This window comes from Athene noctua, chromosome 2, assembly GCF_965140245.1.
Source record: "Athene noctua chromosome 2, bAthNoc1.hap1.1, whole genome shotgun sequence".
Lineage (NCBI taxonomy): Eukaryota > Metazoa > Chordata > Aves > Strigiformes > Strigidae > Athene > Athene noctua.
Window position 1 is genome coordinate 146,386,150 of NC_134038.1, and position 144,179 is coordinate 146,530,328.

General features: G+C 38.6%; 1 protein-coding gene across 15 annotated transcripts; it reads right to left on the reverse strand.

Annotated features, from left to right (window-relative positions):
- Window positions 1-208: 208 nt before the first annotated feature.
- Window positions 209-102,771, reverse strand: SLC4A7 (solute carrier family 4 member 7). 15 transcript variants are annotated; one of them, XM_074900563.1, is made up of 27 exons: window positions 102,587-102,771; window positions 63,749-63,830; window positions 50,324-50,467; window positions 47,955-48,090; window positions 46,780-46,940; window positions 44,409-44,597; window positions 35,378-35,493; window positions 34,527-34,586; window positions 33,773-33,930; window positions 31,760-31,847; window positions 30,242-30,388; window positions 28,855-28,958; window positions 27,240-27,414; window positions 26,069-26,113; window positions 24,740-24,873; window positions 23,952-24,197; window positions 19,041-19,146; window positions 17,095-17,127; window positions 16,061-16,174; window positions 15,470-15,631; window positions 14,981-15,232; window positions 12,712-12,780; window positions 12,094-12,267; window positions 11,615-11,746; window positions 9,790-9,887; window positions 7,888-7,995; window positions 209-4,734 (listed from the first exon to the last, which is right to left on the reverse strand). In XM_074900563.1, the coding sequence occupies exons 1-27, from the start codon at window positions 102,632-102,634 to the stop codon at window positions 4,653-4,655; spliced, it is 3,363 nt and encodes a 1,120-aa protein (XP_074756664.1). In that variant the 5' UTR covers window positions 102,635-102,771; the 3' UTR covers window positions 209-4,652. The 15 variants fall into 15 exon arrangements, with proteins under 15 accessions (XP_074756664.1, XP_074756659.1, XP_074756656.1 ...); XM_074900558.1 differs by having other exon boundaries at window positions 17,095-17,256; XM_074900555.1 differs by lacking the exons at window positions 26,069-26,113; window positions 34,527-34,586; window positions 102,587-102,771 and adding exons at window positions 40,898-41,266; window positions 71,724-71,731; window positions 73,306-73,427 and having other exon boundaries at window positions 17,095-17,256; window positions 44,448-44,597.
- Window positions 102,772-144,179: the final 41,408 nt, after the last annotated feature.

Below are 144,179 nucleotides of genomic sequence, written 5' to 3' on the forward strand. Positions count from 1 at the left end.
CGCAGCCCCTCCCCGCGGCCAATCGCGTCACGTCTTCTTCGGAAAGACCGGGCTCGCCCGCCAATGGCGAGCCGGCGAGGCCCGCAGCGCCCCGGCCGCCGGCGGCCGTTGCTATGGGCACGGGGACGCCGGCCCCGCGGAGCCCCGCTCCTGCCCACGGCCGCCTCCCGGCTGCAGCTGATAAAACCAGAAAGAGCCTTAATAGAGTTCCGTAGATTTTTATTGCTTTTACCAACTTTCTGAAACATTACAAAAGATAATTTTATTCTAGCGGTAATTAAAACAACAAAGGCTGGATCTTTCACATTAAAGACAAGTTGGAGAGTTGTGTTTTCTGTATAAACTGAACATTGATTCTACATCTGCAGTAATGTTTTCATTTGCTTTGGATTCTGTTATAAAGTAAGAAAACATCATTGTAATTAGAAAAGCAGTCATAAAAAATTCGAACCATACAGTATGCAATCGCATTTCAAAGAGTCAGTATTAAAATCCAAATTGTAGTTCAGCTACAGATGCTGAACCCTGGAAGACACCTTTGCACAGGGGTATCAGCAACAACAGAAAGAAAAAGATTGTAAATTATGTGTCTCTCCAATAAAATAATTTAGAAAAGTACTGATTTTCAAACTCATTATTCCAAACAAATGTCAACAGATACGAAATTCAGTATGAAAGTGTCTCTAGATTAACTTCAATGCCAACTATGAAGTCCTGTAAGTTTTCATTTAAAATGTTACAAAATAAAAATCAACTTAAAATTACTAAGCAATTTGCTTTATTTATAGCACTACTTTTACACTGACTCAAAGCTGTGTGCCTCTAGTCTTGAAATCTGCCATAAAATAAATTACTGTTGGTATAAACAACGTATTTCACACATTTGTACTGTACTTGGTAATTACTTTGACCTAGATGAGTAATTAAAACATTACTAATCATATAAAGCAAAAAGGAAAACTAAAATCATCGTGGGTGCTCATCTAACAGACTACATTTGTGAACTGAAAATCATGAACCGTTTCTCTTATGATTTACAGAACGTATGTACAAGACAGACAACCCTTTAAAACGATGCAGGCTCTGCGATGTGACACCTAATTGTTACAGATAACGTTTTACAGCCTATCGAACCTGCCTTTGCAAAGGGCACAAATTAGGAAGCTACCATATAAAGACAGAGATGCAGGTGAAGCAAATGATAACTTATGGGAACTTTCATTAAACACACAAAAAATGGCCAAGACGTTTGGTTAAAAAAAAACCACTAGGGCACCAAATTGTACCCAACAGGCTTTATGATGACAAACTTGGCAATTTGGAACATTTCACTGAATAGTAAGATATTACGTTATAGCTGCAAAATTGATCTAGGAAGAAAGTAGAATTAACTTGGGCATATGTAAACAGAATGAAAAGTGTGTCATTGTAATACATACGAAAATACAAATAATGAGTTTTGTAGAATATAATTTAAACACAAGACTGCATTTTATGTGAAATATTTTAGATGATAATTTAAATGGAGTGGTCCAAATTAAGACCTACACTTTATGTAAACATTCATATTTATAAATAAATTAGAAAAAGGAAAAAAAGTAAAAAGAAAAGGAGAAAAAAAAGAGAGAGAGAGAGAGAGAGAGAGAGAGAGAGACTTCCTGAGGTGGCTCTGCAGCCAGATACACAGTAGCACTAAGCTCCATTCCAGGAAACCAAGGCATCTAAAAAAAGTGCAGGGCTGTTTATTTTCCTCTAACTGTTGGAATGGAAATACATTGCTGTAGTTTTTACAGGGCTTAAGCCCTATGAAAAAGAAAAAAAAAAAAAAAACAAAAAACAGTGCACAGCAATTATCACTGCTCTTCTGCATCTGTTAAGGCAAAACGTGTATCTACATACAGTAAACTACATCCTTAGCTGTTTAATACTGTGGGCGACTTTGAAGCAGAGAAGGTATAAAATGAGCAGTGAATCACTTAACCAGAGATTATCAGTGGGGTTTTATGCACTTAATACCAGACCTTCTGTTCATATGGGAAAAAAAGTGCAAGCGTAACATGCTACTGACCAAGAACGCTGGAATTGAAAGTCACTGTAAACCGCTTTATAAGTCATGGTATTTCTGGCACTGATTAAAATATCTACACAATTAAAATTAAATAAATACTGTAATTAGACTTGTGGGGCTTTGGTTTTGTTTCCTTTCATTAGAAAAATATCCACTTCCTGTAATATTGACCAAAACTCAACCCTTCTGAAGTAAAAGCCAGATACAAGGTGTGCAGCACCAGGGAACCCTGATTTCTGGCATTAAAGAATTAAAAAAAAATCTGAGAGGCTTATAGTAATTTTTTGGGTCTTTGGAAATTGTTGCAGGACTGTGAACATGAACTGTAAAATGCTACTGGGAGGACTCGTACAGAAGTAACGTCTTACGGACAACAGCTACATAAACTGCCCAAAATATCTTCCCTCTGATTCAGCAAGAGCTACGTAGTAGTCAACAACTGACAGGCAGATGTGTACTTTTTTTTTCTTTTTTAAAATAATGCAGGAAGTTTTGGGAAACTATCTGCTATAGTTTCACTGTGTCCCAGTTTGACTAGAGGGAAAACATGGCTATTTTCTGAAAGAGCACGTACTCAAGCTAAGGCACAAGCTACACTATTAGCTAAGAATAAGGGAACATTTACACAGGTCATTCACTACACAGTATTGGTCAAATTGTAATGCAGACCTCACTTGCTTTGTCACTCACCTGAGCCTTTGTTATTACCATTATTTGTACTGCTGTACACTGTGATTTACTTTAAACTGTCTTCTTGGAATTCACCCAAATAAAAAAAAAAAAAAAACCACCACACACAAAACCAAAAAACCCCCAACCCAAACCATTCTTTAATTACATTACATTTAAAGGGAATGGTTAACAGCCCATGTAACTTTAAATGCTGTGTTTATTCCCACTGATTGCTTAATTTTTGTAATATACAATTATCTTCTCTCCAAGTGACACTTGGCTGAAGAGCACCAAAATTCTACCTCAAGTGGTATTTTCAGATAAACCTTCCTCCAGAATCAGCTCCTTTTGGAGTCGTTGAGAATTTTATCATGTGGTCCATGGTAAAACTCCCAACTTTGCCAAAAGCAGAATTAAGCAAAGAGCATCTCTGCATTTTAAATGAGCACAGGTTCTAATTAAAGCCACTGTAATACATCCAGAAGGGGCTAGTGGCAATTCAGACTGTAAAGAGATCGTTTCAGAAATTAAAGCCAAAAAAACCTAAGGTGTAAGGCAAAAAAAATTAATAATGGAAACCGCGCAGGTAAGTGATCAAGATTTTAATCTATACATAAAATTCTCATTATTTCAAATATTATAATGCTAAACATTAGAACTTGAAAAATGTAAGTACAATAAACGCACAGACTGCATCTTTATCAGTAAGCCCAAAAAAATCCCATTTACTTTAATAAATGCATATTTAATTTTTCAATTCATTTTACACGATAAAAATTTATACTAATTAAAATAAATAAAATGTTTAAAAATAAGTTGGTGTGCTATCATATATGCCCTTTACAATGGAGAGGATCAGAACTGTACACACAAATACCACAAGCAATTTGTAATCCATAAAATAATACTGATCATCAACCTATTACAAAATTAAACTACAGCTAATCAAATACACTGTAAATTTAAAAATTAATTGAGCAAGAAATTTATCTGATGAGGACATGAATTACTCTAAAGTTTCAGTCTCAGAGCCAGGTAAATCAGACTCAAAGTCAATGGAAAAAATGTAAGTAAAAACAGGAACAAAAGAATTCAAGAGTGATAGTGTGGTAAGTATGCATAACTTCCTATAGATCAAATTGCTGTCAGTAAATCCAATTTTTATTGTGTAAACATGGAGTGTCCAGAATGGCAAATACTGATGTAGGACTGTAACTACCATTAACTGCACTCATACTGCTACTGGACAATAATGAAAAATCGAGGAGTGAATTTTTAAAAAAAAAAAAAAAAGAAAGGAAAAAAAAAAGAAAAAAGGTAGCAGAACAGGGTATTTATATATATTTTAAGGAGTAACTCACCACCTGACTTAGGGGCTCTAGGACATTTCTGTAAAATAGGAGACAGACTCTAGAAAACATTAGCATGTAGTGGAGACATAAAACACAGTAGTTCTTGTCAACAGCACATTAATATTTGTTCTGTGAAAACACGAAAAAGTATACCCTGCAAAAACAAGCAGTAATTGCCTGCATGGAAAACAAACTTCTGTAGCGACATTATAAACGGAGGTATTGCAAAATTTTAAGCAATGTGGACCAGTAATCATCAGCAAAAGCTGATTTAACTTTTATGCACATATTGATTATTGAAAATAATATGCATTCATTGCAATCTTCCTATTTAAAAATGAAAATAAAATTTCCAATAAAATAAATAGCTGAAGTGTGATTACCACTCATCTTATTTGTAGGAAAATCTTCTCATTATGCAAGCGTATCTACAGTGCCCTAAACAATGGCAGAATTAAATACATGTTGCTCCTTAAATTGGAAATCACACTTCCATGGTATAATATCCTACAGTGATATATATACACACACAAATACAAGCAATTCCCCTTGGTTCAATTCTATAAAGACGTTTCAGCATCCACATATTTCACAACAGGTGAATCTTCCACATTTATCTTCACACTTTCTGGTTTTTCAGGGCTGTTTGTAAGCAGAGGGAAATGTAAGGTTCAGTTCACTTAAGTAAAGGTTAACTTTCAAACATTTTATACTTAACAATGAACAATGAAAGTATTTATCTAAGAATAATTTTATGATGATGCATTTGTATTACATTCTAGTTAATTGTTAAATACTATTCACAGGAATAATACAAGCATGAAGACCAAAATCACCAAGATCTCATCTATAAACACCATTTCCAGTCCCACTGATTTTGTTGATTCTATTGATTTGAAATTGTTTTACAAAACATTCTTTTAGAAAAAAACAAAACCCACAAAAATATCTAGCTAAAAATATTCAAAAGTACTTAATATGTAATATTATTAATACTGCTTGATTATTGGGCAGGGAAAAAAACTCTTCACAATACAAGACTGGAAAACATTTCGGTCTTTTCAAAGTGGGGAACCACACTTTTAACAGCAGTAGAGGACAGTCAGAAGTCTTCACAAGTGTCCATTCAAGTGGAAGACCCTAAAGACAACAGGCTGGCTGGCATCTGAACAACTGATGGTCTTAGGGACATAGCCACTGAACAGAGGCTTATCCAAGGACAGAAAGGAACATCCCAAGGTAGTTACAGGACAGTAGAAGAGAAATTGGAACAGCGTAAGTAGGAGGATTCACTAGGCATGAATTTTAGAAGAAACAACACATCTGTGGAGCTGCTCTTTAAGGAAAAAATGTATTAAAAATTCATGCAAAAAATTTTTCTGGATTCCTTAGAAAATACAAGTGTGTCTGGACTCCACAGAGTCCACAAAATACATGACATGGTGGAGGGAGAAAGAAAAAGCAATCTGGATCAGTTCAATACAGACAAAAAAAATCTAAAAAATATTTTTTTTTAAAAAAGAAGATACAATCTTCAAAAAATAATACTAACCCACACAATATGTCATTGCTTGCTTCAAACTGCAACCTACTTGAAACTTACAAATCTGAAAACAGCAGTGCCTACAGAACCATTTTTACCACAGCACCAAGCATCTGTACATACTATCAGATGAAGACTGTTGCACAGAAAAACTCCAACAGGACTGAGATGAAAATTTACTGAGAATTGCTTCTGACTGAGCAGTGGTGACATCTCTAAATCTCTCGAGTGCCCACTATACAAGCAAGGGTAGCAAATACCTCAGAACAGCAACTGAGTTAAGGCTCAAGGAAGTCCTGCCTTCTAACATTTTCTAGATTCATGCAGTATCAGATTGCCTCTCAAAAGACCTAGTTTCCAGCACCAGTGTTTTTTATTTTCAATTTGCAGTTTTAGCAAGTTCCCTTCCAAGATGGAATTTTTACCACACTAATCTCAAGCAGGGCATGTTATGGAATCATAGGGAAATGTCTTATAGCAAAATATAAAAAATAGATGGAATACTGAATATGACCTAAGTAGATCGAAAAACACTGCAAACTAGTCAGAAGTCTAATTTGCTAGTGTTGCATGTAATTCTATACTAACTTAACCTACTCAGGAAACGGGAAAGTGCAAGATGGAGTTGTACTAACTTTAACTGCCTGAAAATCAAACCTAAAAATGTTAATTATTCTGGAAAGAGAAATACAGGTCTGTATCTCTTCAAGCCTTATACAAGCAATGACTATCAGATAACATTCTTGAAGCATCCACAAATTCTGTAACAGGTTTCTGCGAACTTAGCATGAAGGAAAATAAACAATTAAAATACAAGTGTATACTGACATGCATAGTCTGTTCTCTAATGCCTCTATCATCTATCTTCCTGATGGTCTAGCTTGTGTGATACTCAAGATTAAAAAAAATAATTAAAATATTTATTTAAAACATGTATTGAAACATTTTTAAATGTTTAAATGGCGCAAGCTGAAGATTCACTGAAAACAGTGCTTGTACTAATCTCTTCAGCTTTTCCTATTACAATACTTCTAAGCTCTCTCCTTGTCTCTTCCTTCACCCTTGGTTGACCTACTGTCTGGGCAAAACTTGTACATCATCTGTTTATTCAGCATCTGCATTGCTCCAAACTAGGCATGGATACAAGTGCTAAGTGGCCAGTCACTACTGCTGTTTTCATGATGTAAGCTCAACAGTACCCAATAGCTTGGGTAATTATGTATGAACACTCCCTCACCACCAACTCTTCCACCAAGATGTAATTTTATACAAAACTTGACAATTTCGCATCACTGAAATCTGTTTTCCTTTAGCAGATCTGGCTGAAAGGGATCAGCCAAAATATGATCCATGTACAGACAGCAGGATTGCATTAAGTTCAGTTTGAGTCAACCATGCCCATGCTCTTTCTTACAATAAAAGCTACTAAACACTAGTTGCACTGTGATGTAACAGTCCACAGATAGCAGTACCTAGGAATTACAAGCCTTTCAGGAAGTTGGGAATATTCCATATAAATATTTAGGATTTGGTTTGTTCCCCTTGATAGATTCAGCCAGACAGGGAAGAAACTAGAATGGACTAGCAGAACGACTCATTACACACATTTCTTGTTTGATGGGGAGCCCACTGAGTAAGAGGCTCCTGGCCACCACAGAAGATGCACGTCAGCTTACAGGAAATGTTCCTAGCACGAAGGACTCCACTTAATCTGTCTAGTACTTTATTCAAGTATATTTCGTACCCAGTGAAGATAGTATTTGAGCAGGTTTCATTTTAGTGATCAGAAGTGAGCTGCGGTTAAACCAACCAACCCACTCATCCACAAAAAGAGTGGGCAGATCCTAGGGCAGCATAAAGCAACAATGAAAGGGTTGGACTCACCTTTTATTCCCACTGGAATTGTAATGTTCAGGATCAAACAATTCCATGCTCATACACACTCTAGTAAAAGCTTTTAGAAACCCTAAGCTCATCAGAGTAGCATACAAATGTATTAAGCAAATAAAGAGTAACTTTAAAATCTTAATAATGCATCTAATAAAACAATTTGAATTCCTTATATAAATTAACTTCAGAATAAAGAGCAAAAATTAACTTCAAATTCAAGTTCCTCAAAAGTAGAAAGTCAATGCAGATTTACAAACCGCGTATGTGTAGTTTTTTGCGATAGATTTCAAGAAATACAAGTACAGCTATTAGCTGCTAAACACAAGACTATCGTTAGAAAATGCGTGAGTAATTATAGCTACCTCAGGTTAGCTCTGGTTACTTTGGCATTCTCAGTACTCATGGCAAGAGCCTTCCACTGTGCAGTTTTGGCCATTTCGTCTGATATGTTTACAATTGAGGGATCAATGCTAAAGAACAAACATACTTTCTGGTTAGTATTCAATACCTTGCAGCAGCACTATATTTACCGTCACTCACCATTTACATCAGTTGTGCCTTCTTTCAATATTTACGCAGCCGTGAGTTGAGTTACTCTCTTACAAACTTATTTCAGCCAAAACCTGAAAGTTTAACTCACTACTGCTGCCTTAATCACATAGCATCTTAGAAGTTTTTCACATAGGTACCACTAAGCCATTGAGAATATTTGAGAGATCTCATTTCTAAATTACCTGTAACTTCAGAAAATTATTTTGCATGCTCAGAAATAATAAAATTCACCACACTGTTCTCCTAAGGCTTTCATATGTCAAAATTCTTTTAAGTTGTTACCAGGAAATAATCAAAGGCAAAAGAGCAGATGTCAATACAATTTTGAAACGGGTAACTCGGTTAATATTTAAAACTAGTAAAAATCTAGAAGTTCCAATTATCTAGACAGATTTCAAATGTAATTTTTTCCTGCAGAGCCTTACTAGATATTTTTCAAGATTATTTTGCCACCATCCCCCCAAGTCCTGCAGAAGGTAAGTTCACCCTCACAGGTGGTAAGCCTTCAAAACTTATTTCCACCTTTGCCCTCCACACATTTGTATGTACAGCAGATTCAGGTGTTGTCTGTAGATATGTTGTCTGTTCTGTTCCATACTTAAGCTTCAGAATCTACCCCAAGGTATCTGTAAGTGTTCTTCAAACTGCATAGAAATCTTTCAAACCATTTTTCCTCAGGATCCCCACAAGATGCAAGACAGTGAAACATATAGTAAACACACAAACCCACAGTTGATGAAATCACAGTTCTACTGTGACAGCAATTAGCAACTCTCATGTTTTTTAAAAAAGCTTTAGTATTTAGCATTTTCATCCGAGTTGCTAAAGTCTAACTAAGCCTGCTCTTGGAGTAGACAATAGCACTGAGCAGGAGTATTTGTCTCATCCAAAAATCTGCCTGTTCCCAACTCAGATCAGGGTACACCTCACACTATGCTAGATCTATAGGAAAGTCAATTCTTAACCTAGGAACACTTAGTATTAGAGGAAAAAAAATATCTGGCAGCTGAATTATCTGTCACACCTTCTGGGTGTGTCGAACAGTTATAGAACATCAGACAACTAAGTTAACTACATTCCTAGTAAGGGAGATACATACTCAGACAAAATTTCTTCCAGTGCCGAAGAAATTTTCCATCAGTGAAATTCCAGCACCTCCTTTTCTGAAAGAGAACCTGCCACCCTGTCCTCAAGTTTACTTCAAGAAAATTTTACTTAAAGTAAAAAAATCTGCCTGTAACAAGTTTTTTTTGTATCACATAAATTATAGACTTTTGCCCTCACTTAAGTCTACCATTAAAGAACTGCACACTCAGAGTTTTTCTGAAAAATCCAAGTGGCTGGTAAACACACGGCTCAACTGATGCTTTTAGTTGCTTAATACTCAGCATTTCATGCACAGTAACACACAAGTATTCCATGAAAACTGACCAAGGATGCTTCTTCACTTTGAGTACAGCTGGTCGAAACTGAGTCATCTGATCTGTTCAAGATGGTCATGTAAATTGGTAATTAAGATGCAGTTTTAAAAAACAACACAATGTAAAAATGCTACTATTGCACTATGAGATGTACCTTCGTACTTCCTAATCATGGCTGAGTTACAAACTTGGGGGAAAAGATTAATTCAACTCATATACAATCAACTTCATATACAGCAAATTACAGCACACGATTAAAAAAACCTCTTAAAAACCAACATTTTATTGTACCTGTATTTTAGGGTTTTTACAGGAAAACCCAAATTTGCTTCTCCATATGCAAGGTGTACACTTTCACCATCTCCTGTCTGAAGCATTCTCTCTGCTTCCTGTAAATTCCAAGTAAGAAGTTCATAAAATTACTCATGCAGCAGAAATAGAAGTAATTCATGCTGACAGTTAATTTCCACACAGGTAAGGGGCATTTCCTTGAGATTAATGGAGCTGAATGCAGGAGATAAAAACCGTTTAAGAACTTTTTTCTTAAAAGTATTTCACCCAGGTAGGGGGGGTGGGGGAGTGGGGAAGAAGGGTGTTACAGAATCATCTGCATTGGAAAAGACCTTGAAGATCACGAACTATTAACCTCACACTGACAGTTCCCAACTACACCATATCCCTCAGCGCTGTTGACCCTACTCTTAAACACCTCCAGGGATGGGGACTCCACCACCTCCCTGGGCAGCCCATTCTAACAACCTCTTCTGTAAAGAAATGCTTCCTAATATCCAGGCTAAACCTTCCCTGGTGTAATGTAAGGCCATTACCTCTTGTCCTATCGCTTATTACTTGGTTAAAGAGGCTCATCCCCAGCTCTCTGCACCCTCCTTTCAGGGAGCTGTAGAGGGCGATGAGGTCTCCCCTCAGCCTCCTCTTCTCCAGACTAAACACCCCCAGTTCCCTCAGCCGTTCCCCATCAGACCTGTGCTCCAGACCCTGCACCAGCTCCGTTGCCCTTCTCTGGACACACTCGAGTCATTCCACGTCCTTTTTGTAGTGAGGGGCCCAAAACTGAACACAGGAATCGAGGGGTGGCCTCACCAGTGCCGAGTACAGGGGTCAGATCCCTTCCCTGTCCCTGCTGGCCACGCTATTGCTGACACAAGCCAGGATGCCATTGGCCTTCTTGGCCCCCTGGGCACACTGCTGGCTCTTGTTCAGCCAGCTGTCAATCAGCACCCCCAGGTCCCTCTCTGACTGGCAGCTCTCCAGCCACTCCTCCCCAAGCCCCTAGCGCTGCTGGGGGTTGTTGTGGCTAAAAAGCAAAACCCAGTATTTGACTTTATTGAAACTCCTCCAGTTGGCCTCAGCCCATGGCTCCAGCCTGCCCAGGTCTCTCTGCAGAGCCTCCCTACCCTTGAGCAGACCAACACTCCCACCCAACTGGGTGTCATCTGCAAACTGACTGAGGGCGCACTCGATCCCCTTGTCTACATCATCAGTAAAGACATTAAACAGGAGCGGCCCGAAAACCGAGCCCTGGGGGACACCACTCGTGACCAACCGCCAACTGGATTTAACTCCAGTTACAAGTTTTGTAAGGAATTCAGTTAGCTGATGTAAAGTTAGGCAAGACATTTATGAAGAAGTTAAACAAACTATATTATTGGTAACTAGCAGTTTGTTTTAATTAAAGCTCTGCAATCACACACAAGTAAAACGTCCCTAATACAATGAAGAGTTTTGTGATTAATTTAAGCAGGGTAAAGATCCCTGCTCCATTGCTTTTCTATCCCTTTTCCTTTTCTCTCCTTCTAACCTCATGAAAGACAAAGTAAGCAACATTTTGTGCTAAAAATGGCTTCTTTTCACTTTGCTTGCTAATTTTAATCACAAATAAGAGCCATAGTTCATAATAGCATCATTGAAACAGTGTCTTTCCCTTAACTTAATTGCCAGTAATAGTTCCTCTAGCATTAAATCTCATTAGTAAAGAATTTCAAAATGTGTGTCTGGTATATAAGATCATATGCTCCAGCCACTTAAAATTATTTTACATCTCTGAGTATTTTCTAGTAATTTACAACATGCTTAGTTTGACTGTTTTCACACTTACTGCTTTCTCTTTTTTCTTTTTGTCATCTTCTTTCTTCTTTTTACTTTCTGGCATAAGATCATCAAGCCAGCTAAGCTCTCTTTTGGTGAAACATAAATCCATGAGCTTGCGAATGAACACTAATGCTAGAACCTTGAGGGAACCGTAAATGGAATAATTTATATTAAACTATTTAGAAGAACAAAAATGCACACACACTTTCAGTACATTCAGAATCTTTAACTGAAGCCCATCTTTGTAATACTGGTTTTATCTTACCGCAAAGTTAAAAAATGTCCACTTTCAATAGCTAATCGCAAATGAACTGCATATTTTCAGAAAATGAAAAGTCCTTGTTTCAGTAGTGAACAACTTGTACTACATGTTATTTTGTTTCCTTCCCCTCCCTTCTTTCTTAAGTCAGCAATTACATTCTGATGAGATCCTCGATGATGCACGTACTCTTGGAAAATTATTTACTTGTGTAACAGAAAACTTACCATCATTGGGAAAACAACAGCAGCTGCAGAGGCTTTAATCACCCACAACAGAACTAGACAAGTGAGCTGAACAACTGTAAAGATATGGACCTTCCAGAGTGGCACATAACGTAGATAAATCAGGTCAGGTTGATGTTTGGCAGGCATTCCGAACAGTTTTATACGGTCAAAAAACTGTATTGAAAAATAAAATTATCCTTCGATTAATTATTTTCTTCCCCCTCCAGAAGGAAATATACATTTTTAGAGTATTCCAGAAACATAAGTTAATCCCAAATAAAATACTTAAAAAAGGACACTGTACATTCAAGGGGGTGGGGCTGGGGGATATTTTGTTTTGTTGAGGTTTTTCTCCCCCTCATTACTACTACAAAATTTCAGAATGTTTCAGAAAATTTGTTGCTCAGCTACACTACTGAAGGAACAAATGCAAAAGAACTGAGAAGTCAAGGTACAACATGGTAAGAACAAGTATCTGAACATTACGCTCAAGAAATTGTCCTGCACACTATTCAGCCAATATGAGCTAACTTTATTGTTACTCACATAATGTGTTACAGTTTCCTTTTCATTTAGTGTTAAACAAAAGCAAATTGCTCATTAAAATCAGACTTTTACCTGAATGCCTTTTAATGAAGATACTCCCATGTAAAGGAAGACACCATACAAAACTGGCATTGGAATAAACTGGGGAAGAAAAAACACCCAGAGTCAACTTGTGGAAACAACACGGCCTACACAGCAATCCACATCAGTGAAAGACATAGAGCAAATTATTTTTTACGGTATATTTTACTTAAGTGAAATCTGTAAATGCTGAAGCTCTTTTAGAGAAAATACATGCATCACTGAGCAGCAAAAAAAAAATAATAAATCTAGAGCTATCAAGGCTATCACCAGGATTAAAAAAAGTAAGTTTCATCTTGACTGCCCGTTCATTCCGTTTTCTAGGTTGCAACCAAGATTTCTATTAATGGTAAGTATGCTGCTCTATGTTACTATCTGATAGGAACTCTATTGAGACTATCAACTTCATGAAATTGCTTTAAGTTTTACTTTTTATCAATAATCTTGCATTTGTGAAGCAGATGAAACAAAGAAACCCCCACCACCCCTACTAAGCTATGAAAATCTGCTAATTATTCAGGGTTAACTTTTGCTCCAATAAGACCAATTTAAAGGTAAGATAATGACGTTGTCCACTGATTTTCACTTGCATCAAACCTCTGCAGCCCACACAAAGCAAGCAAAGCTTTCTTTGCTCCTGAATCCATTAAACTTCTGAGTAAAAAGACAGCCAAGATACAATTCAAAATCTTAATAAAAACTGCCGCTGTCAAGCCTGAACAAAAGCCTTTACTGCAACTTCATAAGTGTGGAATAAAACTATCCCTTAAGGTTTTATTACTGCATATACGTGTGTTTCTGTGTGTGTCCATATATATAAAAACTTGTGTCTTCACTGTAAGCTCTATAGTTTGACGTGATAGTACTTCATTTAACTTAACTTCTGCATTAAGTCAGTATAAATCCATATATGGAACAAAAGCACAACCACCTACAGATGTGAGGTTTTGTTCTCCTTCCTTCTTTTGAACAATAACAGCCATCCACATTGAAAAAGGAAAACACTTCATAAAGAGCAAGTAGTAATAATACCATTCCTATTATCTTCAGTTGCATAAAAAAAATAGAAGTTTTAGTTTCTAAGAATCAGCTGTTAAAACATGGGGTAAACATGTAGTTTCAGCAAACAGCACATTTATCTTTTGCTTTTGAGCAACAATAAATCCATTTCAATGCTTCTGCTATTGATTCTGATCATTTGCATTATACATCTGAGCTCTTGGCTGAAAGCTTTTCAACCAGAGATTGTCAAATTTGAATACTCATTGTTAGTAACTGCCACTGCCTTATTATTTTCAGACATTTACATTCTTCAACACATACAAATGATCAGCTATTAAGAATCGATAATGTAGCTATAATTACTACAGTTTTATGTTCACAGGTTTATTTCTTTCCACTGTCTAAACCTGAACAGCCATTAGAAGTAACCTTTTTGTGAAATGACTTGTGATGTCCTTAAACAGACTTTTACAAAGTTCTCTGAAAGTATTAGCAACTGTGCAATTTATGCCATATCTCCTCTTTTGGCAACAAAAAGACAGGTTTTTTTAATTTCTCCCTTTAACTACTGGATTTAAAACAACAAAGCAGAAGTTGAATGGATTTTACTGAAATCTGAGCAAAAAGCCAACAGGACTGATTAGTTTTCTTCCCAATAAAATCTTTGGATGGGCACTATGGATACAAATTAAGAGACGAAGTGTAATCTGAGGCCACAATACAACCTGAAAAATGTTTATTACACCATGATGATGCATAAAATAATCTTGACACTTTAAACATCAAAGGATGTTTAATAAACCAAAGAATGAGAAGTGAACAATGTAATTTCTGATGATCACATTTTAAACCAGATGTTTCTATTTCTTCTGCTGTATTACTTCTACTCAAGAAACTCTGTATCTTTATCACACTCCTCTCTCTATTTACGCACTCACATAAAAACTACAGAACTATTTAGTCAATGTGGATTTGAGAAACTGAAAAATAGCTGGCAAGAAAATGAGGTAACACGGACAAAAGTTGCTTTCTTCACTACTCACTACATTTCTAGCTTGCTCAGATTTAATTTGCTTGCATTCTCCCCCATCCTTTCTATTCAACTAATGCCTGTTGTTAAAAAAAGCAATTTCAGATCAGTCTAGGCATATTTTACTTAACCTAATAAACCTTCTTAACATTATTAAACGCTAAACCACAATATCAAAAATCAAAAGCACAAAGAAAATACAAATATTTTGGAAAAACTGTCTTTTACCTTTAACACAGATGTCATGAACACTGACAGTCCCATCAGGACAAAAATCATCAATCCTGTCACTCGCTGTTCCCGGATTCCCAAAAACTTTGGTTGTTCTCCTGGTGCTGAGCATTCAGATTCAACTTTCAGGCTGTTAACATGACTTATAGACAGGACAGTTGCAGCAACAAACCATGGTAAACCCATGATAGAACATATCCCCAGCATAACACCAACCATGAGTAGATCAAGATGATAACCACAGCCTTTCTGTAAAATTAAGCAAACAAAACATTTGACAAACTTTCTATTTATTTGATACCATATTTATAACTTAGCTGGTAAATAACAGATAGCTATAAAAATTACACACTTTGAGCATCCACAAGGGTATATTTGTTCTTTATTAGTTAATATATGTATTTATTTAGTAGCTGTTGGAAATGTTTCAGTTTTAAAATAAACTTGACTTATGCAACATCAGTGTTTTATGAAAATTACTTTTACCTTCAGCTTATGTTCTTTCCTGTTTATAATAACAGCTGTTATTTGTTGATCCATGAAAATGAGGATGGTACAGAGTAAAGCAGGAACCGCAGCTATCAAGAGTGTCCACCAAGGATTGCTTCCAAGAGGATCTATGAACCATCCTCGGTCTTTTCGGGTGGGCTGAAGAAACAAGCATCAATGGTAAGAATTAGGGACTAAAGTAAAATGCAGATTTTACTGCTATGAACAGCTGCATGGAGCAGATTAATAGTCTCTTAAATATGTTTTTAGATTTTTTTCCAATGGCTTTGGCCAAAAGACTGATTGAGCTGTTACATGTGAACATGACATTTATACAAAGAAAATTAAAACAACTCCATTCCTTCATGTTTGCACATTTGCATGAAAGAATGCTTCCTTTTCAGTTATAACATAAAAAGCATAGTCTCTTCTGTCAGATGAGACATACATTCAAAGCAGAAAGACAAGATTACTTCATCAACTACATTGTAAGTAAAAAAGGTAAATTTCTGTTTCTATACAATTTCATTGTTCTACTGACTAAAGCATTTAAGAAGTTGTAGGTTTTTAAATGGTTTTATTTCTTACTTCAAATTTCTCTGGAACATGAAGTTTAGGAGAAGGTACTCCGACAAGATAGTCAATCAAAACCATGATTACTATGGTCAGAAATACTGCAAAGTCACTGATGGTAGAACGCACCTATAAAGAAAAGACTTGGGTTAACTCTTGCTTTTTCATCATTACACCTTGCATGTACAGAAAGACTATTTTTCTCTCCTATGAACAGTTGTCTATTTCTATTATATTACTCCACTAAACATTATATATATTGTCTCTTTTTATTTTAAAATTTAAGCTGCATGCCACATAGCACGGAATTGCAGAAGGTTAAGTATTCTGTACAACTGTTCATCCGATTATCTCATTTAAAAGTGATCTACTGAAAGAAGCAAATTACTTAAAATAACTCCTTCCTCATCTTCCTGTCCCCTCAACCCTACTAGGAAGATGGGCTATCACAGCTAGTCTCTTGTATCTTAATTCAGTAACATCACTGCAACAGATCCGGGTTATCAAAGGTGACTTTATTAACTATCAGGAATACAGTGTAGCTGATGTTTATAGAATATCTAACCAATTTTTTGGGGTTAGCAGAAGTAAAATTGTGTAAATCAATTCAAAGATGATCATTACATTAGCCTCTATTAGAAATCGCAATCCCCTGAGGAACCACTCAGAACCTTTTTTGCACATCAGCAGTTTGGGGAAAGCAATCAATTGTTCTGTACAGCTAGGTGAGGAAAACAGCAGGAGTATTATGTCTCCAAATGATGCCTGGCAATACCCATTAATATGGGTAGACAGGTCTTCTAATGTTTAGAATATCTCATTGTAACTGTAGGAAAGTAGAGAGTAAGCACTGAATTTTCTGCAGCCAATTTCCTTCCCCAGACTTGTTCATTTTTGAATTATTAGCTAATTTTCTGGGTTTGATTTCTTTTTCTGTCTTAAAAGAAATCTCTCAATACAAAATTCTGAAGCAAAATAGAAAATTCAACTCCATGAAGTTATACTAATATATTTATCCCAAGATAACAATAGTCTCTAATCAGAATTACCTTAGTTGGGAAATAGCGTTTGGTCTTGAATTGCTTAAGGAAAGAGGAGAGGAAAAATGTTGTAAAGAATAGTATGACAGACCAGAAGAGAACATCTGGAATATATGGTCCATGATGGCCACAAGCTGATCCATGAAACACACCATGAAATTCTAAACATTCCTGCAAAGAGAAAAACTCCTTAAATTTCTACATTTATTTGGTACATTCAACCTAACTTGCAGTTTTTAAATATAAAGTACATTTGAGAACTTTCACAATTCCAAAAAGAGGTTTCTTTCCTTCATCACTACCTCATCCCAAAATGCCAAAAACGCGCGCTGTCTCTTCCAGAAGAGTCACAGTAGCCATCCCTGATTAGTTTAGGATGCCAAAATGCTGGGAGATGCCCAAGAAGAAACAGCTTCTTTACATTCACCATATTTCTATTCTATTTCTCAAAGCATCACAAGATCAAATGCATAAATAAAGACTGAGGACTAAGCCCCAGAAAAGCAGACTATCCCAATATCAACTATCAAGCTAACAAACATGGAAAAGAATCTCCTCATTTTCTCCCGCCTCTTTACTCTGGACTTTGTTTTGTCTTGATAAAGTTAAGGAAAAACCAGACTCCTACAAAATGAGATTAACCCAACTGTAAGCAAAAAAATTTCTAGTAAAGTAGAAAAGCATCATAAACAATGGATTTGGAAAAAAAGAAAACAAAGTCAGACAATCGATCCCATCCAAAAGGCTCACTGAAATGCAAAGTAAAGAATTAAAGTAGACACATGGAGTATAAGGAAACAACAAGCCAATAAATCAAACAGTTGCAAGCAGCAATGCCACAACTTAAGTCTTTAAACAGGTTAATTTATCAAAAATTTAACTTATGACAAAATTTCTCCCTGCTAATCTACTTTGATTATAAGCACCACCAAATCCAGGATCAGTTCTGTCTCTCTGGAAACACTAAAGATGTTGAAGAGAATGAAAATGTTTATAAAATAAATATAAAAACAAAGTTCAAGAGAAACTGCCATCCTAGGTGAATACGGTAGACTATGAGCCCTTGGTGGCACATGGAATACTCTACAGCTAAAACTTAAGTAAAGCACTGAGGTTTTTCATAGTATTTTTGCTGTGCAAAACACCTTTTACTTTCAGTGTGAACATCTAGGCTCACACACAAGGAGAACCCATACACGGATATCTACTGCCATTTTAGACAGTCTAAGATGGCCAAAGTAGGCATACGCAGCTAGCAAATGCAACACAAAATCCATAGCAGATCCAAACCATTCAAGATGTAGGTGGAAACCAGATGCCAGGGTATGCAAACATGGTAACTTTTCTCCACCTACGCACAAAATTAGATGTTGTTATGAAATATCCAGTTCAGCAGGTAACACTTTCAAGCCTATTCCATCAAATAGCTCTTCTTTCTTTTAACCTTCAATTTTCCAAATAACTGTTTTCTTCCAACCAATAATTAGGCAGTTTCTTTGAATCTGTTGTAGTTTCATAGCAATGTCTAACAACCTAATGAAAAATGTTTGCTACCACATTTTAACTGCAGATTCCATCTTCACACCTCAAAAATATTTGTTCATCCTTTCCAGGAAACTGAAGAAAGAAATCTGTTTATTCCCCTCATCATATTCATCTGCACTTCAGAAAGAAGACTGTTCTGCCTACCAGGATTAAAGTGGCTACCTCAAGCAGACATTTATGATATTAGCATTTACTGCCATGGACCTGCCCATCCAAATCACTACAATGACTGTTTAAAGCATTATGGGAGGAATGAGAAAATTCAAAAATACAGTTTTAAAGAAAACAGTCCAGATTCAAGTAAAGAAAATAAACAGATGGAAAATATTAATCAAGACTGGCACCGTGTGGGTGTTTTTATACATACATACATGCACACGCACACATATATGTATCTTTTAGATACTCACAGAGACTGTAAGGTTACTCCATGCTATATTTTCCACGGACTTATTCATACTCCTCCACATCTGCAAAGTTTCATTGCTGGGTTTCTCAGGCGCAGAACACACACATCTGAATGAAAAAAAATATTAAATGCTTTTAAGCCTCATGTGCCAAAATGCAGCAATTTGCAGTAGTTTCAAAAATCCTGAATAGTTTTAATCAATTTATGCCAACCTTCTACGAAAGCAGCAGAGTACAAGGCTCCTCCTTACATGACATGAACTAGGATTATTAGTGGGGTGGGGGAGAATGAAGAATTCAGGAGGTTTATCAGATTGGACAAAAAGCCAAACTATGAATTTCAAAGAATTAGAAGCAGGCAAGATGTTGTGTGAACTATATGACTTATCTGCCAGTTTTTAAACAGAAACATACCTAAAAATAAAATTAAATAGGTAATATATACAGACCTCTACATATTGTAAATAAAAGATTACGAGAAAAATCCAAATGACACCACTTCCCCACTATACTAACGTATGCTGTGTTATTTCTGAAGATTTCTACACAGTTTGACTAATTTAGCACAAATAGTTTTCTATGACTGTGTACACATTAAGGTTTTTAGATTTCTATACAGTGTAACATGCCACAACGAGTCAAACTTCAGTTAGTCCTACTGTACACCAACATAAGAGAAAACAAAGAGACTGAAACTATTTAATTTAAAAGACTGGTGTAGATGACTCAATTTCAGCAACTCCTTTTCAAACCAGACTTGCCATTATCCTCTAGAAGTTTCAGAGTATTTTCTAAAATTTTGGTAGTCAGACATTTATCGTGCACTTGGCATGTCTTCTTATCTACACATGACCAGATCTGATCACCTGTAAATAAAACACCATTTTTGAGTATATAGAGAGCTAACTGAAGATGTAAAAATCATAAACTGGTCAGATTTAAAGCAATTGCATACATGCAGTTTTAGTAATTTTTTTGTACAAGTGCCCCTCCCTGCTGTAGTGGTGTGCAAACTTGGACTGCAGAATCCTTTCTGTCAGACAGGCTGACAGAAGTAACCATCAATTTAAAAAAAAAAAAAAAAACAAACCACAACACATGAAATATTGATTTAATGGGATGTTTTCAAATAAAGCTGTTCAAGTACACAAAACAGTAAGGTTAACATGCAAGCACCTATGTAGAAGAGGAGAAACAGATAACAAGCAAGAAATGTCTCCTTTTTCCATGAGATTCATCAGAATACTGAAAAAGCAAAGAGTCGTGGAAGGGCAAAGTTGCATCCTGATAGTGTGAAGGTAAAGAAGGAGAAAGCTCTAAATGTGCATGGGCAAAAAAGACCTAGATTTGCAAAGCACAATGTTTAGGGAACTTAAAAAGTAAATATACTTTCTTCTGATAACTGAGTTGTAAAGTAACAGCATAAGGAAATAGAAAAAGATTGGAAAACAGCAATTCCTATAAGGTAGTTGCAAACAGTAACTTAAGAATCAGCAGAAGAAAAGGGAACTGCAATAATAAGTATGATGAGACAAAAAAGAAAGCATCTTTAGTTACTGGTCAAGGCAGTAACATAAACAAGCACACTAAAGGAAGACTGAAAAATTTCTCAACAAATGCAAGGAAGATAAAGGATGCTACCAAGTAGACAAGTGAAAATCCAGGAAGAAAAGTATTTGAGTCAGTCTTCTGGCTCACTTAGCTGAAGATGGTTGTTCCACACCCTATTCCCCTGTTGGGGTACAGGAGGAAAAAGACAGGGAAAAAAAGAAATTGTAAAAGGCTGGATCTCCTACAACTTTGTGATAGGAAAAAAATATAGGACAAACCAAAGATGAACTCCATGGCACGTCCTGAAAGCCACGTGTGACACCTCACAGAGCTAAAACCAAGGAAATGTCACATTTTCCTTTCTCCACCCTCATGGCCTACCTAAGATAGTGTAGCAAAACACTTTCAGGTAGCAGTATCAGAAGACCTACAGACCTGCAGTACAGTTGCTGCCACATTAGTGAATTTAACATGCTCACATAGGAGTCCTGTGAGGTCCCTGAGCCACTGGAACAGAAGGATAAGCAGCCAGAAAAAGGGGGGATATATCGGGAGTGTGCTCCCATGGCCCACTCCTGGCAACATGGCCTGGTCTTAACAGCTGTTAAGACAGGAAAGTGAATGTAAATGCCACGTGTGAATGGAATACAAGAAGCAGTCTAAGCAGGTGTTTGCCCAAAACTGATCATGCTGAAGATGACTACATCAGATGGATTAAACAGGAACAACGGAACTACACAAAGACTTTTTGGGAGGAAAAACAAAAAGAAAAAAAAAAAAGAAATCATCCTTAAAGGAAGCACTGAAGAAGCATGAGCGTTTGCAAAAGCGAGGAGGGACCTTGGAGTGGAAACGCAATAGTCAAAATCTGGTTTGACACTGCTGGAAATTTACCCTGTAGGCATCATGATCACTGCCTTAGCCAGGCAGAGCAGCCACCAAGCAGGACAGTGAGTAGTCTGCCCTCCAAGGAGTGACTGACTCCAGGGTGTAACAAGCAGGGACTCCCACACCAGTATGTGACTTAACAGACTACAGAGAACCTCACAGGTACAAATCAAGCTGGAGGACACACATCTCCAACAGGAGGGAAGCACGAGCAGAGAAACCTGTGCTCCTCAAAGATGGTGTGTGACTGTAACCCACATTTCTGGGGCTCAGGGGTACATATTGGTGTGGGTGCAATTAGAACTTCTGAGTATTAGTAATAGAAGACAATTTTTAAACGTGTAGGTTCTTACAAGTGCTTCTTAAGTGTCTCGCATTGTGGTTTATCTGCTGTATTACTGATCCTGAATGCATGAATCACTGACAGTTGTGTGTTGTTGATGAATCAAAGAACAGCTTTGCTTTTGATTTGGTTTAAACTATGTGAAATGAACAGCTTCGCTCAGCAACAGTTAGCAGGATCTCCTCTTTCTGGCAGACGTGAGCTGGTAACCCAGTTAATCATATTTTATGAAACTATATCGTAAGCTTGGAAAGTCCACACTGAGCAGCAAAAGACAAAGCAGCATTTAAGCATATCATCAAAAACTAAAAAACAGAGTGTCAAGACATATGGCATAGAAATTACTCAATACTAATTTCACCATATAAGCAAACTCTTTTAATGCAGAAGTGGTACAGATGCAGACCAAAAGGTAGTGTATTGGGTTTGAGTGGCAAGGCTTTGGTAGCAGGAGGTCTACAGGGATGGCTTCTATGATTAAAGCCAGAAGCTTCCCCCATGTCTGACAGAGCCAATGCCAGCCAGCTCCAGGATGGACCCGCCACTGGCCAAGGCCAAGCCCATCAGCAACAGTGGTGGCACCTCTGATGCGGCACAGCAGCAGCCAGAAGAGAAGGAATAAAAAAAAAAAAAAAAGAGAACCAACTCTGCAGAAACCAGGGTCAGTGAAGAAGGGGAGGTGATGCTCCAGGCACCAGAGCAGAGGTTCCCCTGCAGCCCGTGGTGCAGCCCCTGGTGAGGCAGCTGTGCCCTGCACCCAGGGAGGGTAACGGTGGAGCTGAACTCCACCTGCACCCCGGGGAGGACCCCACGCTGGAGCAGGGAGATGCACCCAAAGGAGGCTGTGACCCCGTGGGAAACCCACGCTGGAGCAGGCTCCTGGCAGGACCTGTGACCCTGTGGGGCACCCACAATGGAGCAGTCTGTTCCTGAAGGACTGCACCCTGTGGAAGGGACCCACCCTAGAGCAGTCTGTAGAGAACTGCAGCCCGTGGGGAAGGACTCACACTGGAGGAGCTTGTGGAGGACTGTCTCCTGTGGGAGGGACCCCACACTGGAACAGGGGAAGAGAGTGAGAAGGAGCAGCAGAGGCAAGGTGTGATGAACTGACCACAATTCCCATTCCCCATCCCCCTGCGCCGCTGGTGGGAGGAGGCAGAGAAAATCAGAAATGAAGTTGAGCCCAGGAAGAAGGAACAGGTGTGGAGAAATGGTTTTAAGATTTCTATTTTCTCCTTACCCTACTCTGATTTGATTGGCAAGAAATTAAAACTAATTTCCCCAAGTCAAGTCTGTTTTGCCTATGACAGTAATTGCTGAGTGATCTCCCTGTCCCTATCTCAACCCATGAGCCTTTCATCGTATTTTTTCTCCCCCTGTCCAACTGATAAGGCGGTGTGATAGAGTGGCTTGATGGGCATGTAGCATCCAGACAAGGCCAACCCACCACAGGTAGAGAATACACAACTGCCATAGAAATAAATCAAATGTAAAAAAGATACACCTAAATAGCTTGATTATTGCATTCCTTAAATGAAATAGTTATTTTTGTACTGATAGTTTTACTGCCCATTACTGTGATGAATTGTAATATAATAGTTCTACTCCAGAAAGAAAAAATATGGCTTTATTGTATTTTTCTATTATTCTCTCTCAAAAATTAATTTATTTTTAAAGTCAAGTATTCCCCATAATTATAGTAGAAAGCAACACTGTTTAAAGATGTTAACTCTATTCACAGCATAGGGAAGTTGCAGAAGCATTCCATGCCTCAGCTTCCTGGAAATAATCCTCACCCAGGTGGGGTAAACTATCATGATTTCTAGAAGTGGCAAGGCAGAACTCCTGTTCTGACCTTTAATCTCCAGGCTGACCATTAATAAAGCTGCAATTAAAGCAGGTATTCTCACAACCCCTCATCCCTTCCAACCACCCATAGCTAACACAGAAAATTCAATTCCATAGCATCCTGAATAGAATTTTTCTGAGGTTTCTCATGCCCGCAACACCCCCAGCATTCCTCTTACCCTTCCACAGAGAAGTACACATTGCAGTTTACTAAATGGTATGTCTCTGTACAACAAACATTTTTCCTATGTATTTTACCAGCAGAGAGAAACTTGGTACTTACGAATATAAAGTCAGTTTATCCAAATCATTGTGCATATTGAAGGCATACACTTCTCCCAGATGAAAAAGCTTTTCCAATGCCTCATAAATAAATATGATGCATATAAGCGCTGCAAAAGCTTCCTCAGTAAATCGAGTGATGTAACACACAAGGCTGCTGGCATCCGTGGCTACAAGCACTATGCATAAAAATGCAGTCCACAAACCAATGCTAGTTCGCAGGGAAAGGTAGGAAAGATCATAATCCCTGCATGAAGAAAGAAATAAAAGTATTAACTGAGCCAGAAGTCACCTGTGCTATATTCTATTTGAAAACAAATACTGAGGCCAAACTCTAAGTATTCACCACTGTTCTCATCCTTGAGGTTAATTCTGAAGGAAGCTGAAACTTTTCTGTCTCGTTTTCCACCAAAGCAATGCAACACTGCAAGGTGTTTCCAGGATTGAGGGAGCAACTATCTAGTTTGGGGATGAACTTTCCAGAACTACCTAGATGACTTCTCCTAGAGGGCAGATCAGTCTCTATTTACCCCTGCAGAATCAAAGCCAACATCTCCACACAGTCAGAACATAGCTTTTAAGTCCTAGCCACTTAGTAACACTGATTTTCTCATTAAGGCTCACCAGTGCCTCACAGCTTTGCCAAACCACATCCATCTCTCAGTCTCTTTCTGCTGCATTTACATATTCATGGGCATCCACTTTTAACACACAAATGCTTTCAATTAAAGCTATTCTAACAGTCTAGGAAATTATACAGTGCATCAAGCCAACACAAATGTCACTTACCTGCAAAATTTGAATAATATTTTTTCAAATACTAGAACTGGTCCAGTGCTCCCCAAAATAGTAAGAGGTTGCCCAGCAAAGAGAGAATAGGCAATCCCAGTTAATGAGGCTCCAAAGAGAGACTCTATTGCACTCTGTTTGGGGGAAAAGAAAGTGCTGTAACTATGCTGCCTTTCAGGTTAGTGTTTAGCATCACATCTGCATAAATACAGTTTTAAGAGGCATTAACTTAGAAACAAGACAAGATGTAAAAACACTGCAATTAATATTGATGTTTGAGACAAGAGTAACTTAACACAGTTTTGCAGTAACAATACCATGGACAAAAGATTTTGCAAACTTCACTCCTGAGAAACATAAAGCCATCCAAAACCATGAGAACAAGCTACTAGTCCTGCTAGCTATGGAGGAAAAACATACCAACAATTACTACAAATTAAAGAAAAAAAAAAGTTACTCAACATGTAGTTTATGGAAAGAACTATCTGTCTCTGTAAAGCAAATATATACATATATATATAGCAACATACCTGTACCAAGACATGATACGGTGTGCCGTATCAAACCTGCATCAGTCAACCAGGCATTACAAAAGAAAAAACTGACAAGCAGAGGTGCAGGGGAAATTACTGAACAATATTGGTTTATGTATACATGACACCAAAAATAGATGAGCAGTAAACCAATGTCCCACCTGGTAATGCATTTCTTTTCACTGAAGTACGATTATCTACTTCAGTTCTTGAATTAAATGTTTTACTATATGTTTTACTTTACTTCTGCTAAAAATAATAGTTACAATGCACCTCAAAAGAGAGGAGTAGGACTTTTTAGATACTAAAATAATATTAAAGTTACTTGAAAGTAGTTAACTACACCATTTACAACTATGAGAAGTCATGGATTATAGATTAAAATTCCACCAGGAACCCTTTAAAGTGTTTGCTATTTTGCAATCGTGCAAGCCTAGGAAAACAGTATTTATGCAAATTTCAGCTCCAATTCAGAAAAGCATCTAAAATCGGGTAAAATGGTTTGCTGAACTGGGGCTATTAAAAATTAAAGTGTGTCCTTTGTTCATTATGTTAGAAAAAAATATATATAATCCCAGTCTCTCGTTCTATTATCTTTGAATCAGTGCTTTTGGTTAGTCAATGCATTAACCTTGGGGTTCTCAATCAGGGTGGCAGGGACAGGAGTACGGTGGAGGTGATGACCTCTGGGAATGTGAGGGAAGGTTTCAAACACAAACTGTGTACCTTACAATGTCAGCTACTGTGCTTGAACATGTGTGTGCAGTGACTAAATTTTATATTCAATGATGCACACCAAGTATCTGAAGGCAGGAACAAACCCGCAAACAATTCCAGATAGCTAAAAGAAAGAAGGTGTTTAAGAATCAAGCTTTGAAAGGAGCGTATTTTCATAATTACACGATGTACATTCAAAAATTACATCAAAATTTTGATAACCATTCCTACATTGAGTGGCAAAAACAGCACATGGAAAAGATATAATTTATTTCTGTATTTGCTATTAACTTGAAGCGCTACATCAATAAACAAAAATCTGACTCAACCGCATTACATGAAAGAGATAAAACAGTTAACTGAATTTTAATATAGTACAAGCTTAAAAACTTGATCTAAGTATCAAGAAAAATTTTTATAGCATCATAAGCTTTACCAGAATCTTAACATTTGTAAAGGACATATCTGAATACATCCTTCCCTCCCCCAAAAGAACAGTGGCTTGTTTCTTCACGATAGATTTAAAAACAGAAAATACACTTCAAACTAGTTTACTCTGTGAGCCAATTGACACAAACACTAAGTTATTAACATTTCTGATGTTAAGTATTCTTTCCCTGCTCCAAAAAACAAAATGCAATGATATTTTGGTTAAAAAGGTGCTGGTGTTATCTACTGTCCAACATAACACTACCAAAATTTTCTGTAGGAGTGTAGTATTTTCTGCTCATAAACCTTAGCCACTTTCTTTTATTGTTAACAACATACCATTAGTGAAAGCTTATACATATCCTGTCCATTACTTAAACACACAATTGACTGCTACCCATACACTGCAGGCATTATCATCCTCGTAGGCCTACTACTCAAGGCCAGTAGATGTTCTTGGCTATCCACCTTGAGCCTCCGACTTTGCCTAAAGTAGGCCTAGTGGGATGGTGCACCTTTACTGCTATTCATTAAGTAGCCAAAAAGTAGGTAATGCAAGCCTTTTCTCAATTCATGAAGCCATTCATCCAATAAGGCAGGATAAACATTTTTTACCTCCACTGTGCATCTTCTCCTGTTCACATGGGTTCCCCAACATTTTCCACAGCAATTACCTTTTGGGGAAGATCTGCTTTGGGGCAGACTAATCAAGTGCTGTGGGTAAATTCTTCAAATACAAGTATAAATAAATGAGACAAATGCACACAGTGACTTGCCTCTGAAGGTCTAAAAGCCTGGCCACTACCATTCTTTGTACTCACTATTCTGCCTTGTGTAGCTTCTCCCAGGAGCCCTCCAAAAGTGATTACAGGAGACATACAGGCACAGTATAGGAAAAGAATCGAGGCCAGGCACTGCAGGCTTAATGCATCCTTGAAGTCACTCAAGAAAAAAGGTGCTTTCCTTTGGATGTCAAGTATCAAACCACCAAAAAGCCTAAATAGGTGAGATGAAACTCGTCAAACTGTACACTAAAGGATTCTAGCTAGTTCAAAACTATGGGCTACACATGACTGCCAGTGCCTATTGCCAGCACAAATTAGCTATTTCATAATCCAGATTAAAGCATAACAGTTTAAAATGTAAACGAGAATCTTATCTATTCCAATTCAATAGTATTCCAAATATAATCAATCAGGCTACCCACATTTTTAAAAGCTGGCTAGGTACTTTTGTATATGGGCTAGATACTGAAAAAATCTTTGCAAGTAATTTTACCTAAATAATGTTTTAAATCAAATTGTTTTACAGTATTCAAAACAAGGAACAAAAATATGTTAAACCTCAACTCAAGACCCCTGCATTGATACATTTTCATATTACTACTTCACTGAGTAGTTGTCGCTTTTTGATATAAATTCTCTACAAACATATAGTTATGTCCATAAATAAATTTAGGTTTATCATGTTAACAGTGTTGTCACCTGGAGTATAGAGATAGTCTACAAATGAAAATTAAAAAGCAGACATGTATAAGTTAGTTCAATTGAGTAAAGTATTAGCAAGAAATTAAAAAGTTTCTGACAGTTTCAAAAAAATTTTCACGATTCCAAAATACTAGATATAATTTTTACCTAGAAAAATTTGATTATACTTTGAACTATTAAAAAAATGAAATTTTTCCATTCCTAAGAAAAACAATAGTCTCATCTAAAGATAATTCTGTGAGCAGGAATTAACTTCTTGGCTCCACAGACTGTCTGCAAAGAGGCAAAAACTAAGGATAACAAAGCCAAAATGGTAAAAATCAACACAAATGTTGTAAAGTCCTTCTTGCAAAGGTATGAGATCCTAAGGTTTAATCTTCGCCAGGTATTTCCAATGTTGGGGACGTTTTTGGCAAGTATTTCGGAATTAATGGAGAACAACAATGTAACACAACTGAAAGAAATTCCTTCCATTTTGTTTTAGATCTAAGAAATTTAACCAAAACTGAAACCTAACCAATACCAAAGCATTTTTTGCCACTTTATACTCCTTGTTATTCCATTTTGCATGTCTGATAAAACAGCCCTGCATTAGTGGAAATTTTTAGTAGCTAGCCCAATACTGAAAATTGTATATTCCTGCTATAATTATGATAATTGCATGCTCTTGACAATTAAAAATTAAAACCCAACTCTTAGAAGTTAGTTAAATTAGGCAGCATCTTATATGAAATCCTTCGCAAATGTGTTGAGAAACATTGCCACAGGCTTGAAAATGCTTTAAGCAGATTGGCATTTATAGGCAAGAATCCAACACTTGAAAAGGAAAAAGGATGCGTTCCGACACTTACACCATGACTTTTTATGTTCAAATGTCATGATTAAAAACTGTGAAGACTTATCACTTTTATTTCTTTATGGTAGCTAGTATTTATGGAAGTGAACACACCTTCCAGTTCTCTCAAGTTCAGGTCCAGCATGATGGCCTTCTTCTTTGAGAGTCTCTCCTGTAGGAGTAGATCCATTTGGAAATTTAGGTACCTTCCTTTTCTCCTATAGAAAAAAGAAAAAAAAAAAAAAAAAAATCGTACTTTGAGACTGCCTTTGCACTATAAAGTATAATTCAAAGACAGACTGCAGAGACTCTATGCTTTCCAAACCTTTTTCATATTCCCAGCTTATCAGTAGTTCTCCATTTGCCAAATTCATCTTTTGTTGAATAGAGATTACTAAAACTGTGCAACACTCCCCAAAAGATCTTATTATTACCTTGCACAACAGTATTAATCTTCCCTATTTCTACAAGAAATGTCTGAAATGTGATGAAACAAAGCGTACCTTTTCAAGACACAGTAGAGGCTCAACCATGAGGCCTAAGAAATCTTTAGATTTCCCCCCCCACCCCGTCAATCATTTCCAGAGCAGAAGCCTCTAGCTTCTAACAGAAAATGACCTCACTTTATGACACAGACAGCATTTAGTTGAAGTAGAAATGAGAAGTTATTCCAGTATAAATAAGCAGCCATTCCCCTATTGAGCAGGCTGCTCACCAGCTCCTCATAAATTTCTCAGGCGAGCTTGCCTTCCAAAAACCCACAAGCCCTGCTTATTTTGGAAATGAGTTAAGTGGTAACCTCAGGCTATTCAGGATTAAACTGCAGTGCTGTCATCCCTTGCATTCCACTCCCTTCCCCAAGTCACCACTGGATTTGACACCAATCTCAACCTTCTGAATCAAGACCACTGGGGTCTATCCCCCACTTCTGATGGGTAGCAGGAATACCCCTCAGTTGTAAAGAGGGGAAAAGGGAAGAAAGCAGAGTCTCTCTAAGGTCCAGCTTCCCCTGGCTCTCATTCTAAACTTGTTTCACAATAGAGTGATATGATCTATTTTTATCTATTTCATAAACATTCTATGAACATTATATGCTAGACAATATACATTAAAACATTTCAGTCAAAGTCATATGTAAATAAAATTTTTTAAGAACTACAATATTATTGCTGTTCATTGTTCGATTAATAATAAAATTTATAATATGAACTCAGGTGCAATTTTGGACCAATTCTCCTAGATCTCACATGAAGTCGTTTCAGTATTACAAAAGAAAAATATAGTAATTCTACTATAAAAGTACAATTTACTTTAAAAGTACAGCAGGAAACTGATAGAACACTTTTTTTTTTTCTTAAATAGACTATTCATTTGTTCTTCCAAATGGATGCGGGGGCTGGTTTACTAAAGTTTATACTCACTACACAATTTACTTGCATTGAGAAATGGCATTTTCAAAGTAAAAATCACAGGAGCTCCCAATGAACTTTTTTTCTTTTACCTGGGAAGGAACACTTTTTGGTGGCTCGATTCGTATAGATGGATCCCATTCTCCTGGAGGCAGGACTGTCACTTGGTCTAAAAACTCATCAATTCCTGACAACAAATCATTTCGGTCTTTTGCTTTATAGGCAACATCATGAAAAACCTGCAAGAAGAAAGCACCCAACCTTTTTTTTTTTTCTTTTTTTTTTAAAAAAAAGAAGGAAGTGATTACAAGGAACACTTCATTATTGTTAAGAAGACATGGGAAATTTTTTCAAGGTCCTCAGAAGTTAGGCTTTACGTACATACTTTTGCATTAAGAACTACCTGCATGCACACCCCTATGGAAGATAAAATAAGGAAGTCATATCTCCAAACTCAAAAGGAATATTGACTTCATTTCTAAAATTAATTAAAAAGTTAATCCTCAATATTCAGTAAATCAAATCCATGTACTATTGCCTGAATAATTCTGCCCTACAGTCACTGTGCCAATATGCTGTCCTAAAACAGGACAAAACCCAAACCCTATGCTCTTTTACAATTACAACACAAACTGTAAATAAAACAATCCCTGAATCCCAAGTTGTATTTTACCGAGAGAAAAAGAAATGTTAGTTTAGCTAGAAAATACTCTTTGCAGCAGATGATCCTAAATTGCTGCTGTACATTTGAAACCTGAATTGTTTGTCTCCAAAGACTTGACCATTAAGTCTTCTAATTGTAAATTAGACCTTTGAATAATTTGAATTTACTGTTTCAGTGATCTACAGTATTCCTAAAAATCAGACTACCTCAAAAGTTAGAAGCAGCAACCAAAGCTTTTAATATTCATTTATCACACTGGACAAATACTCTATTCACAGACTAGTTGCCCAGTTGTAAAATGAACAATTTCTGGTTTACATTTCCAAACTTTAAATTGTTTTAAAGTAAAGAAATATTAGAATTTCTGGTAGATAACCGTAATAATTACCAACATATCAGCAGAGTCAGATTTAAAACATCCTGATTTTGCTCAATAAGATGACAATAGTCTTAAAAAATCCAGATTCCCCTGTGCTCTTTAAAACTGTTCACCAGGACTCTAACCATATGACTTCAAATGCCTAGTAAAATGATAATTGTAATTGTTTGACCTCACTCCGATAAAAATAAATCTGTGCTGACTCAATCGCACACATTCTTAAACATTGTCTGGAACACTTATGCAGTTTGTCCTGTCCTTTTCAACATATAGTCGTGATTCATATCAGATGCAGTTCTACTTAAGAGTTTAATACAAAAATTAAATCTATACATCAAAGTTAAAATATTTTCTAAAAGAATTTTCTTCAAGAAAGACAAAGAGAAAAGTTAGTTTACCATTATCTAGTTCACTAACACAAGAAATAAGTAAGTTTAACAGTTTTTCATTTAACCAGATTGGGTTTTTTCGTTAACCTGTTTCTCCAGAATACATTTATTGAAAATAGTTGTTCAATACTTTAGTCTTGACTTCTTTAACTACATGTGTTTAGAATACATCACTCACATCATCTGTCATAAGTGTTGCTATTGATCTTCCAATTTCATGGTACTGTGGAGCTTTTCCTGCTGGTCCCAGCAACAAAAACAAAAACCTGTGAAGAAAGCCATCGAGATGAATATGGATGACTCATTTGAATATACTCAGAGGGTTCTTTAAAAATAACGTTTAAGGAAAATTTAGTGGTAAAGTAAAAATATCTCTTCACCATTTCAGATCTTAAACACCAATGCAAGACTAAGAAAAGACTCGCTTCAAAGTCATTACTGGAAGGAACTGGAATCCTGAACCAAAATTACTCTGAAATCTTAATTAAGCCTAATTTTTCAACTTCTTATAATGCTGTAAATGTAGTGCAGATTCAGAGGCTAGAGTTCAATGAGTATTTCCCTCTGGATTATAAGCCTTTCTGACATTCCCACTGGCAAAGACCCCTTAGTGAGGGCCTAGGAGCCTTATCACCCATTCTAGCTTCTCTAATGATCACCACAGGATTTAAGCCCTCTCACTTGCTGTGACTGGGTACATCACACAGTGGATGCACAGATATACTTCAAGCAAGACACTGGACATACTCATATAGGCACATCCTCATCCAGTGTCAGTGGAACGGAAGGGAACCTGAATTTTGAACACCTAATGTAAGAGTGACATTTTGGGAAGGGAATCCAATCTGTGGATGGGTCACAGCATATGTTAACAGACAGTTTCCATTTCCAATCACAGTAACAGTTATCACACTTCAAAAACAAAAAAAACCCTCAACAAAACAAACACTTGAACAAGACTTGTATCATCAATTCAAAAGGATACAAACCAAAGTGAACCTCAGTAATTCTTTCCACAACCTTCTTCCTATACTCCATGAAAATTAAGTTACTAAGGGCAACACATTTGAAAGAAGTAGTGCATCCTTTCACCTCACAGTACAAAAAGTTCAATGTTATTTTTCCTTTGCAAGTTGACTACCCTAACTGAAACTGAAATTGCATATACTATCGCAAATCTGCAAGTCTACACCACTCTGAAAAATCTAGGACAGGATAATTTTAGCAACATTAACACAATAATCTGTATGCAGAAATTTTGGAATTTCCTAATAAACATTAGGAGCACTAACGTCAATTACCCTCTGAAAATTCTCACATTTAGAAGAACACTGCCAAGATTATTTCTGCCTTTCATTAAGAGTATATAAGCTAAAAATTACAAAGATAAACAAGCACTGTGATATTTTAAAACATTAAAAAACACCACCAAAAAAAAAAAAACAAATGTACAAATTTATGCCAAACGCCACAAACCAGCCCAATACATCAACGTGCACAGACAATGAGATGTCCTCCATGATGACTGATGAAATGACCTGCTATCTGCATCATGGAACCTGCATTTTGACATTTTGATCATCTGTGGTAAATACACCCACAGTATACTGGCAAGATCCATTGTGGGGGGCTGGGGTGCACCAGGCTGGATGTCATATTACAGACTGAGAAACAATTCAACCCATTAGCTGCAAATTGGTTACTTGCAGTGTCAATTATGTAGATTTGAGCATATAATAAAAAAGTTAAGTTTTTGCACCACCTAGGTTATTCATGTACAGGTATTTGTATGTAAAGAGCAGAGCTTCAGATTAGACAGACTTTCAGACTTAGGGACTCTTCCCCACTGTTACGCTGTGTCATGTTGAAAGGAACTGTAACAATCTTCATGTCCACCTTCAAAATGACAACACAACCTTGAAGATTCATTGCTTTTACTCCAGGTCAGCTATCAGTTTCAACTTCTGCACTTGCTAAGACAGCGTCATCATATATATTTAAAGCATTCAGAGAATTTTATGGTGGATCTCATTTCTTCAATTTTTGCAACAAATGACTGGAATCATGTTGAACAGAAGTCTACATTTCTTGATCTTAATGGAGTATGTACAAAAATTTACAACTATTTAAGTTCTTAAATATTATTATCTTACTGTACATGTAAAGCCAGACTTTCCAAGCATTTATTTACCGTGTAGGAACTGGAACCTCTGTGAGACCTGAGAGAAGCACAGCAGGGGAGAGCCTCACAAAAGCAATAATGGGTCTTTCTAAAAAATCTACTTCTCCCACTAATACATTTGATGCTTCTGCTCCCGAAGGAATTTTCCTCATGAAGTTCATATCAACCTATTCATACAAAGATGAAACAAGTGTTTATTCCCTTACATTTGTTAGCAGAATTTTTTTAACATAATTGTAAGTTTATCAGTATTTACTAGACATTTATGCTACAAACAAAAAAAGCAAATTAAATATCCCACAGTACAGAAAAGACAAACATATGTAGAAAAATGTCAGCCAACCAGCCAACTAATAAACTATTTCCTAAAAGTTAGAATTACTACCACCTACTGTATTCTAAAAGACTCCAAACTGCATAACCACCTTTTTAATATTACTTATCATGACAAACATTCCATGGTAGGACATAACTTAACAAAAATCTATGCACAATCAACTAAGAAGAGTTCATGTAATTACACATGGTTTCTAGAATGCAATTAGTTATTTCACAGCTACGTATTTCAGATGTGTCAATTTTGAAAATTAATTTCTATGTTTATGTTTTCATCCATAAAAACCATGATGGCTGAAAATCTTAACATTCATTTCTGTACAGAAGTACAGAAGAGCATTAGAAAATGGTACAGCACATGAACTCTGTGTTCACATACATATACACACACACAAGCACCAGTTACGTTGCTATCTAGAGAACTTACAGGTGGCCTCTTGAGTCCCACACCAAGTGTGCCACAACTACAGTGCCAGGAGGCTGACTCCTGCCCAACAGGAGACAAGGCAGGTGTACAGAAGGACAGGCCAAGCAAAAACATAAAAACTGTGACAGAGGAGCAGGAATATATGGCACCTGCCATGATTAGATGACAACTACAGTTTAAGTTAGCTTTCCTTAAACATTACTATTTAACTTGGCAAACCACTTTTCTTACAGTGTTTCACAGTGCAGATGACACTACAGACTGAGTTTTACAGTAAAAGCCATAATGGAACATGCCCAGCAAATTTAAATTATGAACGAAATACAAGGGATTCACAGTATTACGCATGATTTCCTTCAGAAAGTGTATTAATGCTCCTTAATGATTAAGATGTACAATAACTTTTGTACAGCAAACTCACAAAATATACAAAGCAAATCCCCTTTAAAAGCCCTCTTCACAAAAAAACCCAGAAAGTCAGCCCTAGAAAAAAATATATTACAACACTATCTACAAAATTGTTTTCATAAGAGTCTTTACACCAGATCTGAAAATACCTCCACTCTACATGAGAAAGTACAGCACCTGCACTCTTCAAGTTAACAAAAATACTGAAAAGATCAAACAGGAAGTTCAGTCCCACTGGGAATTTTTTCAAAACAGTTGACACATTTAGCCCACACTATATTCTGACTCATACATGCAAGGAACATCTTAGTACCTATGTCTTGTGTACACTCATACACATGCGTACATACGCGTGTCTTAGTTTAATTAAGAGGGAAGTTACAGCCACATTTTTGTTACATAATTGTTTTGTGCTAAACATGAAGGTATTTAATGGTATTTACCTTACTAAAATCAACTGTGCTGTTTTCTCTGCTTCCTCCTGTCCCAGTACCTTTAATGTCTCCACTTTTCCCAGTGTCTAAATTTCCAGGTGCCGACTGTGGAGATGCTAATAGCCCTAAATTAAAACAAAGGCGGTAAGTTCAAAATGGCGTATGAAATAAACTGAGTATGCAACACTACCAAAATTCAATGTGGCAGCTTGCTTAAAGCAAATGTGCAAGTTATTCAGTAAGAGTGCCCTACATTAGTATAATAAATGCAACATTAACAAGTCACTGTGTTGTCAAAATAATGATGTAAATTTAAAAAATTAAGTATTGCCCAAATGATGGCCATTTGCAGAACAGTCACCAGAAAACAAGACCTACTTTTAATTGCAGAAAAAATAACAACTGTTTACATTTTATTCCTAACTACTCTAGTAGTTAGTAGATAGCATCTTCACTATATTTAGAAGCCCACAAACACCAAAACCAAACACCTCTGATATCTAGTGTGCTGTTGTGTAGCAGTTATTTCAATTGTAAAAAGCCTCAGCAAGCCTCAGGCTACGACTACAAGGAATGATACCCTGGTAGTTAACTAACCTGTACAAGTAAATAGTACTACATGAAGAACAGAGAGCTTGAAAACCATGATTTCAGTCAGTAGACCAAAGGCTTCAACTATTGACTTGACCAGCTGTTACTATATGAAATGGTGTCTATAACACATTAGGCTAAAGAAGCACGTATAATGAAGTTATTCAAGTTAAATGTACAGCTTCCCTGTAACATCTGCAACAAGAGAAAGTAATTTTATATAGTTTGCTACATTCCTAGCAACACTGAAATGAAGGTTCAGTGAAGAGTGCAAAAGGCAAGTAACCCAGGTGTTCATACACACTGAATTCTATGATGCGCCATGGTTATCCCTACCCAACCATCATTTGAAAGCTGGTCTGGACATGCATAACCAAGCCCAAATCCTCTCCTCTGGATTATAGAACTTGTTCAGCTTATCATGCACCAAAAGTGTATTTGGCCTTGCTTGTCTACACTAGACCTTTCAGGTGTGGTGATAAAACATGCTTCAACGGGCTTTCGAAACCACATCTAGACAAAGACTAAAGTCTAAACATTGTACTACATGCAGAAAATTTGTATTTAGATCAAGTGTCATTCTAGTCAAGATAAAACTGAAGTCCTCACTGGCTACCTTTTGCTATCATTCTATCACAACTACTGTTGCATAACTATCTACTTGCATCCCTCCAATGTTTACTGATTTAGCAATCTGACATTTTTTAGCATTTCAAATGACAACTGAAGTAATTTTATTTGATGCCCAAATTTATTCCCAAAAAACTCTTTCAAAGAGCCATCATATCTATGGGAAACATGCAGGTCCAAGCCTTCACCATTAATTTTCATTCCTGCAGTTCACAGGGATATAAGTGGTGTGGGTAGTTTTTCCTGAGGCAAAAACCAAATGAAATTAATAAGCTGTAATTTCCTTTGTGAATCCTAACATGCACAAGTAATTAGCTAACACTATAAATACTACATTCAGTTAGCTAGACAAAAAAACCCCACCAAACCATCACATTCTACCCTTCTGCTCGAAGACAGATGCGTTATTCACAAGAATAACTAAGAGCAATTAACCACCTGTGAAATCAGCTGTTCAAAGTATTTAACTGCATAAGTATTTAACTGACATATTTGTAGGACTAGAAATAGAATAGAAATATTAAGCAGTTGTTGCAGAAAAGGACCATAATATGTTTACACATACAAACTTTTTTCACTTTTTTTTCTCCCTATGTAACAATAAAGGTAACTGAAGATGTGTATGACTGATGAAAGATGAGCAATAATGCATCATTTTGCACTTCTGACAAATGCCCTGTGAGCAAGAGCAAGCAGAGACTAGAACAAAAAGTGGAGAGACAATCAAGGAAGAGGATTAAAAATAAGGATTCTACATATTAGCATAAACTAATTTATTATCTCAATATTAAAGTGATATTTATTCTTCTAAAAGGTTTACCTTCAAAATTTCTCCAACCAGTCACAGTTAAGGTTCACAAGTTTTGGCACAGATACAGGAACATTTGTTCAATCACAAAACGGGTAAATAGGTTTCCTTTCTGTTGGTCTTGAAGCCAAACAGACTGCTGAGCTCACATGAGAATACTGCTTACAAGGCTTCAAACCTGAGCAAGCATTTCCATGTGATACTGCATTTCATTATGCATATCAATCCATCTGGTATTTGCAGGGAAACTCTGAATAAAGAATTATCATTTCTCATTTTGAGTAAAAACTCAAATCTCACACTAATAAAAGAACTTACTACTTTCTCTTCTCCAGTACAGTAGATAGAAGAGGCTACTGCTAAAAGAAAGATTACCTAGTAGTTTTTCCAGACTGTGAGACAGAGAAACTCAGATCTAAGTCTTACCATGCTACCAAGGGGATCATTAAACATATAAAGTACTCTTCTTGATGTTGTTAGTTAGGAAGATATACCACCTGACTCCTCCGAAAGGCAACAGTGGATTGAATCTTGAGTAAGTCTCGAATAAAGCCTCGTAAAAATCACTCAAGTTAAGTACTTATAACTACACCTCCACTAAAGGTCATATGCGTTTTCTAGTTAACTACATTTAGTTTAATACTGTGATAACAAAAATCTACTGGACATTACTAGAAAAAAGCAAGAAGAATACAGACTTTTGCATCACATCTCTGTTTCCGTAAAAAAAAAAAAAAAATGTCGGGGAAATAAGATGAGTCCAACACCTAAGCATGCCTATTCCAATATAATTACATTTATATTGGCAACGTTTATGAAATACAAAACTTTCAAATACAAAGTCACACCATATTTGTCTTTGAGAAAACTAAAATCAATTTTTAAACACATTCCAATGCAGCCTTAACATGAAAAAAAATGTGTAAACCTTTCTGAATTACTACTTTCAATACTTACTGTAAGAGCAAAGCTGTTCTAAATATTATTTTACTCAGCTTTAAAATACATTTTTCAGTGAACCAAAAGACCCCTTAAAACAGGCTGCTTTGTTGTTGTTCACACACATTAAGAAAGTTTAACGATGCTGGCAAATTAACAGTGTTCATCTTTAGCTGTGACACAGCTCTCTTCCTAGCACTACCTATGGAATTCATTATTCAACAGTTTCAAAGATGGGAAAACAAAAGCTGTTCTTCAACTGATTACAAAAGAAAAAAAAATGTTAAAGAGAACTGTTTGCCTGGTTGACTTACTATGAACTGATGACTTGCTGATAAAACGTAAATGGTAGAATGAAAGTGTGTCCCACTTCCCTCCTTTTACAGTAATTCAGTAACCTTCCAGCTATTTAAAAAGACTAAAAAATAAAGTCTGAATAGCATGAGGCCAAGGGCAGATGAATGCTAAACAATAGAAAGCCACTGATTAGAAAATTAAACACAGTTCCTAATGTTCACAGGAGACAAACCCAACTCAACCATACAGATGTGGAAAAAGTACTGGCAATATTCTGAATTGCTAGAGAGATAATACAGACCATAATCTACAGTAGAATGGACCAAGAGGATTTTATTTTTAAAAAAAAAAAAAAAAAACAAACAAAAAAAAACACCAAACACAAGGAAGAGGACTTCTTCAGGTTTCCTTTCTGTCTCCCAAAACAGAGATTAGTCCAGTTGCAGCCCTGACATCACAGTCTGAGAATGTCTTCAAAGGCATCTCTAAGAAAAGTTTGTCTTTCTGTGATGATTCCTTGAACTAAAAAAAAAGGGGGGAAAACCCAGAAAACAAAAGTGTCTTCAATCATTATTGGTGTTCATCTTTCTCTGGAAAAACTTTTATTTACATATTAACTGGGAAATCATCCCTTTTAGATTTTTCCTTTATAAGTAACAACCCCTTAAGGCACAAAAGCAATTTGAACATGACTTGGAGATTCCAGTGGAAAGCTTTATTAGTGATAATAATAGCATCAAATACTTGATCTTCATCTGTTTGCCTTCTCTTGGGTTCTAAAGACCTTGGGTCTGGCATGTTTTCATTCCTGTTGGATGAGTAGAAAAATGAGAACAGGAAAACCAATTACAGCTGTTATTTTACTTCTGGTTTTTAATTACCTTTGAAAGATCACCCAAGAGAGAAAGGGATCTGGATGTGAATTCTCTTAATTTCCCATAAAGAAGCCAGAGAGTTTTTGTTTCGTTTTTTGAATTTAAGTAAGGATGGGGCCCCTACTCCAACTCAAGATGACAGCCTACAACACAGTTTGCTTGAACCTTCTCAGTGACTTGGCTACTGAAATGTGAAAAAGCAGATAACCACAGCCTTTTCTCTGTCAGCATATTTTTCACTGCTCTATGTAACAAGTGTGCTCTTGCGTATTAAACAAGTAAGGAAGGAAACCAAGAAAAGCCTCACTGATTAAAGAACTGAGTGAAACTAGCCTCCTCCCCTGCAACACTCATAGGTATAAAGCACACAAACCTACAAGCTAGATTTTTGGCAAGATAAATTTCTGTGAAGAAGGAAAAAAAGAAAAAAAGACGACAGGAGGCTGAAGGCTAAATATAAAGGTGATCCCCTTAAAAACACGATCTGTCCAGAAGAATCCTGAAGTCTCTAAACAGGCAGTAATTTTGCAAAAGTAAAGCAAGTGTAACAGTATGTACACAGATTGCACAAGTTGTGAAACATTTGCTAAAAACGATTAAAGAAACAGTCAGAACTTTCCATCCTTTCTTTCAACTTATCTGTACATCTACATACCTTTTTACATGTAAAGAACAAAAGCTTTGCAAGACAGCAAATTAATAAATTGCTGAGCTCTGACCTACAAACTCAACTACCTTATCCTATTTGGCATATCAAACACAACAAAACAGAAATCAAGTGTCTGAAGCAGTGTGCTAATGGATAGTTATGTGGAAGCAGTTGTAAGTGAACTGCCAGTTCTGTCATAAACTACTACTGGTTTTAATGGCCTTGATTTTCAAAAGCACAAAAACAAAACTGTTTGAAGACTTTATGATGCAACTAAACTATAAACACCACTGATAAATCGCATCCTTCCCAATTCTTTCCATATTCATCTCTAATACTTCACTACATCTTTGGCTGTAGCTATCTCAGGATCTCAAACACTGGTTTAAAATATTAACCACTGACAAAAACAACAAAGCAAAACCTGACATGGACTGTAGGTGAGTGAAAGGAAAAGGCCACCATTTTTGACATTTTGCTTACATGCTGTATTTTAAAACCATATTCCTTTTTAATTACACAAATGAAGGTTAATTGGTTTTTTGCTGGCTTTAGTTAAAAGCTAAAAAGTTAAAAATGCCAAATAAGAAAACAGTCAACTGAGAAGAAATAAAACATGCAGGCAGAGGTAATAGTTATCATATTTCTTTGTGCCCAAGTTATGTGCCAAAAACATCGCAATGCAAGTGATCCAGATGCAGAGAGCATCACACATGGACAGCTTAAATTTCAATAGTTGCCTGGTGTTTTGTCAATATTTTCCTCTGTCTTCTTTTCCTGGCTTTCCTGCACTTCTAAGTCCTCCTCAGGTGGGTGGATTATTACTGAAGGAATATCATCACTGGCAGGTGACACCAGCAATTCCTTGCCCTGAAGTGGATTTGGCTGGACACCTGTGGTTGGCGGGTGGCTGCAGGTAGGACTGGAGGGTGGTGTGTTTTGAGGGGTAGTTACAGGGGTTGTACACCTTGAGGTTGCCGGGGTTCCAGCTCTTGAAGAAGGAAGAAGGTAATTGAGAAGAACTGACAAACGGTTTTCTCCTCTCAGGGAAATATTTGAGGCAGAGAGACCTGTTCGCAAAGAGTGGCGGGAGGCTGAAAGGCCTTCCCCTGAGATAAAACAAATGAAACACCATGAGGCTTACAACAGGGAAAAAACAAAAAACTAAAAAAACAGACACAAATATGCATTAACAATTTACATAGTAAATTGCAAGTTTTATGGGCCAAAACTGTCATACTCATGCAATTAAGACAAGAGATAAGAGTTAATCTAATTTCAGACATTAGAAAAATCAGAAATTACTGATGAGTATCAATTAGAATGGCAAAAATACATGGGAGAAGATATTATGTTAAAGGCAGTAAGATTTGTTAATACAACCAAAGAAAAATCTATTTCTTGAAACTGACTTACATTTTCCTAAAATTTCTTACTCCAAATTACATTTTAATGCCATCCAAAAAATACAATAAAAAAAATCATTAGCAGCCAAAACGTTACAAGACTTCAGTTAACTACATCCATTATACACAAAAAATTGTTAATTTTTAGAATTAAAATACTTCAAAATGAACATGATCAAACATATATAATAGTGTTAAATGCAACTGTCTTCAACTAGAAGCCTGGTTTTTACAGGAAGTTTCCTAGTCAGCTATGGTCTCAATAAGTATTTTTTAAGAGGGCATGGCTGAGGGAACTGGGGTTGTTTAGTCTGGAGGAGGCTGAGGGGAGACCTCATCGCCCTCTACAGCATCCTGAAAGGAGGGTGCAGAGAGCTGGGGATGAGTCTCTTTAATCAAGTAATAAGTGATAGGACAAGAGGGAATGGCCTCAAGTTGCGCCAGGGAAGATTTAGACTGGATATTAGGAAGCATTTCTTTCCAGAAGGGGTTGTTAGGCGTTGGAATGGGCTGCCCAGGGAGGTGGTGGAGGTGTTTAAGAGTAGGGTTGAAATAGAGCTGAGGGATATGGTGTAGTTGGGAACTGTCAATGTTGGGTTGATGGTTGGACTGGATGATCTTCAAGGTCTTTTCCAACTTAGACAATTCTGTGATTCTGTGATGAGATACATAGTCCCTTCTCCATTTCTTCTTGCTGTGACTTACCAAACTTCTCCATTTGCCTAAAACCAAACCCATTTCTCCAAAATCCACTGTTACTTTTCTTGCCCAATCCAGTTTCAGTGTCCCGCTAATTTCATATAAAGACAACACAGTCTTGTCAAGGTTGCCTCTGATTTAAGTCTGTAATGGAGTTCAGTTCTTCCTTAAGCAGGAAGAGACACTGTCTATCCTTACAGCAGTACTTCCATTAGAATGTTTAGCAATACCATTCCTCCCCATTTACCACAAACACTTTTCCTGGGATGGCAGTCTCCTTGAGAAGAGTACTGAGTACTTCTCCTACAATCCCTGAAATCAAAAACGTGCTGTTTTCACATACCATAGCACCAAACAAGGAAATGGCAAACTAGACACATTTAGTTTCACATTTATACTAGGCACCACAGAGATTAATACAGTGAACAACCCTAGAACAATCTACAAGAAGGAGGTGCAGAAAGTATGCCTAGGTAAAGATCACATTCACTTTTCCCTCCACCTCTATCAATGGAAGTGTAGATCCTACAGATACAAATTTGATTTAAATTAAGAACAAAAGCCTCAAAGATCAACTATTAAAACTGCAGTGTAGTAAAGAGGATCAATAAAGCAAACTGGTTGATTTTGTCTATATTAATCACTACTGTAATAACTAGACTTCTGACAGTGTATCTGTGATGAATCCTGAATGTGGAATGTCATAACACATAAAATGAGCCTAAAAAGGATTATGCACATATGCATGTTTGGTTTACCATTTTATTACAGGGTAACCATAAGATTATAAAGGAAAAAAAAAAAAATCAGTATACACTGGCAAAGAGTTCATCATGTTATACTGTTTTCTTATTTCAGCATATATTCCATATTCTGTTGTAGGAACAGCATTAAGAATAAAATGCACCAGAAAGTGGAAGGGATACATGAAAAGTAATGGACAAGCAAGAGACCTCACATACAAAATTCTCAGAATTACAACTGGGAATAGAGGTGTTCAAGGATAGGTAAAACCAAATTTATATGTAAAATTTTCATGCTTGCTGAACAAAACAGTTAAGTCTGAAGTTATATGAGAAATTATGCTCATAAAAATTAGCTCTGTTCTCATTCTAGAAAAAAAATTCTGAAACTATCAGGGAAATATTTAAGCATGCATCATATATTCACTAACCAAGAAAAAGCATCAGAAGGCTTGGACGTTTGCTGGAGCATACTCCAAGTATATACTGAACTGAGAGCTCCCAACAAGAATTTAATTAAGTGGAATGTGGTCTAAGCAATAAGGCATCTTTCAAGACAGGAAAGGAACTTCAAGGAGTGATTCATGTAATTAGTACTAAGTTTTAACTAGACTAAAAATTTCAGTTGAAATTCTATGTCTTAGTTAATGCAAGGCAAAAGAAAACCAGCCAAAGAACAGACCCAGAAATATAGGCCATAAGAAACACAAGAACAGAAGTATGCTGCTCTGCCATATATATTGCTATTTTGACTCTGGAATTGTATGTCTAGAGTAAATGTATTGATATTCCAGAATATTTCTAGAAATTGGTTCAATAAAAGATGCGGTACAGCCTATGAAAACATTGCAAATACCTTTCTTGGGTTTGGGTTTTTTTTTCCCCCCCCCACATTAGATCCTTCTCTACAAAACAAGGTTAAAATAAACAGTATCCTAGCTAAAAGTAACAACTTCACCATTAGCATAGTGGTATTTTCTAGTCATATTAACCTAACACTGGATTAAAATACAGTTATTGTCAGCATCACTGGACTCATGACATGACTACAAAATAAATCTCTAGGACAAACAGATAAAGCTATGTCACAATGCTGAAATTCCTCAAACATTACCTATTTTATTTAAGCATATCCTAACAGGCATTAGGACCAATGCAGGTCTATTTCTATACTTTAAAACAATAATGCATGCTACGTATACAGGCAGGAGTAGAATGTTTGAGTTTGAAAAATACACAGAAACATCACCCACAGCTACACGTAACACACACTATTATCATTAGCTCTTTGCTTAGCAAGAAGGAAACACTTATCTGCTATCATCAGATGAATTTTCCTTCATCTCCCAGTGAGAACATTATTTAACAGGTTAGAACAAACTGGATGCTACAACTTATCTCACCATTTCGTTCAAGCAAGTGAGGGTCAGAATGTTTCTTGCCTATATCTGCAAAAGACCGAACCAGTGGAATCCGATTGCTGAATTTTTTCTCATTCTGATGATGGTGCCTTTTTAGAAGAGCCTCTCTCACATTCTCTCTTATGGATTCATCCAGCTGGCCAGAGGCAATCATGTTGTCCAAAACCATATCTACATAACAACAACAACAACAAAGAAGATTATATATACAGTTATCAAATATCTCCTTCACCACACTCAAGCACTGTAGTTGCACCAAATAAAAAGAAAACCATTAAATCTATTTTTAAAAGAAGTCTTTTTAGAAAAGACATCTTCAAGAATCCACAGGAAATTTTCAAAAGATGTCACTAAACACGCAAATGTGAGAATAAGAAAAGTTCCAAGATGCAGATCCAAAAGACAGTATTTATTAGTAGCATCATTTTAAGAAATAAGTTACTTCATTTATTGACATTTACTTCAACTTTCAATGGCAACTCCCTTTCAAAAAAAAAAAGTATCTATGTAGTCAACAACCTTCCACTAGAAGTGAACACACAAAAACAGAAACATAATGGAGAATAGACTTAAATCAGTCTTAACCTGGTTTTCCCTATTTTGAGATTATACAACTATATAAAATTGAAAGTTATTACAGAATGAGACAAATTCCCTAACTCCTCTGTCACCTTCAGATACCCTGAGGCTCTCTACCAAAATTCACATGATTCACATGCTTTAGAAGAGGAAGTGTAAAACAAAAGCTGCTTACATCATCTAAAACTAACTAACCAACTGCCAAATAACATCAAGTTTCGAAAGGGCATCTCATCAGTATGCTCACAGAAGGAAAGAAAGCCTGCATGTCTGGGAAAATATCTGCTGAGTTTTCTTAGCCGCTTTTTTTTTTATTAATTTTTTTTTAAAGCCCCACTTGCACTAATCACTAAAAAGCTACGTGAGAGCTTTTAACATCTATTTTGCCAGTCTTAACTGATGTATCGAGAAAACCTAATTGTATTGGTAAACTGCAATTGCATAGAACTTCTCACAATGAAAAAAAATTATCGCTGAGAACAGCTTACAAACAAAATTATATGCAGCAAAGCCTCTGTCAGTACAGTCCAACCTCCTGCTGTGATTACTGGCAACACACCTTTTACTATAGCTTCTCAAAAGGAAACCTGCCACACTCTTCCCCTCTTCTTTGAGTGAGCCCCAAGAATACCTACCAGGTATTCCTGGCTCATGGAAACAAGACAATACAGTTGTACACCAAGAATTGTTATCCTACATGTTTCATAATGGCACCTAAAATTAACTGGAAACAAATTCATGCAATCTTTTAAGACATCCTAGTTCCAACTAAAATAGCTGATATTAAAAGTGTTGTTTACACAGAATTAAGCAATAACTTATTTTTCTTATGTACTAAGATTAGTGCTCAATTCAATATTAAATTATAAACCAAAACATTACTTTTATAAATCATGTGTTGAACACTCTTGCTCAGTAAGTGAGGAAAATAAGAAGGGAATATCAATTTCCTGAGTGAATTCTGAAGATTTAAAAAACCCAAAAACAATCCACAAACAAAAAAACCCAAACCAAATGACACCACCGAAACCAAAGCAAAAAACCATTTCAAGCACCGCCAAAGTTTTTAATGCCAAAACACCCTGTCCTTCACATACATGTTGGTCAGCCCTACACCTAGCATGATTCCTGAGAAGGCATTCCACCGTGTGGTACTTGTAGCAAGACATACCAGGAAAATTATGTAAAACTAGTTCAAAGGCATTCAGGCTAAGCAGGTGTATATGTAAGTCTTCAAAGCTGATTTTATGGTATCCAAAATGACTGTGTGATTAGTGAGGACACTCAACATGGTAGGTCAAACAACATGTACAAGATTTATTTCTGCTCACCTCTTATAAAGGTGAAAAAAATACCAGATGTGCAACAATCAACTGCACTAATGGCATCAAGTTAACATCAGCCAAGTTATCATTAATAATTATGGTACTAAAGTGCACAAATAAGTCCTAAAATGTTCTGGCAGATATTTATATTTCATCTGTAGAAACAAAGACAAAGAACACATTCAGGGATTAGAACATAAAGGCAAATTCTGGGCCTCATCCTAAAATATGTAATAAAGGAGGTCCTTCTCATTCAGTGTAGCTCCTTGTAAGGGAAGTTTGTAGGATCAGCTCTTTACAACCAGATGAAGAAAACTACAATAAGCATGCACATACCCTTTTCTTCAATACATTATTTTGAAGAACATAAAAAGACACCATCAAAAACGTCTTAAGTAACAGATTAAAATTGAGGAATAAAATATTTTTTAAAAAAGTTTTGCTGCAACCTGCTATCTCATCTAGTGTGTTTGCTCTCATGTCCAACATGACCGTCCCGTTAAGAATACAGCTTCGCAGTTCAAAGAGACTGTGCAGAGATAGAGTTGCTACGTAAGGCTTGCTCCATCGATCTCCACCATCTTCAACATCCTCTTCAAATTTCAACCACCTGAAATGCATACACATTTATATTTCTCCTGCACACATTTGGCAAACATTCCCATTCTTCCGGCTCATATCAGCTTTCATTTTTTCAGACAACCCAACTGATTCACAGTCACATTATTTTTATCAGGCCTTTTAACCACACTCAACTGGTTTAGTTTTCACCCATTTTGTATCTTTTGACCTGAACAATACATGTCTATTCACAAGTTCTTATGAACAGTGTAGGATTGTGCCTTAGTAACTTGATTTGCATATCTGTTTCATCAGTATTTTAGAATTTGAAAGTTGTCTGGAACACACCATATAGCAAGTTAGGAGACTTGAACATGGTAAATCAGACATTTAAGAGCTAGGTAATACTAATTCATGCAACTATAAATTGATCTTCACTCTGATGCACAAGCATTATATAAATTGAACTTCTGCAAAAGCTAGCATGCAATAAGGTAATTAAAAATTTGAAAATAGAAATTAGAAGAATTTATTACAAAGCATGTAGAAGGAAGAAGCTTAATCAATTATGTAGAAGGAAGTAACTTAACCAATATAGGCCAAAATTAATCATGGCATCCTGTAATGTTCACATGTGCAACTTACAAAAAAATAATCAAATACTACCTGAGAACAACATATGTAAATACATTATCTTAAGTGAAAAAAAATTTAGACTAATATATCAGTAATAATAGAGCAAACAGATTTCTGAGACTGCAAACACCATGCTCCATGGCTGCACACCTGTATTTATAACAAAACAACAGCTGTACCTTTCACAATGCTTAACATGATCAGTTTTAGGAAAGTCAACACAGCACAAGCAAGACTGAGAGTCTCTTGAGAAGCCATATTGACTCTTACAGAGTCAGACAAAAAGAACAAAAGTTTTGATTTGCTGACATGAATTGCGTGAACAATTCCTACAGTTCATGAAAATTCTAACCTAGACCTAGTTTGCCATTTTTTTGAAATAAAGTCACTAGAGGATATATCCTGAAACAATCTCCTTCTAGCGTACCTAGCCGTTTCTTTCCACTCATATTCTTCTCCATCCCTGAAGCAAAGCTCATCCATTTCAGTGAAGAGATCATGGGGAATGTGTTCATCATCATCTTCAGTACCCAAGATAAACTGTACTCGTTGGGATGGTGTGTCTTGAAGAAAAGAAGAGACTGAATAACTGAAAGAATTCATACTTCTATTATACAAAAAAAACCCCACCAGAAAACATTTATATCTTCTGCTCTCAAGTTAGAAATATGCAGCACAACATCCTCCTCAAGAGTCAAGAGGAACAAGAGACATGGACATTTCTTTAAAAGGAGGGCCTTTTAAAACTGTTCATTGTTTCTGAAATCAAAACATGGTGAAACTTATGTTTACACAATGCAATGAAGTGTTTTTAGCTCTTCTATAGATTAACAATATGAAAGTAAACATCAACAGCAAAATTGGTAAAAAAGTAAAAATTAATATGCCAAAGGGCTAGAAACCTTGTTTTCACTTTGAAAAAATAAATGATACCATCATGACACAGACACTAATTAAAGGGAGGGGGACGGGGGATGGGATGGACCACAACCCAAACCAAATACGTTGACAGAAACAAATAGCCTGACTTACAGGTGACTGCCCTAGTAATAGTTCAAGATGCTAAATAGCTGGCTTTCTATCATTGTTGCTGCTGCTCTACATAGTGGGTACCCAGGCACTCATATTGTTAGAGCAGCAGATTTTTCAATGGCCTGCTGCTACTTACGTAGGATGGAAAATTCTATTAACTTTCTTGTTGCACAGTTGGAGCACTGTACATAAATTAGCGTAGCAAAGTAGAAAATGCCACTAAAATGTTCAAGTATTTTAACTTCTCATAGTATAATGCCTAGTGGAACAGGCTCAGTAACAACTTGTAACAAAATTTAACTATCTTTATTGACCAAATATAGGTAATGGGCTTCACTGATATGAGCAAAATTAAAAAAACAACCAACTATAAAAACACATGTCTTAAGAGATATTTTTAATACCTACACACAGATCTTGGTTCAACTCAAGGGTGAGCTTTCAAATTAGAAGGGTTCAATAATGTAGTAATAGCAATGTTATCTCAAGGAAGATCAGAGATTGAAAACGCAATTAGATCTCAATTTTTTAGATTTTACTTTGCTCTAATCTAGCAGCTGTGAGAATGAAGTTTCAGTGAACATACAACTGTATGCTTCCACTACAGAAGGAAGATCACCTTCTAGATTGAGACATAAGATCTGAATTACTAATAAATCTCATTCAGAATAGAATTTTGCTTTTGCATTGTTGTTCTGGCATACATTATCATCCAATAACTTAATTCTGAAATGAGCTCTTGAATATAAACAACATTTATTATCAAAGAAGATCTACAGCAGATTATTTCTGTCCTAAACCAACATATCCCAGTAATCCTGCCATATCCTGTGTATCCAGGATGGAGAAGTAACCAGAAGAGAGAAGTGAATTTCTATCTATTTAATATTGCTTGCTGCTTCAGAACCTGTACAGAAAGACTCTACAAACATAATATCAAATTATAGTAATTTTTATTTGGGAGGGAAGTGTTCAAGACGGATGAAACCAAGAACTGTAGGAGAATGGTAAGAGGAGACATGTCAAAGCACTCCAATTTGAAAACTCCATTTCAGAGAACTGGCCCCATGTAGAACATGGTTGTAGTCACAAGAAAGGTGATAGTGAACCGCATGGTGTCCACACTTAAAAGTGATACATTGCACCATACCTTTCCCACTCACTGCAGTCTAGGAATAAGAGGGTTTGAGGTCTTGAAGAAAAAATGCTAGGAATACTGCCAAACAATTTCATTTCTGAGAATATGACAAAGTCATCATCTCTTGAGGATAAGGGGCAGGTCAGGAGGGTGGTGTCTGATCCAAAACTAAAACTTAGGAGGTAGTACTAACAGACAGCAAGAAGGCTGAAGTAAGTATTTTAATAGATCATTCATCAAATTACCATGGTAAACGCTGCTTCATAGCTATATTCATACTTACAAAAATCTTAAATGAGAGAGCAAGAATAACACAAGACTACACAACCTGAAAAAAAGTGTCTAATTTAAATAACACAGATTTTTGTTACAGGCCAGTATTGCAAAGCTCTAGTCTAACCTATTCAGTGCAGGCTGCTGAACATCCATGCAGACATCTGGATGAAGTCCAGCAGCTTATGATTTAGATAAAACACAACCACAAAACCCTTGCCTGATTGTACATAAGACATTAATTACACTGAGAATAAAAGAAACAGCACATAACAAACAACATGTAAGCACAGAATAACTACTACAAGTTTATTTTCAAGACACACAAAAAACTCACACAACAGATTTCTTACCATATGATGGAGATTCTCGGCCATCTTCTCTGTCAGTTTCTTTCTCTTTTTTTCTTCTGTGATGCCTGTGCCCACGATGCCTATGCCGTCGACGGCCTTGCTTTCCAAATGGGACATGAACTCCAATATACACAGCTCTGTGGCCTTTTCAAGAAAGTTCAAAAGGGAAGAATTAAAAAACAACCTCCTGCCCAAATTTATAGTGTCTTAGTCAAAAAGACAAGGACAAAAAGAAACCCAAAAGCACCGGGCAAAACTACCTCCAGTGAACAAATTATTACCATTTCCTTTCTGTCCTTCCCCATTGTCAAAGAACTGGTGCTATATTCATTTCACTGATAAATTAGGCCATATTCTTATGCAGCTTGAGAATTCAGTAGTGAAACAGAATAGTTGTGAATACAGAAACACAAGCTTGACCTGTATAACTGAAAGTAACTACTTAATAAACACCAGGGCAAGGGAGAGAAATTATGTGATACTCCTCTTGCTTGCAAAGATTTGTATCAGGATAGTCGTTACAACTGCAAGATGCTATGTCCTAGCTCAGTTTATGAACTTCATTAAGAAATTACTCACTGTTCAAAGTCTGCAAGGAGTTTTCTCTACCTGAATGAACTGCCAATATTTCTTCAAGTAACACATGACACATCTAGGTGAACCTGCTGTTCAACTATACCATTATTTTAGTATCAGTTTAGGAGCATAAAGGGAACTTGTATTTAGAATGTATGCCAAAACATCAAATAACTTAGAGAAGGCTGTTTGGGGGGTTTTTTTCTATTCTAGATTTTTAAAATAAATTTAGGTAGCACATCTTCAAATTAATATAAACTGCTCTCTAAAACTCATACTTTCACCATCGTGTTTTTCCCTTGACCTTTCACATTAAGGCAATATTGGCATCAACAACTTGGCAGAAGAAATCAATCAACAGTCTGTTATGAAGATATGACTATCCTGTCTCCTGTAATGGAGTTTGTATATACAATAACCTTTTCAATTCCTTTTTAAACAATCTCAGGAAGAGACACATTAACTATAAGCCTGGAAGTTAACACTAAATACTTTGTTTCATAGTGTAGAAGAGTTATTACAGAAGACCAACATTAACAAAAGGAAAAGTGGGTTTCCAGCTCCTACAGAGATACAACTTCAGCAAAATTTATAAAAGACAAGCAAGCCCTAGGAGTACACATACATGCACATAGGTACATGTGTACAGCGCGCACTACATTATACTACATTAAGGATATTGAAAAATTCTAGTGATTACAAAGCTTTAGAGAAACAAAAAGGGGCACTATGTCAAACATTTTCCAAGAAAAGAATGTCTAAGCCCAAAAAGATACACAAAACTTTTATAAAGCAGTATTTTTTACAGTGCTACATGAGTAAAAAATTAAGCAAAAATCAGTAATAATGCGAAAGTAAAGTTCGGCATTTAATTAATTGGGTCAAGACTCCTTTTCAAATTATAAGAGCTGATTCTTGACAGACTTCCAACACTAGTTTTAATTACAGTCAACTGATTGGCACTATGGTCAAATCTGAAATTAAGCATATTAAAAGCTATTTGTTCCCATGTAAGTGTGGAAAACAGAAGCAGTCAGACCTATTCACAGAAAGAAACTTCTCTTTGGTGAGCTTCTTCCAACAAGAACACTCAGCCCCTGCCAAGCAGCCTGACCTCCACCTGCCACAACTATGTATAATGCAATTCCCAGAGAAATTAATGCAAATGTGACACCTAAACATAAATCAATGCACTTGACATATAATATGATTAGGTAGCACCATTAACAATGGTCATGTTATTGGTACTGTGATACAATAACCTTGTGTATAGGGAAAACAAAAGTACTAGGTTCGAAAATCGCTGCATTACTGACCGCACCCCACTCAAACCCGCATGGTGCAACCAAGTGACCCACCACTCCCTACAAATGCTGTTATCATCCCTGTTTGGATTTTTGTTTTATTTTATGTATTCAGTTAGCAAGTATTAAACTATTTCTATATACAGCTAAACAGTTTTATTCATCAGTGGGGGTTTTTTTGCAGGAACTATTTTTTCCTAAGAGAAATTCAAGTGTATTTGTAGTAATAGGGCTTTTTATATTAACATCTTGTTTTAATATTCTTAATAAGACTGCTTTAAGCATGTTGTTTTCATCTTGCAGGTGATTATCTTCCAGAGCATTTCAGGAATCTGAAATTGTTCAAGATTTTCCTTCCTAAAAACTTGGAAGGACTTCCACATTTCGGTCCCTTGCTGTTTCCATACATTAAGACAGAAATCCCACATTGCTTTTTGTACTAAAGAACAAACAAAAATCCCATACAAATTTTTTCAAGAGCCTCCATCTTAAAGAATTCACCCTGCTATTCCAAAAATTAACATTTGTAATAGTGTGATTGTTTCCATAGTCAAAGACCATATTGCTGCATGGAGGAGAGGTGGAACAAGGGAATTGTAAGTCTATGTCTTTTTACAAAACTGCAGTCTGACTGAAATTTTTTTTTAGTAGAAAAGTTTGGGGGAGAGCAGATACACTGCAAGGAAACAGGTAAAAGCTAGGGAAAATAGAGTTGAAATAAGCAACAAACCAAAGGTGTTCTTAAACAACCTGTGACCATAATGAATTGCTTTCCTACCCAAAATGTGCTGACCTCTCAGCTATCACTACATACATGGACCTCAACAGCTACTTCATGGCACACTGAGTAGGCACTGCCAACTCAGTACTCAACCTGGGCAGGCAGCCCACAACCTACAACGTTTGATATCACTTTCCACTCCAGAAAGACACTTCAAAGAAAGTGTCTTCTAACTACTCTTAACAGATTAGGGTATCACAAAAATGAGGGAAGAGGCTAGCAAGAGACTATTGCGTGAATGGGTATTTCCTCATGGAGACGTTGTGTTGCAGGCAAATATACCACAAGAATACCTTCCCAAAAATCACTTCTATATATGCAAGGGGATCAGACTGCTCTATTTGCAACCGTGTTTTTGGACTAATGTGAATGCTGATGAGCAAGATGATTTTCAGCAATTAAGTAAAATGCAATTAAGTAAAATCCAATTTAACTCTATCAGAATAACTTCAATAAAAAAACTTGATGTTGAAAAAAGCCTCTGAATTTTTTTTGTTTACTTTTTCAGAGCAAGCATGGGGGGTGGCAGTACAACAGACTAACCAAGAAAAGTCTGGCTATTGCCAACAGTAGCTTATGAGTGCACCAGACTGTTCCCTTAAGAAAGGGACCTTTTTTTTGTGGTATCACAGACGTTCATAAACAAAGACATCTTCACTACTACCTAGGAAATCCAAAACTCCTACTGTTGAGTATATACTACCACAATTACCCAAAAACATGTTGCATGTATATTCAACTCCAAAAGGCAGAGCAAAACTGCCTAATAAAGTTGGACATGCTTAACTTTTAACTCCACAAAGAAAAACACTGAGAAGCCCTCTAAAAAATAAAGACAGCTGTATTGAGTAGGTCTGTGTTCCTTTAAGTTTCATTATTCAAGTAGGAGTAATTAATGCTTACAGATGGACAGATAAAGATTAACCTACACACACAGTTGACAAGGAAAATCAAAACAAAGACACATGGATTTTTTTCCGTCATTCCCAATGAATAGGGGAAAACAGTTAACTTACAGTTCCCTTCACCTGGGGAAAAAAAAAAAAAGCCAGAAAGGCAAGTAATACACTAGCAATAGAGGAAAATTTAACTCTAAAAAGGCTGGAATTCATATTATTCACATCAGTGTTATTTCTAAAAGGAACACAAACTTGAGTATTGCTTTTAAAAGCTTGAAGGTACAATTATGTGACCTTCAAAGCTTTATTCAGCCAAACATCTGTACAGAGTACCACTCCCAAGAAAAGCTTGTTATAGAATTACTTTAAACCGATAATCAACAGTATTAGTAGACTGACCAATACTAAATTTAGTAATACAAAGCTCAAAAGATAATTGTTCATTTTAATCTAACATGACTTCATCCAAGCTTAGCTGTTCAAATCCACCAAGAGTATTTACTACTTAATGTCCTTATCAGTATGAAACAAATTTAAATGTTAGGACTTGCTACATGTCTGCATCACATGGTTGGTCTTACTCCAAAAGTCAATTTATATCAAGTTCCATAAAACTGGCAGAATAGGAAATGCTCTGTTTAAGTTCCCTGATCTCTCCCCCAAATCTTTAAGAAAATGGTAATAAAAGACTTCTAAAGTCTGAGAGAGATCAAAAACACATATCCAATGTGATCTGATGTGGTAACTAAGCACAATTTCACACAGAACTTCCTTTTTTCTCACCATCATTTTGTTAGCTAGATGCCTTTTAAGCTTCATACAAAGGACGACATTCTTCCCCATGTTAACAAGGGAAAGCAGAGAAAATCAAGTTGATATCTATGTGAATTCTCAAATCCTATTACTTGGAAATGGGAAAAAAAAAAAAAAAAATCAACTGTTTGATGTCTTCTAATTCACATTCCCAAACACATTACCCTAGTAGGAAGCATTTGAAATCTATAATCATCTCATGTCTGGACATTAATTTCCCTTATATCACAGAAAGTGCTTGTACACACAAAAAAAGCTCAGTGGTATTTATTAGCACAACTTCTACCTTTTCTGCCACAGGACTGCTCCGAAGGTAGAAGCACGGCAATGGGAAAAATAATCTTAGGTGGATGGAAGAAGTAAAGAGTGAGAACAAGAAAAGCTTCTCATGCCCCAAAAAACTTAACAGCTCAAAGGTTTTCTCCAAATAGTCTTTGCTCTGGTGAAACTGAAGAAACAAAAAGAATGCCTCATTTATACCCCCCTTTTGTTTAAAATTTATTTATAATGAAAATTCTGAAAATTCACTTAAGTCACTAGTTCACTGAAAATACTGCTATGCTAATTCTCTAATTTTCTAAGTAAAAGTAATGCCATGTTTCTGAAATATGCGATTAAATGTACAATTTAACATTGATAGTGAAGTTTTTAGTGTGAGACACAAACTATTTCAAAATAAATAGTATTTTATCTTATTTTATGAACTCCTCTCACATGAAACATTCCAAGAAGCAGTCAAAACTATTTTCTAAGGAATTAATGTAGTGAAAGTGAATATGAAGTATATTAATAGACTCTTGGTCTTCCATGCATTAATTGACTGTTAAAAAGCCCTATTATTACCAAGGATTCTTTTTCTGTGTTTTGTTAAAAGAATTATTTGACAATAATTATCTCTTGCTTTCAGAATAAAACATTTGAAATAAAATTTTCTAACCAAATCTGTATAAAACAGAAAATTTTTTTCACGGGACAGTGATATGGCACTGCTGGAGCCCAAAGGTTCTCCCACAGTGCAGTGTATTTTAGAACCTGTTAAACCTCCTGGGCTGTATTCTGAAATCTCCTGCAGCTCCTAGTAATTAAGTATATCTGAGAATACACTCTTTATACTAAAATACTTGGGTAGATAGAATAGAGAAGCATAATCCAAAAATCTAGTATGCATAGCATACAGTACAGCAGCTCAGTAAGAGTGCTTTCTCACTACACAAAGAAAGACAGCATCATATTACGCTGACTGGCAGAAGCATTAAATGCCAGATTTCTCATTACACAGAGAAGTGATTTTTTTTCTGACTTCAAATATCAGTTGGTAGTGCCAGTCATGAGAGAAAAATGTTTCTATCTGACACAATCAACAATATACAAGAAGTATTATCAGTGACCACATTCAACATGCAGGTAGCATAGGAAAAGCTTAGTGCCAGCTGACAGAGCTACACAGGGATTCTGGCATGGTCCTTCCACACCAGGTCTTTGTGGCCCCCACCCATCTCCCTCACCTGGGAAAGGAACCAGTGCTTGGTACCTGTGGGGGGGTGGGGGGGAAGGGGACGGACGGGACAGGACAGGGACGGGGGACAGATGACTATAGCTGCCCTTGCATCATACATTTGAGTCAGACCATAGTTGGGCCCCCCATGCTTTATGTGAGCTGAAGGTTCTTGGTCCAGCTTGTCTTTGCAGCAGGGCCCAGGAAAAAGGACATATACCCAAGATAATTTCAAAGAGTTGTGTCTGCTGGAGGGGAGAAAAACCTAGAAACATGAAATTTAAGTAGAAGTCTTATTAAGATGAAAGATTGGCTCTTCATTCACTAATAAAGTCACAGATGTTCTCAGCCCTTCACGGATGCCATACCCTGTAAGGACACAAGGCTTCCACGTTTCTAGCACTGTGCTTGTGAAGTATTTCAAAAAAAACATTTGCAAAGAAGATTTTTCCCACCTCATCAGTGGGTCACAAATACATTATCATTACAAAGTTGATTGCACCCCTCTCTCATACTGCTGCACACACCCTTAAATGGATCTGCTTACCCCCAAATGCATCTATTTCCTGATATTTTAAGATAGGAAAAAACTTGCCTCATGCAAGGGTTACCCTTTCTGAGAAAAACCTCAAACTTCCACACTTCCTTTATAAAATAAGAAATGTTCAGAAATAATAAGTAAAATCTCACACTTTAAAAGCTCTAACTTATGTAAAACATTAGCTTTCAGTAAATTACAAACAGAGACGTCATCTATTTAGAAAGACTTCTGACACCCATCAAGTCACGGGTTTAGCCAATTTTTGGAACAACTGATTTTAAAGGGATTAGAAATAGCAAGATAAAACTTATGAAAAGCCATCGAGAAAAAACAAGCTGCAGAATCAACTACAGTCTCTATTTCTTCTGCCTCGTCCCAAAAATTTTAAGTTTGAGCAACCAGGCCATCACATTCACTGAAAGTTTTAAGTTTCAACTGGAACTGTTCGGTAAAACTTCAGGTTATAGCCATACTACTTGAATAACAATTTAATGGATGTTTCAGACTATAAAACTGCAGTTAGTTACCTTTTTATAACATTTCTGATGCAGTCAGAACAGAAACATTATGTAATGTTCTCTCTCAAAAAAAAAAAGGAAAATTTAAAAAATGTTATGACAGTTTATGTCAAACTTTTAAAAAGCATTGCTGCCATCTTAGTCTGTTTTGCATTAAATATTTATTTTACATCGTTATGTAAAAGGCATTTGGTTTGAATGACATCCATTTTTAAAACAACTCTTTTTTAAGAAGAAATGCTAAAATTAGCATAGACATTTCCCAAAATGTATTTTAAAAGATTTAAGTACAAGGAAAGTTATTGTCTACTGCAGTTGTTCTTATGAGCTCATTCATGTTTAAACGCTGATTCGCTTTGTAAAAACATTACTAGAGGACAGACAGTGTGATTGAATAGTTTTGTCTGTTTCAGAGGGTGAGTTATTAGATAATCTACCCTTAGTTGTTAGAAATTCTAACAATTCAGGGGTATACATATTCAGTACTGACTTCTACCTCCACAGAAAAAGTATTTGCATATTGAAAAACTTACACTTTGCTGCATCATCCCCTTAAAAGATTATTTTCACTTAAGTTTCAATATTTATATGAAGATTTTCTACTTCAAATTGGCTACATAAGGAAGCATAGCTAAAATGAATTTTATGATTCTCTACACATATATTCCAGTTCCCATGCAGAAATCACTGAAATTACTGAAGTCTACACTTCCCATAAAGCAACATCTGGATCGTAACATTAAACGGATCTAAGCTATTAGAAAAGCTGTCTTCTCCAAGAATGTTTTCCTTACTTTAAAGCAGAATAGAATAACATACAGACTTATACATCATACCTACACTATACATCTTTTAAACAAAAATAAAATCAAAATACTACTGTTATTCTAATGAATGATTTACAATATATGCCAAAATGTTGACTTAGTTTCACTATGAATACTTCTACTCAGTTCCAGTTGAAGACTGAAAAGTTGGGTAACCATCCTGTCAACAGCTATTCATTAACTGGCATACATAGAAGGGTTCCTTAGCTATTGAGACTGTTCCACAAATAAGAAATTAGCAAGTGTCAAGACATTCATTAAGACGATCTGCTTGTAGAATAACGAGTCATTTCCTTCAAAGATGACAACAAAGGTAGTATCAAAACTGCTAAAAAATATTTTCTTAGTTTATACAATTGTTATCTAGCTAAAGAATATTAATTTTGGGATGCACTAATCAATGCTTCTTTTTATACTTAGCTCTTGTTAGGCTACCATCAAGAAGTCTTACAACATAAAAAAGTCTCTTGTCTCAAGTAACTTCAATTAAGCTTCACTTGCCAAGAGCTTACAGTCTGTCTTTCCAGTAATTGGCAAGTAATTTAACATGCAAGTAAAAATTTCAGCATTTATATAATTTGTTAAGCACTGTGTTTCTCAGAATCAGAAGCAACTTCCAAAAAGAATGTTCTAGAAATCATCAATAACCCCCTGTCTCCAAAACCAATGACACTTCAACACTGAAAATTGCGACTAGTCACTTTGGGTGCCCTATTGAATTTTATGTCTACACAATCAGGTTGCCAACTTTCCCTCTCAAAAGGCAGTCTGAAAATGGGTTTTATAGCATTTCTTAAGAATTTACCCTTGTAATGAACACCACAAACAACAAAACAAGGGAAGACAATTATTCTCTCTACACAGAAGTCTGAATACTGCATAAATGAACAGGACAAGAGGTCCCGAGAAACTTCCCTGGGCACTGTATAATGCAGGATTCCCACAGCAAAAGATAGGATAACTAAATTTTCAACACATGTGTGACAAAGGTGTAAGCAATCCATACTATTCCAAAATTCACTTCATCAAGATTGCATTAAAAATTATATTTGGAAAAATCCTCAATTTTTGTGACTTAGAGAAGCACTAAATACAGCTAACATTTATTTTTGAATGATAAGGATAAAATAATTTATCCTGCACCAGCTACTAGCACAACTGATGCAAGTGAACATTTTGTTGATGTTGCATATGAATCGGAGCATCTCTCACACACCTGACTAGCTGTACTGTAATAGACACATTTTTGCTTGCTCTCAGTTCAACTCAAACTAAGGAGCAGGCAAGATCTTTCAAATACTGGGATATCACTACAAAGGATGGATTAAAGATGGTCTGCAAGAATCATTAGACCATCCTAAATTATTTTTGTTTTCAGAAGCAGTTACATGTCACATTTTTCTACTTTTTGACCATATAAAAAGATACTTAATGAATAATATAATTTCAAAATTCTTTTTTCTGGTAAACACTGTTCTCTTCTAGACCCTTAAGGGATCTCTTAAAGGTCTGAGCATTCATTCTGTAGTTTAAGAACCACAGGACATCTGTTCTGTATTGCCTGTCTAAACCAGTACAGCCTATTATAGAACATAAAAACATAAATACTAAACACAATCTTAAAAGTGCTAGCAGATACAATATCCTGTTGTATTACTTGAATTTACCCGCTCCTGTAAAATTGTTTTCTTAAAAGATTTTACAGGAATTATTCAGGGGTTTTTGAACAGTTACAATTTAGATGTATCTAAAAGGTAGAATAGCAAATGTGTCACTTGAAAAAAAAAAAACTTAGCAGTATATTCTACTACAAGTTGCTGTGTAAGTTCTCTTAGTTCACCAAATCCCTTCCATAACACTGAAACAATTTCTAATTACTCATAACACCTTAAACTGCAAAACACTTCTAGAGCAAGTCTTCCACTTAGATATACAATATTCATTTCTAAAGGGGAAAAAAATGCAGAATTATTTAATTACCTGTTCTTTTCAATTAATATTAACTGTGAAAAGCACAGCTGTTTTCTTAAAGGAAAAAATATTGCTCTAAATCATCAAGGTATCAGAGGTAACAGGGTCACTTGAAATGTAAACACTACTTACATCTGCCACAGGCTAGTGTGAGAGTACAGTAACTAAATCTTCTTAACTGTTGAAAGCCACTTCTTTGATTCGTGCCACAGAAAATTAGTCTACTGAATCACACACTTTGACACCCAATTTCTGTTATGTGTAAACTCCTTATTCTTAGTAGAGCAGTTACAGGCATATCAAAAATAGCTGAATATATCCTCTTTCCCTTAAATCGTATCTGATAAATGTACTGTCAAATCAAGGTGGAAAATTAACTACACAACTAAAAAAAGATAGGTCCTGGTAATACCAAGCCAAACTTATTAACTCAGTTTTTAAGAAAGCCTTCTGTTAAGAAAATGCCTTTTACAAGATGGCATGAAATATCTCTGCCATTACTTCCAATTCCTGTCTTACTTTGTTATTACTCTCTTTCATTGCAGCTCAAAGAAGTCTGGCATCATGTTAAGAACATTAGGTGCTTTTAAAAATGTTAAGATGTTATTCCCCTTTCCAGCTCTTCTGTAAACTGACATTTGTTCTCTCAAAGTAAGGCCTTACGGCTTCAGTAAAGAGCAGTACTTTTATTTAGTACACACACAGTCTGCCCACAATTGCAGTTTACCATCTCTACCCATTTCTCATTTACAGGAAGAGTTATGAAACAAACAGCCTATGCCTAACCTTTCTAACCTAAACACTGTCACTCCAGATGTACCACACTTTCCCAGCCACCATAAATAGAATGCAGAGCTTGGGAAGTCCTAACTCCAAGATCTATTTTCTCCTTTAGCATCTGGCCCTCTTTCCATTAATGTATCACAACATTTCCAGAAAATAGAAGTATCCAATGCTGAAAACAAGAAACCTTTGCTTTACTATTAGTAGCAAAATTATGCTTTCTATAGCATCAAAACCAACCAACATTACTTCATACAGGCTTTAAAGCAATTAAATATCATCTGTCCATGTTGAGTCTTAAAGGTTTGGTGCTTCACATCATAGCTGAACTGAATTAACTGCTTGATGCCTCTCCTTGAAAATGAATCAACACACACTTCTGGAAAGGTTCCAAATTCCTAGATCTCCTTTTCAAGTCATCAGAAAAACAAGTTGGAAGACAGGACTGAAACAGTTTCAGGTCTTAAGACACTTCCAATACCTTGACTATAGATCATCCTAAACCTACAAGAAAACGTTCATGAGTTATTAATGAAAAATACTACTCCAGAGGTTTTTTACTGCTTGCAGCCACCAGTTTCTCCCCTTGCAAGATTTTAATATCAAAATAAATAAATAAAAAAAGCCCCCACACATATTTTAATCATAATAGTTTATAAATAATGATCTCAAACAGAGCTGTAAATTTACATCAATTTATCCTCCAAAATACCCTGAATCTAAAGAATCTCTTTTGGTGAATCTCAGAGAAGATAACTATGAGTTATAAACAAATGAATTTACATACCTTTCTCTTTCATACAGTTAAGGAAAAACTTCTTGTTTGTACTTTGGAACAGTTTCCACTGATAGAAGTCAAAATATATGCTGTCCCTCCCTTTTCCCATTCTGTCATTCAGAAGAAAAAAAAGAACCCATTTTCTTACAAATATATATGGTACTACAAAATATACGTAATTGCCAAAAATAATTCCTACTTAGGTATGAATATGTGTGCCTATATGAAGCTTCAGGTATGTGACAATCCCACTGGCATACATTTTTCCTGTCAGGTACTTCTTATTAGCTATTTGTTTAACCTCTGTATAACCAGTCCTCTTGTGTTGACACAGGTACACTGGGTCACTCTGAAGAGCGAGAGGCGGCCAAAGGCAAGGCTGCACGGCTAAGAGCAAGGTGAGGACAGCAAGATCTCCTCACCTCCTCCTTTCAACAGCTGCTATGTTGACTCAGTTGGTCATGAAACAGAAGCCTTGGTTTCACCTTAATTTATTCTTTGACCATAGGTAAAACAGGGGTATTTTCCACAGTCAGCAATACAAGTGCTTAAATTGCCTCAAGCAGCCTGAACCCCTTGCCTTCCCACCCAGTATCTTGTGCAACCAGTGTTGTACTGGCTGAAACACTCCTGTGAATGTGCTAGGAAAGAGACTGGAGAAGCGATTTGGCTGCATGTTCCCATGTCATTCTTTGTTCCCGTGTCATTCCCTGTTGAGGCATTACAGCTGTTCACGCTGCTTCAGGGCAGCTACTCCAGCTGAATGCCTGCTTCCCTTTAACCCCTGCCTCCCTGCAAGATACACACGTGTTTTTTCCGGGTCGTCTCCCGGAGAAAAGCAAGAGAAGAAAACGAAGGAGGAGACAGCTTAAATCTGCACTGAAGATTTAACTGCAGAAAGAGACACAGCCGTGGTTTCACCACAACTCAACCCTATCTAAATTGGCATTTGCTGCAGCCACCACCGCTGCACCTCTCAGCCTCATATTCACACTTCCTTCCTCTGCTCAGCACTGGCACACATCCATCTCTGTGGCAAATTGCTGAGATCTTTCATATTATTTTCCTTTGTCAGGACTGTTACATTTTCTGCTGGCTTAACATACTTAACCAGGCTTATGGTACAGTCAGACAAACAAAAGTGTCAGTACAAGACGGAAAGCAGTAACAGACTGGAAGGGAACAGAACAAGAGCATGACTGCAACAGCAACAAACAACTTTAATCACTTTAAACTCTCTTGTTAGACCACAGTGTAAGAAAACGTGACAACAACCTAAATCAACTTTTCTCAGCTGGAAACAGCTGCTATAATGGCTCTCCAGTATTCTGAAGCAGTAAGAGTCAGTACTGACAGGAAACACTACTTAGTCTGCTGATACTCTTCTAGCATTTTACAAAATCATTAAACTTCAGAGCATTCTATGTGACAGGCAAATGAATAAGATCTTAACACTGAATCTCCCTGGCTTTTTCCTCTGGCTTCACTAAATAGTATCTATGAATCTTCACACCCACCTACTTCCTTTCTGAGTCAGTAAGAAATTGTATCTTAAATAAAGTATCTAACTCTGCATTTTGCTGTATGAAACTAACTCAATCCCATTTCTGTTGCTAAATGCAGGATCCCAAGTCAAATAACTGAAGACTAACTGACTGCAGATTGCAGAATGTACAGTTTGCCATGGAACTAGAAGCACTGCTATCTGTTCAGACTCTCAAGTATTTAAAGCTTGTGACCACACTCATAAGGATACTTAACTTTCAAAAAGCAAACATCTCCCTCATGGCCCCTGTTCCATGAACTTGACATCATCCACGCTGGGAAATTACTTAGCAATTATTTTTTCAAACCAACAATCTCAGAAGCAAGCTTTCCTTGGAAAGCTTCACAAATATTTTCTTTTTTAAAGTATTTTTTTCTGTGACAATTTGAATAACAGCAAGTATTTATTAGCACACAAAGAGACAAAACCAGCACAGAACACCTGCCATTTGCTGGTTTTATTCCTGGAGTTTCATGATGGCCATAAAATTCTGATTCCTTTTAGCGATACTGGTTGCACTTGAAAGAAAATACATCTTTTATCCCAAGGCAAAAAACGCATGTTAAGCAAACAGAAAAACACCACAAACTTACTCTCTAGTTCTTCTTTCTCAAAGTTTGTATTGATAGTAGAGCTGATTTTGCCCATATCCACAACGGCTTCTTCATCATGACCCTGAAAACACAAGACAAAAATTTAAGTTAAAACTATAACTATTTTTTTCTAAAGTCCTAAAGTTACTCTCCAGTTCTGAAGGTGTTTGTCAGAGTTTTCTAAAACAACATATTTTCATCACTTAAACAGAGAAAGAAAATGTCACCGAAAATCTACCCATCCAATTCTTCAAGAAAACATTACCTTGTATTGAAGGAAAAACAGAATAAATCAACAGATATGCCAAATACCATGCAATTTCCTTTCTCAATGGTCTCAATTTCATCATACCAAGGGTCAGGACATACATTTTAAGAGTGCAATATTATTTTAGTTTTACATTCAACAGCAGTAACCCTACTTCAGTAAACTAACTGGCAAATTTATAAAAAGTTACATAAATTAACATTCAAAGATCTTGAATCCATTTGCTTAGGGAACAATTCCTATGTGAGATTTTCCACCACAAATAAGTTTTTGTGAACGAAAAATTATAAAAAGGGGTGGCAAAAGAGTTAAGTTACGTAACTTGAGGGTCTCTCCTAGACCAACAGTTTTGGAAAGATTAAATAGCTGTTTTGCTCAGGTTTCAATAAACAGCTTCTTAACCACACCCCTATCTAATTCACAGTTTTCATGCACCAAGTTAGAAAACATCAGTATCCAAGAGGATCTGTTCAGATTCCATTATTACTGAAACAATACCACCCATAACACAAAAGCACAGTATTTGTTATAGGTATAGGCTCAAGAATGAGGCTTATCTCTAAATGTGTCCTCTAACCACATTTAGCACATCACTAAAACAGACCTTTAAACACTGCCTTTTGCTCAATCTGGACAAAAATAAACCTGAAAATAACTGAGCAGTAGAAATCCCAATCTCATCTCCTCTCCTACCTGACATCAAAACATTAAAACTGCCTTTCTCCAAATGTTTGCATTCCTTAGAATACAGTCCTTTTCACTGCTCACAAATTACAGCCTCCTGGCAAAACTGGTGCTCCAAAAGAACTGCTGCCTACCCTAAGGGTAATGCTTCACTCTACATCTAACTAGGTATTAATGGCAGGCTAACTCCTAAAGAATACTGACCCTGCTCTTCCTGCTCCCTTGAGTGCACACTTTTCTCCTTAAGAGATCCTCCTCAGATCTATCAATCACGAAGTCAAACACAAGGAGCTGAAGCAAAGGATTTTTTTTTTTTTTTTTTAAACAGTTAGTTTTCCACGGGATCAGTTCACCAAACTGACTTTTCCTGTGGCCAAAGGACAGATAGATCCACCACAAATAAATCTGTTTGATCACTGCTTGTGGCAGCAGCCCACTGGTCATTTACATCTATCAATGTGGGATCTCTGATAATGGTTTCGTAAGTTAAAAATGGAAGCTTAAATCAGGAGTCTTATAGGGACTGGGAACCCTAACCGTCTAAACTTTGATCTTAGAATTACTCAATAGCGCAATGCCTTACATATAGGTTTGTCATCTCATAGGGAAATGACAAGGATAAAAACAACGTACCTGTGCAGCTGCTACAAGCTAAAGCATACTGTAGCAACCCCCACCCAAAAAAGTATTTTTGAACGCGTAACTCCTTAGTCTTAATAAAATAGGTATTTATTATGATGTATTGTGCATGCATATACACAAAGAAATTAAAATCTTCGTTTGACTATTAATGAAGGAAGATTAAAGAATATGAAGATGACAAATGGCACATATAGGAAAAATGTTTTTCAGATGAGGTTTTTAAAAAGAAAAAAACCACCACGGTTGAAGCAGTTAAACCACAAAAAATTAAAAGCAGCTGACACTATGTAAATAAGCAAGATACAAAAGAAACGAGTGGCAACATAGCAGAAGAAGCCTCTGAAAACGAAATATAGGTCAGTTCTGAGCTGTCTCTCTAAGAATGGGGTTTTCGAGAAAGGCATTGCACAGTAGAATAACCTTGTTGCTACTGCTGCATCGCAAAAGTAGTTTTGCATGCATGGTAGAAAAATCAAAACTCCTGCACACTCCTGACAGCTACAAATAAAAAATTTAGGTGATTAAACCAAAGTTGTGTCTGATGGGCAAATCTATGAAAATGTTTTGGGGACCCATTAATAAAGCACTGACAGAAATTTAGGAAGTGTCATGGCAAGGTAGGGGGGGGTGGGGGGGTGTCTTACTACGTTCCTATCTCCTACATGCCAGAACAAAATTATAAGAGCCCTCTAAGAAGATGCCTTCATCACTTAATTGGCCTCTGTCATCTCTCTTATAACCAACCACTCCAGAGGTAGAGAAAAACACAGTGGCAAAGCAAGTCTTGGCTCTTATATTTTACTCAAGACAGAGTTCCCAACACAGCTTGCAGAAAACAATTTTAATATGCAAAAACCCAATAGCAAAAAGAGGTCTCTAAGCAGCAGCATTAAAAAGCTTAAGTTAACAAACTTTCCAGTGTATCTCAGCAACACAGATATAGAAAATTATAGGACTGTAGTACACTCCAGTTCACAGAAACAGATGTATTCACAAATCCTGCCTGTTACCAGAAAATTCAAGATAGAGACAGAAATATTACAAATCCTCTAAATTATCTTCAGTGTCTTATGAGAGATTAAAATCCCCTAATATTAGGAAAACTGCTATCAAAACTCCTTCCACAATTAGCTTCATGGTTACAGCCACAGATTGCAGAAATATCTTGTACCTAATGCCCTCCCCATTCCCCTCCCCTGCCCCCAACAATCCTTTTAGGACACTTGGAAGCTTGCCAAACACAGTTTTTGAGCAATAAAGGAAGAAAACATTTTTCTCTAAATTATACAAACTACTGCATATTGATAATTACATACACATTGTGGAAAATACACATACAAGAAAAGATTTTTATCTCCCAGTAACATTTTGAAACTGTACATGCTGTATGCTTTATACCACGTTATTAATATTTATCACCCCTTGCTTTAGTAACAGAGAATACTTTGCCAACTTTATACATACAGAAAAAGCCTTCAAAACCACATCATGTGAAAGTAACATGTCTTTTGAGATTAGATTACAGAAAGGCATGCATGCCCTTGCAAACCGTCCCATCACTATCTCAAAGGACTCAATATATGCAAAGACTCTTCCAAGAATAAACCATTAGCAACCACAAATATCATACATGAAGAAAGCATATCATTTACAGCCTTTGTTTAGAAAAAACAAAGCACCATTTTAACATAACTATTTGTGATGCCAAGAGCAAATCCCACCATAAGATACTTTTGCCTCAGGTCAGGTAACAAACCCCAAAATATCTGAATACACTGTAAAACTAATTCCAAGCTGCAACCTTTTCCTTGCTAAAAATAAAGTCTGTAGGGCATAGGTTTCCAGTAATTATAGAAGATCTACCATGTCGGTTTAAGGCACAAAAGTGAGAGAAAACTGTTAGAGTTGCTGAATCAAAACACATTCCCCTTCTAGTTATCTCTTCTATCTTCTGAACATTTTACATACATAAAGACAGGTAGGATTATTTAAAACTCGTCAACTTCCCTTTTTTAGGCACAGAGAATGACTTCATTTTAGAGCAAGCATTCCACTGCAGTTTACCATCCATTTCATGTGAAATTTTACATACAGTAATCCCGCAGATACCCAAAAAACAGCTGATGAAGACGAGTCAAAGTAAAGATTTAAGACTAGCTTGGAATGTATGTAACTTCTATTTTCAGTCAAGAGACAGAACAATTGAGAAGGGAAAAAAAAAACCACAAGCAGCAACCAAAGTGCCCCAGTGAAAGATCAAGCCTTCACCTTTGGTCTGCTTTTTCACGATGAGATGGTCATCTATAAAAACAGAACAAATCCAGAGTACTTCAGGGGAGAGGAATCCTAGTACACTGTATTAAAATACATTACATATACACCAAATTTGTGGATACTCACAAACATACACTGTAGAAAACACCTTTCAGTAAAACCTTCATATTCAGCCAGAGGTACCTACATATATACTATATAATATGTCTTCTCAGCCCTTCAACTTTCCCCAGCATGAAAATGAAACCCCTTTCCAACTGTTGTAGACCAGAAAAAGACTTTCAAATACTCTTTGCTCTAGCAGAATCCCAGAAGGATTCTTCTTACCAGCTCTGATTTTCAAATATCTTTTCCCAGTGCAGGAGAGAAGAGTAAATCCCCTTCCACTGCAGACAAAATAAGCATTCAGAAATTGTTTACACTTCCCTTATTTACCTACTCAGACATTTGTCTTCATTTAGGACAGTACATTTTTTCATATCTAAAATACTAATGCTATATGATTTTTGAAAGTAGTATTTTAAAAACAGTCAATCCTGAATTGCAAGAATCATTAAGGAAAGTACTCAAGTTTGCAAGAATTAAGTTGTCAACCTCCAGTTAGTTACCATCTAACGGACTGGTACAAATATGACGCACAGAAAATGAAAGGAAACTTTCCACCATCGTCTCTAAAGGCTCTTCTCATCATGCAAGTCACCCGACCTTATGCAGTTACATACACATGACAGAGGGGCACACTGCCAAAGTGCATTACTGAATAATGACTTCCAAGAGATATAGCTTGCTAGCAACACATTTTTAATTTTAGTTGTTGTGTAGTTCAGTCAATTCATTCTGGGACAGTGATCATACAAATGGCTACATTTAACTGTAAATGTTTGAAATCTAAGAGTAATACAGTAATTGTGTTGAGAATAATTTGTGCTCAACATTTAAAACCATTACTTTGCTAAGTCAATGTTCATATGCTCCATTTACATCCCCTCAACCTGAAGTTCTTCTCCAACAGAGCTGGGGAACTACTTACAGCATCAGAAGAGATTGCACTACTGTTCATGGCAATAAGTAGGGCACAGGAGAGGATACAAACAAAAAAAAAACCACCACCACCCCTCAAAAAAAAAAAATTACATTACCACTTTCATGCTACAAAGAACCTTCAATGCAGCATTTATTCAAGTAGATGCAAATACAAAAAAAAAAAACCACCCCAAACTCAAAACAAAAAACAACCAACCAACCCAACTCCAAACAATGAGAAGAGGGGAAATGTGTGTTCTTAACTTTTTTTCCCTTACACACCTACCTCTGCCCCCCAGTTTAATCTACTACAACTGCTTACACCATCACAGTGAACATACATATTGCTTTAAGACTGTAATTATATCCCATCCTCTCTGGCTTGAACAAACAGAAGGCAAATACTTCCCCCTTCGTTCCCACCAGAAGCCATGGATACACCTCTGGCTTTGTAGAGACACCAGATCTGGCAGACAGGATTTAGCTCTTAGGCTGGAATGTGGCACCAACAAGCCAATTCCTCTCAAAACATGAGCACACACTGCCTACAGAACCATCTGGTGAATGGTATGTAGCATGCTAATGTAGACTTACATACTAAGATCACCAGCATGTGAGGATTTTTGCACAATGCATTTTGTTCGTACTTTACTCTCCATTCTTTCACCATCAGTACATAGGAACAGTTAAGCCTGATCAAACCATCCATCCAACCCAGTGTGCTGTCTTCAAGAGACTAAACCACTAGAGGCCTACAGCAACTTCCCGATAAATTTACAAATCAGTGCAAACAGAATTCAAAATGGTGGCTTGACCTAGACCTAGGAAGCACAGTCAAAGCAAGATTTTCGTGGTATCATCATTTTGTTGGATCTGCATTCAGAAGACAGTATTCAGAAGATATCAAGGCTCCACTAACAAAGAAATAAAATTAAATAAAGAAAAACTACCAATATTGCTCTGCTTGAAAACTAAATTAAAACCTTAACTTTGACCACACATCTCAAAAGATAAAGAGGAACTACAAAACCTAATTTTGCAACTGTTTTCCAGATGTGTATAAATATATAAATATATATACATATATATTTATTTGTATATAAATATATATACAAAATTTATTTTTTTTTAATAGGTACACACAGACTCACTTGTTTTGTTACACAGCTACTGAAATACATTGTTCAGAATAATTAAGAACCAGCAGGGTAATTCATGACACATTTTCACAGCAGCATTTCCTAAGAGGTTTGTTTCAGAAGCCTGCATTTCTCTTCTAAGCACACATAATACTCCATGTAGTCAGGATATAAAATACATCTCTGATTTACAGAATGCAACACAGCCTCTTCACTATTCATTCAATCTCCCAGAACTGCAAGATAATAAGCACTATTACTTAAGGGGAAAAAAAAAGTCAGAGAAGACCAGTGTTATCTCCTAATTTTATAGGACTGCAAGTCTACCAGTGACAGCAGCCCTGGTAGTGTTAAAGAAAAGAAGCCAGAATATTAGTATATTTGTTAATGCCATCTGTGACTACAGTACACAGAGTTCAGTGACAATCATTCTACCTCTGGCAATCGTCAGCACTAGGTCTACACCACAGCTCTGCCACCACTACCCATGCAAAGCACCAAGTAGCTTTAGTTAAGAGTAAGCAAATTAGGAAGGGCTTTTTGACATGGTTCACCTGCAGGAATGACTAACAGCAGCACTTGGTAAATTTTAAATATATTCGTTTACTTCTCTATCAGATTGATTCAGCTTCTAAACCAAAGGTAAGATGAGCCTATGGTCAGCAGGAGGACAGACATCTCCGGTTGCTGCCTCCTTGAAGCACAGCCAGGATATGAAAAAAAAAAAAAAAAAAAAAAAATCAAAGCTCTTTCTAAATAGTAGTACATGAAAGCATTATTCAGCCTATTAAACAGTCTTTAATTGAACTGCACAAGCAGTCTTATAAATGCATGTGGAGTAAGTTCTTTAGGCACAGTATTGGCCTACACAGTAATACTGTATGTTCAGAAGTTGCCAAAGTGATGAAACACTACCAGTTCTAAATTAAGCACATCAACCTAACTGCCAAGGGAAAATGTACCAAATATAAATGGATCCTGTCTCATTTCATCCACATACAATTTTTAGCTGGCCTTGCCCTCTAAATATATATGGATGAGAGTAAAATTAGTAATAATTCACAAACAGAACACTCGCCAGGTTTAAAATAGGAAGCATACCATATTGATGGGTTCCCTCTTGGTTGTATTTGCTATGGTCTCATTTGCACAGGAACAGCTGCCTTCTAGATTTTTTTTTCCTACTATCACAGCAGTGGGTATTGCTCAAGTACTACACAAAGACTCCTGCACAGCTCAAGGATTTTAGTGTTGCCACCCTCTTCCCGCTTTCCCCCCCCTTTTCTTGGTTTATTTTGTCTGTGGTTATACAATTACGTTTGACACAACTATCCTCACATGTAAATGAAGATCCCTCATAATCAAAGCAATACTAGAGCCTCACAGTAAGGTCTGACACTTAAGATTTCAGTAAGATTTCAGCAAGCTATAACAAAGGAGGTTAGGAATAGTTAATAGAAGTTTTTCTAGCCTATTAATCCTTTAATTAACTGCTCAGCTTATCCTACTAAATATGTCTGACCAATCTGCTTTTCGAAGACTTACAAAAAACACAGGAGCTATACAAATCTTGTTCGGACAAGCATGTCCAATACACATCAACAAACTTCAATAAGTAGTATGAAATAAGAACATACTTCTCCAGAAGCTGTGTTTTACTTTTCCAAAACTGTATGTGGAAGACAGTAGACACAGACATGTATGTGTGATACTTAAAAAAATAAAAACCAAAAAACCCAAACAAAACCCCAAAATACAAACAAACAAACAAAAAATCCCAATTTAAAAAAAAAAAAAAAAAAAAAACACACAACAATAACCAAAAAATCCCCCACCACAATTTTGGAAAAAAACAGTTCTAAACATGTTAATGTTTTGCTTCCTGCACAGGTGAACATCTCATGTTTATAAATAATTTTATTTCAGTGGTTCTAGCAGGCATTACTCTGGTCACTGTTATGCCAAGTGTCACAACCTGCCATGTCCCAGACAAATCAGACACTAGTCTTTGGACAGTAAACACAAAGTGCTTGTGTTAATCAGAACACAAAATTAAATTGGGAGAAAAAAAATCAGAAAGAAAAGGAAGCATAAAACACTGACAAGAGACTCATCACAGTAGTGACTGGCTGTCCACTACAGCGCACTTCAGCAATTTGTCAAAAAAAGATGGGTAAGAACAAACATGAGAAAACGGGATGTCTTGATCAATATTAAGGCATGACTAAAATGCAAGAGAATATTCCATAAAAATTAGCATCCCATTTGAATTCAACTCAACTGTTCTGCAAGCCAGAAAATTTACCAGCATGCATAAAGTTAGCAAATAATGCCACCAGTCCAACACAAGATATCAACTTGCCTATCTAGCATTAATTATAGCAGTCATTTTACAAAGTTGCATTTTATCACTGCCTCACAGCTCTAAATTTCATTCAAATAATTCATAGGTCCATTCCCTTCAATTTCTAAAATTACAGTTGGAAAAAGCAGTAGTAGAATCTTTATAACTAGTTACCTTGGATCTTTGCCTAGTCTTCTAGGCATATACATGTCTGATAACGAGTTCTGTGTCCAGAGCTGAAGGTAGCACTTCAGTGAAAATCAAAAACTGATCACTGTACTACAGAGACCCTAACAAGCCAGACCACTGCAATCAGATGCATTTTAACATGTCTAAAGGAAACCCTGACTTCTTATGCTCACACAAAGGAACAGAAAATTTAGTGGTCATCTTGTAAAATTTATATCAAACAATTCAGGGTTCTTTAAAGCTTTACAGCTTAGGAAAATTCCATCCCATAGATTTTAGCTTCCAGGGAACTGTAAAGTAGTAATCCCTATTACACACTGCATTGCAGTTAAACAGCAGTGATAAAGACTACCCACACAGGAGATAAGCAATAGCTTGTAACACTAATTCTAGAGTTCACTGCTTCATTGTAGAAATCCCCACAAATGGAATTTTTAGGTATACCACGGAAGTCTGAAGAAAACACTCTCTCCGTGAACACTTTACCTTGGTTACACAGCTCACTAAATTCAGGTTTTTGGGTTGGGGGGGGGGGGGGTGTTGGGGGGGTGTTTGGTCAAAAGGAACAATCAATACGCTATTTCAAGGTTCTTTACCAGAAACTGACCTGCTATACTTGTACAGAATTACTCAAAGTCACAGGTGATAACCTTCAAATTAAGAAAAGCTGACTCAAAATATTACTACAAAAAAAAAAAAACCAAACAATACAACCACTCTCAAAATCTGGTAGTATACTCTTGCGTTTGCAAAAGTACGTTTTCTTCCTGAATTAAGCCAGTTACTATGATTAAGCAATTCTAACTACACAGAAAATATCTTCCCTAATACAGAAATCTCTACATCAAGTATTATTTCCATCACCAGACCTTTGAAAAATTTCTTCCACAGCTAGTGAGTCTAAGGTAGCACACCACTCTGAGACACAGCTGCTAAATATCACTTGCATCAAAGCACGTTCGAACCTTCATGAGGTTAAACAGCTGCTATTTACATACAGGTTGCATCTTCTTCCCTGGACGAGCTTCTTCCATGCTGATGTGCAGAAGCGGAGAATGCCCTTGTGCGAGACCCTGTAATGAACCTCCCAAGAGATCAGAGACTGCGCATACATGACGGCTTTAGCTCGCTCTGCTTGACACAGATGTACTCCGGGAAATTGCTCCCCAGCCTTGCAGCCAATCGCTCCCTCGCGAGTCTCTCATCTCCCAGGCCACTGATTACAGCTACTACAGGGTCGCACGAGAGCGGAACGGGCAAGACAGCGTGCCTTCAATTCCAGCTCAGAGAATACCAAAAAAGGAACTGAAACAGTGTTCCAGACTTAACATTTTCTGCATCAACAGCAGTTAAGACAGCTCCAAGATTGTATTTTTGCTCTGATCCAAGACTTCATTAGCACTACAAAATGAAAGCACATTTGTACTTTGGATCACAGAACAGAACAACCCAGAAGTCAAACATCTGCTAAGTGTGTTTATAGCTGTATTACTGACCTTTCACTGAACACTCATTCCAAAGTTGTTTTTTTACATAAGCCGTATATTCTTGTTCAGCAAAATAAACCAGAGCTTACAAAAAAATCCTTGTTTATTTGTTTTCCTGTTGAAGTTTAAAAAAGCCATGCTGTTAGCTGCAATTAATTTCCTGTCTCCTTCCAGAGTAAGATGGCTCTGTTTCAGGTATGATACAAGTAGCTATCCTTTTTTCTTTGCTTAAGCCAAACTTAAAAAAATGCAACCTCCACTCTAGCAAATCAAATTCAGAGCTTCATTTCATTCTTCCCCTCTTCATCACTGACAGACCTTAATCTCCTTGTCTCATCATAGAAGCTTAGGAAAACTGGCTCTTTAAGGTATTACCCATAACTTAACCTTCATAACATGACACTGCCTTCCTTGTTCTTTTCTTCTTTCATTCCTACTTCTTGGATGACGAGAACTCTAGTAATGGAGCTGGACTGTTGCCATCCCAACCAACGAACAACTCAGACAAAACAAAACAAATAACATACTGTTCATAAACTTGGGGCAAATACCACCAGTCAAAGCAGCATACTGTGCAACTGTGAAGACTGTATTTATCACCTAGCAGTTCAGAAAGAAGACCAGTTCAGTTCCCCTCCCTGCCTTTCTCAGTCCAGAAAATTCTCTAACCATAGATTAATAAAAGTATTCTCAGATGGTGCTGACAAGAGTTTAAAAGTAGTTTGGTTCCACTCTGTAAATAGATGTTCACTCTAACATGCGTGTGAATCTTCACTTCAAAGCTACTGAAGGCCTCTCTGTTGCTGTGTGTAAATGACTAAACTGATTCATATGGAAAGAACAAAGTTAAACAAAAATATCAGATACTCTAATTCTTAGTGATCTCAACTGAGCATCCTAAACCAAACCTACTCTTTGCCTGCAGAGCACAGATTCATAGTTCTTCAGTAGTCAGATGAAGACCAAAACAGCTATGCTGAATTGCGTTCTGGTGGCTCTCCCAGACTTTCATGCAGTCTTCCTTAGCATAAACCCATACTAGAAGTACTTCCATTTCTAAAAGTACAAAAGCCGGTTTGTTTAGTTTGGGGGTGCATGTGTGGGTGAAGGGGTAAGAGGCTGTCTATTCCTCTGGGATAGAATAAAGAAAGGGGCAGGAGGGGGGACAGGGCTGGGAACCACACGTTTGATTTTTTATAAGTTTTAGAAAGAATACTTACTTGGTTTGGAAACTTTAAAAAATATTTTAAAAAAAACCCTCTGAAGCCAAATATTGAAATCTCCTTCTAGTCTGTAGTCAACTAATTCCTATAGTTAACAGTCACTCAGTCTTGCAACAAAAAAAACTCAGAAGCTGTATTTATTTTTTAAAAAAAAAAAAAAAGCGCAAGCAAGCATAGAACATGCATGTGTAGAGCCGAGCTGAAAAATACAACATTCTAAAATATAAACAAGCTTTTTTCACAGATGGAAGCTTTTGTCTTAAATCCCATACCAAAATACTTTGTGCACGAATGTCTGCTCTTACCTAAGAATAAATATCACTTCAAAAAAGTTAAAAAACCTTAAAATTCAAAAAACACTTAAAAGCTTCACATTAGATGTAGAACACCACAACAACTTCAAACTGCAACTGTCTCAACATGTTTAACTACAGAAGTATTCTAAAACAAACTGTAGGCAAATATATTCAAAATTATCACATCCTTGAACATGTTCAGTGACAACACTGAGAACTTGGAGCAAAACTATTTGTGCTGTAGCAATATTTCAGCCATATGCTTGATGTTGAAAGAGAATCTTTATGAAGTATAGGAGGGCTTTAATTTTTTTTAATGAAAAAGAAATGTAAGTAGCTATCATGAAACATACAATTTTTCCATCAATCTGTCCTTCTTAATTTTCTCTCTTATACCCCCCCTTCAAGTTCCACTTTCTGAGCTTATTTCCAGCTATAAAAGCACGTTTTTGGAAAAACAGGTCCAAAAGAAGTATGTATCTATTCTCCAGACAGAAAATAAAGTTTTTGCTAAGAGCTTAGAAGAAACTTTTAGTCTTTTTACAAGCAATACATAGTCCATGACTTCCTTCTAAACAGCACCAACTTGCATTAAAAATTCCCTCAAAATCAACTACATTGGACTCATTCTAAAACCTCTGTTAACCACGGGGTGGAATGCAGAAACGTTTACAATAGAGTACAAGAGTAATTTTCACATCACCTGTCATGACTAGTTTCTGGATCAGTTTGTAAAAACCACCCCCATCACATTCTACAGCAACACTGACATTAACACACCAGCAAGTTGCATGCATTACTACAGCCACAAGCTCTTTCTCATCATCCAAATTTTGCTCTTAAAATAAGAAAGCACCTATGATCCCAGTCTATCATGAAGTGGCAGTAAACTGCCTTACTGCAGGGTTTGCACAGTCTCCAGCAGGCTGAGCAGTGCTGAATCTGCCATTCTGAGATGGCAGGACATGAGCACATTTCATTTAAAGTAGCTGCAGTGGGCAGGACTGTGCTCTCAGCAGGATTTACTATGTGAGCTCAAGCCCAGCACTATCAGACCTAGCCAGATAGGAGCACAGAGGAACTGAATGCTCGCTTGCTTGCAAAAAAGGTCATACTGACATACTCACACATCTAGGCCTAAATTGATAGATCAGTAAGAGGCTTCTATTGATACTTGAGAATCCTCTTTCAGGGCTTGGAGGAGTGGGGTGTTAAGAGCTGCATCCATAATCCAAACTCAATCCTTCCTTATATGAACAGATTATACAGAATGAACACAACAATCTTTTCTAGCATTGCAGTCCAAAATAACCAACCCAGTTCACTGCCACCTTTTTCATGTATCTGAAAGGAGATAGCATCTATCAAACTCAAAGCACCTCTCTTCAGAAAAGAATATAAACAAGAAATACATACCCATGAGACAATAATACTTCGAAATCAGCTTTTATTTTGGATGGGGTTGGGGTGTGGGGGGGTGGCCCATGTCACAGGGGAGTCAGGAGGGAAAGCAAGGTGCTAGGGGATTGAAATGAGGCAGGAGCAAGTTGCTTAATGTTAGTATGTCAAATACCACTACAGATGGTTTTGTTCTGCTTATTAAATGGCCACCTACTAACTTATATTAAAAACAGCTTCCTACAACTTCTCTACTATATGTAAATTAAACTATTCCTCTAAGAAGATGTTATTCCCTCAGCAAGGGAACACAGAAACCTTCACAGGCAGTGGCTCATCGTTTAATGAATTAAAACTATCCACAAAAAACAAGAGTTTGACTGCCTAAAAGTATCTTCCAGATACAATTTCCACCTAACAGCCAGTTCCCAAGAAGTACATCTGCACAGTACGCTTCAGCTTGCCCCAGTTTGTATCAGCACATACACATGAAACAGTTTCCAAAAAAAGAAAAAAGACACAAACAAAACAAAAATATATTCTCTGGTGTATTTCCCCAGTAGTGGACTCTAGGGTTTCTCAGCACATTGCAGGACAGCTGTCACAAGCCAGCAGGATGCTGAGAGTGATCATGAGACAGATTGCTAATCTGAGCCCTCCTTACATTGCACAATTAGACATTCTGAGAGCCACATACTCTCTAGAGAGGATACCAATGAAATTTGTGATCTGAACTGGCATCAACAACAAGGTTAGTATGTACACTATTGTACAGACTACTTCATTAATCACCCTGCAGCCCTGATTTGGATACACTGATGAAGCAGAAAATCAAAAGATGTATGTAAAGTTTTAAAGTACTTATTTCTCAAAAACATCCCTCAGTAGAGACATGAAAGAAGTTCACCATGTTCAAACGGAACACTACCAAGAATTTCACTTCAACATGTATAAGCATGTGGTCACCATGCAAAAGGCATTGAGCTAGGCTAGGGGGGGTTTGGGCAATTTGATTGGTTGAGGGTGGTCGGGGGGGGGGGGGGGGGGGGGTGCAAAAGAATGAGGGGATGCTTTCTAAATACAAAGCTTCTCATTTCACAACTACAACATATCCTTCATCACTTGCTTCTACCTAAACTCATCTCCAGGCATTCTGGCAGGGTTTTTGAGAGATATTCTATTTTTTCTTAATCCTAAATAAGCCTTAGATCACTGTGCAAGTTAACAAGAACTATAAACTGGGGCTGTTTCAACACTATTAATGACACCTAACCAAGGCCATATGTTTAAATGCTCTACAATCACTTGTACAAATATTAAACATTCATCTCCTAGAATAATGGCACGGAAGTGAACAGCTGATAAATCCAGATATGAAGCAGCATAATATAGGGCAGATAATTTTATCTATTTTCTACTGACATTATTTGAATTACAGGCACACAAAAGCCTTTCCTTGACATCAGATCCTCAGGAAGAAAAAAGAAAAAAAAAAAAGAAAGAATAGTCAAATTATCCAGTTGGGACACTCTCCAAATATAACCAAACCAAGCTACACCCACAGTTCCTTGACAAGAACACCAAACAGCAGCAGCTAAAAAAAAATATACTCTTTTAATGAATGCTATAATTTTTGAATGATTATTCACCTACACATCTTTCTCTTTGTCATGATTTAAACCCAGCTGGCAGTGAAACATAACGCAGCTGCTTACCCTCCCCCACCAGGGAGGGGTGGGCAAAAAAATTGGAGGGGTAAAGGGAGACTCATAGGTTGAGATTAAAAGTTTACAACAGTATTAACTTAAAGTACAAATGGGTAATGTACAATGTGACTGCCCACCACCCTCTGACTGATACCCAGGCCATTCTCAACTAGCACTCCTGAAATACTAAGATCCTGCAATGGCAATCCCTGAAGCAAGACAGAACCCCTTCCTTCACAGCTGACCTTCCTTTATACACTGAGTGTGACGTTACATGATATGAGTGTTTCACTGGCCAATTTAGGTCCGGTGCTCTGGCTGTGCTCACTCCCAGCTTTTGGTACACCTGTGCATGGGTAGGACATGGGAAGTTGGAAAGTCCTTGATTTCTTAGCAACAAGTAAAAATGTCAGCGTATTATCAACATTCTTCTCACATCAAATCCCATACTGAATCCAAAACACAGCACTACTCCAGCTACTAAGAAGAATTAACTCTACCCCAGCCAAAACCAGGACAGCATCCACCCCTTAATCCATACCATTGACATTATGCTCAGGTTCCATGTTTCCCAATACATTCTAATTAAACACCATGCCTTTTCCTCGTTTTTGATGAATACACACAGATGTCATTCCTTAGCCTATGGGCCTTCCCTCCAAAATGTATAGTGGGTTCGTTTAGTCCATAACTTCAGGTTCCATCTGTCATGACAGTCTTTTAAAGCAGGAGGGGTGATATGGAGTTGGCTCAGTCGGTGGAGTGGGTGACCTTGGTCACAGCAAGTGAATGGCATGTTGTCTCTGCTACACTTGGAGCTCATAGCTGACATATCTGGTGCAGTTCACGCTCACAGTCTGCAGGCTGAAGATGTTGATCTCAAGGAAGCTGCTGGGCACCAATTGCTGAAATCAGTCCTGACTCTACCAAAGCTCATTTATTATGTTAATATGATACCATTAGTATATGTATCAACCATATGATGATGATATGCAGTAACAGGGTTATTTAGCAGTTAACATCAGACAGTTCAATTCATCAGCTATTTTCAACTAAATCAAATCCCCTTGAGGCACACATCAAAATTCTCCATCTGTCTGCATTACCCACCAAGTGTACCCAGGTCCTTGGGCAAAAGTAATCCCATGCATGGGTCTACCTTTACATGATGCAGGAATAACCCAGACTGTCTTCCCCAGCACATTTTTAATGTGCACTACAGGGACAGTGTTTCAGGCAGTGGCATGGGGCACAGTATATGTCTCCAACTACGCAGTAGCTGCTTCCAGCATTGTGAGCACATAGCATTTGCCATGCCGAGTTTGTGGGAACGTGATATAACAGGCCTCCCTATATGTATGTTTTAGCTATCATCCTCCATACCAAAGAGTTTTAGGTGCTTGGCTTGCTTGATCACAGCACGTTTCACATTCACGGATAACCTGTGCAATAGTGACCATGGTCCACCCACCAGTCCTGAGCCCATCTGTATGTTACAACCCTTCCCCTGATGGGCCCAGCAAGCCATAAATTTTTCACCCTTATGTTGCCAGACCAGATCCACTTGAGCCACCTTAATCTTAGCAGCCTGATCTGTCTGTTGGTCATTCAGATGTTCTTCAGGGGCCCAGCTCCTGGCTACATGAGCATCTACATGGTGTACTTTCACAACAAGATTCTCTACCCGAGCAGCAGTATCTTGCCATAATTCAGCAGCCCAGATGGGTTTGCCTCTGTGCTGCCAGTTGCTCCGTTTCCACTTCTGTAACCACTCCCACAGTGCGTTTGCCACCATCCATGAGTCAGTAGAGAGGTAGAGCACCAGCCACCTTTCTCGTTCAGCGATATCCAAGGCCAGCTGGATGGCAAACTGACTTGATTCACCTTCTCCTTCAACAGCTTCTGTGACCTGTCATGTGGGGCTCCACACAGCTGCCTTCCACCTTCAATGTTTCCCCCCTACAATGCAACAAGACCTACCAGTAAACAGGGCATATCACTTCTCATTATCTGGTATTTTATTACATGGTGGAGCCTCTTCAGCACATCACCTCTTCCTCTGGTGACATTCCAAAATCTCTGCCTTCTGGCCAATTTGTAATCACTTCCAGTACTTCCAGGCAGCTAGCGCTCCCTATTAGAGCCCGTTGTGTGATCAGTGCAATCCACTTACTCCACATGGCATCAGTTGCATGGTGTGTAAAGCGAACCTGCCCTTTGAACATCCAGCCCAGCACCAGCAGTCAGGGTGCCAGGAGGACCTGTGCTTCAGTACCAATTACCTTCAAAGCAGCTCAAACCCCTTCTTAAGCTGCTAATATCTCTTTTTTGGTTGGAGTATAATGGGCTTCAGATCCTCTATATCCCGGACTCTAAAACCCCAGGGGTTGACCCCAAGTCTCCCCTGATGCTCCTTGCCAGAGACTCCAGGTAGGGCCATTTTCCCCAGCTGCAGTGTCGAGTACATTTTTAACATCTTGTCCTGCCCAAACCAGCCCAAGGGCTACTGCATCAATTATTTCCCATCTAATCTGTTCAAAGGCTTGTCACTGTTGAGGGCCCCATGTAAAATCATTCTTTTTCCAGGCCACTCAATAGAGAGGGCTTACAATCTGACTGTAATTTGGAATATGCATGCTCCAGAAACCCACAATGCCTAAGGAAAGCTTGTGTTTCCTTTTTACTAGTCTGGGAACATAGCTGTTATTTTATTGATCACATCCCTCAGGATGCGATGACATCCATATTGCCATTTTATTCCTAAAAACTGAATCTCTTGTGCAGGTCCCTTGATCTTACTTTGCTTTATGGCAAAACTGGCCCTCAGAAGATTTGGACTATTTTCTTCCCTTTCTCAAAAACAATTTCTGCTGTATTACCCCATACAATTATGCCATCAATGTATTACGGGTGTTCTGGGACTCCACCCTGTTCCAGTGCAGTCTGGATCAATCCATGTCAAATGGTGGGGCTGCATTTCCACTGCTGGGGCATTTGATTCCAGATGTACTGGACACCCCTCCAGATGAAAGCAAATTGTGGCCTCCACTTTGCTGCTAGAGGGATGGAGGAGAATGCATTAGCAGCATCAATCATGGCATACTACTTGGCTGCCTTCAACTCCAGTTTGTACTGAAGTTCTAACGTATCTGGCACAGCAGCACTCAGCCATGGTGTGACTTCATTCAGGCCACAACAGTCCACTGTCAACCTCTACTATCCATCAGACTTTCACACTGGCCATATAGGGCTGTTAAAGGGGAGCACACCTTGCTGATGACTCCTTGGCTCCCTAGTCGACAAATCAGTTTATGGATAGGGATTACAGAGTCTCAGCTAGTGATATGCTGCCGTCAGTGCACTCTTGTAGTAGCAATTGGCACCTGTTGTTCTTCAACCCTCAGCAATCTCACAACAGAAGGGTCTTCTGAGAGACTGGACGAGGCAGACAGTTGTTTGCTTTCCTGCCTCCAAGGCAGCTATAACAAAAACCCACTGGTATTGGGTCCTTAAAATATCTTCTCCTGAGATAATCTATACCAAGAATGCATGAAGGCTCTGGGCCAGTCACAATGGGGTGCTTTTCCCCACTCATTCCCAGTTAAGCTCACCTTGGCCTCCAACACAGTGAGTCGTTGAGACCCCCCCTGTTACACAAATGGGTTCTGCTCCTTTAAAAATGGATGGCATTAGGGTGCATTGGGCACCACTATCCACTAGAGCCTTATATTCCTAGGGGTCAGATGTGACAGGCCATCAAATCCACACAGGCCAATAAACTCAATTTATTGGCTGGAGGCAGGGCCCCCCTAATGTTGATGATGGCATCTGCTATCGACAAATGGGTTAGTGTGGTATGCACCAGTCTCAGTCTCAGCGTGGTTACTCCTCATGAAAGTGGTGTAACATACATGATACAGCTGCTGTTATCTGCAGATTATTTTAATACAAAATACATTCCACAAATCTCATCTCCCAAGTTATGCTGAATAACTTCATAATAAATGCAGATTTCCAATGTCTTGAATACCAACCAGTCAGACCATTACCACTGTTGTATGTCAAATGTCAACTAGTTACCAGTGTATTAGCAAGCCTCTACCACAACAAATTCACAACTACCAAAAAAATAAGTTCTAGCAATCCACATGTATTTTACTAATAAGGCAGACAGTAACATAAAGCTGCAATTCTTGTTTGTGTGCTAGTGCTGACAGTCATCTGAACCAACAACATATCAGATCAGGGAACCAACCTGGCAATAAAATTCCAGACAGTATTTTGCCACTTCAGCTCTGCCACGACTTATTACTGGTGAGGCGCAGGCAGTGCACAGAGAGGGTGAGACTGGTGAGCCCAAAGTAGGAAGGATAGGACCATGAGGCAACTCTAGCAGAGGCTTGACTTGGACTGTAGTGGAGGCACACTTCCAACACTGTGGCTTCATATCTCAGCTTGGGCAAAATGAACAGCTTGGAGAAACGGAGAGATAACCATTCATACCACCTTCCCTTCTTCTCACAATGTTTTGACTAGACATTACAACATCCTTGCCTTACGTTGGATCTGATGCTTTCCTGATCACAGAGTAAACATATAACTCAGTTTACATTCATTTTCAGAAAACTACCTAACAAGTTTTGGTGGCTGTTTTTTTCAGGTTTTTGTTTGTTTTTTGCCAGCTTCACAAGTTCAACCTATTTACAGGAAAGGAAACAGGACAAAGCACAAACGACACCCCACCTTCAGAGACCAGGATCTAATTAGTCCAGCTCAGCCTCAGCATGAAGCCCTATCTTAAGGCATGTACTTTCTTGCCAAAACGTCTTCCATTTTTCTCCTGAAATTCTAAGGCACAGCGGAATATCTTAAAAGTCTGAAATAACCTTTATAGGGGAAGATGTTGCTAGACAAAAAAACTGTCAGAAATTTAAACTTCTACAAGCCAGCCTAAGATCCTTCAGAAGGATCCTCCCTCTTTAAAAGGGGATCCACTTCTCTTATTTGCTTTGTCGAACATGATTTAAAGCTATACAGCTGACCCCTTTTGTTTCTGATTAAAAAGAAAAAGCAGCCAATTTTCTGACATACTAAGAAATGTAATGTTTTTGGTGCATCTGACTAGGAGGTTCTAGAAGTCAGTTTAAAAGTAAGGTGCTGATTCTGACATGACATTCATATATGCCATTGTACATAGTATGTATTTTACAGGAAAGTTCAACTGACAAAACACAAAGGGAAGTTTTCTGACAGATCTAAAAATTAACAAAAATCTGACTCTTTTGTAGTTGCTGCATGCTTTGTCTCAAGAACAACTACTGGAAGATTTTTCTTTTTTAGTACTTTATTACAATTTTTCTCTTTGTGAATAACCACGTAAAAAACAATCTACTTGACGGTACTTCTAAGGAAGATGCAGGCATTTCTCTTGTGAAGAAGAAAAACTAATGCTGTAGGACTCTTAACTCTAAGCTTATGACTTGAGGGGCTATTTAGTGAAAAAAAATTAATGCATCCAACAGGCAGCAGGCAAATTAAGATACTCTTGATTTGTTTAACAAACACTTAGAATTCTCTGCTTTAGGGAGCATTAACATTTCAGTTTGCATGCAAGTTCTAACCAGTCAAAAACTACTAAAAAGGGTGCTCTCTGAAAAGGTTACCCAAACAATTTTTTAATCATTTTGGCATAAGCAACATAAGCTACCTATCTTCCTAATACAGCCACAGTTAGAACACAGTTCCATGCAACTTAACATGTATGCTGCCATCCAGTACCACAAACACAAGCTCAAGGAAAGACTGATTTTAAGTTAAATTAGAGCATGCACAAGGAATTTAGACTGGCTTTGGGCTTTCACACTGACTTCTGGAAGACAGACAATTAATTATCTAGCCTTGAATAAAGTCTGCCCATAAAAATTCTACTGCCATAGTTTTCTTGTAAGGCAAATTTGAACTTGCAGAGTAATCTTAGATCAGACCTATGCTCCCTGAGATTGAACCATGGCAATTTTGACCAGCCGCAGGAATTCTAAAGTTGGCTTCAATATATCAAGACATGCCCCAAGATAGAAAATCTCCTCCTGCATTTTCTACCTGAACTTGAAAAAGAGATTAAATAGCTTTAAGATGTCCTTATGAACATAAGTGATGCCATTAACAAACAGAAAACTAACATACTAAGTCAAATACAAAGCAAGCATTAAGACAAATACATAAAATATTACATCTTCTAGACTGGAGACCCAAGCAAAAGACCTTCCAGCAATATGAATCAAATATGCCATATCTGACGGCTACAAGATCTTCATCTTAACATTTGTAATTCAGGATTTCACAGATAGGAGGGAATTTTTAAATGCTATAAAAATTCAAGAGTTGGTCTACACAACAGCAACTGCAACTGGCAGCCAAATGAATTTTCTACAAACAAGAGATAAGGGAAAATAGATAAAGCAAAATAATTTTTTAAAAAATTACATGACATTCCTAGCAATTTAGAAACCAAGTCTCAAGAATAAGTATGTCTTTCTGATACTATCAAACCTGTAGAGAAGCCATCTACACACAATCCAAGATTTGCTTTTACTCTGACATATAAAATAGGACCAACTACAGCTTACAGCCCGGGGGACATGTTACTATATCAAACAAATTTCTGCAATCAGGTATCTTAATCACATACACATTAATACAACTACATGTTTAACTTGGTTTTCCTGAGGAAAAGAACTTCTTCACTAGAAGGCTTTTAGCAACCAAACTAAGCTTTCATCGTTTCATGATTCCAAACAACTGTTTTCCACCTCAGACTGACACAGGAGAGAATGTGAAAAAATGGATTACAAGATACATGAGAAATAGTTAAGAGCAATAAAGTTGAACCTCTCCCACCTACAGACAAAAATAACATGTAAATAAATATTCAAATAGGAAGAATTTGAATATACTTATCCTGTAGGTAACTCTTCATGTTTCTAATGATATAATTCTCATTTGCCTAGATTGTATACATATTATAAGCATACCCATCCTTTTTTTCTAGTGTTACTTCGCTTAAGTCAGGGTACACACAAAGAAATTACCCTATCCACCAAATTACTTGCTATTATTCTTGCATTTCTTCACAGGACTGATTCTACAGAAGAAAAATCAACTGCCTGTAAACCAGGCTGGAAAAGTGGCACTGAACAGCATGCTGCAAAAATCTCCTATATATAGAACAAACAGAATCAAACTGGCTTATACTGCACATTAACCTTAAGCAAATGAGATTGTATCTGAATGACAGTAAGGCACTAAACTCTGGTAGGAAATGGTACCTTTTTATGGAAAACTGAATAAAAATTTCTATTTGGGGTGGTATGACATCTAGCTTTTGGTGATCTTAATATTAATTTCTGAGTTTTTGACTGACATGTAATTAATTTAAATAAAAGCAATCATTTCATATCTGACTTTAACAACCTCTTACAGACCTCCTCAAAAACGGAGGTTTCCAAGAGGATCAATCTTGAAAATCGAATCAGTTTTCATTTCTGATTATCAAAATCAACACTAGCAGAAGCATTACTTAAAAATAATATATATATATATATATATACAGAATAATTCAAGTATATGACAAATGGATATTTTGAAATGTCTATAACTAGGTCAACTGTCTACTAAAAGCTATTTATGTGGTCTGAGGTCTCTGTGCATTGATGGGGCCCCAAGAAAGGATAAGGTACCTTTTTCTCACTGGGACAGAAAAACTGAACCAAAAGGAAGCTCTACTATTAAAGAAAGACTGTACTGTAGTTCAGTTCAGAATTAAAACATTCATACCACAACACTAGGAGGAACCTGAAAGCAGTCCACTTCAAAAATCACTTGTACACGCTTCTGCTATAAACCCCAAATTTTCCCTCATGGACAAGATATATGAGTGAAGATAACTTACTTTTTTTCAGACCACTGAGATCAGAATGATTAAAGACCTGAAATTTAGTCATACAAGCTACGTAATTGGGAAAAGCACGCAATTCTGATAACCTCAGAAAGGAAGCTATTGTACAATAATACAGAGCACAATCATCACGCTTTCTACTGTTGTGGTTCTTCCAGCTTTTCCTACTGAAGAAAATGATCAAGCTGCATACTCAAATACCAATCTGTTAAAGTAGTATGTTAATCAAAAAGCAACTGAAAAGACGGCAATGCATGTTTACACTTACTGTTTAGGAAATGAAATAATGGAAGAAGCCTACAGAAAAGTTTATCCTATGTATTTGAAGCTTGTTTCCAGTTTTGACTAATTCCATAACGTAACTGGATTTTTGATAACACATAATGTTATTAGGAACTTATACCCATTTGAAACATGTGTGCTCTCCTAAACAGTACCATCATGAACACATTCCACAACAGGGGAACTGTACCACCACACCAGACTTACAGAACCATCAGCAGGCTTCATTTTTACCCTAGGTCTTAATTTGAATTACAAGATAAACCCATATTTCTAAAAGCTCTAAAAGAATAAAGTAGCATTGGAGACAAAGGTAGGCATGCAGGTTTGAAAGATTAGCAGCATTCATAGTCTATAAGAAGAAGGATGGAGAAAGAGGGTGGCAGAAGAGAGTTCACTGCCCCTTTCTTGAAACTCACCCATTTTTCTTTAAATAGTCATTTTCCTATTTTAATAGCTCTACATACCTATTGACAGCTTTAAAGCAGTATTATATTCCATAGTTAAGCTTTCTCAAAAAAATATATAAATCTTTCAGTTAACTATTACTGTATTTTCTAGGTGTTGCCAACTAACTTGACTCAAATCTTTTTTACTGATGTTATCAATATAACTGTCAAAGCATATTAATGGCAAGCAAACATTTACAATTGTACTTAACGATCTAAATGATTCTATGATTTCTGTGAGTCTAATGGAGATACATCAGTGCTTACACTGCTGAATAGCCTTAACATTTTACTTAATTCTGAAGCAATGACTCAAATACAATTTTTCAAACACTATTCACCAAGATTTTATGCACAAAGAGCAGTAAAGACACAACTTTAAGAAAAACCCTCTGCTTAAATTGCTTCTGTTGGAAATGTATGAAGCTACAGAGGAAAATTCTATCTGTCCTAACTCAGGAAGCCCCTGAAGGAGCTACTGTTTATAACAGGTTAATACTAACACATGATCTAAGAAGCCATGAACATAGCTCTCCCACGCTATACCACCTTGACAATCAGGAACCACTTCTTCACAAACACATCATAAGCAGCCCTTGAATTACAGGCTCTCTCTATTATAGTAACAAACAGACTCAAATTAAAAAAAAAAAAAATCCAACAACCTCACCAGTAAGCATTTAAAACCAGAAACCACATTCAGCCCTCAGCTGCAAGGGAATACAAATTGCCCTGTGCTCAACCCTAGACTTCTCTGTTGTGCTGTAGTCATATGCTGGGTGGCACTTTCTATGATAAAAAGACTTGTTTGCTGCTCTAGTGGGTCTTAGAATAGCATGACAGGATCACATCCAATTATTTATTTCATTACATCTAGTCTCTGAGCAACTTTGATATAAACCATTATTCCCATCAATAAGACTTCTGTCAACTACTTGCTACAAGTAAATTTAACACATTAACTTACATAATCAGCAGAGGACACTTAAACATCAGCTTTCTCATCTGTGAAGAGTTTCATGATCAACTCTATCAAGAGCTTTGCACCTTTAAACACTACTTGATTTCATTTAGACTCTTTCGTTTCACTTCCAACAAAGAGTTAGTTTTTAGGTTTGGATTTTCTATGACTTGGATTGATATAGGATTACTGACAGAATCTGAAGCATGTAACCTGTTTCAAAATTTGTCCACAGTGGTGACGCAAAATTAGTACATCACTCCTGACGACTGTCTCAAAGTATGATCACTGTGTATATCAAAGGGAAAATGGGATTTTTTTTATAAATTCTTCAACTTCCGGTACTTCTAACAAAGCTGCTTTCTTGGGACCTAAGGGGTTTAGAAGCACTTTCTTCAGTAATACACAGAACAAGGCATGGAGAACCAAACTTCAAAAAAAACCACCGTCACATCCAGGACATCATTTACAGGTAAATTTTCATTACTACCTGCCTAGAATTAATATACTGGAAACCTGCTGTGGGTCTCTGCCTAGTTATTGAAGCCACACTTTAAAATTACCTTCATCAAAAGGAACAAGGAACACACTTCACTTAAAACAGCAATTCATGCAAAGTTGAGAGATACGAGCACAAAAACATGAGGAAAGGTGACATTATACTAAAAAACAACTCAGTATTTAGTTATATACAAAGCAGCAGCACATGAAACACAGAAGTATTGAAGAGTTGCAAATGCTCTCTTTCACACTTTAACAAAGAGGCACTCGTCTAGAGCCACCAAGAGAAACTTCTCTCCAACACTGCAGTACAATCTTTGCAGGTATGTGGAGAAAGCACACCAATTTTTCAGAGTCGCAAAACACGTTTTATAGGAGACATCCCACGCAAATCTTTCCACATCATAGGAATATAGACTCACCGTTCACACTTAACAGAGCACAGTCCAATTCCTCTGAGGCCATCTATCAACAGATGAGGATAAGAGTCAGGCAAAGCTCCTTCTAACAAAGCACTGGATACTTTACAAGGTTGAAAACCAAAATAAAAGGGGAAATAGTAGAAGAGCAGCCTTGTGAAGGCATATCTAAAACTCAGCTCTGTTGCTGTTACACATTAATTTCCCATGGAATGCTTGAGAATTACCTTGGCCACAGAGCCTACAGGACACCACCAAGCTCCTCTCTGCCCCACATCACTTCTCACAAGTCACTTTTTTGACCATTATCTTAATGATTCCTATATAAACAAGAGGAGGTTGAAAGCAGCTCCCAGATTATTCTTCTCTTTTCTATCCTATCTATACTTCACTTCAGGAATACTAGTGGACTTAAAATATCTGTATCAATTATCTGTTATTAGACTTGCACAACACAGTTATTTTGATATACAGGTCTACAAGAGACCAGTTCTCAAATTTAAAACTGTGTCCATCCTTTACTTTTCTGCAAGAATACATACCTTCTTCCATTCGGATTCAGTACATCTTAAACAATCCGTTCACCAATAAAGAATCATTGTTCAGGTACCATTAGATTGTAGAGCATATTGTATACGTTCATGGAATTTGGATTCTTTTTTAGTAACGCTTAAGACAGGAAGGGAAATTTTCTTCTGTCTTTGCCCAAGAGCCTGTTCTACACTGTGAGACAACTGAAGCAAGAAACAGGTTCTCCATACCATAATGTGGCCATAATACATTAAACTATTTACAGGCTTGTGATGTACCCCCACAAACTTAAAATTGATCCTCTGAGCTCGACAACAAATAGCAGTAATGCAAGTCACAACACAGAAGCCAATATGCCATCTTGGAGATACATATTCTTTAGGAGTAAGTAGCAGCTTATGCATGTTGTACACTTATATTACCTGTCTAGAAGCAAGCACGCATACAGACACCCTTTCTGTCACTTCCACAACTACTCAGCTCCACTGCCTTGCGCAGCCTCAATCCCCTTAACAGCTCTTAACAGCTTCCACAGCACCATTCCCAGCTCTGACACATGTACTGCCCTTGTCTGGGTCTCTCCTCAGCTCTTGCCACCTCTGCAGCCTCTAAAACAAACTGAAACCTCTGTTTGGCAATGCTGCCTCCATTCTCTAGAAGATATTTCTGAAGACAGATACACATTTTCCTGGTTCCCTGGTGCATTCACTACCACCCAGTTCACCTTCTGGCTAAGACCTCCCCAGTACCTGGAAGTAAACACTTGTGACTTTATTCAAAATATGCACCAGTGGTAATTTCAACTCAAAGTATCCTGTAGCAACCTCTTACAGCAACAGACAAGACTACAGCCTTAGCTGCTTGAAACTTAATATTCTAACCAGTGATCATCAAGCCCTACAGATTTCTTCCAAGGATGGCCAAAGAAAAATAAGCCTTTTGTCAGGAAGCTGAATTTAATTATTTGTGAATGTATTAATCCACAATATAGTTTTTGAAGTGTAGACCTACTCCCCCACCCTTTCCCCAAAGAAACATGGCTAGAGAGTTGACATATGTGGACTATGATCTGGAAAAGTACATCTGGTTTGAGAACTACTGTTTTAACATGAAAAATCTCACCTTTACATTGCCTCCAGGATCCGGAAGTTTATAATCGTCAGACACCCAGCCTGGGCTACCATAAATGCAAACACATTAAATACCCAGTCATACAACAAACCACTAAATGTGACAGAAATACATTAGTCACCTTATTTAACAAAGCAGCATATTCCAAGTTATTTGCCGTATTAGGATTAGCTGCAAATCCATATACCAAACAGGTTACCGTAAATTGGCCTCTTCACCAATGAGAAAAGCACACTGAACTTTCTCCTTTGCCTGTCTTTCCAAAAGGTTCTGTTCATTCAATGCTCAGAATACAAGCAGTAGGAATATTCTTTGGCCTTGGACATATCAAATTTCTTCAGTTCCCTATTTATATATTTTGCCCTTCATTTGTGTCTTCCTCATAGCAAAGGCAACTTATGGTCAAGAATTAAAAGCCTCAGACTACTACTATTTGTCTTCACTCAATAGAACACAGACATCTTCCTTAACTATAAGCCAGCAGGCTACCTACCAAGCACATCTGCACTATACACATTATAAACAATTGGAACTTTTGTCTATAAATGGACCATAATTTAAATAATTTAATCATGTCAAACAAAATGTTTTGTTTGACAAGTAGTTTTTTAATCATGTTAAGCAAAATCATTTGGTGAAGAGCTGCTCCATTAAAAAAAAAATAATTAAACTAGCATCCTACACCTGTTTAATTTGTTCTCTTTCTTAGTGATCAGATATTTAATCTTTTTTGGGTCCCCTGTTCTGAAGACTTGAATCTATAATTTTGCTTAGTTTAAAAATAAATGTTTGTTCTATTGACTTTAAAGAAAAATGCTCTCAACTTCTCAATAATCTGGTCTTCCTCAGTTAAAGCTCTACTTAGAGCACCCAAGTATAAAACAAGACCCAAGAATATTTATCCTTACCATGCACAGAGCATATACAGTTACATACTTCAGTAAAAGCAAGCAAAGTCAATCTAGCAAAGTACTTACAAAATATGCTGAAAATAAACTCTGGTTACATTTCTAAAAAATGTAAAGTAATTGCAAGGATTTTACAGAGCAACAGCAGTTAAGGCAGGTAATGGATGGCAATACTGATACCAACATCAACAAAAAAAAATTGTTAATGTTTTTCCTTTTTTGATTGGCATATATCAGCAATTTTCAAAAAATAATTTCCACAAAAATCAGCTAGAAAAACTTTAATAAATTTGCTTTTTACAATCTAAAAATTGAAACTGCCCAATAACTGGTTTTGCACACTTCATTTATAAGCCGAAACATGTCTCTCCATCCTATCATTATCTAACTATCTGCAATTCAACCAAATATTAATTGCAAGAGTATTTGCCTCCTTAATTTTCTTTCTGGTGTCTGTCTCTCAATGGCAGGCAACTGCAGCAACGTTAATAAAAATCAAGCTGAAAAAGGGAAGGATCTCTTCTAGTCAGGTTTTATCACTTCCTTAAATGAGTCATAATAATTATCAGATGCTTTTTCCTTTTACATAAACCGTTTTAAAATGCATGGCTGGTAGGGTGTAGTCATCTGACAAACAAAAAGAATTTACCACCAACAGTAACACAACTGTGGCTATTCACTAAGAAGTTTCTCATTTCCTTTTTCACACAAGAAGTCTGCCTGGAAGTATGTCTGACATGTTAAAGAAATGCATGCACTTATGCAATAGTATGTCCTCACAATAGTGCTGCACAGGCCAAAGGGGGGGAAAAAAAAAAAAAAAACACAAAAAAAAAAATCACTAGCCTAAAACAAGCAGTAGTTTAAATACAATCTTTCCAATAGCTTTTTTTATAGAGACAAAGAGGCAATAAATCTGATAGTAGTCTCAATAATCCTACCTTACTGCTTAGAGTGCTAATTAAAAAGCTTGCCATCAGCCCTCTGACTTCACAATTTAGAGAACCCACAGAAGAATTCCTTCTTCCTAGGGAGCAACTATAAGATACCCTAGTTTTCTCTAGCACTAGTAAGCACCAGTAGCATTATTCAGTTAAAACCCTCCTGTAAGAGACAGAGGTGAAGAAAGTAATTCCTAGAACATAGACTGAAGCTGCAGCGTTTCCACCTGTAACAAATTACATTTACAGGTATCACAGAGAAAAAGAGAAGGAAATTCAGGCTTTTCATCTGAAGCATCTCCAATATTGCAGAATTGTCTCCCCTCTATATAACAGCATCTAATAAATATCTCATTAAGTATTTCAAGGTAAGGGAAAGAGATGTACATTATTACATGCACATGAACTGGTGAAACATGAACGTGAAAATCTGTTGTTCTTGGTCCCTCGAAGCTAAGAAGCCAAGAAGTTATGCAACATCATCAGCCAACGCAACAGCACCAGCCAACTAAAAACATTCATGATTATTACTAATGAGTAACTGCCTTGCAGAAAGAGCAGTCATTACAACTAAGTTCACAATACTGGAGTTGTTAAAATATTGATGTAATATGTCTATCAGAAATCAACTGCAAGTAGAACAAAACATTCACATAAATGTGTGCTTTAAATCTATATTGTGAACAGAACTAGATGGTAAATAGTTTAACAACATAAACACGGGCACAGCACGCCTCCCAGGGCTCAGCCAGAGGCAGCTAACAGATGTCAACAGCAGTTCACACAACAAAGCTAAAAAGTGTGATGAAACACTATTCAGGATTGTGCAACATGCTACAGGGTGAAGTCTCCAACACTAGTCGAAGCAACTGTCCCTCACACACCAGAGATCCCAACTTGGAGAACTGCGGAGGGAGGATGTCACCATCCAGGTGTTAGGCCAGAGGGAGCACCGGCTGCTCCTGCCTGGTGCTGTTGATAGCTGTGGCCTCGTCTGTGGGCAGTGTGCTGTCTTCGAGGTGCTGAGCGGCCAGATGAGAGAGCTGCAGGCAGGGATGAACATACCACACAACAGGGAAGATAAGCAGGAGGTCCTGGGAGGTCTGCTGCTTGCTGAATAATGTTTTGGGAAGACTGAAGCTCATACAGTCCTCAAACTACTGCAACTATGCTGCTTGTCCACATGGACACCAGAGACACAGGCCTCCTTGATCGAGAAGGGAAAGTAGAAGCAGCCTTCATCCGAAAGCTGCCTCACGACTGCAGGCCCCAGTACACATTGGGGCCTAAAACCATTGGTATCTGCTGGTAGGGTTATAGCCAAGTACAAGCACTCCAGGAGGTTAACAATTTTTGAAAACAATTTCTTAGAGCAAGTGATCAATGAGCCAACCAGCAAAGATGCCCTGCTGGACCCCTTGCTCACAAACAAGGACAAACCAGAGATGGGGAAATCAAGAGCAGCCTTGGCTGCAGCAACCATAAAATTGTGGAGTTTAAAATCCTGAGAGAAGCGAGAAAGACAAATAGTACAGTGTACGCTCCAAGACCCAGTACATACAGTTACAACATGGCACTTCAGGAGAGCAGATTTCAGGTTGTTCAGGGATATTCTTGGTAGAATCTCGTGGAAGATGAAGGGAAAGCCTGTGAGAGCTGGCTGATCTTCAAGGTCAGCCTCATCAAAGCACAAGAGGGACCATTCCTGCGTGCAGGAATTTGAGCAGGCCTGACAATGGACCATCGTGAAAGAAAAGGGAACCTGTGACTGAGCTCAAATGTGAAAGAGTGCATGGAAGGTAGAAGCAGGGGTGAGAAGAATATACAAACATTATCTAATCGTGCAAGGGTGGAGTTAGATAAGCCAAAGTTATGCTGGAGTTGAAACTAACAACGGATGTGAAGGGCAGTACAAAGGGGAGAAAACATATTTTAATTTTTTCCTTGAAAACTGAAGTTATACAACAGAAACAGAAAACAGGTCTTTGTACAACAAGGTGCTGTGCACATTAGCATCTGCTATACATCCTTTTCTTACAAACATAAGAGAAAATCTGAAGAATCGGGCCTTCTAAATGTGAACTTGAAGCCTGGTCAGTTAGCAATAAACATGATTTACTAGCTCTACTAGCTTACTCATAAACCCTGTCTAAAAGAAAGAAATCATATATGCTTCCACTTAGTATTACCTTTGAGATCCAGAATATGGCAGCCTGAATCTCTTGACACCGCAACAGATTTTTTTGCAGTGAGAAGCAATCACATTCCAGAAGTGAACACCAAACGAGATTCGAGATTCTATTACAACACCTCTATGAACACAGGTTTGCTTTAACCTCTTTCTGTTCTTGGTAACAAAGACAAACAAACAAGACAGCCTGATTAGAGATTATCTAGTCTTCTGATTATACTCTGCTAGTGCAACAGTCATGGTATTCAGAAGGGGCACTTTTCGTTGAAGCAAATTCTTAGCTTTTTCTAGTAAGGAATAATTGGAATCATTACCCTTGCCATAACCTAGGTATTTAAAGTCACTTAGCCGTCTTTTTCTTCATCCCAAAATAGATCCCAGTCAAGACACAGCCAGCATATATTTAGTAGACATTAGTCATGGAAAATGCAGAGGAATCAGTCTAGTGCAACAATGAGCTGGGGGGGTGGGGTGGAATCTTCACTTAGGGAAGCACAGTTTTTCAAGACATGCTGCACACATACGTGCCCCCTGTAGTGAAAACATCATAACCAAAGAACAATCATGAAAGTCCGCAGTTCTCCCAACCTAAGAGCAAACCTCAGCTAACAGATCCTCAGTAGTATAGCTGTACTGTCGAAGGCATAGTAACAGAGAACAAAGTAGAAGTCAAACAGTAGAACTCCAACATACATTAGATGATGTAGGATGCTGCTCTACATAATTCCCACTTCCTCTCTGCAGCCTCTGCCCACATGCCTCATTCACAGGAAGCTCCAGTTTGTTTGGAAGCAGACTCCAGAAATCCTGTTAAAATGAGGCAACAGCTTGACAACAGGTGCCCAATCTGGAAACGTCTACTTAAGACTCTCTTGTAGTTAAAGAAAACATCAAGTCTGTTTTTAAGTTTAAAAATATTTTGGTATTTCAGGATACTGTCTTAACCATACTGCCAACAAGTCCAGATGCCTTCCAACACAACTACATCTTATGAAAAATATCTGTGCTTATTCTGTATTTGTAGAAAATTGAAACTTCCAAATGAGATTGTATAAGTAAAAAAAAAAAAAAAAAAATCAAAAACTGAGTCACAAGAAAAGTCAAAATCTCTCACAGCAGGAATCTGGGGAAGACGACGACAAACCTATACCTCACAAAATACCACAGAGATCAAAATAAGGATCTGAGTAAAGTCGTAATTCAAGTTGACGTTACGTTCAGCAAAAATAATCTTCAGTGCCGAACATGTGAAAGGGTGGGAAAAAGGGAAGGTCTATCGGGTACATTAGTAAGTACAAATGCAGGGGCAAAGAGTCAAACTTTAAGAAAAACATAAATATACCTTTTAGAAAAGTAGATGCTGAAGAGGTACACAAGACGATACAGCAAGTACAGCACTGCAAATACTTCTGCTAAAATGGGACTCACTAGAATTAATAAGGCAGGGGTGTTTCAAGGTTAGGAAGCCCTCCAGCATTGCTGACATAAAACAACTTGTGCCAGTATACCCAAATAGAACAACCATTCCATTACATAGCTTTGAGTCAATTTAGTTTAAGGCACTGAAGTAGGAAAACCAAAATCTCAGTTCAAACTAACAGCCTTTCTGGGGCAGAAGGTAACAAGCGCATCCCAATTGTCAGACACAGACTACAGATCAATATTCCACAACATTACTTCAGGCAACAGAAGGTGTACAAGGGCTGTAGAGCTCTACTCACGTGACTCTGGACAATCTACAGAGATAACTGTAATTCCCAGAAAGCACAACCATTCACTCTTTTTTACACATTTATGAAAACAGAATAGCCTTCCTACTGTACAATCCTGGCATTGCTATTGGAAGAATAAAACATTTAGTCTTCTCTGTAGATAAAGAAATTTTAAAATATATATATGAGCTATACTCTAAAGACAAAATGAAAAGACTCTAAGAAACAAAGTTTGCAAAAACATCGATAGACACGCTGATATGTAACTAAAATAGCTCCATCTACTGGTTAAAATACACATTTCCTTTGTCATGACGTGCTCTCTCTATTGCAGCAAATTTAACTCCCAGTGAAACAAGGAGCTCAGAGGGTGCCAAACACAGACTGTTAGACAGATGATCCCTTCTAATAACTACTGAGATATGCAGGCAAGGTAGATTTAGGATGCTTGCATAACTGATGTTTATTCTCAGGAACACAAAAAGGAGTCTCTGAGATGTCAGGACTGACTTTTTTTAAAAAGCACAACATTTGCCATTTAAAGTAATGTAACATTTTCACCTACTGCTAATTGTGCAAATGTAAATTTAGAAATACATATTTAAGAACATTGTAAGATCATCTGTAGAATAATCAATAGTCTAATTTTTGCATTCTGACATTTACTGATCTACAGGGTTAAGTAGATAGTTTGTGATGCTCTTCTCCACCTGCTTATTACCAAAACCTGATTTGAATCTCACTATTCATATCACTATTTCAAAACATTATCTAGGCAGATATCTTCATTTTAGCAAAAAAATCTGAAATGTCCCTAACCTTTATAATTCCAGAATGTACTATACCAAAAACATGACAGTATTCTTTGGAGACCTTTGCTAGCTAAGTTCAAGTATATTCAAGTCATACGCTACATTTTATCACTCATTAGTTAGAGAGCAGTTCGATTTATTAAGTACTACTTCAGGGCCACTAAAGACCTTGTGTAACAGATATCCTTGTGTAAAGGATATCAATATTCAAAAGCCAAGAACAATCACAGTGACATGTCAGAAGTCACATACAGAAGCAGATCCATCACATGGATATAAGGCAAGAACTACTCAAAGCAGTACACCCTACAGCTCATTTTGAACAGCAACTACTATAGTGAACCCTAATGAAAATTCTCAAGTAACACATCAAGTTTTTGATGGCCATAGTAACTTTTTAAGAACTCAAAAAGACTGCCAGCACATACACTTAATAGCAGCTTACCATACTTAAATCCAGAGGTCACCAGAGACATTGCTTAGCCCACTGCATGGTGCAAGTTGTATGAGGTATGCACCGTACCCAAACAGCTCAATACAGAAAAGCAGATTGTCTCTCAAAAGTATAGATTCAAGTCTGTCAAGCTAGTAAAATCCTTTCTCATCAGGGCTATTTACCCAGGGCACTGCCACACCAGCGTAACTGTATTGCTTTAACTTGTGGAGAGCATGTGTTCAGCCAGATGCCATGAACTTGTGGGGGAGGAATGTTTCCTGCACAGTCCTCAGTTATGCAGTACAAACATACCCTCAGTTACCCTTGTTCAACCATAAAGGGAAAACACTGGTCCGAGCTTACTATGCTGACAGGAAAAAAATGTGTATGTACCAGCATAGTATTCTTCAGAGACCTGTCATTTGACTTAGCATCACAAAAGCCGCATGTCAAATAAGAAGGCCAATTATCACAGAAAAGAACACTTTCCACTGTCTAATTTCTAAAACAGTAAGTCATCCAAGATACACGGAAAGATAGTAAGTGGTCAATCCTGTAAAACTTTGTTTTACTGTACTGATGCTACTTACATTCTTACATATAAAGTACCACCAAAGCGAATCAAGACTCAGAACATGTTTTAAAGGAACTGTTTCAATAACCACCTAAGAGAAGTACCACATAGCGAGACAAAGTTACCAAGCTACCTGCAATGCAGTAACTGGACCCAAGCTTAGTTCAGAAACCACGTATTCCAGTCTAGCTGCCACTAAATACCAAGTTCTCCCTTGAAATCCATTCATGAAACTCTAGTTACATTTCAGATTTTTCTTGAAAAGAAAAAGCACTTTGTATTTTAGCTTGTTAAACTGTTGAAGTTGTAACTACCAGCAGATTCTTACAGTTAATTACTTTTCAACAATTTGTGTAATTTTTTTTATTTCAAGTGTCTCTAACAATGTTACTCCATACTCCTACAAACCTCCACTGGTTTTGTTATGGATTTGAGAAGCTGGAGTACCAGACACTACTTTGCTGCATTAAAAAGACGCATCAGTATGAAGGAATGGACAGGCCCTATTGAGACAATGATGTGTGTTGGTGAAGTGAGTTGTATCTGAAAAAGTCTTCAAAATGAAACCTGAAGTGAAAGTCCAAAGCTGTCACTGAAACACAACCACTGTTGAATGGGAAAGTTTAAAACCCGCCTGATAACGTGGATGGACAGCTGTTAAAAAAATAAAATCAGTAGCCAATGACATAGCCACTCCAAAAAAAGCACAGGGACACTAATGTCCTCTTCACTGAGATATGGCAGACCACATTACTTTAATGCTTTGATTAGGAAAGCCAGATGGAGAAGCCTGGAAATATGCCTTTCTCCAGCCAGAGCCACTTTCAGTTCAACCATCATCTACAGTAGAATAGTGATAAAACCAGATTTTTTTCATTGAAAGAAAAAGAAAACACAAAGAAATACAAACCCATTACTTCATCATACTGCACAGTCTACAACGTCATGAACATTTTACGATATACATGCAGTAGTATCAGATGCTAAAAAAAAGTTTCCATCTACTTTTTTTTTTTTAAGATAACAAAGTATTTTGAAAATTATATCTGCAAAATACCTAGAGACAGAACTGCAGTATACCTTCCTTTAAATGCTACTTGCAGCTGTCTCAAAGAAACCCACCAATGATCTGATAACGAACACCATGACAAAAGCTAGAAGCTAGAACCAGGATCACTGGTACGCAGTATCAAGCATTTTAATACCATCGCTGTAACTGTCAAACTCACCACTGTATAGAAAGCAACATACTAACTTGCTCCACTCCTATTTAAACAAACTAAAAAAGAATGACCATAAGTAGCTGTTGAGGGAAGAGGAAAACAATACAAGCATACAACAACTCTTACACTCTCACAAGCTCCAGCTATTTTCAACTCAGACTTCCTGAGGCTGTTGCTCATCCATTTACTAATCTCAACATCTGTCTTCCAATGCTTGTCCAATCTCCCCTTAAGTCCACAAAAACTTCTTGTGTATACACTGTATAGCAAGTATATTTGTGAATTTCCTACACGGAGTGAAGAACACCTCTTTTTTTATTTGTTCTGAACCTGATTTAATTGTGTGCCTCCTCTTCCATCTTTGCCTGCTCTCTCCACAGGAGTTTTATAGAGCCTTACCATATCACTGTCCCATCATCTCTTAGCCTGTTCAATCATTTCTCATCTAGGAACTAATCCATATATTGTTCCCCCTCAGCGACCCTTTTCCAATGATAACATATCTTTTCTAAGATGAGAGGCAGAACAGATTACAGTAAATAAGGTATGAAAGAAACATGGATTTATGCAGCTACACATCTTTTTTCCTATTGTACTCTCTACTCATCCCAGATCTGATCATCAGTTGCTCTCTGGCTGTACTAGCTATATCAGGCATTTGTTTCACTTCTACCTTTCGACTTTCACACACCCATTGTCACCGAGCAGTCTCCTCAAACTACAGATGTCTTAAACACTTGACGATTCTCTTCTTTAATACTGAACCTAAAATACAAAACAAGCGAGGTCAAAGAGTATTTTATACTTTTGATTAAATAAATCGGGGGGGTGGGGTGGGGTGCGTGTGACTGACAGAGGTGCTCCTCCATACAAGAAGCACGAGAGCTTAATTATTACTTATCTAATACTACATAAACACAGAATCAACATTAACAATATTGGAGGAAGGAAGAAAAGGAAGTGTTTAGGGAGTTATTTGTTTGATCATGCTTCTGTATTTTTAAGCCGCAGCACTTAAGCTCTCAGACTTGTTTCACACTTTCTGCAAAGTCCTTTCATCTTACCAAGATGTTTATTTCTGAAGAAGCTATGCACGTGTAAGCAGTTTCAGCAAGCTCTGCTAGCAGGAAGGTGGCTTGTGCTACCAGATGCACAGGATTAGAAAAATTAAGTCAAACTGTACTGTCAAAAACACTTGTATTTTGGATTAAGTGGCTTTTGTGTACATAAAATTATACCTCTTGCATACAAAAACCACAACAAATCCAACACTGCTATACTATGCAATTGCTCAAAGAACAGCATGTCCTGTCTTTTCTTTAAGCCACTTCAGGAGTTTTCCCTGGAAATTCCTTTTTTCTAGTTCTCACCAATCCTTCTGCTCTCTCACTTTTCTAACTAGTTCAGTTTTGTCTCAGCTGCAGTTACCTCCCAAATACACTTTTGACACCAACGTCAGGCTCCTGACTAGGCGTTGCTGTTGCGAGGAAACCAACTCGAACCACTCCACTAAGCACCTCTGTTCAAAACACCTACATCAAAACCGACCCTGCATACAGTAGGGTACTTAGTACTTAAGCGTCTGTCCCAAAAGCCCCTAGTTCATTTCTGTTACAACAAACCTAAATGACTCCCGCTGAGCCTGACAAAAGTGCTCAGGGCACACTGACTTTCTGCAATCCTCTTTGCATTTGGATTCACCTGAGGGTAACCATTAGCATCTTCCATTTTAACCCCATACACGCAGACCCATACAAAAGCCCAAAGCTTTTGCAACTTGCTTCATACAGCCTAGCGGGTATTGACTAGATGGGAGTATTCTCCTGACAGCCAAGAGGAGATACCTCCTACAGAGAAACAAGGTAGTTTTAACATTAATTAACCAACCAAGCAGTCTGTCCTTACCAAGGATTTATCTTGAACAAGCTAACACGAATTGGCAATGTGGCTTTTGGGGGCACAGACAAGAAGATGGAGAAGCGGTCTAGAACAGATCTACAAAACCTTTAGAGGTGAGCACATACATTAATTACTCAACCCAACATAGAAAAATTGTAATAATCCAAGGAATTTGCAAAATCCATGGACCTCTGAACCACTAAGTTATCAAGGCTCCTGTTATAACAAAGGAAAGACACACTAAACATACTGATGTCAAAGGAAGCTAGCACTTCATTAGCTTGCCAATTTTATCCAATGTTACTCAAGTCTCTCCCTGAAGAGTAGCGGAAAGATGATGAGAACCCACATGTTTTCAGTGTTATTTCTGTGTCTGTCACAGCATTCTTCGTGTTACAAACTACGCATCCCTCCTCCTCAGGCACTGAAAACAAGTCGCTGTGCGACACCTTCTTGGAAGAGGCCTTGAAGCAGAATATCAGAGTAAGAGCTCAGAGGCTCATTAACAAAATCCAGACTTTGAGTCATCAGAAGGGAGGGGAAATTACAACTGTGGAACCACATGTATTTTTCAGTAGCACAGGAAGTAAGGCAACACATGTCTGCTTTACTTAGCCACCGGCCCGGGAAGGAAACGAACCCAAGCTCTGTCGTTTTGTCCATCTGCCCGCACCAACACTCCCGCACCGCCCCCCCGGCCCCCAGACTAGAATTCCGCCGGGGCAGCGTCTCCACCACCTGACCCGACTGCGCGGCCGTGCAACACGAGGACAAGGGGAAGCTCGCCGCTTGCCATGTGTGCGCACTTCTCCCTCGCCCAGGAACTCGTCAGCGAGCGGGGCCGCGGGCAGGGAGAAAGGCGAGGCCAGGGGCGGCCGCGCCGCCCACCGCCGCAAGCCCCGCGGGGGGATCTCACAAAGGAAACGGGGGGGGGGGGGATCGGGGCAGCCGCCGAGCGCACGCCGCGGCGGCGCCCGGAGCCGGCGGCGGAACAAAGGCTCCTGCTCCGCCGCCCCCCGCCCGCCGCGCAGGGAGCGGGGAGGGGAGGGGATGGGGGCGGGCGGCGAGAGGGGCCGGGGAGCTCCGGGCGCGCGGGTACCCGCGGCGCCGCTCCCGAGTCCCGCCGGTGCCGCCGATGGGTGGGGAACCGGAGGAGGGTCCGAGCCCCCGACAAAAGGGGAGCGGGACTGCCCCCGCGGCGGCCCTTTGTGCGCCCGCACCCCACCCCACCCCCGCGTTACCGTGGTGAGCAACGGTCTCATCTGCTCGCCCGCCCGCTCCTCTTCCATCGCGGCCCCGCCGAGATCGCCCGGCAGAAGGAGGCGGAACGGGGAGGCGGACGGCGAGCTGAAGCCGGGCCCGGAGCTGCGCGGCCGGCTGCCTGTCTGGCGGAGGCGGGCGGCGCTGGCGCCCTCAGGACGGGGCGGCCGCGACTGCTCCGCCGCGCCGAGGGCTGAGCCCACACCGCCCCGGCGCGCCCGCTGCCCCCCGCCCCCCGCGCGCGACCGGCGGCGCCGCCGGCCAATGGGAGGCAGCGCAGCGCCTGGCGCGTCCGCGCCCCCGCCCCGCCGCGGCCCCCCGAGGGCTGGCGCGGCGGGGAGGGGCGAGGCGGGGCGGGGAGGGGCGGGGCGCGGGAGGGGGCGGCGGCGCCGAGCGCGGTCCCACGCGGAGCCGCGTGGCGGAGGGGCCGCTCCCGCCGCCCTCCCGCGGCCGGGCCGCCCGGTGCCGCGGCGGGCAGCGCCCGACGGCCAGGCGCGGGCCTCGGGTCGGCGGGGCTGGCGAGCGGCGGCGCTGCCGGTGGCTACAGGTGCTCGAGGCTTGCCGCGCACAGCACCCCCGGCTCACCCGCTGGTAACTCCTGCCAAGCTTTCACCACGCAAACTGAAATTTTCCATGCCAGGTGCCTGCCTCCGGCTGATTTTTTTTTTTTTTTTTAAAAAAGTAACCAAAATAACTCAGTCATTTCCAAAAATAATATTATTTGCCCTTGTATAAATATTCCAACAATCCTTTATTGAAAAGGCTGGAGGCGGTGGGTAGCGTCAAGGTTGTGCTTTTGGCTGCCTCTGTAGAGCTTCCCTCCAGTAAAAGTTTTTTGAAAGAAACAGCTGTTTACACTTGTCTAGTAGAGATAACTTTGGCCCTGTTTGCCTCTGTAAAGATGACACCCTCCTTGGACACACGCAGTGTCCCTGCTTGGACACGTGCAGTTCCAAATCACCTTGCACTCGTGGGGCTGAAGCGCACACACGCAGCAGATGAACTGCCTACCCCCTCGTGCTTCCGTGCGGCTTCCTCCTGCTAACTACACCCACTGCACTCTGGGGGGAGAGGTGTATGCTCTGGTCCCTTTTTCTGCTCTGAAACCCTGCCTGGCCAGACTAGAAGGCAGCCTTTATTTGCCCAGGACTCTTGGACTGAGCTGCCAATGAAATTTTAATACCATAAATGCAATGAATTGACATGCACCAGTGGGACAGATGCCCTGCAGCTCCACATGAGTGATAAAGCCGAGACCCCAGACCACTTTCAGGATGCTTTGGGCTAAGTGTTTATTTGTTACATACAGCATGTGAACTCTGAATGGCTCGCGAGTGTCAGGAAGAAAATATCAGTAACTTCGCTGCAGGCCTGGTCCCAGCTTCTCTTCTGAATGTGAAAATGTCTGGATGGGTCACTTGAAGAGACACACAGAGACTTCAGGATCAGGCTGGGATCACAGGAGATGCAGTGTAAATAGAAGGCAGGCTGACTGATGCAGATACAACACGGCCAAGACGGACCAAAGCCAGGGAATCGGAATTAGACTGGGCTTCAAACAAGCCCTCTCAGATGGAGGTAAGAGAGCTGCTGGTCTTATCAGTAGCTTCAGAAGCAGCACATGAAAGGAATGTGTGCATCAGCAAACACCACTCTGGACAAAGAACACTATAAAAGGAGGTTCTGCAGAGCCTGTGGACAAAAATGTAAACCTGGCTGCAGAGGCAAACCGGGCCTCTCCTACCGCCTACCAGGAGGAGGCTTAGCACAGCTTTAGAGACCCACTTGCTTTGGAGGTTGGCGGCAGGATAGCAAAAGGCTCTGAGCTTTCTTGAGCGTGGGCAGGAAGAGCTGGTGGGTGACCAGCAGTTCTCTCTATGCAGAGACAGATCAGCCCACAGATGAAAATAGTTGAGTTTCTCAGAACAGAAGCAGATGTCCTGGAAGGAACAGCAGGTGCACACACTGTTGGATGGCACTGGGCACAGGTGCAATCTGGGCCAGAAGGCCAGAGCTCCTGACCCATACAACTTGGAGGAAGCTTTCAAATGAATGACTTGGCATGGGTCTACACCAGGTCACTATAACCTGTACTTTGAGGAACATATCATTAGTGTAAGCTACACCTGCCTAGTTGTACTGAGGAGATGAAGTAAGGCAAGCCGTGTGGAACTGATTGAATAGGGAGCAATCTTAACACACTCTTCAATCAAAGATTATGACCTGGATCAGATCTCAGCTGACTTTGAACAGATAATAGAAATAAAGCACTGTGCAAAGCCACCACAAAAATAAAGTGCCTTGATACACCTGCAGTATAACTGTGACCTATCCTGTCCTTTCCTCTTCCCCAAACTGGACTGGCAGAGTTTCAACTCAGATAAAACACTGAAAATGATCTTGTACTAGACAGCATGGGAATAATGGGGATGGACTGTAACTTCAGGTCCCACATAATTAGTGCTAAATATGTGGCTCGGAGGGCAGATCACAGAGGTCCTCCTTTGATATTGGGATGAACACAACCCATCTTCACGAGCACAGAACTTCTCCATTCTCTGGGCCCTCAGCCCAGAGAACAGCAATATCTAAAGTAAGGACTTCCCGTAATGTGCGGTAAACTGCAGTATCTGGTGAGGTTCCTCAGGGGACAGCAGACACTGTTTCTAAAGACTCACCAGAGCAAGAAGAATGTTTAGTCTGTCAAAAAGGAGCCTACTGACGTGAATGTCAGTTGGGGTTTGGCATTAAAGGATGTTCCTTTTCCATTATCCTCTTGATCTCTGAAGAGGGGTTCTGAAGAGGGATCTCTGACAGGATGCTGTAGCACTCTTTTCCCCGGCAACAGAGAAATCAAGGTGCAGCAGGGCAGTAGGGCCCAGTATTCATTCATCGTACTTCCTTTGGCACACTATACCGAGAACAATATCTGCAGGTGAACACCCAGTCATTTGCTGAGCTGAAAAACTTGTTTGCTCACTGCATTCCATCTGGTCACCGTATGTATAACGATAGCAGAAAAGGCCAACCTAGCTTCCCCATGACATGCTGCCTGAGTGTAAAAAAAGTGATGCCTCTGTTCACATCAAGTTGACCAGAACTTTATAATGTTCAAAACCTAACTTTTCCAAAAGCCGTTACTGAAATAGAAACAGGCCAGCTTCGTGCATACGAGCATAAATACAACTGTCACTGACACACCAGGTGACATAGGGAAGGAGATGGATAGGGCTCATCTGGCACTGAAGAGGATCATCAGTATTTTTAATAAGATAATGTACCTGGTCCACCAAGAGTGGCCTGATGGTGCTTTTCCTCCACTTCTCTTCCTCCCTTTCCTCCCTCCACCCCCACACACATTCTTGGACATGGATGGAAGAGGCAGAAATCGGTGGATAAGCCAGATCTCTGATTAGAATCATAGAATGGTTTGGGTTGGAAAGGACCTTAAAGATCATCTAGTTCCAATCCCCCTGCCATGGGCAGGGACACCTTCCACTAGACCAGGTTGCTCAAAGCCCCGTCCAACCTGGCCTTGAACACTGCCAGGGAGGGGGCAGCCACAGCTTCTCTGGGAAACCTGTGCCAGGGCCTCACCACCCTCACAGGGAAGAATTTCTTCCTTATCTAAATCTACCCTCTTTCAGTTTAAAAACACTACCCCTTATCTGATCACTACAATCCTGATAGAGAGTCCATCACCATCTTTCCTGTAGCCCCCTTTAGGTACCAGTAAGCCACTATAAGGTTTCCCTGTAGCCTTCCCTTCTCCCGGCTGAACAACCCCAACTCTTTCAGCCTGTCCTCACAGGGGAGGTGCTCCAGCCCCCTGATCATTTTCATGGTCTCCTCTGGACCTGTTCAAGCAGGTCCACATCCTTCTTACATTGGGGGCCCCAGAACTGGACACAGGACTCCAGGTGGAGTCTCATGAGAGCGGAGTAGAGGGGGAGAATCTGCTGGCCACACTTCTCTTGATGCAGCCCAGGACATGGTTGGCTTTCTGGGCTGCTAGCACACATTGCTGGCTCATAGTTTTCCATCCACCAATACCCCCAAGTCCTACTCTTTAGAGCTGCTTTCAGTCCACTCTTTGCCCCGCCTGTATTTGTGCTTGGGATTGCCCCAACCCATGTGCAGGACCTTGCACTTGGCCTTGTTGAGGTCCATGAGATTTGTACAGGCCCACCTCTCAAGTCTGTCCAGGTCTCTCTGGATGGCACATCCCTTCCCTCCAGCATGTGGGCCACCCCACACAGCTTGGTGTCATCAACAGACGCACTGAGGGTGCCCTCAATCCCACTGTTCATGTCCTCAACAAAGATGTTAAACAGCGCCGGTCCCAACACCGACCCCTGAGGAACAACACTTGTCACTGCTCTCCACTCGAAATCCAGCCATTGACTACAACTCCTTGAGTGCGACCATCCAGCCAATTCCTTATCCACCGAATCATCGACCCATCAAATCCATGTCTCTCCAATTTAGGGACAAGGATATTGTACAGGACAGTTTCAAAAACTTAGCACAAGTCCAGGTAGATTACGGCATTTGCTCTTCCCTTATTCATCAACACTGTAACCCTGTCATAGAAGGCCACCAAATTTGTCAGTCACAATTTGCCCTTAGTGAAGCCATGTTGGCTCTCACCAATCACCTCCTTATATTCCATGTGCCTTAGCATAGTTTCCAGGAGGATCCACTCCACGATCTTGCAGGGCACAGAGGTGAGACTGATTGGCCTGAAGTTCCCCGGGTCTTCTTTATTTCCCTTTTTAAAAATGGGGGTTATGTTTCCCCTTTTCCAATCAGTGGGAACTTCATCAGACTGCCACGACCTCTCAAGTATGATGGATAGTCGCTTAGCCACTTCATCTGTCGGCTCACTCAGGACCCACAGATGCATCGCATCAGGTCCCATGGACCTGTGCACCTTCAGGTTCCTTAGATGGTCTCAGACCTGATCTTCTATGGTGGGTGGTTCTTTCTCTCAGTCCCTGTCTTTGCCTTCTGTGTCTTGGGTGGTGTGGCTGGAGCCCTTGCTAGTGAAGATTGAGGCAAAAAAGTCATTGAGTACCTCGAACTTCTCCATATCCCAGGTAACTAGGTCACCCACTTCCTTCTGGAGAGGGCCCACATTTTCCCTAGTCCTCCTTTTATCACCGACATACCTATAGAAGCTTTTCTTGTTGCCCTCAACATCCCTGGCCAGATATAATTCTATCAGGGCTTTGGCCTTCCTAACTTGATCCCTGGCTGCTTGGAGAATTTCACTGTAGAAAATTGGGATATTGCCTGTCTCCTTATAGGCAGAGCCATCAGCGTCAGCTTTACACCTTACTCTCCTGCTGTTTAATTTCTTGAAAATTATCAGGCACTTACAGGGCTCAAAGGAAGGAAGCTAGGGGCTGAAAAAAGCTCCTTCCATCCATCCTGACAACAGCATCGGATCCACTCCAGTTGTCAGCTGCTCTGGCAAGTATGACCTGTGGCAGGAAGTTACCACAGACCTCGTGAGCAGGATGAAAAGAAGGTATTTGGTGGGATAACTGCAACAGTCATTACCTCTGCTGAAGTAGACTATTTCTCAAGCTTTTTGACGATTACTACTGACTGTTCTTACAGGCTGATATAATATCATTAAAGGAAACACTGGCAACTTTAATGGTGGGGAGTACCTGGTGCAGGTAATCACAAGAGATGATTATTTTGGCAGCAGGAGTGCCCCTAAGAAGACCTCTAAGAATGGTGAAGAAAGAAAATCCTAGGAGTCAGTATCCCATAGTTCTTGTTACCTTTTCTCCCCAGAAAAAGCAGAAATTATTTCCATGGCTAAGACAAAGTCTTGGACTGAGGAGCCACCAACAGCAAGAGGAAAGGAGAGAGTAGCTGAGGGAGAATGAAGGGGACTAGCCCTTCTTTCTCATTAGAGCAGCTGATGCTGGCAGAAGCAAACAGAAAATCGAAGAAATGAAATGACTGTGTGAAGAGGAGAGGGATGCAATATGCAAACAACCGGTTCCCATAGCTGCACTAGGGCAAAGAACATTTAAATAGGAATAATAAAAGTCAAACAAAAGAGTCAAGGGCAAAAAGACACAAATACTAGTGCAAACAATCACAGGTACAGAAGGAAACAGGAAAGAGAAACACCTGGCTAGGATGAGAAGACTGGCTCCAAGCAAAGAACTGGAGTAAGCTCGGGGAGAAAGAGCTGATCTCTTGGGGATCAAAAAGGTAAGCATCAGATGTTGGGGGGGGGGGGGGGAAGGGATGAGGAAAGAAACACACAAACTAGAGCTGCAAAAGGAGAAAGAGGCACTCTGGCTTAATGCTCTTAAAGACAAAGAAGAAGGCCTAGGGAGAGAAGAGTTCTCTGCTAGTAGGTAGAGTATAGCAGAAAAACACAAGTCTCAGGACCCCTGCCAGTGTACTTTCTACATCACAATTTGAAAAGTGAAACTTTCCCCTATGCGGTCAACCAAACTGTACATTCTTTACATTCCAGGTACCCGTTCACTAGGTTCGGACTGAAAAAAACCCAAAGACATTTGCAAATAAAGACAGAAGATGTTGCATTTTGAAGACCAGTGTTATACAATACTGAGCAAAAAAATTACCAATTGCAGGTATCTAAAATAGGATACTGAAGATTAGTTGAAGCTCATGACATTGTTTGGCTAGCCATCTGCAAAAGGATAAATACTTCCCATACTTGTGAAAGCTGTCATGAAAGTCAGTGCTTACAAAACAATCAGACATATAAAGCTGAATATGAGTAAAAAGCACAAAACATAGATAATAATTTCACCCAAAGAGCAGTAAATAATAAAGTAATAAACTCATCCTAAGTCTGCACAATTAAGATAAAACACTGAGAAGTTGTTCATTAAGTAAATGGTCACATTTTGTGTGCTGAGTGCAGTAAGAATGGTCTTGTTAAAAAACCCAACAAACTGAAGCAACTATGTAAATGAAGACCATCTCATAAGGTGTATGAACAGCAGGGTCAAATCAAAACTAATAGCAACCTGTATTCTGGCAGATTCTACACAAAGATTTACAAGTGTTGAGTGCTTGTCTCCACATGGTTTGTGGGTGTAATGTTAAATGTAAAATTGTGACTAAATATTTATTGTATATTAATATGGTCAAGGATCAAAGTTACTCTTGTTTCTTTCCTGAAGATTGATTGTTCTGTGTGGTTTTTAAATGCTTCTGAAGAAAAAAAATCACAGGTCTGAGGAGTTCATAATCTAAAGCTAAGAAAAAAAAAGCAGACTAGAAGACAAGTGCAGCATGTTTGAGGTATGCAAAATTTACCAAATTCCAAAGTTGAGGCATAATCAATACTCTCCTAAAACCACCTCTGTTGTGATTGCCCTCAAAAGAGATTTCAGTGTAAACAAAACAGTGATGTCACCATCATTACAATCACTAGCTTGAATGAGTATAAGTTCAGATGAGTAAAGTAGATTTCAAAGGTATATAGCAAGTCAAGACAGGCTCCTTAGGAAATAAAATCACTTTCACTTCATTTTCTCTCCTCAGTTCTCCTGTCTCCTAGATCAATTGTCTTTATGCTTCTTTTTTTCTTCCACATAAAAATACACATTTTAAAACAGGTACGTGTTTGAGCTGTTACATAATTCAGAGTTTTTACTCTAGGGAAATTTGTTTCAGTTTGTCTTTTTAAAAAGGAAAGAAAAATCTATTGCTTAATCTTTTTCTGGTATGTCACAATACTGAAATCTACAGACCTCTGAGGGAAGGAAAAGATTTACTAGTTTCAGTGTATAGAACCTGGCCATTTTAGAAGGCATGGTCGGATAGTATGAAAGGTCTCTAACAAACTACCAAATGTCCATTTGTCTATTGCTATTTATCCCTCTTAGGCTTTACTCATACACAGTACCTACCTTATCCAAGTACAGTAACCCAAATAAGGACTTTGGCAACCAACAGTAGCAGCAGCAGACTTCAAAGAAAATTTTCAGATACATGTGAAAATATATGCGGCTGATTTTTAACACAAATTTATATTTCTTTTCCCATCCAGCTTGTATTCAATATCTAAAATGTAAGAAATTTCATCCCCCTATATAAAAAAAAGCAGTGAAATCCATCCTCAGACTTAATCATAGGTTTATCATTTAATGGATCAGGGCACCAACTCAGCATCACCATGACCGGCTTACTACAAGGCCTTCGTGACCTTCCACCTTCACATTGTTGAGCTCTATGGTAGTCCTGGTATTTACTTTTTCCTTAGGACAAAGAAAGGAACAGTTGTTTAACTTAAAAGACAACACTGGCACAATATAGGCTGGAAAAAGTTTCTAGACACCAGAAGAATGAAGGTCTAGGTAACCCTTTTAAGACAGGTCTAGAGCAACCTTGAGAACGTAAGAAACTACTTCGTTTTAGACCTTGCAGTAGTCATTAAGGATTTTAGCATGTAAATGCATGCAGTAGGAGAGGACTCTTCCAAGAAACGCTTCCAAGAAGTTCCTTCCAGTCATGTGGTCTTGCATATTTCTCAGCTGCACTTGTTCCTTGTTATCTATACAGGCTCTCAATGTAATATTTTAACCTCACCCGTGCAGGCCTTCACATCATCAAAACAATCAGCACCCTTTATTGTAGCACTGCTTAGCCTAAAGTCCCAAATTTAACCTTTAACCTGTTCCTCAGCCAAGGAAAACTATTAAAGGTTAGCCAACCTCTGTAAAAACTTTTCACATGCACAGAAGAAAGACAGCAAATGAATACCTAAGATATTCATATATCCTGAGTTCCAGGTAAATTGTGCAATATGGGACACCAAATCTCTTTTCCCATAAGGCTCTTTAAGATGTTCATATTCTTCCCACACAATTTCTCTTCCATCACCTGAGGGACTTTAATCATGCCTGTTGTGATGAAAAGCCAACTTCTAAATGAGTTTGGACACCCTCTGGACTCGGTTCCAAAACGCCCAATTAACTACATGCCAATTATCTACATACAAAATGCCTTCAGTGTCGGCATTTCTATTTCACAATGTCAAACCACAAGGTCTTCACCCAGGATCTGTCGACTATACCTTTAAAAACAGTTGTAATATCATCTGCATTAACATGATTTTCCTTTCAATAATCAGTTTGAACACAGAAGTGGGGTTTTTTTAAAACTTTTTATCTGTAGAACCATTCTTTACTCAGTATGCTATTAGTAGCTTAATTTTTGCTTATGAAACTATGTAACTGGGCTAATAAAATAATAATAACAAAAATAGACACTATATCTATGCAATCCCTACCTTTACAAATGAAGTAGCTTTGCTGTATACTAAGTTTTCAATTCACTGTTGTGGTCTTTGCTGTCTGACTAACAACATAGCCAAAAAGCATGTCTAACTTCAGATACTTTTCTTCTGTATTTGAGAACTTTCAGCTCTTGAAAAGTATTGTACTTGGGGACAGAAAACAGTGACATAACAAAGTCATAGTCCTTTAATATTTAAAGAAATCATTATAATATATGAAATTATAATAAAATATGATGTCATTATAGATTGCAACTTCAATGTTTTACTGAATATTATCAAATTTATTAAACATTGCCTTTTCCAACTGTTATGTTCAAGTATAACCCTATATACTTCTATTTTCCCCGCAAGAGTTAGGAAACCTTTACTTTAAAAGAGGAATTAAGCAAGAAAATTGGGGTTGGCAAGAGCATACCAATAAGACATGAAGGCAACTCTTTCACGCCTGGCCTTCTGAGAGAGAACAGATTTGAATGTTGTTTCTAACAGAGCATGGAAAGGATAGTGAAAAATGTGTTTGTTAATGAAGGATGTGACTGAGGCAAATGAGGTTACACGTCCCACTAGGCACAGCTTTGTGATATTTTGGGGGAGGAAGTGGGTGGCCTACTTTGCTTCCTCCGTCACTTAAAGAGAAATACTTGCTGCACAGATCATCATCCCCACTATCTCACACTGATAGAGGAGCATGGATATAAGGAACATTCATTTACAAGTCAAATTCATGTCCTACATTTTGTTATGTTGTAATTAACTTTAAGACGACAGTGCTGCTGATGAACTGTATGTATTGCCTCACGCAAATCGGAATAGGAATTACTGACGTTATAACCTCCTCATAAGGGGACTGTTGTCGAAGTCCTTTGTGTAAATGCGACTTCTAGAAAGTTCAAGTCTCCTGAGACTTCTAAATAATAGAGTAAATACCATAACAATGTACTACATTAAGATTCTCAACTGAAAGGAAAAAGAATCAGTGGCAAATTTACCCACATTGTTCAGGAGATAGAGCAATTACAGCACAAATCCAGAAATTACTGTTTCTCTGAGTATTTTTCTTAGCAAAGATGACTCCTCACAAATCACCAGTAGATAACAAAGTAATACATTCCAGGTCCTTGTAATCTGATCTGCTCTCGTATCTTTTTCTTAATGAAGAAGCATTCATCAGATTGTTCTAAGAGATGGGATGTCTGCAAAAGAGTCTAGAAAAAACAGATCACAGTTGAATATTTTCCTGCAGATCACAGTTTAATATTTTCCTGAGCCCCTGTCAAAATGCACTCTTGTTCCTCTCATTCAGGATGCATGTGCTTTCTATTCTAATGACTTACCTTATTTGCAATCTGGAAATCGCTGTGGCACAAATCCCACCCATTAGGCAATTTTTAGGCAAAGAAGCTATAAGAGTTAGAGCAAGAAGAAAGCAGCCATAAATGAGAATGGCCAGGTAAGGAAGGCAAGGTACAACATGATCTGTCTCAATTCCTAAATTGCCTCTACTCCAGTCTAGAGGATTTACTGAGTGAGCTGGCAGTGTGCTTAGAAGTGATGGCCCCAGGCCATCACAGTGAAAATGGAAACAGCTACCTGCACTTTCTGTGCTATACAATGTAAGTTCCTATAATATTTATGAAAGTACCAAATTGTAAGTAAATGTTATCCAGGACAATTGTTCTGTCAACAAAGGGAACACATGTTTCTGCAGCACTCTGGTAACTGAGTAGGAGTCAGATTACAGCCCATCAGCCAGCTGGGAAGCTAAGTTTTCCCTTGTGATTGCAAACCACCAAGTTGTTTTTGGCAAGATACAAATAGCTGTGTCCCTGACAGACATCTAGGCACTGGATTTCCAATTATGGAGAAGTTGCATTTAAGAGTTTCAGACCTGAATTACAGACTTCACCTTAATTCAGCAGCTATTGCGAAACAATTTGCCTGTCAAGTTATGGGCCAATCTGGGAAAAAAATATTCTAGAACTTCAGGAAAAGTTTAATAACGTACTTACTTGCATTTGTGTAGTGAAGGATTAAAATGCCTACAGCCAGATCACATGAATTTTCAGTTTTAGTAAAATTTAAAATTTTGTCTCGAAAGTGCCTTTTTGAGGTTGATATTGATATTGACGATTGATATTAGCAGGCGAAGAGGTGGGAAGGCAAGTTGGAGTTTATCCATATCAAAATTTAGAAATAAAAGATAAAGAGCTTCTTGGATTTTCCTCCTCTGAATTTGCAAAATTAAAATTTTATCCTGTCTCCTCATCTTCAGAAATCATGTGGCTGTACTGACACATTCAACTTCCACACAGGTACCTTCAAAACTCCTTTGCACTTCGAGTTTCTTGTTTATTTCTTATTGCAAAAAGTTGTTCTGCACAGCTTGACAAGTGCATGGGATAGACCATACTATCTTTGTGCTGTTAAAATAGTCTTTATACTCTTCACAATGCTACTTCTTTATTACAGTCTATTTTAAAGGTGCACCATAGTTGGAGAGCCTCAAATACCTGTCTGATAATAGAAGTCAGATTTCGTGAAGGACAAAATTTTTTCTTTGTGATCATGCAGCTCATCTACCATAGCAGAAAGTTTAATATACAACATTCGCTCAGGAATTCATCCAAAGTTACTTTAGTAAAACTAAATATTCAATCATTTATGAAACATATTGGAATTTCTATCTATTGAATACTATTTACTATTTTTCAACAACTTTTTGTCTGAAAATGTAGTTCAGTATGTTAGATTTCCTCTTTTAAAGACTTAAAGTAGAATCAATAGCTAGCGAAAGTAAATTTAAATAAATAGTAGGAAAAGAGAAAATACACAGAAACAGAATACGAAAGTGGATTACTTGGGAAAGAGATTTGCAACACACAAAAAGTTACGTACATCTTTTAAACTGGGCTACCTAACCTGAAATGCTTTATATCTGTAACCAGATGTCTGTACTAGTGATTAGATTGCCACATGTGCCAAATGGGTTACAGTGGTAACTCCAAAATTTAAGAAAATCTAGTTTTGGTACTTAGTGCACATGTTAGAAGTCAAACTTCAAATAGTCAAACCTGGAAAAAAATTAAGAAAATAAGGATAAATCTTGAACCTAACTCATGACTCTCATTTTAAGTCAGCTCTCAGTTACAAAACTCTTGCTTACTTCGGTGACTGTTGCACCTACTGAAGTATTCCCAGTCTAAAGGACAAAACAAAGCAAGGATCCATGTGCTACTCTCTCAGGCATGATATCCTGTAGGACACACCTCATTTGGGATCATCGTTCAGAGTACCTGCAAAAAGAAATGTAGTAAGGTAAAAACTGCTGTACTGGATCAAATCATAGCTTTTTATGTTCCATATTCTGTTTCTGACACTGGTCCCCAGCAGAGGCTTAGCAAAAAAAAGAAAAAGAACAATTTTAGTATGATCCTTCCCCTGGTACATCCTCCCAGTTCTCAGCAACCACCATAGAGATTTAGTCTGAAGGCTGTCTCCAGACCACCATGTTCAAGACCTGCCAACAGACAAATCCACCCCGACTTTCCCCAACAAGCATCTGACTGACTTTATACTTTTGCTGATCAAACAACTGCCTTTTGTGTTAAACTGCTTTTTAACTGAAGACGTTACAATTCCCAGTCAAGTTACAAGAAATAGCCAATATTAATTTATTGATAATTTTCCCTGCATTACATGTGATTTTGTTAAACACCTGTCATTTTATGTCTCTGAGGAAGGTGTTATCTTTTCCTGAGGACAGGGATGACTGTTGAGACCAGGTCAGCATGGTCTCTCCTTTGCACAAAAGTCAGTTTTGTACCACTGAATCCCCGTCCCCATCTCCAGCTGTGCTGTACTCTGAGGCACAGCTGTGTACGGTACTGAAACTGCAGGTTTCTAATACTAACATAACAGTATTTTCTTTTTATTTGATATTCCTTTCCTAATAATTTCTAACATTCTGCTGGTTAGTTTGCCCACCACTGAACACTGAGCTCATCTTTTCACAGGATTATCCACAGTGACACAAGTATTATTTCCCTAGTAGTAATATTAACTAAAAGCAGTGGCTCTGAGACACATCAGCAGACTCACCAGTACTTTGTGAATAGTTGCACAGAATTTTCGTTCACCTCTAGTTTTGATACAAATTTTCAGAATCTTCACTATCCTGGTTTAAGTGTTTTATCAATGGATATAAGAGGATTTTGAAACAAATGTTATCACCATCTCCAGGACAGTGAAAGTTCCTATGGCACCAACAGAAGAATGTTGCCACAAGTGCAAAATATCATAGGACATACAGCAGTATTACCTAAAACATTCTAGGCTAAGCTGATTTTCAGGATGTTGACTTTGATGATTTCTACCAGTGATCTAAATGCAGGTTTGCATTTATAATTAACATATACCCACTTTCAAGATCCCATTTACAGCATTCAATTCTCCTGCAGCCTGTTTATCTGTTTTATTTGAGCTTAGAAAGTATTTTCCTATTTTTTCTTTTTTTTCCATATTTGTAGTTCTAATGGTCCAACACTACTTGAATATAAAAACCCATACTAAATATGTCTAACAGAAGAACATCTTGGCCTCGATGTAGAAGAGGTAGAAAAAGCCAAATACAGTCTCTGCTGTTTCATTCTTCCCTGGACAAGATATACTCTGAGCAAAAGTCTCCCTTACGAAAGATTTGCAGCTTGTGACTACCCTGGCTTGACTGCATCCATGTCAAGCAGTCCATGTACAGCCTAAGCAACAGCAGTATATCATCTCAAAAGTGTGCAGGGAGAGACAGGGGAAAAAAAAGCTGACCAGACATGAGGCCGTTCTGAACTGAGAACCAAGCTGGCACATTAGCATGGCACTCTGCTGGGGCTAATCACCCTGGTGAGAAATAGTCCTTATGGACATACCCTCAGACAGTTGCTGACATCTGATGACTCTCCTTTGCCTTTTCTGGGAGTTGCTATTTATAGCCAAGAAACAGTTCTTGTTTTAATCCTTCCCAATTTCTGGATCAAAACCAGTACCAGAAGTCTGTTTAACAAACCCATATGAGACTTCCCAGTTTAAAACTGCCACCACACTGCTGAACTTCGAAGGCAGCAGGCACTGTCAATGGTTTGTTTGGCATTCCACCTTATCTCCCCATCATCATTTGTCTTAAGCTTTTATTTGCGTTGTTCTCTCAAAGTAAAAACATACAGAGACAATCATTTGTATCTTCAGCTGTGTGGTGTGGTTTGGAGCCCTTCTGGCAATTTTATTTATAATCAGTCCTACTCAAGCTGTGAGTAACACATGCATTTACACCAACAGATACAGAAATCGGGTTTACACACTCAGTTCTGACTTAGTACAGCCAGTGGTTGTAAGGTGTTTTTGTTCTCTAATTGCAAGGTACAATAAGAACATACAGTTTGCAATCATTACGCACACTTTTTGCTCTATGTAATATAAAATTACGGTGATAGCTGAAGAGAAACACATCTCAGAAATCTAGCATACCAAAATTGCATGAAACAAAGTTTCTAGGATTTTATTTCTCCAAGAAAGTATACATAATAATGACAATGTTAGGGCCCCTAGTTTGGCCTCTAGTCACAGATCCTCCAAGCTATTTAAGTGTTACTGTTGCACTGCATTTCAGTAAGAAATTTGCTCTCCACCTTCTTCTCCAGTACAGTTTCATGTGGAAGAAAAACAAAACACTACTGAAAATAGTTGTTCATTCAACACTAACATCAGTTCAGCAAAGCTCTGCACAAATCTTCCAATACAGGATACAGCTTGCTCGGTTTAAGCTTCTAAATTAGGTTATATAGAAACTTATTAGAATTTATTTGACCCACCCAAAACCTTGTATAAACTCTAAGCTCTGCAAAGTGTAATACAAACCAAAGATAGAAGATTGGAGAGGGAAATAAAATGCCAAACACAAGCTTCATAATTGGCCAAGAAAACTGTAGATAAAAATAAAGCTTGGAGGTTAACTCTAATACTTGGCTGCAGGAAAACTTACTTTGCTGAGGACTAGAGTTAGAATAACTCCCCACAGAACTCTCCAGCACTAGTAGGAACAGACTGCAAGGAATTATGTTATTTAGAAAATGATTCCTTCTAGAGCCAGAATGATTAGCTTTCAAGAGCACATCTGGCTTTCCCTCTTCTCAGTTTTTACTTAAAATTGTTTGCCAATAGTATTTTTGGAGAAGACCCAGAGTGGATAGAAACTGTTCCATCAAAAGAGGACAGCTTTGCAACAGAGATGATAAATTTCGTTATGTCTCACAGCAGGAGCAACAGTAATTGGACATTTCTGGCTACTATACATTTCCTCTGGCTACAGAGGGAAAGGTTTTTCCCCTGTGAGAAGCTACACCCAAAATAACTCAAGTGTTTTATTGTATCACTGCCCCCTCAAGATGTCTAGGCCAGAGACAAGTTAAAATCCCAGTGTTTACTGCTACTACCAGGTTTCGAGTTTTGCAGTGTTCCATACAAGGGATTACGTCCCACAATTTATTTCTACCACTGAAATGCTCTGTTCAAACCTAGTCCCCGAGAGCGAGATTGTATGAGCTGTTTGCAAAGCTCATGGCAGTAAGGAAAAATCAACTCATAACTAGTGAGACTCCTTCCCCTGCACCTATTATTTCTCACTCAGTGTCAGAAAGCTGGCGTGTGGTCCCATAGCTGTATAACTTAATCTGAATCTGGGCTGCTGTAGTCCTGCTCTCCTCTGTACGCTACCATTTACCTCTCCTTTCAGGGAGGCGAGCCAGCTGAAAACCAATCCTAAAAAAAAGGATTAACTTTTGGCTGGCTCAGCCCTCAAAGGAGAGAGGACCATAGTAGCCCCCAGTAGTTCAGCTACAGTTGCTGCAATACTGTACCTTTATTCTCATCTCCAGTTTGCCCATCACATCAGACTCCTCTGCCCCCTCCATTAGATTTTCAAACCAGAGCCTTGTGCTTTCCTCCTGCAGCTTCTCACAGTTAGCCAAAGCTCTCCATAAGCATCCCCTGAGCTATCTTATTCTTTCCCTTCCAATTCCCCTGCATTTAACATGGGTGAAATTGCTAACCTGCAGAGACAATTTCCTATAAACACAGATCAGAAATATCCCTCTTGTTTACTTACCCTGCCCATTAGCAAGACTTGTTTATATGACTGTATTCTTTGAGGTACTGGCTATGTCTATGCTAGATACCGGACAAATACAGAAGAAAAATTTTGACTAGAGACACAAGGCAATAAAAATTACATATTCTAGACCAAGTAGAGCAGTCATTCCCAGACTATGCCATGTGTGTATCAGTAGCAATACTTCCAGTGGTGGTACCTGTTGCTATTACCATGACTGACACACAGCAAAAAGCAGTTGTGAGGTAGGGAGCACTTGTGTTACTGCTGGGCTGGACACAAAAATCACAGAATCATTCAGGTTGGAAAAGACCCTTGGGATCATCAAGTCCAACCATCAGCCCTACTCTACAAAGTTCTCCCCTACACCATACCCCCAACTCATCTAAATGACCCTTAAATACATCCAGGGATGGTGACTCCACCACCTCCCTGGGCAGCCTATTCCACTGTCTGACCACACTTTCTGTGAAAAATTTTTTCCTAATGTCCAGTCTAAACCTCCCCTGTTGCAGTTTAAAGCCATTCCCTCTTGTTCTGTCACTAATTACCTGTGAGAAGAGACCAGCACCAACCTCTCTACAATGTCCTTTCAGGTAGACACAGTTAAATAAACTAGCCATTATGCATACTCACTGTGCTTGCACTTCATAGTTTAGTCTGAAAGAGGGAAACATGGATTATTGTGTGGCTCAGCATAAAGAAATTGGATTCCGTGATGAAAAGCAACTTCAGCTGCAGGTTTGTCTTCAGAAGTAGTAGAGTGACCCAAGCCAGCAAGCCTTACTATATAAGAGAGGAGGGATTGTGCTTTTCCTGTCATACTGTCTAAACACCACAGATAGCAGCTCTTTCACTCTGTGTTCAGACACATGTTTCTAACCTTGAGCCCAGTTCTAGCAAAGTAAATCCATACCTTTTGGCTTTGGTGAAAGAGCCCTGCATGTTGCATGCTGCTGTCACAAGATGCCTCACTGCCTCCCATACTATTACAAATGCAGCAATTCTTCACAAACACCAAACTCGCAGGATGAAAAGGAGGTGACTAAGCACTACCAGCATGTTTTTTTCAGGCAGTAAGGTAGGGACAAATCAAAGGCCGTTCTATCCTTTCTACAGTCCTCAAGCAAGATGCATACCAAAAATCTTTGGCAGCCCAAATTACCTTTGTTAACAAGACCAAACATGATACCTGGTAACAAACTCCAGACTAAAATAAGACAGCAGAAACTAAGTACTCTTTGGACATACTTTGACAGTAGATTGCCAGCACAGGTGCTACAGGACTGGTCCTGATAAGAACAATCCTCCAGCAACTATCCCACAAGTGTCTTTGTTCTTGAGTAGCATCTACTTCAGTCACTTGCTAGAACTCCCCACCCAGGAACCCAGACACCAGTCATTACTCTTTTCTGCAAAGCCCATTTCCTAACCCACCTTGGCACGCAAGATCTCCAGCTCGAAACTGTATGCTGCCTGGGAAAGGATTCTTGGATCCCTTAAGTCCATGTGCTTATTTTGCCTCTTAGGTCCCACCTAGATGCAGGACACATTTACATGGCTGCGGCAACACAGAAAGCAAAAGTGGGCTCTACTGAGAAGCACACTAGGCAAAGGCACAACAAAAATTGACTGAGAAGTGAAGAAAACGCACAATCCACACTGCTGTCCTCCAGAACAGAAAGGTCCTTGACAAACATTCCAGTGTTGTCACTCATGCTTCATAAGACCCAGGAGAACTGTTGGCAGTGCCCACCAAGAACGGATTTGAGGGACTGTCCCTGACAGCAAATATACATTGAAGAAGGGATATGGACATCATATACAACAGAAATAACTCCATCCTTAGTCAGGTTAAGCCTAGGCTTTGAAAGAGGCACAGGAAGAGCGAAGGAAGACAGTTCAAGTAAGTGACTCTGTGGCACACACTCTTCTCACTCAGGAAGTCTTCAGTCTACATTCCCCCTCCTTTTCAAGGTGTGAGATGTATACAGGTATCTAGAGAATAAATAATTTGACCTTTTCAGACCAACTTATTCCAGAGGCATACCCCAACAAAGCAGACTGAAGGAAAGGACCAAGAAGTTGCACTGAAAAGCACACCAGGAGGCTAGCAGAGCACCGAAAGTGATCCTGACACTGCAAAGTAGCATGTGACAGCCTGTCAGCTCATGTCCAATATGCGCCTACATGCATTCCCCCTGCACCCGAGTAAATAGTTTAAACTACCACCTTTCACCTCACAACTGGCAAGCAGAAGCCATGTATGTGGCCAGTTCCCACAGTGCAGCTAACAGTCACCTGCTAACGCAGCTTTGCCCACACCCAAGTATGTTTCTCAGTCAATTAATTTTGACAAGGTACTCACTGGACAGCATTCACATGTCTTGCAGAATGCAAGATGAAATTTTCCAGACAGTTGCAAAACCAATGACTACTCAGTCCATGGGTAACTTCATGCTCATGGGACCACATAGCTTGCCTTCTTACCTGTCTGTACTGCACCTAAACTAAACTGACTGATACAAAGGAAGTCCATATCTAGAAAGTTTCCTCTGTTTTTTTGAATATATGTATTTTAAGACAAATTATTATGTAAGAATTGATAGGTTTTGAAATTTATTATTATTATTATTAATGAAATATCTTCTGTTTTGTTACTGCTAAACTTTTTTTCTTTTTAAAACAAGATACGATCATATAAAGCAAAATGTCACAGGTGAAAAGTTAGCATCTTGCCACCATATTTACATAGACAAATGTTTGAGATAGCACACAAACATCAGCATATTACAATCCTATTCAACATAGTTTAAGTTATCTTTTCAAGCCTCACCCAGTTTTATAGTACTGAATGTGTTCCTGCAGCTACGAAGGCTGTTTAAGTATTATGAATAAATATCCTGATATTATCACCCTTCCACCCATCGCTACATTTACCCATACGTGTGCAAAATATCGTAAGATACTGTACAATGGCAATATAAAATCTAGGCCTACTGGAGGCCTGTCAAGCTACCAAACTCAACATCCTGTGCTCATTTAGGTACTAATGAAATCCATCCTTGTTCCTATCCAATACATGGGTCTATGAGCCAAGGAAGCTTGTGAGACCAAAGCCTTTGCAGTTGTTACGCACACTGTAATGGTATCAATTTAAGCATATCGGTCGGAAGAAGAGGTCCCTGATTGAAGCTTTTTTAAAAGATCCATACTTCTAAAGATGTGCTTCTGTGCTCCTTCAGTGCTCAGAAAAAAGTCCCTAGAAAGCCATCCGCATCAGTGAAGTACTCTCTCTTCATTGTGCTCTTAGGCAAGGTCACATGCAGCCAAGGAAGTCAGGACTGAGTTACGCTGGCCCACTAGGAGAATCATTAGTTCAGAAAGCCCTCTTATTTTTGGCACAAAATCTAGAATCGCCACCTTCAACTGAAGGGCATACTTCCCACCTGGGCAATGTCCCTTCTCCCTTAAATATTCATAGAAAAAGCAATGAATCACTAATCAAAAACTTTCCAGGATTCAAGCTTTCAGAGTGTGATTTCTTGCATCAGAGAAACATCTCTTCCAAGCCTTAAGTTCTGATACTACTCCTGATCATTCCTGATGGGCACCTGGACTACTTCCCAGCAGCATGTACTCATTTCACATGCAGTCCCAAAAGCACTAGTCCATCTCCTTAGCTGTCCTTCCAATAAAGGCAGTCCTAAAAGAGACATACAACTGCATCATTTCCATTTTAATGGAAAGGTGGCAAGCTGACAAAGTTGAGAAGCAATGATGGATTGTTTTTAAATGCTAATAAATATATGGAATAAAAAAATACTATTACAATGAAAAACATGGAAACTTGACCTTGAGTACATCATCTGTAGGACACAGAGCACAGCAAAAGGGTCCTCCCGAACAGTACTTTGGACACTGGTAGGATGCCCTTCACAGTGCCTAGTGTATTTTGCGTTTGTGGTCTCTCATAATAATGACATATCACAAAGACTCTGAGCACAAACAAAACAGCCAAGTAGCCAAAGGCCATTAGCCGCTTTAGCTTTTAGTGTCAGACCTGGCTTTAGCCACATTAGCCAAGGCTGGTAACAGGCATAAAGAAATTGAACAGTTGGCCTAAGTTCCTCTATTTGGAATTAGCCTAAGCACTATAGCCTCTCTCTCTGCTTCTGCTAGCAGAGATTGATTCACTACATTCACTGTTCTGTGATGTTGTACCAAAGTACACAGCTTCATGCTGGCAGCTTGAGCCTGTGTCACACAAACCACTGCTGCTAGGCTGAAACCAACTTTCTGTTTATTGACTGCTGTGCATGTAATGTTTGCTTCTTATGTTATCTTATTGGAACAGCTTCGCAGAAATAGAAGTCATTTAATAACTCCTTATCAAAACTTCAAGCCGGGTTTTATCTTTCTGCTGTTCTTGCAAAGGATATTTGTGAAAAATGAACCTGACCAACTATGGACTTATTTTTGTTTATTTCCACGCCCATGAAAGCATTTACATTTAATTTATTTTCCTGTAAGTAGTCAGTCAAGTTTAACTATTTTCCAACTTAGCCAGTAGGTATGTTTGTACCTAGAAAAATATACCTCCTCCTATCTCATGGATAAATGTCAGTATCATCATTTTTAATACAGTATATGATTTATATGGCATGTTGGCTATGCTTAGTATATATTTTTGCTCTCATAAGTGCAAAAAACTACAACACTTTTTATGAGCTTAACACTCTTGAAGAACCAGTATTAGACACACATTATGCTATTTTAATAAGGGAGAAAGAAAAATTAATAGCAGGCTTGGACTTAGAGCAATAGCTTTTTTCTAGAAATGTCTATTTGGCAAGGAGGTGATGCTGTTTTCCGCTGAAGGACAGGTGACTGAAGACCCACTAGAATAATAAATTAATAAAATCTGTTAATCAGAGAAAGGGAAATAGGATGCAAGAGAAAAGAGAGACATGGCTTTCCACAGAATGTTTAGATTCTTGCTTTGCTTTGATTTCCTTTAGCTTTGTGGTTAGCTGTTGCCTAAAGAAAACTATCTGATTGAACACATAGCATCTAATGTTGGATACAGTAAATCTAATGCTTTGCATGGAACACTGTTAGGTTACCAAAAAGTTGTATCAAATCTCTAACTAGTTCAAAGACTGTATGTGCAAGTTATTATTTCCCTAGAGATAGGGCAATCCAAATAAAATACTGCTTCTGCTCCTTGGACCAGAAAGAGAAAGGACTAGTTTTACAGTAACAGGGTCTCTTAACATCAGGCCTGTTTTGGCTGACAGAAATTACTTCAGATATTATAAGCTTTATGCCTTAATTGAGGACTGTAAAAAGATCACAAGAATATCACCCAGATACCAACAAAGGAATTATTTTTTTGCTACAAGTAAATTTCCTGTGTCTGTAAGTTTCCTAAGTTCCACTAAGAGGAAATGAGTTTTTTTCAGTGTTGCTGTAGAAAATTCCATTAATGAGAATTAGATTGACAGTCTCCGTATCTCACACTATCAAAAGAATGTCCCATACACATATTAGCTCATTTACTGTTATGAATTGTAACTGCTTACAGCAGCACAACCAGCTCTAGGGACCATTTGATGTAAATTCTGCAATCGCTTAATTCACCACAGCTCCAATGACTTCAGTGCAGATATTTGAGATTTATATAAGCATTAATAAGCAAAATCAGAACTGGGAACCACACTCAGCAAAGTTTTCTCACAGTTAGTCCCACTTACAGAAAGAATTATTTAGTCTTTCCCTTTAGACATATTTGGGAAGCCTTAAAAAAACCCTTCCTCCCTCCGACACACACAAAGGTACTGCCACAATGTTTTTATATTTGACTTAAAATGCCTTCTTGCCTTTGCAAAAGAAAAAAAGATGTAATTCTGTATTAAAATCCTGGTACAGAGTATCATCGTTGGCATAAACAGAGCTGCCTCAGGTTGACATAACTTAAGCAGAATCCCTATGCAGACAGCTGCATTCAGAGCAGACGTTGCAGAGTTATCATGCTTTCACCATGTCACGTATTTATGATCCCACAAGAAAATAAAATTTTTTAAAAAGAGCTGAGTCCAGCGATACTTTTAAAATAAGTGAGAGCCGGTAAAAACATGCTCTGCTTAGATCTGCGCCAAGAACAGCTCATTCAAATACACGCAGTGAACACATTCACTCATATTCCAGCCTCCCAGTGAACTTTCACCTGCATGCCTATCAGCCACACAGAGCAGCTCAGAAAAGTACTTATCAGTAGTATTTTACCCTTATATCTTTTAAGGTGTCTAATTCCTAATCTGAGAAATTTGGGCAGCTGTGTACCTTTGAGGATCCAAATGTAAATTTCATTCAAATTCAACCTGAGTCATTAAACACATATTTGAAAAACATACCCTGTCAGGAACACATCCTTACCAAATCCTAGTACCATATTTAGCTAATTCACTCTACGCTCTGCAACCTACATCCTAAAATTTCCCGTAGCAAGTAACTACATTGCTTACACTTCCAAAAAGCTGACCCTTCTAAACAGGTTGCAGGTGGTAATTCATAACACAAGTGGCTCCTTACTGGATAGCAGGTGAGCCAGTGAAAAATGTCTGGGGCTTCACTAAGTGAATGCAGCTTGCTGCACATGGAGCTGCAATACTGGCAGCACTTCCCCACTACCTGCTACAGCATAGAGCGTGAAGCCACCGTTAGCTGGATAATGCCAATTCCCAGGTGCATTTCTCTTCAGGTGCCACAGGAGAAATGCTACACAGAAGGGCCAGTAAATGACCTTATTGCACTGAACTGCACTGAACTGCACCACTGTTTATATACAGTTTTATGAATTTGGAGAAGGAAATTTTGCCCATGACGATCCTTCATCTCTGAAAGGGTTGTCAAGCACTGGAACAGGCTGCCCAGGGAAGGGGTTGAGTCACCATCCCTGGAGATATTTAAAAGATGTGTAGATGTGGCGCTTAGGGACATGGTTTAGTGGGACTTGATGGTGCTAGGTTAACGGTTGGACTTGATTGTAAAAGTCTTTTCCAACCTAAAAGATTCTATGATTCTATCTTGTATCTGCTTCTAATAAACTTACAAAGTAGGAAAGACGAGAAGAACTATTAGACTTCTCATTATAGCTTGTCAAGGCAGCATCTTGTATACTGAACGCTGTGTATCAGCTGTACTCATTTAATTTTAACCCTTTATTCCCTTTGAAGGAACTAATTTGAAAGCTTCATGGATTAGTCTAACATACAAGATATACTACAGGAAGAAGATGAAGAATCTTTCTCTACAAAGTCATGAATGCTGATTTCAGAAAATACTCTAAATCAAGCAGATCATCACTGGTCACCAGAAATAGTCTTTATCAGTTTTACAGCATAAATGTCAGCGTCCTTCATAACATTTGGATATAAAATTTAAAAAGGTAAGAAACCTACCATACAGAGGTTATACATTGTACATGGGTCCATTATCTACAGTGATCAGTATGGATGTTTCTTTTCCTGTGGTTGTTTTCAGGTTTCACACCTCTGCCTGTTGGAGCCAAACACAGAAAGAGAGGATACAATGTTGTCTTATGGATTTCACAAACAAAAGCACTGAAGTTGTGAGCTCAGACATCCTGCAGCTCAACTGGCAATGTTCCTGCCTGAAACAGACTTTGTACTAGAGGAAGAAGACTCTACGTGAGCAGAACCTGGGTACCAAAATGATTAGTCCTGAAGAATATGGGCAACACCTTTCACAACACTTGAACATATAAGGTTAGTTGATTCCAGCTCATCCTATTAGCTCATTCCTTAAAGTAGCTTCAAAGTGCCCCAACAAATTTCAGCAGGAGTCCTAAAAATATACTAATCCAGGAAAGGGCAGTTAAGATTTTTTTTTGGTTCGTTTGTTGTTGGTTTGGGATTTTTTTCTTCCCCAGGTTTCAAGCAGATTCTCATGGTATGCCTATTTCCTCACTCACAAAGACATGACCCTGGCTCATGATATATATTCCTGAGACTCAAGACAATCAGACAAGGTTTAACCACCTCATTGAAGCCTCCCTAGACATACAGGCCTCGCTCAGAGACACAGCATGCTGTGGCATTTCAGCAAGCCCTTACTGTTTTAACTCAGGCAAAGGGGCTTTGGTTTGTTGGGCCCCATTTAGAGGAAATATTAGAATACATCCAGAAGGAACCTCATGCAGAAGTCTCCCTCTCCTGCCCGAGGGAGGATCAGCAGAACCTATATGATTCTTGACAAGTGATTGTGCAGTTTTTTACCTTGTCCCCAAAGGTTGCAGAATTGCTCTGAGTGCTAACTACCTCAGCTATTAAATGAGGCCCTGATAGCATCCAGTCTAAATATCACTTGGTGCAATTCAAGTGCTATGCACAGATAACATGGAATCATTCATTCCTTTCCATTTTGCAGCTGTCTTGTCTGTATTTGATTACTTTTCTCATCTTTCTTCTTCTGATTTATCTTTCCTAGACTAAGGATTGACATCTTTTCAGTCGTCTCGTAGACCTTAACTGTTACCTCGAGTTACCAGCAGGAAGATGGCACAGCATTTGATTGATTGCCACACTGACAACTTCCTTATGTATCTTTTGAAAATACATTTTATTGCTGTGAATTTCAAAAGTCATTGTGATTACACCACATACAAATAGGCATTAAAAGGTATTAATAGGTTTTAATTTCATTTACCACTGAAATGTATTATTTCACTGTGCTATAAGAAATCTGTAAATGAGCAGAACTTTTATTAAACTCAAATTCTGCAGCTCACCAGACTACAGCAATCACCTAGGTAAGTTTTTGCTATAATACATGAGAGGAATATGTCATTCCTCTATTCAACTACCCTTTCACCTGCTGACGATGGCCATAGTCAAGATAGTTCGACTCGTAGCAAAATTAAGAAATAGAAAATTATTTCCCCTCCCTTTTTACAAACACATTCTTCAGTTCTTCCAGTATCTGGTGTTTATCTGTTTTGATTAGATAGTTCACCCATACGCACTTTCCATACCAACAACTGATAAACCACCACAGTTAGAATGAAAAACTACATCTGTTCAGGAAGTGGGCACAGACAAGAAAATTACTCCAGTCATTAATTAACTTTATGACTCCAGTCAAAAAGTCATTTCTGACTTTTCAATAGTAAAAATGAAGGTATAGCTGCTTTGCAAATTACTTAATACCTGTGATGCTTAAACTTTGGTATCCTTTAGTAAATAGTGCAGTGTGAAATACTTTGGATGCCCATGGTTAAAAATGACCACTATAATGCAGTCTGCATGGGCAATTAATAATGGAATAAATCAGAACAAATTACACACTGACAGTATAAAGCAATGTTGGAACAAAGCAAGTGAAAAAAACACCCACAAAGCTCTTTGTTTAGCAGACAGACAAATCAGTTTCATCATCTTTGGTAACAAGATCATGCACTGTAATTAACTGTTAGAAAGCTAGTACTGTAAGTAATCCAAGTTAGCTGGAACCAGGGTGTGATGTCTGAGTATGTTTTTGTTGAAGGGTGTTAGCTTTCCAAGCCCTCTTCACAAGAGCTGACCACAGAAAACAGGCTAAATGTTCCTGTTAGTGGGTTAGATACAGACGCTTTAACTGAGCTGTACTAAACCTCTTTAGAAGGACAAAGGGAAGAGCAAGGCGCTACTTTTTGTACTTCATCTTGACTAAAAAAGAAAAAAGAATAAACGAGGCTTCCTATAACTAAACACGTTCTGTAACTAAGCAAAATGTTCAAAAGTAAGTGGTCTTGAGTTGGAGACCTGATCCTTCAAAAACTTTCTGTCTCAATGATTCCCACTCAGGTAAGATATTCATAGAGAAGAGCTATAGCACTGAGCTTTATTCTTTCCTCCATGGAAAGCAGGGGATAGAGCATGGAACAAGAACAATTCCATATATAATGGTATACACTGTCATGTATCATTCCCTTTTATGATATTTGTCTCTTCCTATTTCTACCCAGGCTGAGTACATTTCAACAAAAAGATATTAAAATGTCAGCACAGCCAGAGCTTCACTGCTTTTAAAATACCTGAGGTGGTCAGAGCTAACACTTATATCATATGAAGCACAGGTGGGAGCCAGTCTGTTACTCCTGAACAGGCCCCCAGCATATCAAGCACATAACAGGCATTAGTGACTTAGTGACACAGTCTTCTCTATAGATCCTTGCATCCAGGCTACGTGGAAGTCTCCACCTTTTTTCCAGGTCAAATAAACTCTCTAAGATAACACTGAATTCAGAGACATCAATGTTTAGCTGTGCACTACTACAGATGCTGTAAATCTTCCATTCTGTGATCTTTGGGACTATAGATTTGCTCCATTCTTAGAATAACCTTGGCAAAACACTTCCTTCATGACATCCCCCACCTTTGAACTCTTCCACTATTACTTCTCTTCGACTCAGCACTCTGCTTGTTCTGGCTTCTAAGATCTTGCAGAATTTCTTGGCCCCTCTATTAGTTCAGCATATTATTGACTTACTACCTATACTCAGCAACAACATAAGCCCTTTACAGTGACACTATAGACCACTAATCTGTTTAGCAGACACTTTTAATCATTTGGGATTAGACAGAATATACCCAACAAAGCAGACATAATTCAAGCAAGGAAAGAAAGAGAACAGACTAGGGGTTTGACTTGAGCCTGATGAAGCTTGCCCCGGAATATTTTTAGGAACTTCCTGAAGATATTTCAGAGCCATCAGCAATTATCTTTGAGAACTTGTGGAGGAAGGATGAGGCTTTTGATAAACAGCAAGGGGTGAATACAGTGTTTATCAGTAAAAATAGAGAAAAATGAGGATCCTAAAAATGACAGAACACTTAAACTAACACTTCAGCTCTTGTAAAGAAAGGAGAACAAATCAGTCAACTCTTACATAAGCACTTCAAACATAAGGACACATCAACAAGGATTTGCTAGTAACAAGTCACTTCAGTCCAAGTTAATTTCCTTTAGGGCAAGCAGCAAGCCTCAAAACCAGTGAAGATATGAGCAATCATTGCTTTGTTAAGGCTTTTGATGCTGTATCACATAACAGTCTTACAGGCAAGCCACGACAACATCATGACAGATTCAAAACAGATGGAAAAAATATATTCAGAATAATGAGTTATCAATGAGAAACTGACCAACTGGAAAGTATATCAACCTGTGTTATGCAGAACACTGCTCCAGAAGCTCTCATCAATATATGTTTTTGTGATTTGCAAGCTGGTGGAGACTTACTACATCTGCAAACAACGTCAAACTGGAGGGAGCTGTGAGCACTCTGCAAGATTACAACTGAAAGTAATTGGGACAGCAATGAGTAACTGCTCTGGGTCCCTTCCAGCCCTGTTTTCTATGACCCTTTTTCCTTCCTGTCTGAACCTTATGCAAAGCACAAACTTTAATCCCCTAATCTGACACTTCCTAAAGCTTCCCCTTATCCATGTTGTGCTTTCATTCAATTCCTTTTGGCTCAATCCAAACAATTGTGTGCCTCCTCTCAGGCTGTCACAACTTGCTGCTCAACTGCACGTTCCTTGGGAGGAGGGTTGCTTTTCACTGTATTTGCACATCCCAAACCTTTGCTGTGGTTTCTTGCAGTTTACTTGTTACAAATCAGTTAAAAGGAAGAAATCCAAGTTAAAAGGAAGAAATCCTATATTAAAAAGGCAAGCCTCTTTGTCAAAAGTGATGATTGTTATTTTCAGCATTAAAGTATTTTGAATGTTTTAGAACAGGACAGCATACTGGACAGGAATTGAATTTAAATTTGCATTCATTTTTAAGTTGCTTTCTTTTCATGTAAAACCTAAGGCAAGAGCATTCAGCACTGCTATGTACTAATAACACACGTACTGAGGGCTGACACGTGGAAAATGAAGCAAAGTCTGTATAAAATGAAATCATTCCATACAAGGACACCAGGGCCTGAGGGATGGAATTACCAGCCCTAAATGGTGTAGCAGCCAGCTTCTGCAGTGTCTGATCCTACAAACATTGAACACACATGCTCAGCTTGACTATGAATAACCCTATTGAGTTGAATGGAATTATTTACAGTGGTAAAATTAAGTACGTGCAGAAGCACTCACAGATTTGGGGTTTAGCACAGGGCATAAGAAAAAAAGAGGATGAAACCAGACGTTTCCCATGCTACGGAGAAGTTTCAGTCCAGCAGATCTGTTCAGACCCATTTGCCCATGCCTGGAACTTTCTTTTTTGTAGGCAACCACTGTCAAGTCTTCCTGGCAAGAAGATGGGGTGGAGCTCCCCTGTGTCAGAGGCACTGCTGTTCCTACCCTAGCACCTACACAACCTCCATAGTGCGTCTGGATCTACGGTGGCAATAAAAAGCACCTCAAATTTGGCACCTGTGGTCTTTTCACTCAGTTTAGAGGAACTGAACCACATGCTGTATTTTCATTGACAGTGAAAACATACAAGCCAAGAATAAAATCACACAGGCTTTTACAGACTGTCCTCACCCTCACCACACTGGTATTTTCCAAACTCGTAGCCAAATGAATACATATGTCCACAGTCTTTGAAGGGCCAGCCCCCATACTGTGATGCCTCTCCTCTTCACTGTCTCTGTTAAAAGTAATTCAGATCTGATTTTGGTTTGCTTGATGGTTTCAAATCTTTTTTTTTAGGGAATATGGCAATTCACTGGATCCCAAAAGGTACCTAAGCCACACCACAAAAAAAAAAAAAAAAAAAAAAAAGAATTATCTATGGAGGATTTAAACTAAACCTGGATTCTGTACGGTGTAATGTTTTATGATTTAATCACTGGAATGGAGAAAGGATGATGCCACAGTCAAAACATAGGATTGACACTTAAGAGACACAGCCTTCGACTCTGACCATTACAAATATGCTCTGTGATTCTGAGCACATTATTCAAATTCTTTGGCTGAATTTCCATCAGTGATTCACAATATCAATATCCAACCAGAGCCTTCAAGCCCGATACTTAGAGACGTTATACTCTGCATTCTGGAAACCTACCAGATTTCCTTTTAAATACCTCATATGATGCCTACCCCATAACTGTCATTTTCAAAAGGAAGTGGTGGAAAATAAAAAATCAGTTCAGAAATCATAGGGTTCAAGTTGTAACTGGGGCTGAAATTCAAACCCTAAGGCTTACTTAACTAATGAAAACATCTGACAGGAAAACGCTCTGGACACCATGTGTTATTTCTTACATTTTCCTCTCTGGAGTTTGCTTGCTCCAAAACTCATGTTCACATACCAGCCCCTGTAGGGTCAACCTAAAGGTTTTGTTGTTATGGAACAACTGGAACTGAAATAGCCCCACCAGGAAAGTGCTTTACAGTAGAATACCTTTGACTTTGGCATGGGAAAATAATAATAACAACTGCTTTTAGGCTAATACTGCTGCATTGTGTAACAGCAAACGGTATGTACAGGTCTCACAGCACTCATCTACCACGCCAGTTCCTCTAAAAGGGAGGCACAGAAGATCATGAAGTATGCGCCAAAAAGCTCTTATCCAGGTTCACTATCCACCCTGCACAGTAAGGCAGCAGGACACGACAGGCAGGGCCGAGATGACGGCAGCAGTGCTTCAGGTACACCACTGCAGCCATCTCCTCCTTTGAAAGCAGCAGGGCACCGATGCAGAAACGATTGCAAGGCAGCGGCACAATAGAGGAGGAACAATCTAAGACGACATAGAGTGTAATTACAATTAATCCCTCCTGGCGTAGCTGTACTCTGTTCAGACGTCAGTGGCAGAAGTTCAGTTTTGCATCTAGAGCTTGTTTTGCTGAGGTGGGCTAGAACAAGCTGTACAAGCTGAAACATAGCTTTGCTATCCTGAATTGCAGCCACAACGGGCAACTGTCCTGAACTTTAATTGCACTGTAAAGCGGGTAGCTCCTCCTCCAGAGAGACAGAACCTGTGTTCAGACAAGCTATCTGGTTCTCACCTCCTTTCTCTTTTTCCACCTAAAGAAATTCAGAGGTGTTAAGTCATCATAGACCTGGTCAATTATTTTCACCAGTGATTTTGCCAGTAGTAAATCCTGATGCCTTCAAAATGTTTTTTTATTTTTACTCTGATGAAAATTATGGTAGAAAGTCCTCACTGTTTGTATTTTAAGTTGTCTGAAAAAGAAAAATATTTTTTGAGAAGGGATGATCAGTAAATACTCGTTCATCAAGATTATTCTGAACTAAAAAGTGGGTTTAATTTTGATCACCCTTCTTCCTTAATAAAAAGACAGTAAGAAGAGTCCTTAAGTGAACAGACATAGGCACTGTCTGGTAAGATTATACTGTCATATGACAACAGACCTATTTGTATCACAGGCTTCTTTTGAACAGAGAACATATTTCAGCAATTTGGATTTCTATTTCATGGGTGGGATCTTTTCAGAGAAAAGATAACTGATGGGCCTATTTAAGCTAGCAGACAGAAACTGTGGAATAATACTGAGGCACACAACTAACAGAAATTGGTCTTTTCATAAGAACAGAGATAAGGATGTAAAAGCAGTTCCTTTGTTTTCACTCCACAGATCACTCCCGTTGGCCTCGGGCAAGTGGAAGCAGCCACATTCCCACCCTATCCAACAGCAGGGAAGTGGGATACATCCTGCAATTCTTGATACAGCTTCACTGAGCTGAATTTATCTGAAAACTATTATTGCAGAAGTTGTCTGAACTTTCTGGGCACAAACAGAGGGGGTCTAGACCACAGGTTCACCGAAATGAACTACTTCCAGCATGGCACATAACTTGATTTCTGGCTGCAGGCTTCATTTCAGTCCATGTCAAGGCATGGATCCAACTCAGATAGGGGACTTGTTTCAGCTGCTGAGATCAATACAACCCTCAGGCCAGGAAGGAGGAGGAAGTATAGGCTACCCAACACAGCAGAGGTTATAATGGCAGTGGCTGGTGGGAATGAGACTGGGTGCTTTGCTGAGCCCAGTGAGGCTGCATGCTTTGCTGAGCAGCTCCAGGGCCTTGATAGGTAGTTGAAACACCCTTGAGCTAACAACTCTGAAACTTTGAACAGAAAACCAAGTACAAAATGGCAGGGAGTGCACTGCCAAGAAAGTTTAGAGTAACATACAGGAACCCCAGAACAACCACGCAAGTCAGTCTGAAGGCCTGGAGCTGCTGAAAAGTCTCCATAGACCATCAGTGCAGAGCAGAGGTGCCACATAAGCAGGAATCTGAGTTAACCTTGCAACAAAGATAACTCGTTTACATTTCCTGGTATTTAATATTTATGCAGAATATCCACATGATTTCTTCACTGCAATGCCACCTGTTAGTTCTACAGTTTCAGCCACAATAGTTTCATACAGCTGAAATGTTTTTCCTGGCCACAAAAGGTTTGCTTTGCCCAGATAGCAATCCTCTTAAATGTTTATCTTGAGCTCTTAGAGTGTCTGGCCCAAGGAAACAGAAATAAAAGGGGCAAAGAATGAAAAAAAACAAGCAGAAAGTACTGGAAAAGGAAACTGGAAAACAAAGATCTAAAGAATAGAAAAGTGAGCTAACATCAAAGATATCAGAAGAACAGCTGCAGCTGCAAGAATAGAAAGGTGTGGTGTGTAATTCTTGTTTACTTTTATATACAACAATAGAGGGGAACCAGAGCAATTCAGTAGAAGGCATTATTGCTTGTGTGTAACAGCTCACCTGAAACTACCAGTGAGGAGTTTTAACTTCGCCAGGCCCAGCTCTTCCCTGACAAATCACCTTCACCCATCCTCTCAAGCTCCCTTTGCAAGCACCCATAGGCTGGCATTTTGACATCTCCCACATACTTTGACAGCATGTTCATGCCTGGATAGAAAAGATCACTGGTTTTAAATACCCTAAAATAAATGCCAGGAAATGTTAACCATAGGCCATTTACATACTTATTTAAGAAAGCCAGGACTGGGCATTACACTGCTAAAATCTGTTTGTCGTGGGTATAAGCCAAGGTGATTTCTCTGAAATTTGGACAGGTGCATGACACGGTCAGTTACTGCAGCTCAGCAAACAGCTGGCAACTCTTTCAACTTCAGCAAAGCAGCCACTCTATATCAAGAGACCCCAGATGACAGTGCAACCCAGACTGATGGGGCCCACGGGCTTCAGCTGCACCACAGGATCAGGAGCACTGAGTATTATGCCTGATTTTAAGGGCTAAAGACATTTAAAGGGCTTGCTCAGTGCCAGGCTTCATATGAGGTATTTCAGCATGTAATTCCACAGCCACAGAGGAACTGAGCACCTGCCTTGCTAAATCTAAACTTTCACATCTTACTGCCTGGTTTCCCAGCTCTGAGTTAGACAGGATCTTGGCTCCCTTGTTAAACCTGATTTCAGAGAGAAGATGAATGGAGCAAGGTGATACAAGTACTTAAAATATTGGTTGGTTTAAACAAAAAAAGGTAAAGTGGAAACTTCTATCACCTCATAACTGAAGAACAAGAAAATGTTGAAGCAAACTGCAAGATGATAAATACAGAGCTGATAAGGATGTTGTTATGTGGAATATAAGACTTTCAGCTAAACCCAACAATCAGTGTCACTGAAGCTACAAATTAGACAAGACTCTACCAGGGTTTACAGGTTTATAAAGCAGAGTTACAGTAACCGTTTTTCCAGAGGGGAAGGACAGCTAAATACAGGCTCCCAGGCTTAGTATTTAGAGATTGCATTACAGCAAGGAGGAGGCTCCTTTGAGGAACAGATTATCTCACACATACTAATTAGAGGCATGCTGTGCCTTCCCCTACAGCATCCCATATTGACCACTGCCAGAGAAGAGGAATTGTCTTGCTGAAGCAGACCTGAAAATGCATCAACTCCTGTGACTTGTGTCAAGGTGCTGCAAGGCCCATGGCCAGGCAGGGAAGGGCTGTGGGGAGCTGGAGACCAGCCCTGCTGCAGCATCACTGGTGCAGGGACCAACAGCCCCAGGCTGGGCTGAAATGGGGCCTTGGACCATGGGCAGGGTAGGGGGAGTCCCTTGGGGAGGCTGAGCATGGCCATTAGTGCCCTCAATGCCTTGACAACTTATGAAACAAAATGAAAATGATTCCCAGATGCTAAATATTTTTTCTATGACCGACTCAAATGCAGTCTCCCAAATTACTCTCAAAAATAAACATTTGGCAACCTTTATGAAAAATATCTGCATCTGTTCTGAAGGATAGAAGTGTCGGAGTGGGAAAAGCAGACAGACCCAAATTCTGCTCCTGGTCCTGCTAATAACCTGCAGAGGGTAGGTCACTTGCCCCCAGTTTTACTATGAAACAGTCCACAGCTGTAAGCAATAGGCATTACACATGGCCAGAAGAAATGGGATAATTTTGTGTCAGATGGTTTTGGAAACATTAAGAATTGAGGTTGAGAGGGTTGTTTTGTTTGTTAATATATGCTATATATTGGGGCTATTTTCTAGCTAACTCATATCCAGGCTCCATTAGTTGCCAAGAGTCCAAACAATACAATGCTGGGAAAGAGACGACTATCTCCTCAACGCATTTATAATCTTTTAAGATTATGTAGAATAGTTTATCTGTATCTAGATGCCATTGTGAAGGCCAATATGACAAGTGTATCTAAAACCAGATCTGTGCTAAGAGAAGGTGAAAACACAAGGTGGTCAAAGTACATGACAGATTGTTTTGTTTTAAATCAGGTAACTCCACAATTTAGCACAATGATGTCCTTACACATACTGAGTGCTGTTATCTTAGGACTTAAGCAGTAAACAAACAAAATCTCTGCTCTGCTGATTTCAGAGTTGTTTTTTCAGATACATTATTTATAGATTATCGTACATTTTACATGGGTCATAAGACCAGATGTAGTCACTGTTCCAAGAGTCTAATAAACAAACACATCTAACCATCAAACACAACAAAAGCAGAAAATAATTTCTTGAAGCATTGCTAGCACCTGTAGTTGATAATTATAGGCAGTTTTTCTGAATAAAACCCCTCAAACTTTGAAATCATTTTCAAATGAAATTTGAAAAAAGACAGAAGTGACACTTGGGCATGAGAACTAGCAGCATTCCTCACAGACATATAGCACAAGGAAAAAAAAAATTAGATACCAGAAGAAAAATGGAAAAGGTCTAGCCCAGTTTCACTGATGTTAGTAAGAGTCCTTCCACTGCCTCCACAGGGCAAATATGATCAAAGACAGCAGTGAGCAAAAAGGCCTGCAAAGAGTAAGCAGTGGATGAAGGATATAAAGAATGAAGGTAGATTGCGCTGGAAATATAACAATGTCAGGATAAGCCTGAACTTCACAAATAAAGTAGAGAACTGATTGCAGGAAGGGTCTAATATGTGACAGCCAAAAGGACGATCTTTCACTTAAAATCAAATCATGGGCAATGTGAGACAGCGTTGACTATTACCCTCATGGAAAGGTCTAAACTCCAGTTGTCCCAAGTACTTTCACCTCTTATTGACCTCGAATTTTATAATAAATACTAGAAGCAGCAATCCCCATTGGAATTGTGTTATCATGTTATTAAGAGGTTGGCTTGCATGGATGTTTGGTCATTGTCTGCCAGAGAGGCAGGGAGATAGTCAGAAAGCAATTAAATCTGTCTGGCTGTGCTGACATTTTATGCAGTATTCACCAAGTCCTTTAATTTCTGTAAGTATGCACTAGAGTTTGAGCTGCTGAGGGGAGAGGGAGAGGGAAAAGATCAGGCCCCAGACCCTTTTTTGTATCAGGTTGGAATTTCAGTTTAAAATCAAGCTTGATCAAAAATCAAGCTTGATCAATTCCCTAACATGGATAAAAGTCCTGTGTAAGAGGCCATGTCACTCTCCACTCAAATGGCCAGAAGCCATCGTTTCCACAAGAAACAAAAGCAACTAAAAGCTTTAAATCCTACCCCATTGTAGGAACACAATTGAATTCTCTTGCCAACATGAGGACAGAGTATACATAGTCACTGCATAGGACTGACAGTCTGTGGGGGAATTACTGAAGTCTAGCTGCAAGATTTCCATATACAGACATTTCCTGCCACGAGAATGTTACAGTACTAAGTCAGCAACCAAAGTAATCTAAAGAACAAAAGCAAAGCCTCTAAAATAGCAAGGAGGAAAAAAATTGCACACAAAGAACACTTCATACATTCAATACAGACATTTAAAGTAGAAGATATCAAGGTCATATCCTGCAGCCTTTATTCAGGCACATCAATAGGAGGGGTTTGTTAAAGTAAAGCCTGAGGCAGTATCTGACCTTTTTCTTTTTTTTTTTTTTTTTTCCTTTGGATAAGATAGTTATGAGTTGCTGCCCAAGAACAGAACTATAGGACATACCAAACTCAAATATGCATTTGCAACTGAATAGTATCTATGTATGGCCCCAAAGAAGCTCTATGAGTAACAGTAAAAGAGACAAAAGATACTTAGGTCTATAGTCTGTTAATAGCAAAATAATCTAATCTTGCTATAAACAAAGCAAAGGAAGTTTAATTAACCAACCATTACATTAGCCATGTTTGCAATGAACACAGCAATTCCTATGGAGGTTTGATGGCCTCCCAACCAGTCAAATTCATTTTGTCACAAAGAGTGAACTAATGCAGGTAGCACGCACTGAAGCAACCCTGCCCACCCATCTCCCAGGAAATCTTGTTTAGCATAAAGCAAGAAGAGGGGTGTAGTCTGTGACTGTATCAGCTCAAATACCCAATTCATCCCTCTGACCTGGAATCCTGTTACTCAACACAAGGAGAAATATCAGAAGATTTCCAAGAAGTGTTGTGATGGAGAGGAGCTCCTTCTTCCACAGTGAATGTTAAACAACACCCTTATGTCACCATATACACAGACATCTGAGAAGAAAGCAGCTGCCATTCATGTCAACTCCCCTTCCATGTCACCTCAATCGCACTATAAAGACAGATAAGAACTTTTAGGTCTGGAGTGTTTTTCCACTGTTCTCTCACTTCCCTTTTCCCTTTTTCAAGGCTAATAACGTTTACCTACAATAAAAAAAAACATATTAAACTATTATAAAGCCTCTGCAGGGAAGCAGACTGCTAGAGTGTCACAAACCTAGCTCTGACGTCGTTATACAGCACTAATATTATAACACTTAGTAGCTGTTCCATATGCTCCATGCAGCTCACTGCTACCATTATTGATCGTTACTTCGTAATACTAATTCCAGAGTTATCAGAACAGCTCTTAGAGGTCACATAACAGGCATCTGATACCTATTTTGCCTGAGCATTTATTTGCTTGGATAAATGAACAAACTCTTACTTCTTTCAGTGTATGCTTAGAACAACGTAATTTTTACAGAATTTTCCGCACCAAGCTTTCAGTTTCTTCTAGTAGAAAGCAACTTTGGAAAACATACTAAAACAACTATGGCATGTAGGAAGGAATTAGGTTTATGTGTGCTGGGTTGGGCCTGGTGCCCTCCTTTAAGAAGGCCACAGCTACCTCATGCAGAGTACGTGATATATGCATATGTAACATCTCCCTCTACTGGTTAAAGCCTCAGGAATACTTTAATTCCCAAGCAGGAATGTTTTCTCTGGAGTGAGAATCCCGAAATCGGGTCACCTCCCATCCTCTAGGTCTTACATACGTGTGTAATCTCTCTGTAATGCTAAAGCAGGCAAGGTTTGTGTGATAGAGCATATGATAATGAACTGGTCACAAGTTACCTGAAACACTTCCTCGATGCTGACAGAATTGATTAAAAATTTTCTTGATATGTTTTGAGAATGAGAAACTCTAGCCTACAAATACAGTCCAGATGGCAAGGCAAAGCTGGGGTACTCTCTCAGGACAATTTCACAACATATAGCACCTACACCCATCTTCAGTTTCCAGCACTGCATAACATGCTCTCTCACACTCTGGAGAACTAATGGTCCTTACAGAGCCTTTAGGCTACAACTGCGAGGGAACAGTCCCCTATAACTCAACACTAAATGGTATTAACAAACTCAACACTAAATGGTATTAAGCTAAGATAAAGACATTCTGAAGTTAACCTACTCTTTTGTAAGCTGCTATCAGAGTTGGCCATATGGATCTCCCGTGGACAAGAAAAACAGAACAGATAATCCATTCCATGGAGAATCCACTTCACACCAACCCTTCTGAAACGTGACCTACACTATACATTCAGAAGTTCTTTATCTATAAGCTACAGACACTAATCTTTTTCCTGCTACAAGATTGTCAAGTTCAATAATTCAAATATTTTTTTCTATCATAATTCACACAATTATAAACACGGTAAATAACTGAAAAAGTTAAGTTATTCATAGCAAGAGAATTATATCCTTCTTATTGTTCTCTATCTTTTAAAAGCCTTTTTAATTCACCATTCCTTCCCTTTTATTTTCCTTCTTCCTTTGTTTGATAAGCTTGTATTAAATTTCCCTTCCCTGCATCCTGCATACAGGGCAAAACCATTCATGCAGAATTCATCACAGGAAAACAAACATAATATCTCACTCCCATATTCCCAGGAGGGAATTAACTGAAATTACCAGTTCTTGGGAAATTGGCATAGAAAAAAAAGCAGGAGAAATTACTATAGTCAAGTTGTCAGGGAAACTGTTAGCACTCTGGTAGCTGAGGAAAATGGGTTATTTGAAACACTTTCTTCTAAGTACCCAAGCAAACTATAGGGTGGTTTATGGGGACAGGAGGTGCACAAAGCTTGAAAGCATTATTGCCTTTGAAAGACTTAGTAACTCCTGGCTGCTGTGGGAGAGCTCACTGCAGAACGGACTCTTGCTACCTTTTCAGAACAGACATATGGTTCTATGAATAGGACTTGGCTAATTCCCTCTTTGTGGAAGTCTTTAGGAAGCTTTTCATAGTATAGCCCATTCTATAGAACTCCGAAAGCCAAAAGATAAGAGCGACATTTTCTAAGGAAATTATCTAATTCTATAGTGGGCTTTTTAAAAATTATTTGTGCCCAACCCTGTTACATTTCCTTTGCTACTCACAGGACAGCAATTATCAGAGCCAGCATTAGACAGACTTCTGCGACGGAACTTCATTACTTTTAGTCCTGCATGAGTACACAGAACAGCACTTTGCCAATTCCAAACACCCAGGCAGCTTCTGTAAGCTACAGCAAAGTCATAGAGCTAACATTCAGCACAAGGCTTTGATAATCAGTGCAATACTCTTCTCTGCTCTCTACTAGGAAGTCTTCTGACTTGTCTCCTAGCTAAGCTAGGGAAGACTTCAGACTGTGAAACGACCTGAACTTAGGGAACATTCTGTTGGGATACAAGCATTGCTCCAAAAGTCCTCTCTACACAGATGCACGCATACTCAGCTGATGTCTTGATTTGCTCTGCTACTTGCCACAAACACACACACTTAACAATGTCTGTCTGGGAGAGCAGCAAATGACAGCTAGAGTGTGTTTCTGTGGTATAACTGCACTTGCAGTAATATTTTTGTGAGCACAGTAATGCAGAGAAAAAGCAACACACCTATGCCAACAAATCTTTTAAGTGTTGAACTTGCTCTGAATAACTGAATAGTGACAGCAAGTACATGAACTGAGGGCCAGGGTAGGCTGTGGGAAAAGGAAGAAATTCTAGGCTTTAGCCCTGACCCAGGACCGCAGTGGATATCTAACAAATAAATAAATAAATATGTCTTCATATATTATATGAGATGCCTCAGTCACCTAGTGGTTAAAGATGTGGAGCTCTCACCAAACACGCCCAGCCATGTTCCACAAGCTTAAACAGACAGTAGCAGACTTCACATTATCATTGCATCCACATGGATCGGGCTCTCAACAAGAGACCCCTGGTTAACAATACATGAGGCAGCATGGTTTATTTTAACTATAAACCTTGCAAGAAGCCTGGGCAACGCTTGAGTTTTCAATGGGAGAAACAGCAGATTAAAGGGGAGGGGGGGGGAGAAGAGGGGGGAAAAAAAAGAGCTAAAAACTCGCTGACAACAATAGCAGGTTAACTTCAGAGACAAAAATAAGATTTCTGGGAGCTCTCCCAAGTTTTTTCTTCCCATTTCCCCTCTTTCAGAAATAGGGCCAAGGCACATAAATACCCTTATTTGGTTACAGACTTAGAAACCTGCAAAAGACAAAGTTTTGTGAACTGATTTTATCTTCTATTCTGCAGGTTATAGGAAGTTTCCTTACAACTGCACAGCTCACTCAGAGTATTAAAGTATTCCTCCTCCAGTTACTCAATTTGCCTGCTTGAACTGCAGACCTACCAGATCTGGAGATTCATCCAACTTGTACCTACTTATCCTCTCCAAAAGAGCTTGCCATCACTGGCTCCCTTTCACCTTAGAGCGTGAGGATGTGCACGCACATATACAAGGTGTGTTAAGAGGTTAAAAGGGTGAATTTGTGCTGGGAGCATCACGTAGATGATTGGAGTCTCAGCTTGGCACAAGAAGAAAGGCCAAGACATGCCAGAATTTGCCGAGACATATTCCTCAAGTTGCTTGAACTGTACTTGGCTCTCAGACTCCTAGCAAAGACCACAGGACTCAAGGTCACCATGTTCATACAGACAGTTGTTAAGCACCTGAGCACACACAGAGCTGATTCAGTCCACATCTGAGACCCTGCCATCAAGGGCACTTTGCCACGTGCATTCCTCCCTGTATGCGCTTCTCCCTCACTCTCCTGACAAGGAGCAGCCATTACATTCTGTTCATTCATTTCACTGGCTATAAACCTCTGGAGCACAGCAGCTTAGCCTGAAGTTTTCCTTCCTCTGCCATAAGGAAGAAGTTCATTGCAGTTTTCCGGGTTAGCAAGTACATATTGCAAATCTATTGGGACTAGAGAGACATGAGAAAAAGAATGAAACCCAAGCCTGTAGCCCCAAGGGCAAGAAGAGATTGCACAGCACTGTCTGGACAGCCTGCCCGCAACACTTGTGTTTTCCCAGCAGTGACTACACTCACTTTCCTTCCAAATGAACCTGCTTAAGCCACCCAGGCCAAGTCTTGAAAGAAGAACCTGGCAGATACCTGCAGCAAAGTCCTTACTGCTTCTATGAAAATTGTCTCTTGCAAAGAACCATCAGGAAGGATACTCTTGCACAGCCTGGGACTCAGATTCAGTTCAATTCACAGCTCAGCATTTGATTTCCCTCGTGAGACAGTATAAGGCACGGTGTCTTAAGAACCAATACATAACAGGAAAACAGTACAGCCTTTCTCCCGAAAGCACCTTTTACTAGTCTGAAGAGCTAGGCTCTAAGGTACAGATACACAGCATAATTTAGAAGGACTCTGAAATATCTAAGCTAGCTCTGAGACTAATTTAGCGAGTGTAAGACAGTCACATTAACAGAATTTGGGTCAGTTAGTCTTGATGAGAAGCAGGATCTGTTCTATAGGATGCCAGCTTTCTCCTTCTACTACTAACCTCAGAACCCTTGACAGATGTCCCCAGCACAGGGTCATAAGGCAAAGATAATGCTGACGCACCTCAGATCTGTTGGGGAATGATCCCTCTGGCAAAACGCAACTCCCTTTCACGGGGAACACAGCAACTCTGTTCTGGGACTTCTCTAGAGAAAGAGGAAAATGCTGCCATATGGAGTTGAGGAGAGGGAAAGTAAGAAGAGGAGAGTGGCCTCCTTGAAGAACAGAGGTTGTGCAAGTAACACAGGTCATGGTTGAGAAGAGAAACATGGCAGGTGGGACAGGGACAGGAGTACAGTATTACAGAAGGAGCATAAAATAACAGGCAAACATGTTAATATTGGCATATAACAATCTTTAATATAACACATACTTGGAATTTCAAAATGCCCACAGCATCACAAATCTTGAGGCAGGATAGCATCACGCCATTTGCCCACACTAATGGCCAGTACATTTAGGCATCTCGTTCCCAACAGCTTTAACAGGAGTTATGCAACTAACAAGGATCTGGGAACATGCCACCTCCATGCACATCCCATAAGCCTGTACTGAAGCACAGATAAGGCCATTGACTGGGACAGCATTTCTGTCCAACAAAGGATGCAAGGTACAGG

Coding starts and splice junctions, on each gene's coding strand:
- SLC4A7 (XM_074900551.1), bottom strand. CDS start 102,634: ATGGAAGAGGAGCGGGCGGGCGAGCAGATGAGACCGTTGCTCACCACG. Junction 63,831..102,586: donor TGAGACCGTTGCTCACCACG/GTAACGCGGGGG, acceptor TTGTGTTTTCAG/GGTCATGATGAAGAAGCCGT. Junction 33,931..35,377: donor GCACAGTTGATTTTAGTAAG/GTAAATACCATT, acceptor TTGTATGAATAG/GTTGATATGAACTTCATGAG.